Raw genomic sequence first — 144179 nt, 5'->3', positions numbered from 1 at the left:
CAGATGCGTTATTGACAAGAAAAAAAATGGAAATGTGATATATAATGCGCCCCACAAAAATAAAGGGAGGAGGGTTGGAGGTCGATGAGAGACTTCTTACATTTTAAATCTTTTTTTAAGAAAAAATCCCCCCCCCCCGGCAAACTGAATACTATTTGTTATAATATTAGTTTTTATAAACCAAAGGTGGTAAGAAATATGTTAACCAAGAAATCTGTTTTCATGGCTGATGTAACTATATTGAAAACAGCAAGCTTTTATAGTTGTCAATTTATTTGGCTTGTTAAATTTATATTCAGCTATCTCTCCACTCCGATAACTCAAGATGGCATGCATAACACTTCCTCCTCCAATTGCCTCCTGTGAGGTCAAGCCTGTGAGTTACTGTGATTAAAAGAGAGCGGCTGGCTCAAAATCATTCAGTGAATTTTCATGGCTTCCATGAGGATGAACTTAACCATGAATCTTCCTGGTGCAGTTTTTGTTTCCTCATGCTGTTACCGACACATCACATGTCTGCCATAGCATTCTTCTCTTCATGGCAGCCCAATTTCCTGAGCTATGTTCCTCATGTTTCTCTAGGAAATAATGAGCTGGTGAATGTTAACATTCCATCTAGATCAGGGGTGTCAAACTCGATCCCACCATGGGCCGTATCAGGATTTTGTTTGCCCTTGGGGGGCCAGGGTGGGTGTGGCCTGGTCATTGCAGCTGACTAGATGGGTGGAAGCAGAATAGGTCTGGAAAGGGGCACCATGGGCAGTCCCTCACCATCTCCGGGACGGCCCCGTGGAACAAATCTGGGCTTATTGTGGGCTGGATCCAGCCTATAGGCTGCATGTTTGACACCCCGATCTAGATGATGCCAATTTTATCCCAGGGGTGGGCAAATGTGGCCCTTTTACAACCTGTGGACTTCAACTCCCAGAATTCCTGAAACAGCTAAGCTATCTCAAGAATTCTGGGAGTTGAAGTCCACAGGTTGTAAAAGGGCCACATTTGCCCACCCCCGTTTTATCCTATTGTTGGACAGTCTTGAGTATTTGAAGACAAAGAATGAGATGTATGTCCATGTGTTTGTGAGTGTGTGAGTGTGTGTGTGTGTGTGTGTGTGAGAGAGAGAGAGAGAGAGAGAGAGAGGGAGGGAGAGAGAGAGAGGGATCAAGTAGCAGGAGTACAATTTTAAAAGAAGGTTTACTTTATTTATCCAACAAAATGAGATTTAATGTGGAGAAAAACAAGGTTTTACACCTGGGCAGGAAAAACCAAAGGCACAAGTACAGATTAGGTGAACCAGGGCTCAAAATCAATAACTGTGAGAGGGACCTTGGAGTTCTAGTGGGTGATCACTTAAACATGAGTCAGCAGTGTGTGGCAGCAGTCAAAAAAGCTAATACAATCCTTGTATAAACAGAGGCATAGAATCAAAATCACATTGAAGTATTAGTATGCTTTATAAAGCTTTAGTAAGGCCACACCTGAATTCTGTATCCAGTTTTGGTCACCACATTACAAAAAAGATATTAAGACTTTGGAAAAAGTGCAAAGAAGAGCAACTAAGATGATTAAAGGCCTGAAGACTAAAAGATATGAATAAAGATTGCACGATTTGGGTTTGGCTACTCTAGAAAAAAGGACTAGGAGGGACATGATAGCAGTATTTAGGAATTTGAGAGGCTGCCATAAAGAGGAGGTGGTCAATTTATTTTCCAAAACACCAGAGGACAGGACAAGAAATAAAGGATGGAAACTAATCAAGGATAGAAGCAACCTGGAATTAAGAAGAAACTTCCTAACAGTGAGGACAATTAACTAGTGGAACAACTTGCCTTCAGAAGTTGTGGGTGCTTCATCACTGAAGATTTTTAAGAAGAGACAGACAGTCACTTGTCTGCAATGGTTTAGGGTCTCCTGTTTGAGCAAGGGGCTGGACTAGAAAACCTCCAAGCTCCCTTCCAGCTCTATTCTGATTGATTGAAGAGGCAAAATAAGAGAATTTCATATGTTGATATAGAAATTATATCAGAACATAGGTAAATGATTACAATCTCCTCTGAACCATGAATGTGTTAAGATAAGGAGGATATGAAGACCACAACTTGCATTTGAGTGTAATCAAAATGTAGGTGAAACCAGGACAAAGTTTAATTTGATGTAATTATCCAGGGGTGAGCTTCAAAAATTTTAGCAAGGGGTTCTCTGCCCAGTTGCTGGGTGGGTGTGGCCATGGTTGGCCTCCTGCACCATGGCGGGGGGGGGGCGTTTTTGCCCTCCCTGGGCTCTGGAGGCTTTCTTTGAGCCTCAGGGAGGGTGAAAATGGCCTCCCCAGGCTCCAGAGGCTGGAGGTTGGAAACGGGGGCCGTTTCCGGCCTTCCCGAACTTCCGGTAGGCCTGTTTTTCGTCCTCCCTGAGCCTCCGCATGCACCCTACACTTACCTGCATCCAAACTGGGCCACGTGGAGACACCTGGGAGGGGCGGGGAGGAGTGGGAGAGACCAGCCAGGAATGGGATTTGGAGATTCTCCAAACTGCACAGAATCTTAGCTAGAGGTTCTCCTGAACCCCTGCGAACACCCAGCAGCCCATCCCTGAAATTATCTTTAAATTTATTTTAAACATAGTTAAATAATAATTAAATTAATTAACTCCCCATGTATTTAATAATGTTTCCTTCAATCACAATACAATTTACAATTTCGGAGTAAAGTTTGAAAGGATTCAGAGTGGATATCCTACCCGAGGTTGTTGAAGTCTATATAATCCTTGAGTCCTCAGGTTCTGAAGCCTCTTATGCAAACAGGTTGTGACAGTTGTGTGACTGTGCAAGACATCTCTGAAACAGCTCAATAGGTTTGACACAAATAAAATAGCACTGTAGTGTTTTCTTAGAATCACCACTTTAGTTTTGTAAATTCCAAATACATATCACCGACATGTTGCATTTCTTCAGGCAAATGTATCTATGCATTTTGTAGTAGTTGCTTAGTATGAAATATTCTACACAATAACCCTTCAGAAAGATTCAAACTTATGTTAGAAAGTAGGTGCCTCCACATTCCTGAACAAACATTCCTAACACTCTGAAATACATAACACACAATGTATCACATTTCCAATGTTTTACTTATATCATAACTGCAAATTTTATAAAATTAAAATCATATATTTCTCAGCTATTCTGATGGATCTTCTCATTCTTTTGACACTTATTACTGCAATTGAAAGAATTAGTTAATTTGTTGGGGAATTCAATTCGCTAAAAAAGTGTAATTCCATGCTGTCCCAAAGGTGCAACTTTTTCAAGAGGCAACTGTACTTTCTGGTTTTTCTTTGAAGATGTTTCGCTTCTCATCGAAGAAGCTTCTTTAGCTCTGTGTCTGTGCTCAACAGTGAAGGGACACAGGGCACAAAACATCTTGTAGAAAGCACAGCTCCAACTTCTCAGTGAAAGAATAAGACAGATTAATTTCACAATTGAGGTTTTGAAAGAGAGAGTGGAACACATACTCCAAGAGCTGAAATCACTTCAGAGCTGAAGAAGCGTCTTGGATGAGAAGTAAAACATCTTCAAAGGAAAACCAGAAAGTCGAATTGCCTCTTGAAAAAGCACCTTTGGATGACTGAGAATCTCCACAGACATGTAATTCCATGCTGCTTATTTCAGAAAGTCCTTCTGTCCTAAACATTAATAACATCCATATCAGCTGGTTTAGTTTTACTGTAGTTTTGCACATTGTTTTCATATTGTTTCTGGCATGTAAACAAATGTTTCTTACTTAGTATATTGTATGAATCCAGTCAATTGGGATTTATTCAACAACCAAGTTTAAATACACCACATTTTGATGTGATAGGTCAACCTGGTTAGTATGTCAAGCCCAGTAATAGATCTTCAGATATTTTCAAGTGGTATATCTCCTCCCCAGTAGTTTCTGTTCCAAAGATATGATTGTTTCTCTCTTCATTTTTACTTACCAAGGGTTTTGACAAAGCCACTTCCTCTTCTATGGGTTGCCACAGAAAATCATGAAAGCAAATACAGAAACCTTATTTTCAATCCTTAAAGTTAATACTTGCACATAATTATTCCAAGAAACTCCTGTGGGTCACTGTAGGGATAATTTAATTTCTCTGGATTATCTTCTGCTTATAGAATGATGTATATGGCACGTCAGATCTCTCTTCAGTTCAGTTGTAACTTATAGCTCACGTTTGCAATGATAGGAAAGTTTCAAACAGTTGATACAAACAAGGAAGTGATATTGGAGTTCCCCAAGCTGTTGGTATTGTGGAAATTCAACTTTCTTTCTCTGGGTAATGTCAAGAGTGACTCAGAAGTTCATGATTACCATGACAAAAACTTGACCTTGACTTTGACCCAAATTATGAAGAGCCTGGTGCACATAAGAGATCACAAACTACACCTGGTTTTGTTTCAGGGCAAACACAAAGTAGTCTAAAAGTGAAAGTATCCAATTCAAGTTCTTGTTGTGGGCAGATCAGTCTCTAATTGTTATGGAGGTTCAGAGTTCCCCTCTATGAAGTGGGGAAGACCTTGTTATATCAGTCTGCCCAAAGCACCTAATGGATCCGTTGATATTTTAGAGGATGTTTAGGCAGTTTCTCAAGGATCTAGTAGGCAGTTTGGTTAAGACTTTGATTGCCCAAAGGAATAAAGTATGGCACTTGACCAAGTTGCTCTAGAGTAGCTTCTTTCTGTTGGTAGATTTACGGTACCTTCTTGGCTTACTGAAAACCTCAAAACGATGAAGCCCTTTCTATCATAATTAGTTAAAGTCTTTTAAGGCAGCAGAAGATTGGATTTTAATAATACTCAACACTTCTTTCAGTGATGGGATGTTTTCATTTACTCATTTACAAGGCTCTAATATGTACCCATTTCAAGACACTTTCCCTTAATTTACCAATCTTGGATCATTTTAAATTGGTCTCCGACAGTGGAGACAGTGGTAACTTTGAAACTCAAGAAGATTCTAGATAAAGTAGATTAATTGGAAAGTGGGTTCAGGGCATGGTATGGAACAGAAACTACATTTATGACACTTGTGAATAACTTTTGGAGAAATTAGGATGGAGAAAGTACAAATTCCCAGTCATTCTTGATTTCTCAGCAGCTTTCAATACCATTGATCACTGGTACCCTTTCAAACTGCTTCTTCGTGGTTGGAGTGGAAGCACTGTTTATCAGTGGTTCTTTTCCTTCCTAAGAAATGATTTTTCCTGGGGAGAGGGAGTCAAGAAATCTGTCTGAAGGCCTATACTTTTTGGAATGCCTTAATTTAACTTCTGCATTAGATCACTATATTGGTCCTAGACCAGTGGTGGGTTGCCCCCAGTTCAGACCGGTTCACAAGAACCGGTAGAAAACCGGCCGGAGGCTCCACCCACTGACCCAGATGTCATCAGGAAGTTTCTGTGCATGTGCGGTCCCGTTGTGAACAGGTAGTAAAGGTAAGGAGAACCCACCCCTGTCCTAGACCAAACAGGTGATGCAGTAGAAGTATTAGCTCAACGTGTGGAAATTATTGAAATCTGTAAAGGGAGAAACAAATCAAAACCCACAAAGGTGGAAAGATGATTTGCGGACCGGACAATTCCAGGAAAATACCTTCAGTCTAAATGAGTTGTGGTTCCGTGGCAACTGTGACCATGAGGGATTTTCCACAGTTACATCCTGCATGCCAATTATGACCATTCCTGGATCAGGATGCCCTGTTCATGGTCATTTCTATCTTAAAACACCTCCTGCTTGGATGATTGTAACATGCCCTAGAAGGGGCTTTTCCTGAAAGGCATTTGGATGCTGCACCTGCTACAAATTGTGGGGACCCAAGTTGTGATGAGTATATCCTGGTATACTTGAATAATCTTACTGCTTCAAGTGTTGTGTTGGTTGCTTAACTGGCTTCTAGGTTCATTCAAGCTCTTCCAAGACCATGTCAGATGATGGTTGTCATCTTTAAGAGGACCCACATGGCTCCATATTGGCTTAACTGAGGGGCTATCCACAACTGTGTTCATTTGCTCATTCAATCAGGTCACCTCCAACCAGGTCCCATCTATGTGAAAGTGCCGTCTGGCATAGTCTTGGAAGCAAACCTTTTCAATCACTGCTCCCATCCTCTGGAATTCCCTCCCACAGAGAAGGCATGCTGCAGTTGGTAGAATAGTCAGGTCTTGCCTGCTTTCCAGAAAGCTAGAAGGGAAGCCAAGGACCAGATTTCTACAGAGAAGAAGTGCAATTCAGAGTGCTGGTTTACATTGACTTTCCCACAAGGTTTTGGGGACTTTTGTGAAGTGAACTGAAATGCTCCCAGTGCCAAAATATTATATTAGTTTTAATATTTACCATAGATTTTCGTAATTGACCATTTCTGTTCTTGCTGCAATTGTTTTTTTATAAACTGTGTAGAGTAGCCTTGACTAAAGTAGTTTATCAATTAATTAAAAATACAGGTAGTCCTCAACTTACAACAGTTCATTTAGTGACCACTCAAAGTTAGAACAGCACTGAAAAACTGACTTATAATCATTTTTCACAGTTGCAATCTTTTCAGCATCCCTATAATCATGTGATCAAAATTCAGATGCTTGCCAACTGGTTCCTATTTATGACCGCTGCCATGTCCCAGGGTCATGTGATCACCTTTTGCAGCTTTCTGACAAGTAAAGTCAATTGGGAAGCCCATTTACCTAACACCCAGGTTACTAACTTATCAACTGCAATGATTCACTTAACAACTGTGGCAAGAAAGGTTGTAAAATAGGGCAAAACTCATTTAACATATGTCTCACTCAGAGGTGGGATTCACTTACCTTCCCTACCTGTTCGCAAATGTGAGTGCGTGCACAGTAGTCACACATTACATCCGGGCGGGTGAGCAGAACCTCCCACAGTCTCCGCTACCAGTTCGCGCGATCCGGAGAGAATCAGCTGAATCCCACCACTGGTCTCACTTAACAACAGAAATTTTGGGCTCAATTGTGGTGATAAATCAAGGACTACCTGTAAAAATCCCATGTCAACTCTTAATATTGCTCTTAAATTCTATCAGCTCTATTTCACTAAATATAGTGAAAGCCCAGGTAGGAGTTGCCAATAAATAATTAAATAAATAAATATTTTTATTTCTATACCGCCCTTCTTCCGAAGGACTCAGGGCGGTGTACAGCCTATTAAAAACACAAAGACAAACATCAGTTAAAAATAATTAAAATTATTACATAATTTCGGCTCAGATTTAAAACCCAAAAAATTTAAAACACCCAATTTAAAAATCAATGATAAAGGAAGCGGTGCTTGGTATTATGTAGTAAATGTCTCTCTGCAATATAAGAGCTTTTCTTTCATTCATTTGTATTCGTGTGTGTGTGTGTGTGTGTGTGTGTGTGTGTGCGTGTGTGTTCGTTCACAGCCTTCTTCCTGCTGAACATCTAGTCTCTGTCTTTCATTTACACTTACTTCTGCATCACTGGAGCTCAGGGATGCTACATATAATCTGTGTAGTGCTGGTGACTGAAGATTGTGCCACCATCTGTGATGGGTATCAAATACTGTAATACTGTAAGCGTTACCACCTAACATCTTTCTAACATGCCATGAGGAATACAGATAAAAGAGCTTTGTTGTCCGCTATGGCATTGGCATTTGAGCAAACACTTTAAGAAATAATTTTATTTTGCCTCTGTAAAATTATTTGCTTTTTAAGACACTGCAACACTCAACAGTAGCAATTTTTTTTTCAATAGGAGAATTACCCACAAGTCAAAACTCTCCCCCTTCTATGGCCCTTGCAATGCTAATCCATTTGCAGAAAACAAACTGGATATTTAAAGCCGCTTATCTTGAAACAAATTACTTCCTTTTCCCACACTTTCTTTAAAAGGCCTTGGCTGCAGCTTGAGATCCCATTTAAGAACAGCACTGACTTATTTATAGCAATTCTTTGCATATTTAAAAGGGACTTTCCATATGGTATGAGTACAGGAACCAAACAGTGTAGCAATTAACTGACAATGAGAATGGTCTTTACAGTGCCTCCCAAACAGAGGAGAGATTACTTAACAATTTGAAATAGTGAGCCCTGGATTCAAACACTGGAGACACTGCTGTTTCCTAGCGTAGAATTTAATCAGCTGAACTTTCAGAACATTTGAGGAGTGCATTGTAGAGACTACATTATACTGAAACAGAATATTGCTGGCAACCTTGGGATAATCAGCTATCTTCTTTCAGATCCATTGTCTTAAAGGCCTTGCTAACTATAATCTATGGGCTACATTTCCATCTTAATCCAATGTTTGTTGCTACTTTGGTGCATGTTTATGCTTTCTTCCATGGAGCGGCCTCTTTGAAAACAAAGGAAGTCGCATTTTGCAAATGAAGATGAGCATTTTAATCTCGCATTAGCTAAACAAAAGGCAATATCTCCACGAGCAAAGAAAGATTGCCCAGTACATATGGTATTATGCAACACCCTGCATTTGTTTCTAAGACCATATTCATGCTGGATGCTCAGTATTCTGGATAATTGAAATTTCCTATCCAGAAAACCTTGATTCTTGTTTTTATTCGGTATTTGGATTTCTTAGAAGCCAACACTGTTCAGTGCAGTTACTCATGTATTTACAGCTATACTGGTGGCTTCCAAATTCAGTAAATGCTTTGGAAATTTATCTGGCATTCCTTCATATAGGGTTACTGTCCTGAAAATATCTTATCCAAAACTACTGAAAGTGGCCCAAAGAATTGTTGAATATGCTAAGTCTACATCAGTACTGGGTGATCTATGAGCCTAAAGGTGTTTAAAGGTTCAGAACCCCCTTTTTTTACTTCCATGGTACCAGTTCTGGCCATGATAGCGGAAAACCTTTATTTTATGATAGGAAGGATATTAAATTTATTGTGTCAGCCTTAACATGGCTATAATAGTTTTTAAACCCCTTCCCCAAACCATTGGAAAATCTCAATTCAAATCTCAATATGCATGAAGATAGAAGACTACAGAAACACTTATAATGGAAGAACGGATTATTAAAATGGCTGAATTTACAGAAATTGCTAAATTGACTATGATCAAGGAGAGAACTACAGTTATTTTTGTCATGAATAAATGCCTTGCCTCTGATCCAGATACAGAAGCAGGGGGGCTGGGCAAGCCAACCCCCAAGGTCCACCCTAACCCAATGACCCCTCCTTACCTTGGCCACGCCCCAGGGGTACTTAAGGATCAGCCATGCGGTCCTGCTTCAGTTCCAGACTTGTACCTGTAACGATAAGATGCTTAATTAATAAACAATATTTGATACATTAAGAATCTGTCTATGGAGTTATTGGGCACGATCCTCGGACATATCTAACAAAATGGTAGCAGAGGATGGTTCGATAGCCCAATCCTGATACTCCACGACATGCAAGGGACCACAACAGACAGGGTGAATACCAGAGCATTCACCAAGAAGATGGCAGGACGATCTGCCCAACCCGAAACCACGCAAGGAGAGGCACCCGAGACGAGCGGCCTACTCCAGCACCCATCCACCCCGGCCAGGAGCAACGAGGAGTGGACGAAACACGAAACCTCAAAGGAAGAGATGCACGACCTAAAAGGAAAACTCCTCGAACTGATAGATTCGTCGCAAAGCAACAGCGGCCTCATCGCGGAACTCCGAAGCCTGATCAAAGGCTCCGAAGCAGCGAGTGAGGAAGATGAAGACGAATCCGACTACAGCGAAGGAGACCCGGTAAGGGAAGATTTCCCCCACCAAAAACCTACCGCAAAGGCCGAAGGAGACTTCGCGCCCTTTTCACGGTGGCCATCTTGGGAGGCGGCGTCATCGAAAATGGCCGACCATCCACCAATAGACTCCCGGGATTTAAATCCTATGGCGGGAATCGGGGCCTACTCAAAAACTACCGACCAAAAATACTACAAAAAACACAAAGGCCCAAAAACAAAACTTACAAGCTCGCCAACCGAGCCCGAAGTCAACAAGGCCATCGAACTAATCGCTGCGGCCCTGGGGGACAAGGTAAAAATACCGGCCGTACATCCCGGCGCCAGGCCGAAAAATAAAAGGGACCCCAACGCGACGAGGGCCGACACCGGCACCCACCCTGGGAAGGACGCCACCATCGCGTGGACCCAGGACCACCCAGAGCCCCTAAGAGGTCCACCCACTAAAGCGGGACGCCAAGGGCGATGGGACTACTCACCAGACCGACGACCGGGACCAGACCCGTGGACCGCGAGGCCATCCACAGGCAGAGGACGTCCATCGGCGGGCAGGGGGATCGGCCCGACATCCACAGGCGACATCCGCGTGAGACCGGGCCAACCGGGACCATTCGCGGCCCCAACGGGACTCCCAACGTCCACCGGCGATCCTCACCGCTTTCCGAGGCTCCAGGCGACGATCCGCGACGATCCCGAGCAGGCAAGGCCAACCGGAGAGGAGCTGAAGGCCCATCCGGAAGATTGGGGCCTTCATCCGGGAGCAGCATGGACGAGCTCCTCACTCCACGACGACTGGGGAGAAATGAACCTCACGCATGCGCAGCACGCCCCTGTAAGAAAAACGGAACAGGACATAGAGCTACACCGACGCAGACACATAGATACAAGTCAGTTCAGACTCGCCACAGTCGTTCCTCTGCCATATTGCGAGTATCCTTATGTGAGGAACCATGGACAGCGACATAATGTGAGTAATTTAACTTACAATTCAGGGACTTTACCCAGTGATTTTCCAAAACTGAGGCTAGATGGGGAGAATTTCCTGGACTGGAACCAACAGCTCCAGGGCACCCTGCTTAAGGAAGACCTGCTATCCATGGTTACAGACCCCCCAGAAAAACCCTGGACTTTTGAATTGGATTGCATCCATCACAAAGCTTACTGTATTGTCATTGCCAGCATTACCCCCAGCATTTACCCCAGTATTGGCCACCACCTGACTGCATTAGAGATAATACAGAGAATGCACAAACTGTTTTATTGCCAAAGCGTTGCCAGCACCACCAGGCTGTCTAGGGAGTTTTATGCCACTAAACTCAAGGCAGGGACACCCATGAGCGAGCATTTACTATCACTAAATAATACTAGGGCCCAACTGACACAAAGGGGGGAAGTCATAAGCGAGAGGACCATGATAAGTATCATAGTAAATTCCCTAGATCCCAGTTGGGACACCTTTATTACACAGATAGACAATCTAGGGACAGGGAGGCTCTCACTTGAATTACTAACAAGTAAACTAATATCAGAGGATTGCATTAGAAAGGAACGCTCCCTAAGCCGCAGGGAGCAAAGACCCAGCAGAAAGATTGAACCACAGGGCAGGAGCCAGAGCAACACAGAGTGCTATATATGTGGGTCAAGAAACCATTACAAGAGGGACTGCCCTAAAAATACAGGGGACAGAATGCATAGGAGAGATAGACCAGAACAAAGGACAAGACACACTAGCGGACGCTCACCAGAGGCCAGGCACAGGCGTAGGGATTCACCTAGCCCTAGAGACAGGAGAGATCACAGGGACAGTTCCAGGGAGAGCCACACTGGATCACTGTACGGCATAGGGGATCAAACACAACACGTAGGCCAAGACAGGGAGGAAGGCACATGGCTGCTGGACTCAGGAGCCACAAACCACACCACACACGATCGCAACCTACTAACCTCTTTCACAGGAGAAAGTTTTGTAGTGAAAGTAGCTAACCAGAATAACGTACAAGTAACAGGCAAAGGTAATGCATACGTACCAGGAATAGGTATGGTACGGGGAGTACTCCTAGTACCAAATATACCATATAATATCCTTGCCACCCTAAAACTAAGCAAGGATAACAATGTCGAAGTGACTTTCAAAGAAGGAAAGGCACAGGTGACCAGAGGGGGTAAAGGGATAGGGAAAGTAGTAGTCAGTGGGGAACTACCATTCTTCCACCCAACCAAGAGCACACAGCCAGAAGTGAACAACCACCGAGGGGTCAACTCCAATGACACAGGCAACGCAAGCAAGGAAGTAGAGGGGGTTGAGCACACACACACCACCGATGGGCCCAATGAACAGGGGACACCTAGGAAGGGGAAACCAATGATAGGGAAACCAATGCATGACAACTGTGCCCACCTATTACACAGGAAACTAGGACACATTAGTTTCCCCGTAGTACAGAAAATGTTGGAATGCTCTGAAGGTGTAAAAATAAAGGATTGTGAGAACTATCTCGAGTGTTCTATTTGTAAGGGCTCCAAATTAAAAACCAAACCAAGGCCCAAGAAGTCAGTACGCACAACTAATTCGGTTTTCCAACTTGTACATATGGATCTAGTGGGGCCATTAAGGCCTTCCATCAAGTACAGGAAGAGGTACTTCCTGACCATAGTGGATGACTTCAGCCGCTATGGCTTCGTGTACACCCTAAAACACAAAAATGAAGTTTTTCAAAAATTTAAGGAATTCTATGCGAGGGTGGAGACACAACACAACACCAAAATCAGGCAAATAATGACAGACCGGGGGTCTGAATTCTTATCAAGCGACTTCTCGCGATGGTTAAAAGCACGCGGGATGGTCCACTACACGACTTCTCCTTTTTCCGCTTTTCAAAATGGCGTGGCGGAACGAAAAAACGGAACGCTACAGACCATGATGAGGTGCGCACTAGATGATGCCGGCCTAGGGCAGCATTTCTGGTCCGAAGCACTCATTTATTCGAATTATACTCTAAATAGACTGTGGTCCAGCGTACTAAATAAAACCCCATATGAATTAATGTACCAAAGGAGACCACAGGTGTCACACTTACACATATTCGGGGTCACTGCAGATGTGCACATACCCAAGCAACTCAGGCGTAAGGGGGACAGGGTATCCAGGAGGTTGAGGTTCATGGGCTATGAACCGGGAACAAAAGGATACAGGTTCATAGACAACAGCAACAATTTCGTGATATCACGAACAGCTGTTTTTCACGAAAACGCTAACTGGTCCAAAATACACCTCAACGAGGTGTCCCTTAACAAGGACGGACCAGGGGATGATCAAAAGGAAATGAAACACCAAGCAGGAAGGGACACTGAACACAGAAAGAACAAACCCAGAGGACAGGAAATACCAGTGAAGGGATGGAAGGAAAACCACCCGCTCATTAAAGTAGACGCACTCACCGAGAGAGAAGCTAGGCACATGCATGACACAGAGACACCCCCTGACAGACCAGTTAGGACAAACAGGGGCAAAAGGCCAGAAAGGTTAGGGGACTACATATTATCCCTACACAATAACCAACTAACCCCCAACACATATGAGGACGTACTGGGGTTACCAAATGAGGAGAGAGAGAAATGGGAGCAAGCCATGGAAAGGGAAATGGACAGCTTGAGGGAACTAAAAGTATACACTCCCTCTAAAGTTCCAACAGGAAAGACAACCATAGGCACTAGGTGGGTCTACAAGATTAAGACTCTAGAGGGAAACAAAGTGCTCTACAAAGCAAGGTTGGTGGCCCAGGGATTCGCCCAGAAATACCCTGATGACTACACGGAAACGTACTCCCCCACAGTCAGGGCTGAGAGCGTGAAATGTGCACTGGTGGTCGCATCACTGCTGGGGCTGGAGGTGCACCAATTCGACGTGCAAACCGCTTACCTACACGCTGAGCTCGACAAAGAGATATACGTAAGAGCGCCACCCAGCCAAAGCACCAAAAAGGGGGAAACCTGGATTTTAAACCGGAGCTTGTATGGACTCAAACAGTCAGGGAAACGTTGGTATGAGTGCCTATCCAAGACATTGAAATCCATGGGGTTCTCAGCCACCTCAGCCGACAACTGCTTCTTCACCAAGAAGTCAGGCAACTCCCCCGAGTATGTTTTGATATACGTAGACGATATATTGTATATCGGTGATCAAGCCAGCAAATGTAATAACTTCGCCAATGAGCTGGGGAAACATTTTACACTAAAAATATTGGGCAAGGTAGACAAATACTTGGGGGTACAGATCACGAAAACAGGCAAGGGTTTTCAGCTGTCACAGAAGGATAAAATTTTAGAACTAATACACAAATGCAGCATGACAAACGCCAAGGGGTGTGAAACGCCAATGCAGCCAGACTTCCTGAAGGACATGTATAATGAGGCTGAAGCGTTCAAGGACAACACTTTATACAGATCCACCATAGGCTCCCTACTGTACATTGCGAACTGGACCAGGCCAGACATCGCATTGCCAGTCAATTTGCTGTCGAGACACGTGGGTAAGCCCACCGTGTACCACTGGGAGGCCATCAAAAGGGTATTAAGGTATTTAAAGCAAACTTCCGAGGCCTGCCTGTCATTAGAACCCGAGAACACCAAAACACCCACACTCACGTGCTATGCTGACGCTGACTGGGCTGGAGACGTGAAGTGCAGGAAAAGCACTTCGGGTTACATATTTTTCCTAAACAACAGCCCAGTTCACTGGTACACAGGCAAGCAAGACTTGGTAGCCACATCCACCACGGAGGCTGAATATATCTGCTTGTCTAAAGCCGCCAACAACCTGGTCTGGTTTGATGACCTGCTCGCTGACATATGGGCCGAGCCGAGCTACCCCATCATCATGCACGAGGACAATAAAGCCGCCATGGAAATATCTAAGGCTGAAGCAGTGGGTCAAAGGTCGAGGCATATCGACATAAAGTACAAGCATGTCAGGCAGTTCGTGAATATAGGTTTTGTAAAGGTCATACATTGCGACACGGAAGAACAAACAGCAGACATCCTAACAAAGCCATTACAAAATAAACAGCACACATATCTCACATCAAAATTAGGAGTCCTCTTGAGAAAAACAACTCAAGTACATAACACAGAAAAATATCTCGGCCAGGCATTTAGAGGGGGTTTTGTCATGAATAAATGCCTTGCCTCTGATCCAGATACAGAAGCAGGGGGGCTGGGCAAGCCAACCCCCAAGGTCCACCCTAACCCAATGACCCCTCCTTACCTTGGCCACGCCCCAGGGGTACTTAAGGATCAGCCATGCGGTCCTGCTTCAGTTCCAGACTTGTACCTGTAACGATAAGATGCTTAATTAATAAACAATATTTGATACATTAAGAATCTGTCTATGGAGTTATTGGGCACGATCCTCGGACATATCTAACAATTTTATAAGCAGGAGATGTCTACGATAGAAGTGAAAACCATTTATAGAGCTTTTGATGAAAATGGATAAAAATGAACTGCTGGTTTTAGGATTTATTGATTAAAATGTTTGTTTATGGGAAGAAGGGAACTATGATATGTCATATGGGAGGATGGAGATGGTAATTACTATGTTTGTAATTGCTGCAAAGAAGATTGGAGGTCACCAGGGGGAGGGCCTTCTCTGTGGGGGCACCCACTCTCTGGAATGAGCTCCCCCCGGACGTACGGAGGATCCCAGATCTGCGCACTTTCCGCCGTGCTCTTAAGACCCTCCTATTCTAGCAAGCCGGCCTGGCCTAATTTTCTCCCCTTTTTTTTAAATTTTTAAATTGAAATTTTAATTTGTTTTAAATTATTGGGATTTTTAATTGTCTTGGGCTAAATTATTTAATTTGGTTTTAATTATGTTTCTAATTTTTGTATTTATGTATTTTATTTTGTGCCTGTTCACCGCCCTGAGTCCTTCAGGAATAGGGCAGTATATAAATTTAATAAAACAAACAAACAAACAAACTTCTTTAAATACCTTTCTTTTTCCTGCTTTTTGTTATACTTCACTTTTATCCTTTTCTAACCTTTTTCTATTTCTTCTGTTTCTGCAGTTTTTTTAAAAAAAAACTTTTTAAAATCTTCTTTTAATTAAAATCATTTTTTAAAAAGGAAAATCTCCAACACACGCCCACTGTAGTTCCTGAGCTTTTTCTTCAACCATCAAAAGTGTTCAGTTGTTTTAAAATTATCTTGAGACCATACTGGCTGGAGATGAAAAGAAAGCCCGATGATTAGATCCATCAAACATAGACAGTATTCTATGCTTCAGGATTTTCTCTAACATGCCCATATTCCTTGATTTGCCAGAAAGGAAATATCTGGCAAACAATATGATAAGGAAAGGATTTCTTGGGGTCAGAAATGTTCATTATTCAGTATTGTAAGCATTCAAAACTGCAAAACATTTGATAGTCAGTGTGATATAATAAGTAATTTATTTATTTGAATTTAGAATAAGATTAGGGAGCTCTAAATTCATTCTCAGCCATGGAAATCCATGGGTAATTTTGGGCTAATTATTTCTTTTCAACAACCTGTCTCATGAGTTGTGTGAATGAAACCTTGAACTGTTGGAGGAAAGATGAGTTATAACATTAAAAAATGGATTATAAATTTTTTTAAAAAGGATGTGGTGGCTCAGTGGCTAAGACACTGAGCTTGTCAATCATAAGGTCGGCAGTTCAGCGGTTTGAATCCTAGTGCCGCATAACGGAGTGAGCTCCCAGCTTGTCCCAGATTCTGCCAACCTAGCAGTTTGAAAGCACATAAAAGATGCAAGTAGAAAAATAGGGACCACTTTAGTGGGAAGGTAACAGCACTCCATGCGCCTTTGGCGTTTAGTCATGCTGGTCACATGACCACAGAGATGTCTTCAGATAGCGCTGGCTCTTTGGCTTAGAAATGGAGATGAGCACCACCCTTAGAGCCGGAAACGACTAGCACGCATTTGTGGGGAAACCTTTACCTTTACCTTACATTAAAAAATAGAATAAATAAAACTGTACCCAAAACCTATCTATATCTATCTTTTAATCATTTTTGTATTCAAATAGTTTTCAAACTTTTATGTTCCAATACTTGTTAGAATCCTTTTTCATATATTAGTGGAAGGCAAAGGATAAGAAAACAATGTCTTTAAAAAATAAAACAATCATGAAATCTCTATTTTAAGGATTCCTGATTCAGCTTGATCCTTGATAAAAGAATGTTAGGAGAATGTTAGAATGTTTTATTATATTAGAAAGTCTTCAAAATCTTGCTAAAATGTGCCAGAACAACATCTTGTGATTTTATAACCCCTTATTATATAATTGTATATGCAAAACAGTGGTGGGTTGCTACCAGTTCTCCCCGGTTCTTGCGAACCGGTAGTGGAAATTTTGAGTAGTTTGGAGAACCGGTAAATATCACCTCTGCCTGGCTCTGCCCCCAATCTATTCACTGCTTCCCGAGTCCCAGATGATTGGCTAGAAGGGAAAAAACTGTTTAAACTCTTGCCCTGGCGCTCCAAAGGGCTACCCTACAGCTGATCAGTGGTAAAAGGCAGTGTGGTGGTAGACCAGTGCCCTCCAAAAACAAATAGGTAGACTGGAACGCTCCAAAAACAAATGGGTAGACAGGTACGGCTCTGCAAGCAGTTAAAAGAGGTAGACCAGTACCTCTGCTAAATCCTAAAGAATTGTCACATGACCATCAAACTATGCCCACAAAATAAGCCACGCCCACAGAACTGGTAGTAAAAAAATTTTAGAACCCACCCCTGATGCAGAAGTAGATATTTTATTTGTTGTTCATACCAAAAATGGAATATTCTCAAACAAATATATAGCATGCCAGAGACTCTCCAGATTTATTCACTAGTGGCAGACTAATTACAACTCATAATTTTTATCCAGGACATATATTTTATTTTTTTTATTTGCAAGCTGCATAAACATTATGAGATGAGGCAGGTTTTTCATTCTTAAGTAAATTAAGGTATGGAATACTTTTTATTCTTTATACAGAGTTATATTTTTATTCATGGATATTAAAATAGAAATGGCAAAGTGAATTGGTATGTATTTTTTTCCAAGCTTATATAATAAGAGTAATTCTATATGTATCAAAAATGTTTCCTCCATGAATATCAGTATTATGTCTGTCTGCCAAAAGAACCCATGAAGTGTGATATAGAAATATGTATATGAATCTTTATATATTATCAAGGAACAAATGAAATTTAAATGTATAATTTATTCCATGTAGAAACAAATCACAATCATTCAAATTTTAGAGTGAGAGAAGACCCACATTAGAAACTATATAAGCATCAATCATAGTGACAGGCACTATTGTTAATAGTGAAATTACATTCAATTGCTTTTCTATTTCTCCTACCTTTTTTTACATACCTTCTCCATTCCTTTTCCAGACAAACACTAATGTTACCCTGATTTTATGTCCTTTTTAGGAGGCATGGTAGTGCAGTGGTTAAAATGCAATTTTGCAGGCTAACTCTGGCCACTGCCAGGAGTTCGATCCTCATTGGTTCAAAGTTGACTCAGCCTTCCATCTTTCTGAGGTTGGTAAAATAATAACCCAGATTGTTGGGGGCAATTATGCTGACTCTGTAAACCACTTAGAGAGTGCTGTAAAGCACTATACAGCAGTATATAAGTCTAAGTGTTATTGCTATTGTTATTATTTCAAGTGGCACACAAAAAGATCAGTTGCAGAACATTTCACAACAGAATTACAATTTCTATTTTTTAAAAAATAGGATGTCTCTTCGTGAAAGTGAAAGGGATAGATAGAAGAATGTAACACGACTCAGGAATAAAACCTCATTGCTTTTTGCTGCTTGTAGAACCCAACTCAAAAGCTTCATCAGTGAATTTTGGCTCATTCTAAATAATGATATTGCTTTTTCACGTACCTTGGCTTATGATGATTAATATATTGATTTTCAGGTGGTTGCCCAGCCTAAACAGTAACTCATCACTAGCAGGAAGAGATATACCCAATATCCAGACACAGTGATCATGGCCTACAGCAGATTCATATTTACTGTATTGCTCTCCCCTGTACTCCTGGCAACACTATTACAATTATTTAAAAATAAAATTCAGACTATATTACATTAGGAGTATTCATCACACTCCCAATAAGTTCCAACAGTGTGCAATATTATGCAATTGAGATCAGCCTTCAACTATATATCCTGAAGAGTAAAAGTCTTTACATGTACAACTCCATGCACTTGAGCCACATCCCTGACAATGAAGAAAGCAGACACATTTGCCCAATATTGGGTTTGTCAGGCATATTTAGGTGGTGGCAGTTTTCAATTATGATGCCTCAAAATAGCTAATGATATTTCCAACCCCAGGATATTCTGAAATCTTCTTCACATGGCCATCCTTGAAGAAAGCTAGTATTTGAAAGGAGACCACAGTATAAAACTATATTGAGTTGGTCAAATATGTCAGCTTTGGCTTGTATCAAGATAAATGTTCATTTCTTATTTACCTTTTTTAAGATTAAGTTACCTAAATATAGATACAATGACATTATGTGCCAGTTTAGAAAGTGCTTGGGGGATTTCACTTTCTAGGAAAGGACACTTCAGGGCAAGACTTCTATTCTGGGTTTCCACTTCAGAGACTTTGGTGGACCATATTCAGGTTATAAACAAAAACTAACACAGTTCCTTTCAAATATAAAACTACTGACCTAATTTTCAGGTATCTAGCTGAAATGCTTCTGGCATTCTGCATACACCAGATCTGTCACTATGGCAATGTTTTATTTTCAGAATATTTAATACAGATACTGCCATGCAGACTGGGTTGTTTTTCTGGGGAAAAAACATAAATGCACACTTGTAAATATTTTTGTCTGCATGGTAGTTCAGATTCAGTTGCAGAAAGATGTTTCAAAGTATGAGGAAGTGTAAACCTAGCACCTGCAACTCTTTAAAGCAGCTGCTTTGTTTCCTGCTGGGATTGTATAAATGTTCTATTAAAAAGGTACTGTTGCTTTAAAGAGTTGTACACAGATTCTACATGCGCTTTCTTATGAACTTTAAAACCTATTTTGGAAACTGAATGTGACGCACTCCACAACCCTAACCTATACACATTAGGAAAAAATGATATCTGTCCCTTTCCGTCAGTTTATTTCTTGTTTTAAAATGCCATGATGCATTTTCTTTTGATGATTAAAAAACTCTGACCAGAATATTTGAATACTTTTTTGTTAGAAAATAATATATATTTGCAATAACAAAACAATTACAAATTAAATACACAAGTATTGTTTTAAAAAGGAAGTTAGTACCTTTTCATCATCAAAACTTTGGAACTCAAGTTCCAAAGAAATCAATCAATAAATAAATAAGTAAATACAATTAAGGGGGAGACTAATTGAGAGAAAGATCCGATTGCATTAAAGGTACATCAGAACGCTTAGCCTGTTATGAAGACCAAATCTCAGTTTAATACGACTATTACAGTTTTGCCAATATAGGAAAGAAAGCATAGTCTGGATCAGCTAATGCCAGTACTCCTAATCATTTACTGTATCTCTCATTTATTGAGTTACAACTTCCATTATCTCCCCCGAAGCATAACCTCCAAGTCTACTGAGAATGATGGAGTTGTAATCTAACACATGATGAAACTATTGGGTTGGGAAGTTGGTATAGCTGAAAGCCAGCAATTAGTCCCTTATATTTCAACTGTTTGGGCCAGATCTCCTGGCACATGTCTTTTCCTTAGGTTAAGCTCTCTATCTTGATGCCAAGAATCAATATGCTGTTCAAAATTTTTAATCACTTAATACAAGTATGACTTTCCAGCATCATCTGGAAGCCTTCTTACATTTTAGTTATAGAGAATCATGTAAATAATTATTTTTAAAATTTATTTATTATATTTGTTTGCTGCCCATCTTGCTTCAAGGCGACTCTGATTACATAGTTGATTAGGGAGATGAACAGATCCTTGGAAAGTCTAAAAGTCAACTCCATTATTCATTATTGCTCAATAGATCATATCCTTGTGTTCACTTGCCTGCTTTCAGTTGTCTGCTATTTATCACTCTGTAATAATAAAAAATTCATCTTTAGTCTGGCTTCAAAGAGGGTTGTTTCCTGCAGTTGCTAGATGACAGCCAATGTTTTTTGACATTGATTCTTCAATGTCAACGAAGAAGAAACCCAACAATTGACTAGCTAATAGTAATAGCACTAAGGGCAGTACCTTACCCTTTTAATGCTACTCCTTTTTCTTTCTTTCTGAGCAGAGAGCTACATTTGAGTTTTAATGACCACAGTTGGTTTGGGCTCATTTCTCTCTGCAGGTGGTCCATTAATTGAAATAGAAATTTTGAAGATCTATTTTTAATTCATTCCTCAGGCAGACTTTGATGTGCTTCCAAGTATTCTGAGAAGACAATTATAACAGACTCACAGCCCAGCTATTTCTCTCCCTTCTGAAAGAAAAATAAAAAGGCTGGGCACACATACAAAACATGATCAGTTCAGCATTTTCACAACATAAGGCAATTGCTTGTAGGTCATTATTACTATATATAGCAACAGAGAAATTGGTATGGAGTATTTGCACCAAAGTAAGCAAAGCTGCTTTGGATCCTGGATCGTTGTCCACTTCAGATCCAAATCTGGTGTTCTAACCCAACTCCCAAACACAAGAAGCCCTTTGTAATTAACAAAACGTTCCCTTTATTAGGAGCGCCAGCAGCTGCTCTCTCACAGAAGGCTACAAAGTCTCTAAGTCCTGTGAAAAGTGACTCTCGCTCCCTTTTCCCCTGAACTGGCCTAACACATCAGGAGTCTCTCTCTCTCTTCCCACATTTGCAAAGGAAGTCCTGGAAGGTGCACTCACTTTTTTCCAGCAGCAGAGACACACACACACATGCTCAGAAAGTGCTGCAGATTCCAAGAATTCTGATAATTTCCAGACAGAATTCGGAAGTGCAGGGTATCAGTGGCGGACCGGCAGGAAGATGAATAGTTGTCTGCCACATCTATTCATTTCTGCCCCCTGCCTTTTATCCCCAGAGCTAAGGTGGGGCTTCACTAGCAGCAGTGGCTCTTCTGTCCCAAGGACCGTTCCATAGATTTCCACTGCTCTCCTCTTCTCTGCCTTCTGCGTATCCACATGTCAGCTGTTCCTCCTCTTCTTCATCAGCCACCTCCAGACCTGAGAGCTGTTGACTCTCCATCTGAGGGCTGATGGACGTCCCAGGCTCTGTCTCTGTCTCTATCTCTGACAGCTCCATTCCCTCTTCCCCCTCAGAGCTCTCTGATTGCCTTGATGCTGGCTCTGACTCCCACGCCACCTACTCATCTGATTTGGCTGCTAAAGGGGCTGGCGTCTGACAGGCCACAACATCTGGCCTGCCAAATTTTAAATAGTGTTTTCCCACTAGCAACTCATTCAACATGTTTTGAGTGTGTCTGTGTGTAGGAGTGGAGGGCAAGGAGCATCTAAGGAACAAATGAAAAAAACTGATGAGTAAAAAGAGTAAAAATTGCATTACTGATGATTTTCCCTCAGAGATTATTAAAAAGGACAAAGTAGATTCTAAGCTGTTTAGACCTGTAATTCACATTAAATTTTCTTAACAAAATTAACATTTCATAATTATAAAATGATTTACTCACATTTACTCAGGATTGAAACCAATTTCAATAACTGTTACATTTGAATGAGATGTTCAGGAGTATACCATTACCAAAATTCATGATGTGAGGTAGTTTTCATCTCATTTTATCTATTAAATTCTGTTTACAAGGTACTAAGGAAGTAAAAAAAATGCATGGAAAACACAGTAATGAAGACAATTAATCTGAACTCTCTTGTAAAAATGGCTTTTGTGGAAGACAGAACTTTCAACTGCCTCAATGAAATCCCATTCTCCCATCTTGGAAGTGCATGTTTAGTGCCTAAAAGCCCTATAATCCACCAAATACTGTGTTTTCTACAAGCTATGTTATACATGAACAATAAATATACTACTAAACATTAATAAGAAAAATTAAAAAGTCTGGATAATCAATATGACAGTACAAAAAGACAGCAGAATAAAAGAGAAAGTGTCAGACCTCGAAGCCACCTTTCTACCTTTGTGCCTTTCAGGCTTCAGGCCTGCCACAAATCCTACTGTGGGAAATTGGGAGGGGGGATTGCATAGAGGGAAGATATGTAGTCAAAATAAAATTATTTATAGGAAGTCAAGGCCATGGTGCCCTGCAGCTGTGTTGAGAAGAATGAGGAATTATCTTCTGTTCTGGACAGTAACTGATTGGATGTGTGGTGGACATGTGGGTGTGGGGCAAGGTCTTGAACTTTCTTTTGGAGTGCAATCCCCAAACAACTTGAGTACCCCTTATTGGCAAGAGCTTACATCCTGCAATGATACATACTACTGATACCTTTAACACCAACAAACAACATCTCAGATTCTTGGACAAAAATGCCAAATCCAGTCTAAACACCTGGTTGACTGTATGATAAACCATAATAATAAAAATAAAAATAAATAAAATGATGATAACATAAGCAAAGGTGGTACCAATGGTACCTTGGGTGCAATCTCAAAACACTTGGAGCACCATTGGCATTGACAAACTCACCATTAGTCAATACAGCTTACATTCTGTGATGAGACCTTTAACACATTCACATCTACCTATCCCAGGTCAATGGGAAGGATTCAATAGTTGGACAAAAATGCCAACTCTAGTCTGAATATATGGCTGATTATGCAATGAATCAAAATGATGATGATGACTATAACAATAACAATAATAATAAAAAACATGATTTGAATAAAACCAAATAGTTCATAATGAAATTGGAAACCAAGACCTATGAAAAAGGGATCAAACAACTAATATGTTTAGTCCAGGGGTGAAATCCAGCAGGTTCTAACAGGTTCTGGAAAACTGGTAGCGGAAATTTTGAGCAGTTCAGAGAACCAGCAAATACCACTTCTGGCTGGCCCCAGAGTGGGGTGGGAATGGAGATTTTGCAATATCCTTCCCCCAGGTGTGGGGAGGGAATGGAGATTTTGCAGTATCCTTTCCCTGCCATGCCCACTAAGCCACACCACGCCCACCAAGCCACACCCACAGAACCGGTAGTAAAAAAATTTGGATTTCATCACTGGTTTAATCTATAGAAGAGATAGCCTTCAGATATCTGAAGAGCTATCAAACAGAGGAGACAGTGTCGTTCTCTTTCACCCTAAAGGGACAAAACCAAAACCAGTGAATTGAAAGTAGGTTCAATTTAAATGTATAACTGAGAGAAGTTTCCTGACAGGAAGAGTTGTGAAGCAGTAAAATACGCTGCTTCATGAAGTGGTACATCCCCCTTCACTGGAAGTCTTCAAACCTAGTCTGGATACCCACCTGTTAGAAATACTTCAATAGATTCTGAACTAAGCAGAGGTGGACTAGATAACCTCTGACATCTACGATGTATCTTCTTGTATTATGATTCTCATCCTAAAAATGCTTGTTTCTGTGGTTCACTTGATCTTAAAAAAAAACCAAGGGGCTTCCAGAAATTGAGGACCACAGCCAAAGTTGATAATCTATTTATAGTTTAGAAGGTTAACATAAAATCTAGTTTGTGTTAAGACCTACCTCCCACTGGTAGAGCTATTCTAGGATCAGATTTTAATTCTAGCATCTATCTGTGTGGAAGTAATTTCCAAGATAGAGACACTCGGGATAAATCTTCTCAGTTCTAAGCATTGTTTTCAAGTAAAGCCTAGTTTTCAGTTGGGAGTGGTAAATTTAGCTATCCAGAAGCATTCCGCATTAAACAAGACAAAGAACTAACTGTAATTGGTTTGCCTAAATTGTCAGTCTTGTCTGACAGGATTTATTTTACACATATCTCACACAATGCAAGTTGTCATTGATTTGAGAAATGAATTGCCCTGGATGCAGCTATTCAGTTTCTGTCAAGTTGATTTTTTTTTTTAAAGCTGCAACAGAGCTATATTAAATCATGCAATTTGCCAGCAGCAATTCCATTCTGGAACACTGCTTGAATGAAGCAGATCCATTCTAACAACTTACATATCTTTGCCAAGGCCCATTAAATTTATTGACTTGTAGAGTTCAAAAAGTAGGCAAGATTTTCTCCATACCGTATTTTTATTGGCATATCTTGCAGCAGCGGCATGATAATTGTCCAAATAGTAGGAAAGGGCAGCTAGCCTTTCTAAAGGATTCAAAGCCTTTGTTGAAATAACAAACTCTTTATTCAGAAGAATCAATATTATTGCAGAAAAGAATAGATCAAAGAGCTTCAGAGATATTTTTAAAGAATAACAGTTTTGCAGTTTTTATACTGACATTAAGAATTGCAGCTATGATTATTATTATGGATGTTTTAAATTGATAACCACGATGCAATATTATAAACTACTGTAATAAACAAACATTTACACATATATCGGGAAAGTGTTTTAAAGAAAACATTTGCAGTATAACGGCAAGATCTTTTATTCCGTTCTAATTATTTTTAAACAGATCTATTAGTAGATTTACATTTTAAAGTAGCAACAAAAATGAAACTTGCTGCTTCTAGAAATTCATCACTGCATCCAGTAGAAATCAGAACGACAGAATGGAAAAGGCCCTGGTGTGTGTGTGCTGGAGTGGTGGTAATTCAATTCCTCTACGGAGTTGAGCCCATGACTAATAAAGCTACCAGTCTGCTTGGTCAGTCATAATGCAAATAGAACCAGCAGCTGAAGGAGACGATGACACTTGACTAGCAATGTGAATTTGATGGTTCATTCAGAAATGGACGCCAGAATGTAGTCTAGAATGAAGATGTCTGCACTTTATACAGCAAAAATATAGGCATTTCATTGAGTCAAAATATTGTTTACTTTCCCAGCTTATTTTATGACATGGATCTACCTACTGTCCTTATAAACCATGGTCATGCTTTAGCATCTTGTGCAACATATCCACCCGCTTTATTCAGCAACAAATCGTGGCTTAATATAGGTATGATCATTAGTCCATGAATATCTGCACTTTAGCCAGTACCATCAATTGACATAACTTAATTTCCCTAAACTTTTGAAACATTCAAACAGAGGGGGAGGGGGAAGGAGAAGGAGAATGAGGAGGAGAAGGAGAAGGAGGAGGAGAAGGAGGAGGAGGAGGAGGAGGAGGAGGAGGAGGAGGAGGCGGAGGAGGAGGAGAAGGAGAAGGAGGAGGAGGAGAAGGAGATGGAGGAGAAGGGGGAGGAGGAGAAGGAGAAGGAGAAGGAGAAGGAGAAGGAGGAGGAGAAGGAGGAGGAGGAGGAGGAGGAGGAGAAGGAGAAGAAGGAGGAGGAGAAGGAGGAGGAGAAGGAGAAGGAGAAGGAGAAGAAGGAGGAGGAGAAGGAGAAGGAGGAGGAGGAGAAGGAGAAGGAGAAGGAGGAGGAGAAGGAGAAGGAGGAGGAGAAGGAGGAGGAGGAGGAGGAGAAGGAGAAGGAGGAGGAGAAGGAGAAGGAGGAGGAGGAGGAGAAGGAGAAGGAGAAGGAGGAGGAGGAGGAGAAGGAGAAGAAGGAGGAGGAGAAGGAGGAGGAGAAGGAGAAGAAGGAGGAGGAGAAGGAGGAGGAGGAGAAGGAGGAGGAGAAGGAGAAGAAGGAGGAGGAGAAGGAGGAGGAGAAGGAGAAGGAGAAGGAGAAGGAGAAGAAGGAGGAGGAGAAGGAGAAGGAGGAGGAGGAGAAGGAGAAGGAGAAGGAGGAGGAGAAGGAGAAGGAGGAGGAGAAGGAGGAGGAGGAGGAGGAGAAGGAGAAGGAGAAGGAGGAGGAGAAGGAGAAGGAGGAGGAGGAGGAGGAGAAGGAGAAGGAGAAGGAGGAGGAGGAGGAGAAGGAGAAGAAGGAGGAGGAGAAGGAGGAGGAGGAGAAGGAGGAGGAGAAGGAGAAGGAGGAGGAGAAGGAGAAGGAGAAGGAGAAGGAGGAGAAGGAGAAGGAGGAGGAGAAGGAGAAGGAGAAGGAGAAGGAGGAGGAGGAGAAGGAGAAGGAGGAGGAGAAGGAGAAGGAGTAGAAGGAGAAGGAGAAGGAGAAGGAGGAGGAGGAGGAGGAGGAGAAGGAGAAGGAGGAGAAGGAGAAGGAGGAGGAGGAGGAAGAGGGGGAGAAGGAGAAGGAGGAGGAGGAGGAGGAGGAGGAGGAGGAGGAGGAGGAGAAGGAGAAGTAGTTAATGATTCTTTGATGTTAATAAAAGAAAGTCAGCAGCAACTGATCTGCTCTTGGCCCAATAACCGGCAATTAGTAGCAGCAAATAAGCAGGCCAGCATGGCTGGCCTGTTTTTTGCCATCATGCAAGACACATGAAATGCTGAGTATGTGGAGTGGTATCGCTATGCAAAATCCATAATGCAATGGTGCCACAAAGGAAGGCACGCAAAGGACAGAGCATCCTATAAAATGTCATATTTTGCTCTTGAGATCCTTAGGCTTAGTCTATTTTTCTGATAAGGAGGAAAATGGCACCGTGAGCTTTTTTGCTTTTTGTTGAAATAGTAAGTATTCATCATTGTTGAAATCAAAATCCAAAAGCTTTTACTTAATATATAGTGATACACAAGCCTCTGTTATCTTTTACTAAAATCTCTTTTTTTTTAGACCATTTGGCACATTTAGAATGTTAGAAATACATTTCTTTCTGTTCATTCCCTTTTAAAAACCAGAGAATCTTTGTTCTGTGCATCCTTTCCTTTATTGAAAAAAAGGGAATTATATGAGTTTGAAGCATATTTTTGCTTTATAAAGTGCAGCAAGTACATGCAGCAAGCCCAACCTCCTTAAACAGATGTTCCTCTTAAGAAGATTATTCTATGCTTCAGACAGCTTTGCTTCTTATATGCAGAGACATGATATGAAGGATTTCTGGTGCTGTATCCAAGGTTGCAACACCAGAAAAAATAACTTCATAAACACTGGGAAAGCTGCTTAGTTTAAAAGCCCTAGTCCTTCTTATATTTACAGTAACCAATGAGCAAACAATAAAAAGGAATATGAAAGCAGAATGAAATGCTTTAGCTACTACTTCAGAATTGAATGAGCTAATAGTATTAAAACTTCAAGCTGAGAATGGAAGGGATACTAGAATATTCATAAAAACACTGAACAGCTTTTGTACAAGTTGAGCATATGGTAGATTTCTGCACCTTCTACAAATAAAAACACACATTTTTTTTTTACCTTATAAGTAGCAAATGCTACAAAAATTTCAAAGAATTTCTCCAGTCTCTGTCTGGAAAATATTTGTAGCTCAGTGATGAAATGAGGGATCCTTGGTGCTCTCTAAGCTTGGTTGTTTTCTTGCAGACATTTCATTACCCAAAGTAGGTAACATCATCAGTGCTAGTAAGGAGTGGGGTTTGCTCTTTATATTCTAGTGGCTTGTCCTGTCAGTGTTCATGGGGAGTGGCCTTAGAGGTTCTTTGTTTGGTCTGTTTACTGTTAGCTTGCTTGGCAGTTCCTTGATTCGGGTATTATTTGCTTCTTGATTGTTGGTCTGATGTTAATCTTGGAGTTAATATATGGTTATCTGGATGCTGATTGCTGATGGGGAGGTATTCTGGTCTTTTTGTCCCCTTTTTGGCTTGTTGATTATTTCTTTCATATAGTATGTAGATATTTAATTTCATGACATACGGACAGACTTAACCATAATTTCAGCTGGGAAACTATGTGACCATCCTAGACCAAGTCAAGCCCAAAAATACTAGGGGATTTCTAGAAGCCTGGCATTCTAACAAATTAGCCATCAATAGACACATAGACAAAAACAATATCTACATACCATGCAAAAGAGACAATTAACAAGCCAAAAGAGAAACAAAAAACCAAAACTACTGCCACCAGCAATCAGTCCCAGATGAACATAGATTATCTCCAAGATTAACATCACACCAACAATCAAGAAGTAAACAATACCCCCATCAAGGAACTGCCAAACAATTTAACAGTAAACAGAGCAACCAAGGAACCTCTAAGATCACCCCCACCAACTCTGACTGGTCAAGCCAAGCGAATATAAACTAACAGCAAATTCCAGTCCTTACAACACAGATGATGTTACCTAGTTTGGGAGATGAACTATCTGCAAGAAAAAAACCAAGCTCAGAGAGCACCAAGAACCCCTCAGTTTCTGTCTATTTTGTGAAATCGTTTAGTGTTGTTTAGCTTAGTTTTGATGATTTATGGAACTCAAAATTTAGAACGGAAAAAAACCTTTCATTCTTGCTAAATCAAGAACAAAATCTGAGACTTTCCAGACACTGATGGACTTTTACAGTAATTCCACCGATGTACAATCTTGATCTGTTTCTGGTGACAATCTACAGCTCTTCCAAGATCATTCTGGTAATATTCCTATAATGACTCCATCCGTATATTCTATTCATTCTCTTCCTCTTATTCTACTTTCTTCAATCTTACAAGCATAACATTTTTCCTAGTCCATAGCAAAATTATATGACTTTGTCCTGGCTGATGATTGCCTCAAGAAGAGCAACTGCTAAGAACTTTATCTAGATCTATTACCACACATATATTGTCTTTTCCTCCAGCTACACATTTCTACTAGAAGAAACACATCCTGGGTTATTATTGAGCTTTGCTTATTCTTCATGATCTTTTCTAAGTTTATCATTGCCTTATAATCACACCTCTCTGCTTCTACACTGTCTGTAAAGGCTGAAGCTGGTAAAGTAGAAACCAATGATTGTCGGGCCAGAAAAAACAGCCATAGCTGCCTTCCATAGCTTTGCAGAAAGTCAGGAAATATTCTTTCACTCAGAAAGGTGTGAAGAAAAAAACTTAGCATTTAAACTCTGGAACCAGACATATACATCGCTTGATTACTACCATATAGGCAGTAGGCAAATTTTCTACATATATTACTTTTTTTTCATCTGTAATAAAGCAAATTACCTGCAAAAGTTGTATTGTTAGCTAGATACAACATGTAGCATTGAGTTTCTGCAGAACAGAGATTTATTGACTGCTGGAAATTTGACATTGTCCAACTTTACCTCTTCTTGAACCAAAACCATAAAGCTATTTACCAGCTTCACTTCTTTGCCATTAACTGTAGTTTATTAAGCATGTTGGCTGATATTAAGCATGATGATTAATATTTCACTTTCATAATCTGGTCTTAAGTTTTCCTTACATTCAGCTAACAAAGTGGTATCATCTGTATTTCTCAAAATATTAGCATAAACAAGATTTACTTTCCAATATTATGGAAAGATTTTGGCTATTACCTGCTTTTATTGGGGCTCAGCAGTTAAGACACTGGGCATGTTGGCTGGAAAGTTGGCCCGAGCACCATGTGATAGGGTAAGTTCCCAATAGACTGTTTCTATTAGTCTATTAGTCTCATGAATTCAAGATAAGAAATAGGAAACAGGAATATATATTCCACATAAAATTCTCAGTGTTTTTCTCTATTGACCATGATGTCTAGAACTGTTACGAATTTCTTATGGACCACAGATTCTCTACCTCTGGCCCAGTGATGAAATCCTAATATTTTTACTATCGGTTCTGTGGGTGTGGCTTGGTGGGTGTGGTCTGGCTTGGTGGGCATGGCTTGGTGGGTGTAGCAAGGAAAGGATATTGCAAAATCTCCATTCCCATCCCACTCCAGGGGAAGGATACTGCAAAATCTCCATTCCCATCCCACTCCAGGGGAAGGATACTGCAAAATCCCCATTCCCTCCCCACTTCTGTGGCAAGGATATTGCAAAATCTCCATTCCCACTCCACTCTGGGACCAGCCAGAGGTGGTATTTGCTGGTTCTCCAAACTGCTCAAAATTTCCGCTACCGGTTCTCCAGAACCTGTCAGAACCTGCTGGATTTCACCCCTTCTCTGGCCTAAAGAATAAAAATTGTCAGATTAAAAAAAGTCAGCATCCAAAATGCACTTCTCTAGTCATGTTGAACACAATAGAATTTTTTGAATAGATTCTCTGTAAGCACAGAGTGTCTCACACATGCATACAAAGCCATAATTAGTTGCACAGTAACACTCCCTCTACAATTAATTATTTCATTAAATGATGAGCCACATAATCATGACGATAATAAAAACCACTCACACATTTAATCTATGTACAATCATAAGAAGGATTTATTTTAGGGTACCTAAATCTTGCTAGTTTTGGGTTTTGAGACTATTTAAAATGCAGAACAGGAAATCCGAACCAGACTTTGCTGAAACAAAGAAAATTCAAGGTTTTAGTGAAAATGAAACAACTGAGCAGTCTTGCATAAACCAGTTACTTCTCTCCCTGCTTCCCCTACTTCCTGGTGATACTTCTTACTTTGCAGAATATAACTGGGGAAGGAAAATGCCCAACATTATTTTTAGCCATGCGTGTTGCAAATAAAGTACAAGCATTGTAATAACTGCAAATTAGTTTCAGTTCAGTTGGGGGATAATCATGGCTGCCTTTCAGTTTGTTGCCTAAGTGGCACTGAAATGTACAGAGTTGTGTTTATTCAAAGTAAGAGCTTCCATTGAATTGGGCAGAGTACTGTAACTTGGAATAGTCCAATAGCCTCCACACATTTAATATAACGTATGTTAAACACAGCTGCCTGCAATTTACTGCTGGTTCGAATCTCTCCAAGGCTCAAGGTTGACTCAGCCTTCCATCCTTTCTAAGGTAGGTGAAATGAGGACCCAGTTTGTGGGGGCAATAAGCCGACTTTGTATAAATATACAAAAGAATGAAGGCTATTGCTTAACGCATTGTAAGCCGCCCTGAGTCTCCGGAGAAGGGCGGCATATAAATCAAATTAAAAAAAAAAAAAACAGTGAAGAGTCATTTTACACAATATTGTAGATCTCGTAATCAAACACCCATGTGCCAAAGGAAAATGCTAAGTGAAAAGTGTTCCCATACACAATCATATGAATTCAAACTAGATTTTATCCTCTGTTGATGATAGCAAGATTATATGATGGTGCAGTATGTGGCAGAAAGACAGTGATCAATCAGATTTGATGTATTAGGTAACGTCTCAAAGAGAGAGAGAGTTTGATCTAATGGTTAAGGTGTTGAAGTAGAATTGGCAGCCTAAGTTCTAAAGCTGCCTTAGGCATAGAATCACCCATGACTCTCTTTCAACTCTAGGAAGAGCCACTGCTAAAAATGTTGCCAAAAAAGCTGGGGAGAGACCAGGGGAGTCAGACACTAAAAGTCAAGCCTGATTCAATGTCTCGCCAGCTCTCCAAAAATCCCAAGCACAGTATTTTAGCTCACAATTTTCAACTGTAAAACATGTGCAGCAGTAGTGAAATCCAAAATTTTTTACTGGCTTGGGCATGGCTTGGTGGGCGTGCTGTGGCTTGGTGGGCGTGGCAGGGGAAGGATATTGCAAAATCCCCATTCCCACCCCACTCTGGGGCCAGCCAGAGGTGATATTTGCCGGTTCTCCGAACTACTCAAAATTTCCGCTACCGGTTCTCTGAACTGCTCAAAATTTCCGCTACCGGTTCTCCAGAACCTGTCAGAACCGGCTGGATTTCACCCCTGATGTAGACTATTGAGATTAAAACTGATTTAATGTTGTTGATAGAACTAAACCTGATTCATGAGTGGAAAAAAGGCACTAAGATACGATGGGTTATATTTCTGTCTATTTGGCATTTTTCTAGAGGGTGTCATCAAGATTAGTCATGTTGCTTCATGGTCTTACCATTTGAACAGAAGTACCACCAAGATTCTTACTTTATTTTAATAGACTGCAGTTTATACATAATGTAACAGTTATAAAGCTTCTTACTGAAAGTTGTTACTTTTCTTTTCATTGTATGGCATAATATGATGTTTTCCACCTGGAATCACTAGTTGAGATGGGCTGCTATAGAATCAATCAATCAATCAATCACTCAATCAATCAATCAATCAATCACTCAATCAATCAATCAATCAATCAATCAAATAAATAAATAAATAAATAATACGGTGGCTATATTTACATGATACTGTAAGCCTGGTTTATCCTAAATCACTGATAAGAATCTTACATGCATGTTATACTAGATGATCCAACAATGTCAGCCGGTTACCATGTCTATTGGCCAATATTACATCAGCTTTTATGATGACTGACTAACACTTCTTAGTTTTGTCTGAAGGCTGGACAGTTAAAACATTCCTCTGCAATGACTGGATTGGGCTGGAGCCATTACATGAGTAGGGAAGGGCTGGAACTCCCTGGCTTACCCCATTAGATATATATGTCTTTTTACTTTTTCAATGCCTGCAGAATTTGTATGTTGCAGATTCTGAGATGCTGCAGCTGGAACAGCAGCCCCATTTTGTAAGCACACCTGTTTTCTATCCCTGAATGACAAAATGGGGAGTTAAACATAAAGTAATCCCTGTCTGGGTTTCTCTCTCACTGACCTGCAGATCAGAGAAGTCAACTAAAAGCAAGTTCTAAGTACAAATTTAAGGACCCTCATATTACAGATTGGGACATTTACTGAGCCCAACATGCCATGGCTTAGTATATCACACAAATTAATTCAATGTCTTAATTTATTCATCAGGCTAAGCTATGAACTACAATACCAGTAGTTGATAAACCACAATGAAGGTAGTCCTCGATTTACAAAAGTTTGTTTAGTGACAGTTTGAAGTTACATCATCACTGAAAAAAAGTGACTTATGTCCATATCCCCCCTTACCATTACAGCATCGCCATGGTCATGTGATCAAAATTCAGATGTATGGCAACTGATTCCTATTTATGACGTTTGCAGTGTCCCAGGGTCATGTATTCACTTTTTGTGACCTTCTGACAAGCAAAATCAATGGGGAATCCAAATTCACTTAACAACTGTGTTACTAATATAACAGCAGCAGTGATTCACTTAAGAGTGAATTTCACTGAAAGAAAGGTCATAAAATAGGGCAAACCTCACTTAACAAATGTCTCATTTAGCAACAGAAATTTTGGGCTCAATTGTGGTCATAAGTCAAGGACTACCTGTAGTTAGTTTGAGTTCACAAAATGAAGTGAATGAGTACTATGAACCAATTGCATTCCCATTAGCTTCAAGATGAGTCACCTGTGGCATGTTTGCTGAGTGACTTAATACTGTAACTTCTCTAAAGATATAATCAAGTCACTGAAGAAACCTGGGAGCATCTTTTCACAACTAGCACATTTTTTCCCCAAAAGGCAGTGTTTTTGTACACTTTGTGTACAATAATTAATGAACTCGAAATTGACATCATGATTCAAAACAAGCATAATGCCAAATCAACTTCCCATGACACCGTATAGCCAACCTCAAAGTGAATGTCTTAGAAGACTGGAACTCCACCATTGAGTAGGAGGTTGCTCAACTCACATCATCACATCTCAGAAGGTGTCAACAAACACAATGGGTTGTAATGTATTACACTTATTAATGGATAAGTGTTTGCTCTGTGCAGTACTCCATCCCTCAGATAAGTTGTATAGGTATCAACCTTTCTTTCCCTCTTTCACCACAGTTTAAATCTTAAAACAGCCAAGACGTTGTCCTGCATCTGATGAAGGGGGCTGCAGTTCACAAAAGCTTGTCTTTTAATAAAATGTGATATAATCTGAAAAGGTGGCACAAGATTCCTTCTGATTTTTCCGCCACCATCAGAGTAATACATCTCTCCTTCTGGGTGAAATCACCGATGGCTAAGAGATGCTGTGATGCCTGCAATGAATCATCAATGCGCATCAGACTTGATTAAAATCACCCGATCGGGATGATCGCATAAGCCCTTCTAGCTTTCGACGTATGAGACGGCCCACTGACCCACTTAAAGGCTGCACTGGCCACCATCTGCCCGCTTTAAAAATTGGCAGGGATCTTCCACCGGCCAGGCCAGGCAAGCTTGAGCAACCTGACGCCACGGATAGGGGGAGCGGGGGGGGGGGGGGGAAACCAGCCTCCCCTCGAAGAAAAACGCTGGCTGGCAATATTGCTCCGACGGAAAGTTCAAGGGAGGTCGGAGAGGCGCGGACGGAGAAGCGCGAGTGCCCAGCAGGGACGGCGAGACGGAGGAAGCGGCCGGCTTGGCCGTCGACCGAAGGACCAAGGCGGCCACGACCTCCGTCTCGCCCTGAATGAAGGCCGCCAGCTCGCCACTCTCGTCATTTGACCGACGCCGCCGCTGCCGCCAGCAGTGCCGGCGGTGGCGAGTCTTGCGAGCTGGCGCTCATGCGCATTGCCGGCGATGCTTTCGCGCTGTCCTCTCCTTGCTCCGCTGGCGCTCCTCCTTCTCGCGGTGGCGCAGCGGCTGCTATTACTAGAGTCGTGCGGCGTTTTTTTTTTTTTTCCCCCTTCTCCCGCCCTCCCGTATCAAAATTCCTGAGTCGGAGAAACTGCCTGCTGTGGGGGCTCTTCTCCCTCGCCTTCACCCCGCGCCTGACTGCGAAAGAGTGAGGCGGATGCCCTGGGCGCCGCGCTTGCTCGTTCCCTGGCGGCGTCTCCCTTGCTTGCCTCCCTCCCCGCCTTCTCCGTTTAATTTGCCAAACGAGATTGCGGAGGGCTCCAGGCTCCCCAGGCTGGCTCCCGTTGGACTCGGCGCTTCTCGCCGCAGGAGTCGTAGTAGCGCGGTAGTGCCGGCTGCCGCCTCTGGAGGCGCGGCGACTCACGCTGGAGAGCATCTTCGGCCACGGACTGTCCGGGGAGTCCGGCGGAGGTGCCGCGATTTCTGGTAAGTCGGGAAAGGTTGGCCTTTTAATACGGACCCCGACAAATGACGAGAGACGGAGCCCTTCTGCTTGGGGAGGCTTTCCTGCTGCAGGATCCCAGGATCCAATAGATCTTGGAGGGGTGGGGAGCGTGGCTTAGCTGGCTCTAAGTAGTGAGGGCAGTTGTACTCTGTAGATGCTCAGGAGCATTTCTGGGAAGCTACAAGAGCCCCAGATTCGGTAACTTGGACCCAGAAAAACTGAACCCCCTGTTCAGAAAGAGCCTTGGCAGTTGGAAGGAAGGGAGCGCAGGGGCCAGAGGATGCCGACCTTTGCTTCTGGATTCCTATATGGAGAAGGAACAAGTGGCCGCCAGCCGGTTAACCTATGGTCTCAGAAGATGTAGTCCAAGGGCTAATGCAATACACACAAAATTTGAAGAGTGAACAGTGAAAGGGCTTTCTTTCTGCATCTCAAAAATGAAATCCCATTGATCCAAGAGGGCAGCATTTTGCTAACAGTTGTGGGGCTTGCAGAAGACTGAGATTGAGAAGGAGTGGTGCAGTTTTGGGGTGCAGAAATGGCTACCACTTACTCCCACCACGTGCGAAGAGGGATTTTTAGCCTTCTCCCAGAAGAAAGTTCAGTGGAAATCAATAAATACTTCTTGAGCTTGTGCATTTCTTAGATCATAAGATTGTGGTATCAGTTAATTGATTGCAGCTTGACTTCGGAGTGGGGGAAATGCAGTGGAATGATGTTCCTGTTCAGTTTATGAAACTTGCTGGGTGGTCTAGGGAAAAATCCTAGAATAAATGTGTACAGACGAATGGGGAATGACAAATTTGTTTCTGAGAGGCACTTTAGAAGGCTTTGCGGAGAAGGGGGTTGAAGAACGCTCAAGAGGAAAGAAAAAGCTGAGAGAGTAGATGCAACTTGGCATAATGTCTAAATAAATTAGTGGAAGGTTGCCAATTATGAACTTCAATAACAATTTGTGTTTAGGTGCCTTTACATTCTGAAATTAAGGACTTGTGCAGTCATAGAATTTGAAAGGTAATGTGTTTCCTTGGGGTGGGGGGGAATCCCTAGTTGTCTATAAACTGTAACATAGGCTATAAGAGCTGGTTGTTTGATTGCAGCTGTTTGTGGTTGTAATTTCTCATAAACCCCCATGATGTCAGTGGAAGTATTTCTAAATTAAGGGTTTGTAAAAAGCAGTTCAAAGAACTAAGGTCTGGTGTGACATTATTTGGGAGAACATGATGGGATGAGGAGATTGCTGCAGTAGGAAAGAAACCTCCATTGTGATTCTAGCAGAGGATGGAGAAAAGGTAGCATGTGGCAAGTGTAATGTACATGCAGTATGAGTAATTTACTCTAGCACAGAAAGAGCTGCAGGATTATTCAGTTCCAGGTATTGGATCACAGGTTGTGCAGCATCTAGTGGATTGTTGCCAAGTCTTTGTAAACAGTGGCAAAGGGATTTTTTTCCCCTATTCTAGTCACAGCACATTTCAGTTAGATTTATTTCTAATTTAACATTCTCTCAGCTATCAGTTAACTGATTGCAGCTTGACTTTGTATGTAGTGGTACCTTTGCTTGTCCTCAGATTTATGTGAACATTTTTCTGAAATCTGTCAGCACCACTTTAGGGCCGTTGTGACTAATATAGATGCTGTATTTGTGCAGATTTATCTAATTTAATTTTGGAATGTGGGGATTCATGCATATCAATGGACTATGGAAGAATTCCAAGAAATAGCTTCTGGGAAGCAATGATGGACTGAAAACTGTTCACAAGAGCAAAGGTAATGACCACAGCAGAAACGGAAGCTGGTGAATGGATCAGCTCAGAATTCCCCTCTGGAATAATGAGAGGACCAGGATCACCCACAGGTACTCCATACAGTGGCGCCCCATGAGGGACTGTAAGAGCCTCTAGTGGTTTTTAGAAGTCTGGGAGCTGAAGGAAAGTCTTCTCACCTAAGCCACAGTTCCACTCCTTCAAAAAGATACTGGGTTTGCTTCTTCTTTTCTGATACTTCTTTTCTTAACCACTTTAGGAAATTTCTTGTTAGTGGTTTTATGGATGTCAAGAATCTTCAGAAGAGCAAGTTTCATTACTCTCTGTGAATTTCCTTCTATTCTTAATAAAAGACGTTTCATGCAAGTTTAAGGATTTAAACTTATTTAAACAGTAAAAGGGCTACTCAAATGTTGGTTTTGGAGAGTTTTGAAAATTTTATATACACATATACAAAGATTTTGAAACTACCTTGTTTCCCCCAAAATAAGACATCCCCCTGATAATAAGCCCAATCGGGCTTTTGAGCTCATGGGAATAAGGCCAAGCACTTATTTCAGGGTTCAAAAAAAATATAAGACAGGGTCTTATTTTCGGGGAAACATGGTAATTGTATAGTATATAATATAGTATACTAACTTATTATCTTGTTAAGTCATTTTTATATATCTTTTCTTTTTTCCGTGCCTCTTCTTTTTTCTTTTTATATTTTTATTAGTATTTTTCTTTTTTAACTTTGTATCTTTAAACCTTAAAAAAATATTATCAAAAAGAGAGAGCATTCCAAGAAACCTTTTCTTCATTGGCAAGAGCAAGATGATTTTTGACAATATTAAGTATATAATTATAATTTTGTGGAATAAATTGATACTACTCAGTGTATGATAGAAGAGGTGAACTCTATGTCTGCATTTCATTCTTGGTTTCACAGCACAGAAAATGAAGAGCAATTATAAGAAGGTGAGACATATCGGCTGCTGTTAGCATCCAGCAGACCTTACCTGAACAGGAACGTTAAAAGCAGGGTCAAGCCTTATTGGTATTTGGATGGGAGACTTCAAAAGAATAATGGAACATTAATCTGTGAAATCTAAAGGGAAAAAAAGCCTTGAAAAAGGCAGTGACTAATCACTTTTATATGGTAGCCAAGAAAACTAATTGCATACATGATTATGAAGCCAACAGGAATTCAGTTCAATTCTACTTTAGTATACAGTAGTATGTCTCAACCTCCGCAACTTTAAGATTTTGAGAGCCACACAAAATGACAAAGGTGCAAGGATCCTGCTATAAAGTATACTCTGGATAGCTGCTAGTAGTTATTGGCAATGTTTAATTAATAAACCACAACATCTGTTCTCTGGATCTTTTGAGGTCAAGCTAATATGGTACCTTATGCTGTTTGAAAGACTACCTTATTTTGATAATAGGATTGTTTCTTCTAAAGCAGGAGAAAGAATAAACTATGCAGATAGATATCAATCATGATATATAATGTTAATTTTTCTGAACTGTGGTTGCAACTGTATCTTAGGTTTACTCAGAAGCAATTTTCTAAATGTGTTTAATGATCCATCCAAGTTTTAAATCATTAACTGCAAACAGTATATGACATCATAACTTGAAATAGATAATAGAAATGCCATGAGTATCTTATATTTGCAACAGCCTGTGATGTAAGTTAGCCTGATGAACTTTGCTATTAAATGTAGAAATTAGGAGTCATAAGCTATAGAAAATGCTGCAATGAGTAAACTGTATACTATATACATGTATAATTCTTGAACATGATAAATTAGAATAAACTTTGGATCTTGGATCTTAAAGTAAATTTTCACACGCATACTGGAAATTTTAAGATTTGTAGTTCTTACAGAACTAGAAAGCATCATGTTAAAGTGTTAAACGATAATACACCATCCATCATTAAATGTTGCATATACTTTCTTTGGATTGATTAGAAAAAATTCAAGATAATTCTCTTGCACATAGGGTACAATGCCCCCACAAACTGCAGCTGCAGTGCAGTCTTTGAAATGCCACTCCCAGGCTGAAATCTTTATTTCCTTTGGCTCCCAAGCACTAAAAAACCTTTCCTTCTGCCATGCATAAGCTGGAGTTTTCTCTGCATAGATGCGGAGGTGTGTATTTATGGTGATCTCTCCATGGAACTTACTCCCACTGTTACTTGAAGAGAAAACTTCCAAGCTAGTCATGCAACAGAAAAGCTTTTCAGCTAAATACAACTAATGATCTACTTATCTATGTACACAGCCAGTGATTTCTAAGTATCTGAAGTGTAATGCTGGGAATATGAAAGGTCTTTAACCTTTTCTTTGGATCTGGCATTCAGAGATCTGGCAAGGAGCAAAGTAATTTATTATCATCATTTGTGCTGAATATTTGAGCTGATAAGAAAAAAGAAAAATGTTTCCATGTATAAATCATTTTGCAAAGTATTAAGAGTCTGCCAGTTAGGATTAGAATTAGGATTCAGAGCAATTAAAATATTGCATAATTCGTGTTCTGTCTTTAGGCCAGAATATACCATGGTTGATGTATTTACAAATTGCAGGAAGATAAATCAGATTTCAAGAATGAAAGAGGGTTATTTTTTAAAAATGCAGCATTTGAAATGTTCTTACTGATATCTAAATATTAAAATGTTAACAATCTTTAATTAACACCGTACAAATAGCACTGTATTGAAAAAATAAAATGGATTATGTAGTTTTACAATATAATAAAATATCACAATAAAATATTGAGTTATAATTCTTTCATAAGTCCTTTCTTGGCAAGCTTGATGCAGGGCATGCATTATGTAGCTCTTCAGCATGTGGAGTCAGAAAAGGTTATCATTGACTCTTCAACCTGCAAAAGGAACATTTTAGGATCCTTTTTTATGGATTCTATAATCTATATACACGTTGATTATGTTTGGATATTTCACCAAGCCTTAATATGATTTATTATATTTATTATATTTTATTTAATGTTATTTTCTCCTTTTGGTTTCTTATGATTTATCGATTGTTGCTTGTAACTTATGATTAATGATTGTAACTATGATTATGACCTATGACCTATTACTTGCTGTTCATATGTACACTATGAGCTTATGCACCGCGGACAAATTCCTTGAGTGTCCAGTCACACTTGGCCAATAAAGAATTCTGTTCTGTTCCGTTCCGTTCTGTTCCTGTTCCTATTCTTGATGTTTTTGATCCCACCTGGATGCAGTTACTTTTTTAAAAAAAATTTTAGTCCATTGGACTCTTCAACATTTTATTAATGACTCTGATGAAGAGACAGAGGGATTATCTATCAGATTTGTACATGATGCAAAATTGGATGGGATACCTAAGGCTGAAGAAGAGAGACAATAAGTTCAAAATTCTTTTGATAGATTAGAGAAGTGGGTGAAATAACAGAATGAAATTAACATTTAGAAGCATGCCAATTGCCAAGAAATCAGATGGACACATGAAGGACAAAGATTATCAAGGAATTTGGAGCAATACAGTAGGTGTTTACAAACTGAATTCTGTATAAGTCAATTGTAAGATGCAATTGTATGATTGTAAAAAGGCAAATGCAGCTTTACGCTGCATTGATAGAAATAAAATTCCAAAAATTGGATAGTAATAGATGTTTTCTTGTATATATTGGAGTTCTTATCCCCATCTTGAGCACATTTTTCAGAACCATTGGAACAGGTGCAAAGGATAATGGATCAAGGGACTGGCAGATAAGCCTTGGAAAGAGAGACTAAGGGAACTGGGAATGTTTAGCTTTTGAAAATGATGACTAAGAAAGGAACAACCTGAAAAGGTGTCATTCAGAATACAGTCAAAGATCTGTTCTTTATTGGCTAGAGTGCAGAAATAGAACAATAGTGGGTTTTTTATACAGGAAAACAGGATCCAATTAAATGTTATGAGAAGCTTCTAACAGATAGAACAATTGGTCAGTGGAATCTTGGATTATGGTTGGCAATGAGCAGCCTTCACTGAATGTTTTAAGCAGAGGCTGTACAATCCTCTGTTGATAGTGCATTCATGTGAATTCCTTCATAGAGGAAAAAGTTGCACACAGCCAAAATATGAACTTAGCTGTTGTTGATGTGAAAAACATGGCCTATGGCTTAAAATGTATATGAACTTAAGCAATTGGTTCAATTAACAAATCACAGATAACCAAACAACTGGTTTTTTTTAAATAAGAAAAGAGCATTTATACTATACAATTGTTTGACAACAAAATTTAGTCTTGCTATATATTAAATATAATTTGGATGAATAAATAATTTTGGTGATTATTTTCATGTTACAGTTACAAAATCATTCTTTTCTTTTACAGAGCCAAAATGCTTTAAATAAAGACATCATAATCTTAGTGCAAGATTACAAATCACTTTGTACAAATCAAATTAGAATCGGTTATATTCTTAAATATTTTTTCTGGTTCTTATGTGTATGCCCCATAGATGTTGCATGGAATGTGAGCCATAGTAATCCTCTATAAATAAAGGTTAAAAAAAACACACATACTTGGAAGAATCATTTAACAACTATTTAACAAAAAATTTAACAACTACATAAATTATTTTTTCTATTTTTTTTTTGTTAAAATCTATTTTAATGAAAAATTAATTTCCTGGATTATTCTTAATATAGCTGAAAGCCAGTGTTTGCTGAAGAAACTTTAATAACAGTGGATAAGAGAGGCAAGGCTCATTCATGCATCAATTTCCATTAAGTAACTTAAGTTTCATATTATCCAGTTATTAAAATAATTTTAATTTGGTGGATTGTACCATCAGCAACCTGCTTTTTAAGAAGAAAACATTTCATAAGCTAAAAAGAAATTGTTAAAAGAATCACAGAGTTATTTGTTGTGACATGAGTCTTTCATTCATTAATCTTTATAGACCTTGAGGTAGCATTCCATTATTTGCCCTAGTCACAAATGAAAATGTTTAGTTGACCCGAATTCTTCAACCATAGAAAAGAATAGGGAAGAAAATCCTTTTTTAAATCCATGTGGGTCATCCAATACTCTATTTAGGCTACATAGCAATTTAAAAAAACTCATATTGTATATAAATTTACTGAAAGCAAAATAATTCCTTTAAAAATTTAGGACTATGATTGAAGAGCAGTAGCGATAGCACTTAGACTTATATACCACTTTATAGTGCTTTACAGCCCTCTCTAAGCGGTTTATAGAGTCAGCACATTTCCCCCAACAATCTGGGTCTTCATTTTACTAACCTCGGAAGGATGGAAGGCTGAGTCAACCTTGAGCCTGGTGAGAGTTGAACTGCCAAATTGCAGTCAGCCGGCAGTCAGCAGAAGTAACCTGCAGTACTGCATTTTTAACACTACACCACCGCGGCTCAATAGCTGTATCAATAACTGGATAGCAAATACCTTTTTATAAATCCAGAGAGGTTTCCCTGAGAGTTCTTTTTTTTTTTTTAGCAATATATTGATTAGGGTTGTGCAAAGCCTTAAGAGAGCGGTCAGAAGCAATCACCCAAGATCCAGTTGCATTGGCCATTGAGAGACCTTCATATGTGCTCCCATGTGCTGTGCAGTATTTATGTCAAAGGCTTTGTATGGTGCAACTTACATGGTTTGGCTGTTTACTTGCAAAACAAAACACTATTGAGAATCAGCAAGGTTATTGAGTATTATTCCAGCAAATATTTATTGCTATTTGTACACAAAAGACATCTACAATATTTCAAATGTACAGAAAAAGCCCTGTCTACAATATGGAAGATTGATACCAACAACAATGGGCATGATTTAAGATAACTTAAAGAAAGGATCAGTTACAAAATCCATTTCTTTTCCCATCCCCATTCTTCTACTAGGACTAATGCTGGTTTATTGTTCTGCTAATAATACTGTTATCGGATTCTCTGCTTAACTTGTAACATGAACTTGATTTTAACTGCATAACTGAACATATTTATTTGTTCCAAATTTCACAGTATAAATTAAGCAGCTTCTCCTTTACATGTGTTGCCCATATTAATTTTTGCATAAATTGACAAGTTTGCTGCTGAGGCGGTAATACTGTTAGAAATCTGTGTTGTGACTGCTGTTGGAATTCTGGTCACTATAATATAATATAATATGATACAGTATGTGATTAATGTAGAGCTCAGAAAGGTGCAAGAAATAGAAGCCACTCATTACAGAACTAGAACAATCCCTACAACAGGAAGAAGCCTGTTTCTAAAGCCAGAGACCCTCCCAAAGGATCAGAGGTAGCTTTCTAGTACTGTAGACTTCCCCCCTTTTCTTGTGATGGGAGGTATTGCACAGAAGATGAAATGGGGGCATTTTAAAGGACTCAAATATCCCTGTTCCTACCTTTATTTTAAGTTTTTTTAAAGATGAATATTATTTTATTTTGAGTATTCTTCCAATTTACATGGAATGACATTGGCATGCTTTGATCTTAAGTTTTTAACATTCCATATGCATGTCAAACTTCCATCCTAGCAATTTGAACTGGGACCAGTTAATCTAGAAACCAAATCTTTCAAAGTTTTATTTGATAATATTTATTAAAATGAAGATGCAGAATTCCAATGAACATTCTACTTATTTAAATGAGAAACCCATATATGGGCAAATTAGGGCAGGGAGATTCTGGTTCATTTTTTTCACTTGTTCTGGGTATGAGGGGGGAAAAGCTTGTCTTTTCCATAAAAGAAGGAAAGGATGCACCTGCCAATTGCTTTGGGAATGGCTATTAGGCTTGTTATCAGCGAGAGAACCAGCTTCCACAATACGTAACATTTTGTGGTTTTACTATTGTTATTGCAGCATTATAGCCATAGGATTAAAGTAGGGTTCAATATGGTTGAATATATACCTGTATATAGGGCACAATATTTTATTTTTCCTTTCTGCCTGGAAAATGTTTTGAAATTCATAATATAATTTATGGACTTTTATGAGCAAAATGTACTCATAAAAGTTTATTTTACAAATCAGAGAGCTTTACCGGTGTTCTAGTACTATAGCAACTGTATTCCACATGTGGTGTTCAAATTTGGTCTTTTTAATCTTCTGATCCACTTGCCCATTAATCAGGGAAGCCTGTTATGAGAACATGGTGCAAATCTGTACAGCTCAATTAATTCCAGTAGTATGCACATTAACCAATGTGAAAATGGAAAAAGCAATTCAGTTCCTTTCATATGAACACTTTTAAATTATAAATAATCTTATTATTTTTATTCTTTATGAAGGATATTTGGATATTTTGGCACAAAAGATAAGAGCTTGGATTCTGATTTTTTTATGACACTTGTTAAAAACTACAAATTTTTAGTGCTGTGATTCCATTACTGATAGTTTGAAACTGTTTATAAAATGACAGATATCTATAGTTCCTTCAGCTTATCAGTTTTTTTATCTATGTAGATAAGCTTTCAGATCTCTGCAGTGCCAGGCAATAATAGTACAAAACATTTTAATTCCTAGAATAAAGATCTAAATATGATTTTAAAATACAGTTGTTATTTGTGACAAAAGAAATACAGATGGTTAGATATGTTTTGTTACGATGAGCTTAGTAGTTTAAGTGCTTGCTGCCATTCATTGCAAGTATAAAATGCTTATCATAAAGGTAATGGAAATATGTCACTCTGCAGTCTAGCTGAACTTAAAGCTGTGATTTATAGTTATGCTCTTGTGGATCACATTTAGCAATGGAAATGGCAAACATGGGGAGCGATTCATTCCAGTTAATTCCAGTTGGGACCAAATAATTAAAAACAAACACTGTTATACTAGGATACAAGGTCTAAATTAAGTACCCTGTGCTCGCTGTCGTGTAGAGTTTCTCACCAACTTTAAGATATGCAGACTCCAGCTCCCAGAATTCTTCAGCCAGCAGCTTAAACAGAATAACAAAATAACAGAGTTGGAAGGGACCTTGGAGGTCTTCTAAACCAACCCCCTGCTCAGGCAGGAAACCCTATAACATTTCAGACAAATGGTTTTCCAATCTCTTCTTAAAAATCTCTAGTGTTGGAGCACCCACAACTTCTGGAGGCAAGTTGTTTCACTGATTAATTGTTCTGTCAGAAAATTCTCCTTAGTTTTAGATTGGTTCTCTCCTTGATTAGTTTCTATCCATTGCTTCTTGTCCTGCCTTCAGGGTCTTTGGAGAACAGGTTGACCCCCACCCCTTTCTTTGTGACAGCCCCTTAGATATTGGAACACTGCCATAATGTCACTCCTAGTTCTGCTTTTCACTAAACTACTAGACATACCCAATTCCTGCAACCATTCTTTGTATGTTTTAGCCTCCAGTTCCCTAAACATCTTTGTTGTTCTTCTCCACTTTCTAGAGTCTCAACAATTTTTTTATATTATGGTGAACCAAAACTGGATGCAATATTCCAGGCATGATCTTCAAGTTGCTGAGGCTTGTAAATAGTGCTGCAGTGTAATATATATATATATATATTTGACCCTGACAGAACCTTTTTGAGAAATTATAGCTTTAGGGACCAAAGCTATCAGCTGAATTAGTTAGAACATCATGCTAAATTGGTAGCACAGAAGGGGGGAGGGGATTGGCAATTCATCCTAGAAGCCAAAAGCAGCAGGAAGACCTTGAGGCAGAAGTCTAAAATCTGTTTCCAGTTGAGAATGATTAACTGAGGTGAAATTTTGAGAGATTTTGATGAGGGAAGAGCTATTGAAATCTAATTAAGAGGCTTTTGCAGTTTAGAATTCTATCCATTATCTCTAAGAATTTTAGAAGCTATATTCTGACTCCAGTTGGAAACATCACTTTATTTGCTTATATAAATAATCTGCTTTTAAACATCTTTCAAGGTTTTTTTTCTCCTGGTGAATGAGTATATATTGTCTCCATTATAGAATACACATCCATATATAATTATAATAAACAATGTAAAAATTGCAGCCTCTGTAGTATGTTTCATTCACCTTTCATTTCACTTCCAATAGAAGTATTTCACAATGGCATATATTGCTAAATTATGTTATACATGGATAGAACTACATCTGTGTGGCTTTGAAATTGGCCCAATTTTTTTTCACAATCAATATGTAGCACAGAGTAATGATAAAGTACAAAAGAATGTTCCACAGTGTTCACCAATGGTACCACAGAAAGAAATAGCAATGTAATAATATAACAATATGCTCTACAGATAGAGAATATCTTCATCTAAAAAACCATTAGGTAAGCTTTTGGATGCTGCAGAAGTCGCTACTTGAGTAATCATTAATTATGCAATGGTTCATTTTAGTAAACTATAGTACCATGTGGAGAAAATGGATCAACAATAAACTGTTTCAGATATTGATGCATACATTTTGGGCCAAAAAGTGGCAAATGTTAGGCTACGAATTCTATGTAAAGTCCATAAATTCACCAGCACTGTTGAAGTGAGATAAGAGCCAAAGTTTTGTTTTTTTAAACATACTACAAATAAAATCTGACCAGGCTTCTAAAATGGATTTGTGTGAAGTGCTATGAATCTTGTGTAAACTTAGCATCTTTCTGCTGTTCATTAAAGCAGGCTGACTATTCCAAGTTCCCTGCTGCTTTAAAAGTTGCATTAACTTTATGAGTAAATCAGAAATGGAAGCCTGAAAAAGTCAGGTGCTCTAATGAGTAGCAGAGAGATGCTACTGCTGGGTGAGAACTGTAACGCTTCACTGAAAGCTTGTGAACAGCCCTAGTAGCTACTGCATTTGGCACAAAACTACTTCTAAAATCAAATGCAAGCCATCCAAAACCAGATCTAAGGAATTAACAAAATGTACACATAGATTTATTACAATCAGTAGAAATCAAGGGTGGGTTCTACTTACCTTTACTACCGGCTCGCAAAACGGGGCCACGCACATGCACAGAAGCGTTTTTATGACATCAGGGTCAGTGGGCGGAGCCTCCCACCAGTTTTACTACCGGTTCTATAGAACCAGTGCGAACCGGGGGTAACCCACCACTGGTAGAAATGTAAGTTAAATTATGTCAAAAGACAGTTACAAAGCAGAGCAGGAAAAATACATGAAATTAAAGGAAAAATGGAGGACTGGTTCCCAAATGAGATTCTAAGAAAGGCTGATTTCTAATAATGAAATAAGTTGGAGGAAACAATGTTGTTTTGTAAGAAGAATATCAGTACAAGGGAGCACTGTTAGTAAAAATTACAATTGCAACAGTGTAGACCTTTTAGGGGAAAAATGCACCTGACCAAGCATTTCACACATAGAATGAATCAGGAACATTCTTCAGTTAATGTAATATTAGGATTACTTTTATAGTTTTGGTGATGCTTGCTATTATTTGAAATGTCAGCATCAAAGCCAGACATTTTATTCATTTAGCTGGCTCCAGCCTGGTGTTAGAAAATGTTAGAAAATGTTTTCAAGAAAAAAAAGCTTTCAAAACTGATAATAATCAATAGGGCAACATTCTTCTCTTCCCACTTCATGTTATTTAGAAGCTGTTTGACAGTTGGAGAGCTTCTGCACATCAGCCTAACATTTTTCAGAGATTGCATCACCACTGACATCTGTGATTTAGTAAAATGAATATGTTCAGAGTTTTTAACCAGCTATATACAATATGTTATTTCTTTCTTTTGTCCCACATATATGACTAATCAGGAGGTGTTCCTGCCAAGATATCTGTCTAGCTCAAGGGAATAGTAATTTTTGTGCCACATTTTAAAACATAGAGATGGATAGAATAAATACAGATGATTCAGAGAAGTGGTGACTTAGTCTGATAGTAGTAATGCTATGCTTTGCAATCAGAAAAATCTGCAGTGGTCCACTCAAATGAAAAAGGGCTAATTGCATGAAAACACAAATGTCTCCTCTTCCGTAATTAAGTTATTGCTTTCTTTTAACTAATTCAGAATAACAGAATAGTCTTCTTGGAAGTCTTTAGTCCAACCCCCTGATCAGACAGAAAACCCTATACCATTTTAAGACAAATGGTTGTCCAATCTCTTCTTAAAAACTTCCAGGGTTGAAGCACCACAACTTCTGGAGGCTAGTCGTTCATCCATCAACACTTTCACTAAACCAAATATAGGATATAGATTTTATTTATTGCATGTTATCTGTAATTCATTGTTTCTCAACTTTGACAACTTTAAAATCGGTAGACCCCTCCCAAAATTATCCAGTCAGCATGGATCTCAAGCTTTCACACCTTTTAAAGTTGTCAAGATTTATTGACTAAGACAATGCAGATACAACTATTTTATAAATACATGACAGCAAAGTAGGATGTGTTGTTTGGGAAAAATTGTTACAGTATTGTTCAAAGAGATGTAAGGAAGTTTTTATAGCACAGGAGGGTGATATTTTAGTGATCATAGGCCCAGTTTTGACATTTGAGGAGAAGTGTGGGCCACAGTAGATGGACATAGGATGCAAAATAAGTAGATTTGCAGCACTTAAATATCCAGAACTCCACTCTATATGATGATAGAGTTGAATTTATCTACAAAGCTTTAATGAGCAACAGCAATTGGCCAACCTCAGTTGGACTCAGAAATTAAGCAAACTCATGCCTGGTGAATACTTGACAAGATGTTTTTGGAAATACAAGGGTTAAAACCTAAACCAGTAAATTGGGGGAAAAAATATCTTGGGAGAAGGCAGCAACAAACCTTTGTAATGCTATTCCCCTCTCCCAAAAAACATGAAGATATTTTATCCAAAATCAAAAGCTTCATAAATGAAGATTTTATTTTGTATATGTAAATGAATGTTGATGTTTTTAACTTGTTAGCAATACATTGTAATGATGACATTAAATAGTGTAATAAAAATCAAATGAAAAAACAAATAAGGTTGGGAGAAAATTTCTTTTTTCATTATGCTATCTCAAAGAAATTGCCCATGAGCAAAGCCTGCTGCAATATACACATCCAGTGATTGTTTTATGTTAATTGGGTGCTGAATATGATCCATTTATGTATGATAAATGGAACAGCAGTATCATCAGTACTATCGCTTGTGATCACAAGATAGGTTATCTGTTAAATCCAAATCTATTCTGATAGGAATGTTTTTACCTTGCAATATTTATTAATTTGCTTAAAGAGATATGTTTTGTCATCCCCACTTCCCAAGTTCTAGTGCAGAATGTTCAAAGTTTTATTTTTACAAAATTTATTTTTATTATTTTATTTATTTAAAATTTTATTATTACAAAATTGTTTGTAAAAGATTGGTAGAGCAGAAGAAAATTAAAAAGAACAAAAACCACCTGCTGGAGTAATATATTATATTATATTCACTGACTCTCTATTATATTCACTGACTCTCTGCTTGAATTGTTTGATGTGAAGGATGTAGAGACTGGAAAGGGACAATTGGCTGCTTCATCTTGGCCCCCAACCAACTCACCATGGACTTCCTTTCCCTGCCACTTTTCCCAGGTCACTCCTCCCACATTGCTTCGCTTTGGGACAAATTCTTTACAATGATGTTCGCCTAATGTAGTTTTGGCCACTTTCTGCAATCCTTCGTTTTATTGTTTGCCATTACTGTTTTTCTGTATTAGATCATCTAGATACCATCTCTGGACTGCTGGTGAAACTTCTGTTATTTTCTTCCATTATGAAAGTATGTAATTATGTTGTGTTAATTTTGTTCAGCATATTATTTGAAATAGTCTGAAAGTATTATGATAACTATATTATATCTCCAAAAATAGTATTATGTCCCCACCATCTTTGCATTGTATAAAGATGGGGGGAAATCTAAACATTTATTATTTACATGTTCGAACTTTATTTAAGCAACATTAGACAGAATGTTTTTTTGTAATTCCAAAAGGGATTCTACATTCTTTGTGGTCTGTTTTTCAACAGAAAACAAAATCATCATAGGGCAGAATAATGACATGCTTTTGCAAGTAAGAAGACTAGAATAATTATAGTTCACAGTCTTCTTGGAGTGATGGGTGACATTGCTGAAATAGTAGAATTCCGCATAGTCTATTAATTTACACACTTTTTTGTTCATTATATATTTATAACCAATGATTTTGCTTTCAAAATAAGCAGAAGAACAATGAGTGAGCTACATATTTAATGAAGATTGTTAATAGAATATGAAGATAACATTCAGGAAATAAGCAAAAAAGGAAAGATGACTTTCAAGGTACATATAAAGAAGTTAAAACTACAGATAAAAGTAATTTGTAGTTCCACTTTTAGTACTTTCTCTGCCTCATCAGATAAAATATGTGCCAGATCTGTTATTCCTTCATTAACATCATTTAGACTTGTTCTATCCATAGAAGTAGACATTGTTACTGACAATGTCAATATTGTAGTTATTAATTTCTGACCCCATTCTTCAAATATTTCTGATGTTATAATGTTCTGGGTAATTTTGTAAGTCCCAGCATTAACTGACATAATCAAAAGGCTTGTATTATTTTTTTTCTTCTGCTTAGAATATTTAATCCCCTCTAACGTGCAATTTCTAAAATCATCACTTATCCTTGTCATACCCTATAATAGCCAGGCTAGCCAAAATAAGTCTGTTTCCCTTGAGAAGCTTTTTATTTTGTATAATTAATTCCAAATAGCAAATGTCAATATTCCAAATTTAACTGGGTCCTTAATTCATTTATAACTTTCTTAGATCAACGTCTTACTTAGCTTCTTGCTGTTTATTTCAAATGTTTAATTTCTTGAGCTTATAATTTTTATAGAACTCTTGTTCAGAGCTGAACTTAAATTTACTCAATGAAGATTGTTCAAACTTGTCATTCCTATAATCTCTAATAGCTTTAAAATGATTAATAGGAAATTTCTGAAAGTGATTAGAAAGTGACGTTTATGGATTTAGCATCCTTTAAAATGGTTGCAGCAAGATGGCTGAACCTGTCATCTTCCAACTGTAGAAAATCAGTACCCTGCAGTCTTCTCACAAGCAGCAGCTGTCCAGAGCACATGTGGGTGATCTCCAGTGCTCTTCTTATACAGAAAGTTTTCAAAGCACTGGTCTGTTCACTGGTTACTTGGCCTTTCTTGCAGTTGTCAGCTCGTTTTGCAGACCCAATTTCAGTTCATAGTATCTGTGAATTCAGTTCGTAGTATCTATTATGTGAATTACATAAAAATATAAAAAACCAACTGGGAAAAGTTTCTGATTCCTGCTCTTGACACTTCGTTCATCAATGTAAGTGTAATAAGGGAGATTTCTATAGCACATTGGAGTTTCTTCATTTGAAAAGAAAAAAAAGTGGCCATATTTTAAATATTTTATTATCATTTTTAACAAAAAGCCATGAAAGACTAATTTATAATTGAGCTCTGTACAGTGGCATGTTTCTTTTTAAAACCTCAAGATGAAAACTACCAATGTATAAATTGTGCTAATATAAATTATGAAAACCTCCCCCCTTCAAAATATGCGGGGGAATGTTGAGCCCCACTTTCCCAGCAGGAAATTTATCATAAATCTTTTCCAGGAAAATGAACAGAATTTAAGAACACTTCATTTTGGACGTAGCATAATCTTTTGATTTTTGTTTTTAAAAGAGATAGAATAATATTGTACTACTATTTCTTTTTCACCTCTCACCTCCTCTATTACTCTCAATTCATATGCCAAGATTTGTGAGAACTTTCTTGCCTCTGACCAGGAGAGAAGAGCTTTTAATATGATAGATCACTTCAGAACAATTTATAGGGGCTGAGAGATCATTATTTGTATAACTGCAGTTTGCTTTCTCTAGAGGTCAGTTTGAGTTTATTCCAGGCTTATATGAAGACAGTTACGATTGATGGAGGCACCAGTTCTGAGCAATTAAACTCAATAACAACATTACATTTAACTTTTAGTAGAACATTTTAACTTATGGCTTAATTTTCCTTTGTGTGCTATATTAACCTATCCTCCCTTCCCTTCACAGCTGACCGCTGAAACCTAAAACTTATTACCAAGGATATTTATGATCTTCTAGAAAATGTATGTTATTACTTACATAACCTTTGCAAATGACTGTTTGCACACAAATATCTACAAACAGTATAAATTAATTCAGAAACCCTAACCAGTTTTAATCAAAAGCAGTGTGCAGTCTAGATATAGTATCTAGATCTAGATATCTAGTATCTAGATACTAGAAATAGTATCTTCCATTCCCTTCTCGTCTCAAGTCATTTATGATTAGAGCATTTGAAGAAAAAAAATCCCACAAAACAATTCTTATTTCTTATTATTGGAATTATGAGAATGCCCTGTTCTCATAAAACCTAAAGTGCCTTTTTGATAATCAAAAGTAAACATTGAAAACAACGAAATGTTCTTCTATAAATGCTACTTCCTGACTATCTATAAGATATGTAACTAGAAGTTTCAGTTCATCTGTTGGTGGTGCTCTGGGCTCCTTATTTTTGTTTTCTAGGCTTCCAAGTGGTTTTAATCTGTGAAGTCCTATATGGTTTGTTACAGACCTATAGGCCATCTACTCCGACTGGCTTTACGCAGTGGTGAAATCTAAAATTTATTCTGTGGGCATGGCTTGGTAGGGGGGAGTAATGTGACTGGGTGAGGGTGGCCAACTTCTTTTTTTCTTTTAAAACAATTTTTTCTACAACCTCTTCGGCCGAAGAGGTTGTAAAAAAAATGCTTTTAAAAGCCTCTGACGATCCCAGGTAAGTTGCCTAATCAGCAAGTCAGCCAAAGAGGTTGTAGAAAAAAAATGCTTTTAAAAGCCTCTGATGATCCCAGCTGAGCTGCGTGATCATCAGAGGCTTTTTTTTTTTACTTTTAAAAGCATTTTACTTTTAAAAGCATTTTTTCGGCTGAAGAGGTTGTAGGAAAAATGTTTTTAAAAAAGCATTAAATTTTTTTTTAAAAAGCCTCTGATGATCACGGGGATCAGCTAGTCATGGGGAGGGGTGCTACCGGTTGTCCAAACCACCCGCCATCATCGCTACCAGATCGCGCGATCCGGTCCAGACTGGAAGCATTTCACCCCTGGATTTACCTGTGCAATTCATATGTTCCAGCAGAGTGGGCGGCACATGAATTAACAACTGGTTTGCCTGTTAGCGAAAATGTGAGCGTGCTAAATAGGACTGCATAGTGCCAGGGCAGCCCACCCTCAGGTCGCAATTACATGTTCACCCAAACCGGCAGAAGCCCACCACTGGTTCCAGGAGGAACTATAAGTAGTCCCAATTTTTCAAGTTGAGGAGTTCAGAAGTATACCTGTGGAAAATTGATTAGCCCTTGATTTGGTAGCCTATTTCAGAACTATTTCAGAAAGCATTTGGTGATGGACGTGATGCCATACTTTTTTTTTTTTTGCTTCATGTATATGAGTTTATTTTCTTTTATATTTAACTATTGATTTAATTGTACCACGTACATTTTGCTGTATTGTTTCTTTCATGGCTGTACTGAAAACCACTGAGAGTTTTAAAAATTGTGATGTGTCCAAATCCAATACATAAATAGATTCCTAATTTGTGCAGATACATAAAGATAATGAAACAATGAGGTTTGCACACTACACAGAGAAATAATAAATTAATACAGAAATTTTGGCTAAACATTTTCTTTATCTTTTCCAGAGGTAGCTGTTACATGAAATAGACATTCCTTTTATCTCAGTTATCAGGTAGAAAGTAGATATTCTACCTTCTGTGGATCTGGTAAATTAATTTTGAAGCTTTTGAGGAGGCAGACAGACCTCAGTCATTTCCCCAGCCTCAGACCCAGGTTTTTTATTTTCCATTTGAAGAAAAGGGAAGAAAAGCCTTTTATACCCACTACAAGATAAAGGTCTGGAGGAATCTGCCATTGTTTATGTGCCAGACAAGTGGTGTTCCTCTTGGATGTTTCCTGAGGGTGTCCAAACATTTGTGAATGTCTGAACCTGTCCTGTAGGAAGTACATTCAAAATAGCACTGTGGCCTTTTTCAATTATCCTTAGCCCTTTGAAAGCAGTTTCTATAAGATCAAGAACTGGATGGATGTTAAGTAAGGGAATGGAAAATTAGTGAATTAATAGAAAAGTCAATTTGCTCAATATTCTGTAGTTTGGGGTCCAGGTCAACATTTTGTTTAATTGTTCATTGGTGCTTAATGAATTTTTGCTTCCTAGCCGAACACTAAATCCATTTGTGGTTTTTACTTTTAAAACTCAAACCACAAAGACATTTCTTAATCTTTAAGTAACCCATAGTTCTGCATTTCTTTTTCAGTGGAACTGATTAATGAGTCCCAGGTGGCAGCCCATGGTTCCTTCTGTTGCAATATATCTTGGCTTGTTGTTTCTTAATAGTCCGTGTGGAAATCAATGTGAATTGTCAGAATGGAGAAGTACTTATTTTCATTTATTATCAGTATTAATAAGAAGATTGTGTGTTCCCTCAAGCTCTAGTCTGTTAGTAAGATGATCTTTAGAAGCCAAAATCTGAAATTTGCCTACATATTTTGACTCTATTCTGTTCCTGTCATTAAAGATCTTTTCATCATTTAGTATAGCAATAAAGTGAGTAATAAATAAATTCATTCTTTAAAACTGTATATTTGTATTAATGAAACATTTATTCTCAGCATAAAACTATAGAAACATTACTTGAAAGATAACATTTAGGCCCCTTGATCCAAACTTGTTTTAGCTGTCTAATTCCTGTGAAAGTAATTTCTTCTACTGTCAAAAGGCTCTTTCTTTTAAGAATGGGTATGTGTGTGGGGTTTGTGGGGTTGTGTGTGTGTGTGATTCAACTAGAATCTGTCTTTCTGTAACTTTAAATCCCCTTTTCAATGCCTGCACCCTGGAAAGATAAAGAATAGGTCTTAGTATTTTGTAAGACATCCTTTTAAGTATATGAACAGAGGTTATCATATCTTGGTCATTCTTCATTTCTCACAATTGAAAGAATTATCTTTTCATAGGATTTAAAAGTCTGCTGGAACATTAGAATGGGATAGGAACAAAGCCAGATATATACACACACAGCTACCAAGTGAAGACAGTGCAGTTATTACAGTATAAATATAATACAAAATATATTTACTGTATAGGACTTTATGTGTATGAGTATTTATACATGTGTGTGTGTGCATAAGTGTCCAAGCATATTCTAGTACTTAATACTTAGAACTTAAATGCCATAAATTTTTACTACTATACTGGAATACACAGCTGCTTTATTGCTTCTTCCTTCTCCTCCCATGGTACCCTACCTACAGACTTAGGAATGCTAACAGCTTTTCTTCATAATACTGTTGTGTCCAGTCATTCAGGTAGAGTTCACTTTACAACCATCTAGAGTTCCTGGCTTTTAGCTGGCTCTTTTTTATAGGTTCTTCGTTCACTTCAGCTGCTGAGTACTTCCTGGTTCTTTTCTTGGACTATGGATTGTCTAGCATCTGTCCTTCATCCATTGTCTTCTCTGATCCATTCCTCATCCTCTTGCTGTCATTCCTGACACACCTATAAGACATCTCACAGCCCCCTCTTACAGTGCTTTCCTTTGAAACCAGTGGCAAGGGATTCTAAGGAGTTTTAAACATTTTGTTCTGTAAGTCCCTATGAGCCCAAGCTGGACAGCTGACAGTTGAACCACTGCAGAAAAAAGAAATTTATCTAGACAGGTCCAAATAACATTTTTCTGTTTTAGGGCAATTTGTCCTTCCACAAATTCCACAAAAAACATTCTGTTTTTTCTCTGAACCTGTTATTGTTTGTCTGATTCATTGTGGTGGTCAAAATTTGACACAATGTTTATGATGGTATCTTGCCAATATAGAATAAACTACTTATTGCAGAATAAACTTACATCTTGTAAAATAAACTACATGGCATCTTGCAGTTTGCAAATTATACTTTTCTACATGTAGCTGAACACGCACTTATTTTTTTCTCTTCTGCAGTAACATCACAATGCCTGCATTTACTTTGTTTGAAGTACCGGTAAATCATGATTTAGTATTTATCTGGACTCATTTCCCTAAGCCATCACTATCACATCTGTAAAGCTGATTTAATAATGAAAAAGCTTTCCAATCTTTTATACTATCTCTACTTCAGCTTTATATCAAATAGCAGAATATCAATTGCTGTTTTCTGCACATTTTTGAACAGGGAAATATGCATTCCATTGGGACTCAGCGAGCATTTGTTAAGTTTTGAATTTTGCATGTATTGTTTGGAAAACAAAACTTTCATCTACTTATTACATCAGATTGTATACATATTACATTCAAAAATACATTTTTAACAAAGAAGTATTTCTGATTTTGCAAGGGATCTGAGAAAATACACGTAGAAGGAACACATTGAGACCACATTGAGATAAAAAGGTTACAAGAATACAAAAACTGTCCATTAAGCAAAATTATTAGGAACCAGAAAAATAATATGTTTGGGGAAAAGACTATACCAAGTTATACTCTTAGATAGAATGGTGAGAATCTCCAGACAGGCAAAATGAGTTTTATCAGGTTCAAAAAATGTTAAATTATACCAGGAAGTCTTGCAATACTCTTTGGAGAATCTGAGTGGAATTCTGAGGAGAATCTAAGGGCATCTTGAGAGGGAGAAATATTTTACATGTTTGGGGATTTCCATTGATCCCAAATGCAAGTGTGTTGGCTCTTCGGAAAGTATTACAGTATAACATTTTCAAAACAAGCACATGTTTCCCAAGTTATTTCCAGGTCTAATTAATGCTGGACATAAGAAGAGCCTGGAAATATAAGGATGATGCTTGAGAATATTCTTTACCTGGAACCACTTTCATGCCACTTTCATGCCACTATTTACTTTCATTTCTCACATGATCCAAGTAACAAGTTGAAGTAGTCTGTATCTAGCTTAGTATTTTCCAACCTTGGCAATTTTAAGATATGTGGATTTCAACATCTGCAATTCCCCAACTAACCATTCCCCATGCTAACTGGGGAATTCTAGGAGTTGAAGTCTACATAATTTAAATTTGCCAAGATTGGAAAACACTGGTCTAGTTTGAGATTATTCATTGTTAATTTTTTGACTTGTTAAATAGTTGCTCTTAGTATTTCTCTGGTGTCCAGGTCCTTGTGGTTTCTCTGCCTTGGTTCTGAAGTAACAGATGTGTGTGCCACCTTCTCTTTGATATACCTAAAGGCTACTATTCTTTTTTCCTTTTTGAATAAATTGTAGTACACATTGTTTGTTTACAAAATGAAAAATGGTATCTTGCACATTTTATCTATTGGTATTCTGATCTTCTTTGTTGAAAAATCAGCTTGCTTGTGCTCATTAAAAATATAAGAACTTTACAAAATTCCCCGATAGATTTAGTTTTTCAGTGAAGCCTTTATAATGACAAAGAACCTACAACAAAGAGATGCAGTGAAGCAAATTCAAGAGTCAAAATAATTTACAATTATTATCAGTTTTTGCTAGGTAGCAGAAATCTGTCCATCATTTTATTCAGACTGCTATGCAAACAGCATACCAATTCACTTTGGAAATAATTATTTTTGCAGACAGAATATAGAATGCAGTAGCAGCAGGCTGTTAAAGCCTCTGTTTGAAAATGCCACCTTTTTCATGTTTTGTCATTAAAATTGGTCTATAAATTTTAGGCAGACCTCAGTTGAATGAAAGTCTATCACATGCCAGACATATATTGATTTTTCTCTCTCTTGAATCAATGCTTTCAGGGCTCCTTATTATTTATTCATGATAGAAAAGTTGTCTGAGAGGCATTTATAGAAGTGTAAATCTGTAATCCAGATAGCTGTGTAAAATGCTCTGCAGGACCTGAAGCAACTGGTGTTGGCAAGAAAAATATTGCTTGATTTTATTCCAAGCACATATTCATTTTTGTAATTTTTCCTTCGCTAACAGATGCACATAGGTATTATTGAAGGCTGATATCCCACATTTTAGTGCTTTCTTAATTTTATGCATGAACATTCAAGTAAAGAAAGTGAGAAGGTTTTCCATATTCCTTCCAGTTTTTGAAAAAAGACCCCTTTTAAACACTTTTAAATCAATATTGTGCCTGAAAGAAATGTTTTCAACAGATCAGATTTTAAAACCCCTCCATCATTGTTCAATCAGTCTAAAAAATAATCAGTATGCATGTTGTGAATTTCCCTTGACCATAAGGATATTTCATTTTACACTGCTCCCTCTGCATATATTCAAGTATTAACACAGTGTTTGCTGAATGCACTGCAGAGCTGAAAGAGTAAGGCAATATTCCAAAATGTATCAACAAGTTCAGAGTGTTTATGTCTATGGAGATTCTCAGTCATCCAGGTCATGGTTGTCCCAAAGGTGCTTTTTTTTCAAGAGGCAACTGGACTTTCTGGTTTTTCTTTGAAGATGCTTTGCTTCTCATCCAAGATGCTTCTTAGCTGAGTGGTACTTGTAATAATGCAAGACAATGTTATATACTCTGTCCAGTGGTGGGTTTCAAATTTTTTTACTACCGGTTCTGTGGGTATGGCTTGATGGGTATGACATGGGTTGTTGGGTGTGGCTTGTTGGGCATGGCAGGGGAAATCTCTATTCCCACCCCACTCCAGGGGACGGTTACTGCAAAATTCCCATTTCCTCCTGATCGTCTGGGACTTGGGAGGCAGAGAATAGATGGGGACGGGGCCAGTCAGAATTTTTACTACTGGTTCTCCGAACTACTCAAAATTTCCGCTACTAGTTCTCCAGAACTGGTCAGAACCTGCTGAAACCCACCTCTGACTCTGTCCTAGGATCAGTATCCCTTTGCTTCCATGAAGATTTTAAGCTTAAAAGCCCTGATTCAGATCGATGAAGATTTTAAGCTTAACACCCCTGATTCAGAGTGAGAAAATTAATCACACTGAGATATGTCACTACAGTCATATTTTTATAATCTTCATTGATATTGGACTAGAGACCAAAAACATGTTAGAGCCTCTGCTCATCAATCTGCCCAACATGCTTATAGCCCAGAAATCTGTTTTAATTTACTATGTGAACCGTTGCAGCAGCTGCAGCTTCATAGCAAAAAATAATTAGTCATAGCAAAATCTTTTAATTTACATTCAGTCCCACAATAAACTGCACTTATCTGCCGATAATTGTATTTTTTGAACTTCTTAATTATGTTTTTGATATCTTTGATACTCATTTATTCATTTAATCATTATACCATGGATACTACTAATTAGTTTAGGATTTTTGCACCTAATTTAAATCTCCTTCTTGCAGTCTATCTTCAATCTTCACCTTATACAAAGTACAAATATAGTTTCATTTCCCCTCTTCATATCCAATTAAACTTCTTTTCATTCTCTCTTGGAAAAATTGTTGGAACTTCAATTCAGACATTTGCCTACTCTAATATTCTGACTATAATCTCCCTTCCTGATACTATAATTTTTAATGCTTCCTATATAGTACTTAGAAATTTGAATGCTCCATTCTTCATTGTAGTGGTATGTTTCATCTCTAACCAGAATATATTCTTCCTTTGATAATACTTTCTGGTACCCCTATCAGTTGATACCTTTATAGCAGCAAAAAAAGTGAGGCTATGTGTTATATGAATAAATTATTTAGTAACTAATTACTCAGTGACTTAGCTCAATTATTTTTTTTTCAGCCTTCTGCAACACAACTTTCCTATTTTTGCGCAGCAGTAATTAATCAACTACTAAGTGTGAAACTAACTCTTAGTAGTTGAGAAAATAACACAAGGGATTTGATTTTCTTTGAAGTGACAGTTTGCAGTCAAGGGGATCTTGTGAATCTGGCAGGGCCATCAGAGACATCTGTGGCAAGGTCATTTATCATTTTTACTTTGGCTGATAATGCTGGCTTCTCCCTGTAAAAGAGAGAACTAATGTTGGTGACATATGTCTGATAACCTTATGACTGGTTTATTTTTCATAGAACACCCAGAAATAGAATGTGACAGCACAGATAGAGAAAGGAAGTATGATGAAATGTGCTGGTTACTGTTTGTTTTTTGAGGTCAAATCAGGGTATTCACTTTGGTAAGTGAAATAACCTAAGGCCCAATTACTTGTATGAGTGCCTGTCTACTCTCTCTCACTTTCAGGTCTTCAAGGGAGCACTTTCTGCAGGTCACATCACAAATATCTCCAGCACAAACTATCAATTTACCCATCAGTTTACTCACCCAGGAGGAGGCACAGGTTTCTGGCCTTTGCAGGTTGAGGGTTTTATTATGCGCTGATTTTAAGGTTTACATTGTAACCCACCAAGAACCACTTGAAAATGGGCAACATATACATTTGCAAATATATTTCCAGCTTGTAGGAGAGTTACAACTGCCTCAATAAAGGAGAATATTTGTAACTCAGGGTTGATATGAGTACTATCATATCATATCAGTACTCAGCACTGATGCACAGCATTGATGATGTTACCTAATTTGGGTAATGAAACGTCTGCAAAAAAACAACCAAGCTCAGAGAGCACCAAGGACCCTCATTACATCTGAAATGCTGTTTTCTGTCAGCCAAAATTGGCCTCCATGCACTGCTTCTCCAGACATGGGGAGGGTGGGGGAATATTCAGGGACTGCATGTTGTTTCTTACATTAGGACAATAGATTGTTTAGCCCCATATCTTCAATCAATGGGAAATCAGCATTGTTGGGTTAGTTAGTATCATGAATAGAATGATACCATGTTAAAAAAAATTGGTTAGCTCTGCTCATCACCCACCAGTTTACCAGCTTTTCTTACTGTCACGTCAAAAAATATTCCAAAGGTTTTTCCAAGAACTTTCCTCTGAATCAAACCATTGGCAGGTGCTATAGAAGAAGGCGTTGATAAAGAATCCTATTACTTTAATGTAGGGAGAGCCCTGTGGGGTCTGGTGGATCATACTGGTCCATTGTGTTGTGTTGTACAATAGCACTTAGACTTATATATTGCTTTACAGTGCTTTACAGCCCTCTCTAAGCGGTTTACTGAGTCAGCCTATTGTCCCCAACAATTTGGGTTCTCATTTTACCCACCTCAGAAGGATGGAAGGCTGAGTCAACCTTGAACCTGGTGAGATTTGAACTGCCAAATTGCAAGCAGCTGACAGTCAGCAGAAGTAGCCTGCAGTACTGCACTCTAACCACTGCACCACCGCAGCTCATGTGTCACAAAAGGGCCCATCACAGGTATGAAGGAACCAAAAGCACAGGCAGGAAAAGGGTAGGCCTATTCCACTGTTGTTCTTCAAGTATTGTTCCTCTTGGAATTCAGGAGACAGAAAATATGTTACTGACATTCCATTATTTTGTGAATTTGCCCAATGCATTTTAAATCAGTGGCCATCACACATCTGATGGCTGCAAATTTTGGTTCAATTATATGGTATTTCAAATGACCTAATGTCCTAAAATTTTGGGAGCCAACACTCTGTCCAGATTTTCCTTATCATCATGATTTTATATCATAACATTATATGCTTATGTTATGAACACATTTCAAGTGAAAATACAGATTTTGTTCTCCTGCATGCATACAGAATCTGTAGCCAAATCCAGTCTGCAAGGCTTTCATATTTGATTTTCTTAGTTCACTGATCCTTTTTCTCTCAATGGTCCACCTCACCCACTTATCTTTGACCCTACAATTCATCTTTCTTTGCAAGTGTCAGCTGCTGAGCGCTTTGCTCTCTTTTCCTGTATATAAACTCTCTAGTGGATCTATTAACCTTCTGTTTTGGTCTGTAGCATTTAAGGAGTTTTGTCAAGAATTGGTAGTTCAGTGGCACAATCTGATTCGTTCTTTCCTTTAGTTTTAACAACTGTAATACCTTTTGACCTAGCAATATTCCCTTTATCAGCAATAGCAAAGACCCTGAAAATTTCTTTAAAATTCACTTTATATTTCTTAGAGTTTCCAAGCATTTTTCATGAAATTAAGGTGGTTAAAAAATGCAGGAGAAATTCTGCACTGGAATACATTTATATGATTTCATCAGAATAGTCTTTTATGGATAATGAAGGTAGACAGAACATAAGTAATGGTACTCCAGTTCTTAAATGCGTTTCACTGCAACCGAGTCAGCCAATTTTAAAAATCTGATAAATAAATCAGTGCAGAAGTCATGGCTGCTTAAATACCTTTACAAAGAGCAGCAGGGTAGATGTTTCTCTCTCATTTTAACACTTTAATTCTATTTTGAGAATTATAGGGTTTAACCAAATGGTGAAATCCAATTTTTTTTACTACCTGTTCTGTGGGTGCGGCTTGGTGGGCGTGGTATGGCTTGGTGGGCGTGGCAGGGGAAGGATACTACAGAATCTCCATTCCCACCCCACTCCAGGGGAAGGATACTGCAAAATACCATTCCCTCCTGATCAGCTGGGACTCAGAAGGCAGAGCAGGGGTGAAATCCAAAATTTTTCCCTACCAGTTCTGTGGGCATGGCTTGGTGGGCATGGCAGGGGAAGGATACTGCAAAATCTCCATTCCCTCCCCTCCTGGGCGAATGATATTGCAATTCCCATTCCCACCCCACTCTGGGGCCAGCCAGAGGTGGTAAATGCTGGTTCTCCGAACTACTCAAAATTCCCGCTACCAGTTCTCCAGAACCTGTCAGAAGCTGCTGGATTTCATCCCTGGTTTAATCATTGCTGTTGAAATAAATTGAAGAATCAGCAGTTGTTATTTTTGGCAGCGGCAGCGGTATGATCTTAGGGAATTCAGTAATATGGGAAATGTAAATGAATGCAACAAAAATATGACTCTATTCTAGCTGATGCTCTTTAAAAAGAGTAAGCAAGATGGGTAACCATATCCCCTCAGATCTGTGGTGAACAGATTGGAGGGCAATGTGAAAATTCTAATGGAATAGAGATTATGCCTGATAAAAGGGAGAGGAAATCTTAATGGATTGATCTCTGCTTTCCACTGGAATATAACTCCATATTTTTCCTGGTTCAATGCTTTAGGAAGTCAGTATTATATAAAAGCTTTTTAACAATTGTTGGACAATCTGAAAAACATGCTTCCGTCATATTTGTATATATCAGTTACAATATTTTAGCTAATTTTCATTTGCAGACAAACCTCTTTTATGTACTTTGGGCAATCCAATAAATTTTGTGTGCATGTATTTGTATGTGAGAAAGAGAAACAAGAAATGCAAAACCAAAAGCATATTTTAGTATGAATGATAGCAGCTTTATCTATATTAGCGCTTGTTTCGAGCTTGATATATTGTAAACATATGCTTAAACGGATATCAATGTGTACTTTATGAAAATGACTTGCTGTGATAAAAATACCTTGGGATTTTGAAATTAAACACCAAAAGATGTTGTAATGCATTATTCTAAATATACTGCTTGTTTGAAAGACAGAGAGAAGCAGAATTTTGTGGATCTATTTTCTGTGTGGATAAAGACTTGTGTCAATACATTAGCATTTTAAGTCCACCTGTCCTGTCTGTGGTTTAGTTGCTGGGGTGTCAGTTTTTGCATAATGCTCTTCAGCTGTTTTCAGGAGAAAACTCCTATTTTTCAGATGAAAACATAGGTCTACACATCCCATTTAGTTTGATTTGGTTATATCAACTCCACCATGTGTTTTTCCTTAAAAAATTATTATTTGATTAACCATAGCTTAATATGATAGACTAGCCTACATTACCCTATCAATTAATCTATGGTGATCAGAGCATGTTTAAATAAACAGAGATTTTGTTTTCCTATTGGTAAATAGAAACAGGAAATTAGAAGACCCTGCATGCTATAATTACTTGTATTAGACTTGCAGAGATTACCTGGAAAATATGTAGGTGAGCATGTAACCTGTTTCAGGAACTCCTTAAAGCAGCCGCCCCTTTTCCTGGGTTGGCATGGCTGCCCTCTGCAGCTGACATGCAATATCTATCTATCTATCTATCTATCTATCTATCTATCTATCTATCTGTTTATCTATTTGTTTATCTATCTATCTAGATGCTAGAGAAATAGAGATAGATAGATACGATAGATGATAGATAGATAGATAGATAGATAGATAGATAGATAGATAGATACATACTGTGTTTTCTCGAAAATAAGACCCTGTCTTATATTTTTTTGAACCCCGAAATAAGCGCTTAACCTTATTTTCGGGGAGGTCTTATTATTTTGGGGCGCGTGGAGCAAGATGGGGCTCCTCTTGCCGTCTTACCTGATTTCCAGCTCAATGTTTAAATATTTTCAGGGAGGGCTTATTATCGGGGGGGGAGGCTTATTTTAGCGCATGCGCTCAATTGGGCTTATTATCAGGGGATGTCTTATTTTGGGGAAACAGGATACATACATACATACATACATACATACATACATACATACATGAATGGATGGATGGATAGATAGATAGATAGATAGATAGATACATACATACATACATACATACATACATACATGGATGGCTGGCTGGCTGGCTGGATGGATGGATAGATAGATACATACATACATACATACATACATACATACATACAGAGATAGATACATATAGAGATGGGTGGGTGGGTGGGTGGGTAGGTAAGTAGATAGATAGATAGATAGATAGATAGATAGATAGATAGATAGATAGATAGATGATAGAGATAGATAGATAGATAGATGATATCTGTGTTTCCCCGGAAATAAGACTGGGTCTTATTCTTTTGGGCCCTTATTTTAGGGGGGGGGGTGTCTTATTTTTTTCCATTACGGGAGGCCTACTTCTTCTGCTTGCCCACAGCGAGGCAAGCTGCATGATGTGCCAGTGCCTCCGCTGCAAGGCAGGAAGGGTGGAACTACCCCATGTGCCCCACATCAGCTTACCACAAGGCCCCTGCAACCAGGCCATCCATGCCCCAACACCTGCCTTGTCTCGTGGCCACGGCACCAACACATCACTCAGCTTCCTGCTCTGTTACAGCTGCAAGCAAGCAGAAGTGGGCCAGCAGCCACGTGGGTTACTTCTGCACATGGTAGCTGGTGCTGCCGGTGTGAGGCAGGTGTCGGGGTGTGGATGGCCTGGCTGCGGGAGCCCTGAGGTAAACTAATCTGGGGTATGTAGGGCAGCTCCACCACCCTGCCTTGTGGCCGTGGCATCACGAGCAATCAGACCGAATGGGAGGGCGGCCAGCTGTGCAAGCTCTTAAGTAGGGCTTATTTGGGGGATAGGCTTATATTAAATGCACACATAAAAACATGCTAGGGCTTATTTTTCAGATAGGTCTTATTTTGGGGAAAACAGTAGATGGAGAGAGAGAGAGATTCTAGTGTAATTAGGTTTGGTTGCCTTTTAAAATAACTTGGTTAGGCCCACCTGAAAGTAGTTTGCATATTTAAGTAATTAGCAGTCGTACTATAACAGCATATTGAACCAATACTGTTTGAGGGGTTTCATTGTACACATCTTTCAATGAACATTATGTAACCATAAAAACTGTTTATTCCTTGTTGAAAAATGAGCAACTGCTTTTTGTTTCCTCCTCTTTCATGTTCATGTATATTGAAGCAGCCCTACATTAATGTGAGAATTAATATTTGAGATAGCTAGAATGATTAAACCACTATTTCCCTCATATTCAAATGCTCTTTTAAATTACTTTCCACATTGCTAGCTAAAATGTAATCATCTCATTTCTTTCTTTCTAATGGAATGTTATTAAAGGCATTAAATCTGGTTTTCCAGAGAAAGCCTTTTGGAGAATGCTATTTTGTTGCTGTAAATAGGCATTATTTCTGTAAATGCTTGATTATGGGAATGAACACTTGATGTGAAAACCAATATCTGACTTAAACATAAATGACCATGCGTGAAAATCAAGTTGTTGATTTAAATGGTTATAACACTTCATAGAATTATTTTCTACTCCTGTTTATTAGAGGAATATAGTATATAGAAGTATAGCCTTTATTATCATTGTACATCATACTGTATATACAATGAAATTGGTTTAGGCTCTCTGGTGTAATCCATAACAGAAAATACAAAACAACACAAATAGTATAGAGAATAATCCCTATACAAATAATTTAGTCATACGTTTCCGTATGTGCATGGAGTGATTGTGTTTAAGAGTCTGACAGTCCATGGGTAGAAGCTGTTTTTAAACCTGTTTGTCCGGCTGGCTATGCTTCAAAGTCTTCTGCCCGATGGTAGAAGCAAAAAGAGACACTGGTCAGGATGTGAATCATCCCTAGGTATCTTCCTTACTCTGCTGAAACAGCGAGACCTGGCGATGTCATCTAGTGGTGTTAGAGGGCAACCAATGGTTTTTTGTGCCGAATAATGCCTTCCTGTCCGCAGCTGTTAGACCAGCATACCATACTGTTATACAGTATGTATAGGACACTTTCCATCCTCGACCAATATAAAGAAGTCACCAGTCGTTGTTCCACCTGATTTTTCCGCAGGACTCTAAAGAAATGAAGTCTCTGTTGAGCCTTACTAACCACCAGGGATGTATTGTTTTTCCTGGTGAGATCTTGACTAATGAGCACTTCCAAGAATTTAAAAGAGGAAACCCTCTCCACACAGCCCCCCTCGATATACAGCCTGAATGACTATAGACCCATTGCACTGACCTCTATAGTGATGAAGTGCTTTGAGAGACTGGTTATACAACACCTCAAGTTCTGTCTTCCACTAAATTTTGATCAACACCAGTTTGCTTATAGAAGCAACAGGTCGACAGAAGACGCCAAACTGCTTTACATACTGCATTGAGACACCTCAAGAAACTTGACAACTATGTCAGAATGCTTTTTATAGACTATAGATCGGCCTTTAATACCATCTTACCAGGCATTCTCATTGAAAAGCTGACTGACCTGAATTTCCCTCCCCTCATTTGTGACTGGGTCAAAGACTTCCTGATGGACCATCCACAAACAGTAAGGGTTGGGTTTCCGACATCTTCCACCCTGAAGCTCAGCACAGACTCCCCTGAGGGCTGCATGCTCAGCCCCTTCCTGTACTCGCTGTATACATATGACTGCATATCCTCGAATCCATCTAACACCATAATAAAGTTTGCAGACAACACAATGGTGTTGGGGCTTATAACTGGAGGGGACGGATCAGCATACAGGGAAGAAGTCCAGAAGATATCCATATGGTGTTCAAAAAACAACTTACATCTAAATATTAGCAAGACAAACGACATGGTGCTAGATTTCCGGAATATTTTGGAATAAAAATGAGAAACACATTCATAACACGATTACACATGTTTCTTTTTAGGATTAGATATGCAATGTAATGTGGATACTCAAATTTATTAAAATCAGTTTGTTTATTTTTTAAAAATATATGGCTGCCCACGTTATTGAAAAATAATGCAGGACAGCTAAGGACCAAATATACAAATAACCAAAAATGCAACAAAATTAAAAAGTCTTACAACCAGGTGCCATAATATTCCATATCAATAACACAAATCCTGGTGTAATGCCTGGGAGGAAAACACAGGTCTTAATGGCTTTTGGAAGGCAAAGAGCATAGAGATATGTTAGAACAGAGGAGGCTGTTACGTAGGATAGGTATCACTATGGAAAAGGCTTACTTGCTTGGTCCCATCGGATGACAGCATTTAAGGGAAGGCAGCTGGAGTGAGCTCATTCTGTCTAATCTGGTGGGATAGGTAGATGTCTTCAGGGAGAAATGGTCCCACAATAACCTAGCTCTGCACCATGCAGGATTTATAGAGAAATATAGCTCAGAACTCTTCAAACAAAAAAAGATGCTTCTCATTTTCTGTATTTTCAGAAATAATGATTTCTGATTTGTATATATGCTAATAATCTATTGTTATAGGTTTTGCCTGTATTTTGAACATTGCAGTTGTGGGATTTTAAAAAAATCATTATTGGGTCTCTTCCGTTGTCACTAGCAACAGGAATTCCATTCTAGTTATATGATAATCTCCCTGCCCCTAACTGTATCTTGACAGGAGTGCTAAAACAAGGTAAGATTATAAATTAACTCTGACTACTCTTGCTATTGTAATTGCTTTTAATTCAAAAGAATTGTGTTTCTCTGTTGCAATTCAGTTGCGTAACATTGCAATGATACTGATTCTGCATGAAAAAATATACTATATGAATAATCCCTATTACAAAATTCAAAGGAAACACCAGAAGACTGATGTGAGCATGAATTTATGAATGCTTGGTGAATTGTAAGTCTCAGATTAGTTCAGGAGAAGATAACATATTTATTTTTGTTGCTTTTTTATGTTTGAGCTAGTAAGCATGCTGCTACACAATTTTTCACTTACTGTTATGGTTTGTCACACAGCCAGGCACATGTTTAGATTGGATTTTGCATTTTTATTTATCCAGTCGATCCTAAGAACCTGCAATAGGCAGATGTTGTTTGATGGTGTTCAAGGTATCGTTGCACTGTGTAAGATGTTCCAGGTAAAGCTGTCTTATGCAATTGACTGTTGGTGATTTTGTCAATGCTGAGAGTGTTCAAGCGGTGCTTGTTGTTGTTGTTGTTATTATTTTAGCTGTCTGTCTTTTAATTTTTATTATGCTATTAGATGGTAGCATTAGGAGTGAAAATCAAGTCTGCAGTATTGGTTTTCAATACTATTGTACTAAATTCAACCATTTTAAACTTATGGATCCAGAAATCAAGGCTTCTTAATTTCTATTAGTCTGCAGCTTTCTGTTAGTCTGCAACCAATAACTGAATCAAAAGATAAACAGCCTTTTTTGAAAGACTGTTTTTAATCTTCTCCTGCAGTCTGCAGCAAAAACAGTGTTGCTCAATGGTCTATGAGAATCAGCTTAGCTTGTTTACCAACTCCACTTACCCTTAAGGAGGGTATCTTCTGATAGTGGAGAATATTTGTAAGAAATATGGAGCATCTTTTTTTTTTTTTTATTAGTTTGATTTATATGCCGCCCTTCTCCGGAGACTCAGGGCGGCTTACAATGCGTTCTTCTTATATCATTGGATGTTTAAACAGAAAACAAGTTTTCTGTGCTAATCGTTTCCACTCATTCTTTTAGATGGCATTTTTAGATAGCTGTATGTAAAAAGCTATAGATTACATATCTTGTTAATATGACAAATTCATCTTAGTTTTATAAATCCCCTTCCCTGCCACCAGAATAGCTCCTTCACCAGAAATACCATAATTTTTCTTGACTGCTTTTCATATTGCTCCTAAAAGGGGCTGTATTGCATGTAGCATTGAGAATGTTAAACATTGTTTTATAATAAATATGCAATAATAATTCTGAAATCAAAAGAAAGCATGGAGGAGGATGGACTTTCTGTTTGTTTATTTTTTATTTTATGTGAATTTATTATTATCAGCAACTTGTAGTAAAACGCCTTAAAATTACAAGATCCCTGAAGCAAAATATTAACATTTTCTTGTCTTAAATACTTGATAGCAATGAATATCTGAAAATCAATTTGTGGATTTGAAATTTTGGGATATTAAATAGTCTGCACTGCATACCTTGGGAACATCCATGTTGCTTTGGTCATAGACTAATATACTGTATGTTTTCTTAATTTTGTTTATTGCTGGGTAAACATTGGTATCTTTGCTTTGTTGCTGTCATAAATAAACCTTAATGGAAAGCCAGAGGATTTGGTCTGCAAATAATACACACGATACTGAGCAAGTGACATAGGTTTTTTTAAAAAAATAGTTTAATGATTCCTGGTGACAGAAATTACCAAGAAGAAGCAATTATACTAACCTGCTTTTATGTGGATTGCCACTGCAATTTACAATGAATGTTTAGCTTTAAAATTAGTTGTGTAGTGGATAAGGTGTCAGGCTAGAGATTGGGAGATGGGGAGCTCTAGTTCCAATTTAAGCCCAAAGCTATCTGGGTGACTTTGGGCCAGTCACTTTCTCTCAGCTCTGGAGGGCGGCAATGAGCAAACGACTTCCAAAAATGTTTTGCCAAGAGAATTGCAGGGACTTATCCAGGGTCTGAAAATCAGACATAATTGACCAGAAAGGAAAAAAATTAGTCCAAAATGTACATTTGAAGTATCCTTAAATTCTACTTAAAAGGGTGTTTTTCCTTCAAGACGTACTTGAAGGCATTGATACTTGACTTGATTCAAAGATCAGGAATATACAGTATAGTTTTACACTATTGGAAGCTGCATTAGCTTTTATGGAGCATATCAAAGTCAAGTGAATAAACCCAGAATTAACTTGGGCTTAGAGATGGTTACCGACAAAATGAATGCTTTAAGTTGGCTGCCCTGTGCCCCTTAATACCCTCCCAGTTTCCCAAAAGGAGCCTTGGTAGTAGAGTGGTCTAAAGCACCCTGTTATTAAGACCAGCTGCCTGCAATTACTGCAGGTTCGAATCTCGCCAGGCTCAAGGTTGACTCAGCCTTCCATCCTTTCTAAGGTAGGTAAATTGAGGACCCAGTTGTGGGGGCAATAAGATGACTTTGTATAAATATACAAAAGGATGAAGGCTATTGCTTAGCACATTGTAAGCCGTCCTGAGTCTCCGGAGAAGGGCGGCATATAAATAAAAAAAAAATTTTTAAATTTTTTTTTAAAAAATTCCTCAAAAGGAGAACAAAAATTTAATCTTACCAACTTTGGGGCTTCAAAAAGGATATTGGTAGGTATCATCTGATAATTCAGTTATACTATTTGCATTCTAGGTATATTTTTGTAGCATTATTTAATATAGCTGAGTTATATTTTTCCTTTCTTTCCTCCTATTTTAATACAATTTAAAATCCTTTGCATTCATGAAATAGATTCAGTTTCAAATTAAGTGATTCTGGTTCTGATTCTCATTTTCTGGAAGGAAGCAACTAATAGAGGTGTAAGAGAAGGTTGCATATTAGCTTCACTATTTTTTAATCTATCCAATGTCAGGTGCAGGAAATCAGGAGCCAGGATAGAGTTCAAAAGCGTTATGAGTTTATTCCATGCAACCTATACCTAATAATCTAATATACTAGCAGTGAAGGCAAATTGACACCAGATAAGAGACAGTGGGCTTCAGGGGGGGGGCTGAACTTAGATCTCATACAGGAACGTAGTAACTAAACTGATGATGTATTTGACCCCGTTCTTGTGGTCAGCTGGGATGCCTCCTACATATATTCACCTTTTTATCTAATTGTGTGATTACTATATGCCAACAGTGTAGTTATTATGTCTGTTTCCTAAATAGAAATGTGAAAGGCATCCCATTTATCACCCATTTTGATTCTGAAATTTTGAAACATTTTCTCTTTATCCAAGCTGGATGCATTGCCCTCAGCAGTCATTTCTGGACATTTTAAAGATTCTCCTATATATCTTTGGTTGTGTCCATGTAGTGATGGCTTAATAAAATTGTAAGCCATATGCTACCGTGCTGGTCCCTATGTAAGAAATCTAGATCTTGAAGAAAATTCCAGGCAGAGAGTATGATTTCTCCATAATGTGACTTCCTTCAGAGAAGGGCTCAAGAATATCTTCCGAAGTCATCCAGCTTTTTTCTATCATTTGTACAACACATGGCACATTAATTAAGTTTGGAACGATATACTATTCTTATTCAGTTTTATTTTAATATATATTCTCTTAATTGTTTTAGATCTTATTATCTTATCTTTTATACTTATTTTTCTGTTTCTCATATACATAAAAGAGTGTAACAGTTCTTCTATTTGACATTTTATTGTATCTGACCTTAGAGCTGTAATAAACTGATTTGATTTGGAGGGAATGAGGAGAATTTTGAGCAGCAAACTAATGCTGCAGCCAACAGTTTATGCTGGCCACTTTTCTACCATAAGTTGTTTCCCAAAGCAGCTTCTGTCTCAGTTGAATAAGTAAGCGAGAAAGGAAATAAATAAATAAGAACAGCAGAGAAGAAAAAGATTAAACTCTAATCTATTTGGATTAAATAGCCTATATTGCTTTTTAAAAGAAAAAAAATGGCATTGACGTTGTTTTGTTCATTCTGAATACAATAGTGATCTGTACGGATTTCCTGTCTTCAGTAAGGCTATCTAATTATTGTCCCAAAGGTGCTTTTTCAAGAAGCAACTGGACTTTCTTGTTTTTCTTTAAAGACATTTCACTTCTCATCTAAGAAGCTTCTTCAGCTCTGATTGGATGGTAGGGAACGGAAGGATTTATACTCCTTGCAGACAGCTGGTTATGAAATTAACTAAAAGGATTACAATCACCTTTACTGATAAAGTGTACAATACTAGTAACAGACAGATGTAAGCGTGCTATATGTAGGGTCCTCTAATGCAGGGGTCCCCAATCCCCGGGCCATGGCCCGGTAGGCTGCAGCCCATTCAGGACCAGACCATGCAAGTGGTGGATGACCAAGCTCCATTTGTGCAAGTGGCGCCCCCTCCCCCCACTGGGCCGCAAAGCTAGAAAGGTTGGCGAGCCCTGTTCTAATGCATCATGGGAAGGAAAGTTGATTAAATTATAAGGAATGGATTTATTTAAAACAATGTTGTAAAATTTACATACAGATCAGATTGCCTATTAAACTGAGGCCCAAAAAATAAGTGTATTATATGTATTTATGTTTTAGTGGGGCTGGCATTTATTGCTTTACTGCTATTCTTTAGATCTTTTTATGACTTTGCTAAATAAATCCAGCAATACTGATTTGCTTTTACACATATATTTTTTTAAAAAAAATAGATATGTTTTTCCATTTTTATGCCACTTCTCAAGAAGATCATGTCATATATATCAGTATTAGTAAGATAGTAAGTAGGTTTAAATCTATAAACTAAGTGAATGGTAATAATTTCTGATTTATAATTGCTTAATAGCAGCAGGAGTTCATATTGTTCTCCTCATTCTTAAATAATATTGGGAAAATATATATTCTGCCAAAGATATATGAAGTAGAAAAATCAGATTATTTTAAAACTGTGTTGAACCTTTTATCTTTCCATTTATAGCTGTCTTTATCAATGTTACATGAATTAATTTAAATATCCCTGCAATTAATTCATTGGCTGACCAAATGCTAAAGCAATGTGCACAGATGAGAGTGAACATCTATCAAATTCCTTTCTTTTTCTTATTATTCTGTCCATAAGCAAAACTGAAATATGAGAAAATATTTATATTTATAACCTATATAATATAGGCTATATTATTTGCACTAATATAACCATAGTTAAGTTAGAATCCAGTGTTTATAAACCAATTCTGGCCAAGATTTCAAAGAAATTTAGAACGTAAAAAAGTTGGATCCAAAGTTAATCATATTTATAGTTGAATCAAAGTTAATCAGAGTTAATTACCCATTAAAAGTCAATTTGATTCCAGTGATTGTACTCTAAGAATTGTTAGATCTGGATCTAATCCTATGCTTAACACAAATATAATGTGAACTGTACAAATTAGGAGAGAAGGAAATTGGTCCATCTTTATTGGGCTGGTGCCTGGAGAAGAGGATAAATTCCCTATGAAAGAGCAAGCAGTTGAGATACAAAGATGATCTTTATAATCCTCACAACCATTCTTTTTTTACTAAATGTCCTTATACTAAACACTATATCAAATTAAAAATTTTTTGCAGGCTTCCTGTTACTTGATTCTAAGAAGATTCAATTGAACGGTTTGGGTAATTCCACATCAGTAGAAGTTAGATCAATGAGGTTTTCATTTTATTCAAATTGGTTTTCAAATCAACAGCATCTGAACATAAATCCTTGAGTATCCCTTGTCAATTTCACAATAAGAATATGCTTGTTTATGAATTACATTGCATGCTGTGAAGCTTTTTTGTTATGGACATTTTGTGAATTAGACTGTGATACAATTGATTTGCTGAAGTCATTAGAGGCAAAAAAACATTAAGAACATTTATGGGTTTGCTGAGAAACTGTTTCCTGTTAATCTAGGCACTTTTATTCAAAACATGCTTACAAATAAAACGCTTTTGTTTCTTGCATAGAAAATCAAGCAATACTTAGTCATATTGATGCCTCTGAAAAATAATGCTTAATCCCATAAATTGACTCTGGCCTTTAAAATTCTGCTAAAACAAAATGAGAGAGAAAAATTAAATGCTCCATTCTCCATTTCCTGCAGGGTTTTAATGGATTACTAAATAAATGCTTTTTTTCTTCTTCTTTTGGTCAGAAATTAATGGAATTTTGGCCCTTTCCCATTTAAAGTGGGAATGTAGCTGTGGGATAGTGACATACAGCTTTTTATAGCTAAATAATGAAACTCCAATACATTTTCTTCCTTTATGAAGTTAGAATTTGTAACAGTTCCTTCAGGCCATAGTAATTTCAAACTTCTAATAGCATCCAAATAAGATCTCACGACTTTTTTTGTACAGCTAAAAATCCATCTCAAGTACCAAATGTATTACATGCAAAATCATTTTAAGAAGCAACAATTTGTTCAAAAGAACTCACCGTTCTTGAAAAAATATTAATGACATGCTCATTAAGCATAAGGTCCAATTAATGCATGGATAAAGCTGGCTTGTATAGTTCCTTTTTGGAAGGGAAAATCTTCCAAAGGCAAGGCAAGTTAAATTATTTTGACACCTGAAACACAAAATCCATTGACATCTCTTTTCCCCAACCACAGTAAAAATACAGCAATAATTAATTAACAAATTGTTCTTTCATGTCACTAAAAATCTCTTGCTTGAGGTAATCACTACAGCCTAATACTTGATATCCAATGCACGCATGTGTCTTTGTCAGGGCCTGAAATTTCATAAAAGCAACATTTTGTTTTAACTAGAGAAACATATGGCAGTGACAACTTGAGCTTGTTATATGCAGAGATTTTACCCTAAAGATAAGTCTTTAGGGTAAATTAACAAGACTGTGTTGAAAGAGCAAATTGCGATACATGTTCAAGATATTGTTGCTGAAATGGTTTTAAAGGACAGTTTCCGCCTAGGTAGTATTTTTAAGATACGTCTGTTGTTTTGAAAAAGAAAACAAAGAATGTAAAATCTCAGGCAGAATCTGCTTGTTAATTCATGAGATGTACAATCATTCTTTATATCAGTTGAATGCCTTTGGGTTTATGGAAAGAAAACTCATCCACTCTGATTATGACTTTAGCAATGTCGTATTGATTATGCTCTGCAAAAGCAATTTTGCCCTTTTCCTAACGGAGGGCAGAACTGTGGCTCAGCTGAATCAGTTTAAAAGCCATTTTGGAAAAAGGGATTTTTCTTAATGGAGTTTTCTTTTTACAGTATGCATATGGGATTTCCACTGTTTTTAACTCAATGATGCATTAAAAAGAGGAAATATCAGTTGATGGGACTAGGTCATGTTAAAACATCTGTTGCTAGGAGAGCTACAAGATGAAGGGGCCCAGCTGGAATAAATATATTAATAAGAGATTGAAGATAGCTGAAAGAAGGAAGTTGGGATAGGACACTAAAAATGGATGAGGTACTTACAAGTGAATTTGTGGAAAGCATTTATGAGGCCATAAATTACTCCTTGGGCTGTTACTGAGAGTGGTTTTTTTTGGGTGGTTATAATACAGGGAGGTTGTTTGGAAGCTCTTGTATTGATTTAATTTGGTCTCTTAAATTTGTTATTGTTTTGTCACTTTTTTCACTATTGATTTGAAATTGGGGCACTTTCAGAATAATGCAAAATAATTAGGGATATGCACTCCCTGCCCCACTTTTTCCTATATACCATAACGCCTTTATGTTTTTTTCTTCATGGCAGATAGTGCTGCCATTTGAAACAGAGGGTGGTGGAGTTTCCTGTAGTTGCCAGGCAACAGGAAGAGATATGGACCAAACACCCTTTTGTCTTAACCAGTAAAATGTCCCAGTCTGCCTGTCTGCAATTGCAAGACTAAGATGAAAACTCCAGAAGAATTTGCCTAGGAACTTTACAGAAAATCTGTATTATGTGTTTGATGAGCTACTTGAATGTAATGTTCTTACCAGATGTAAGGCTGCTTATTTCTGAAAATTGACATTCAGTGTTCAGTGTAGAGTTAAATGAAATCCTATTCAGATCTATGATGTCTAAGTTTTCCCCATAATTTGGAGCCTGATTTTATATTGAAAGACATTTTGTAGTGATTAAGGAAGAATTTGAAATTGGCTGTATTGTGTAGTCATTTCTTTAATTATTTCAAAACGAAGAAGCAGAATGATTATTGAAATGAAATGATTATTGCAAAGCCCAATAAATTCTTTTGAGGAGGTAAATTCTATTTCAAGAGTCAGAAATATTTTACATAATTAATCTTAATTCTCTTCATGCTCTCTTTCAGGCACATTTATTTTTAGTCAGTTAGTTCCCAGATAAAAGAAGTTCCTTTTTGGCTCAAATAAATAAAATAGCAGTTTGGCTGCCTGAGTTCCCACAATATGAGCAAATGATCTTATTTCAGGGATAGCTAAAGCTTTTTCATCATAGAATGATCGTTGATTTATCAGAAGCAGCAGCTGCAGACCTCATGGGAAAGTTCACAGCTGTCTGCAGCTGCTAGAGTAAATTGCTCTCCTAAGGATCCAATACAGCTTTTTGAAAAGAATAGAAAGAAGTAAGGAAATAATATTAACTATGAATATAGCATGGAAGAGTCTGGTGGATTACTGTTCTTTCTCATTGAAGGAGATCTCTGTGTAACCACAGTTCTGATTCGGTTCTTACATTTTACCTTTCCAACCTTGCTATACTCCAATTATTACTTATTCTTCTGATATAACAGCCTCCAGATCTACAACCTACATCAGGGGTGTCAAACTCATGGCTCGCGGGCCAGATGCATCACACATTGGCCACACCCACCCCATTTTAACGAAGGGGGGAAAGTCGCGATACATCACATGACAACAACATGAGGATGCAAGTTTGACATTCCTGATCTACATGGATCAAAGTAATTAATTTGATAACCTTGTGCATCAGACATGCTCTTTTCCCTTATCACTGACTGTTGCTCAGGGATAGGTTCTACTTACCTTTACTACCGGTTCTCAATGGGAGCACACGTGCGCTTCTGCACATGCACAGATTGTCAATGATGACATCCGGACGGGTGGGCGGAGCCTTGTGCCGCTTTTACTACCAGTTCGCAAGAACCAGACTGAACCGGGAGCAACCCACCACTGCTGTTGCTCATATGAATAAGAATGCAGGACTGGATACCGGTACTTAGCCTTGATTTCATTGGCTTTTCCAGAATTATTTCAATCTTCTCTTACTATCCAGCTGTGCTAGCTTCATCTTCCATTACATGATTCCTTAGATGAAATCTTCTATTTCAGACTAAATTCACACTCAACACATCATATCATTCTCTATACTTCATAGTCTTAAATCTAGATAATCTAGAAAAATCAATCTGCAACATTCATTCTTTCCAGACAGCATGACCAATGACAGCTTTATTCATTATTATTACTATTATCATGGTGAAGACATTATTATTATTCATTATTATGCTATTTTTAATTTAATAAGTGTCTGAGTTTGATTACCTCCTGTTTTACCTCTTCATTGGCCCAAGGAAGTCTTTATCTTGACTGTTCATACTTAATACAGGTAGTGCTTCACTTACAACAGTTCATTTAGTGACCATTCAAAATTACAATGGCACTGAAAAATGTGACTTATGACCAATTTTCACACTTATGACTGTTGCAGCATCCCCATAGTCATGTGATCAACATTCAGAGCCCATTGATCTTAATGAGTCAGGACTAGTATGTCCAAACAACAATTAGGATCAAAAAGAATGATCAGAGAAAGCAAACAACAACAGAAACAAAAGGCACTCGACTTTTATTAAAGAAAGAAGATTTGTTTTATACATGTCCTGCCAGAGGGAAGTTTGGGTAAAAGCTGTCCAGTCCTTTACTGGAAAGCTTTGCTGAAAGATTCAACATTGGACATTGGTCAACAATTCGCACATTACAATTGGAAATGTAGTAAGTGATATTCATGTTGTACTAAACTAAATGAAATTCTGCCCATACTGGCAATTTATCACATTTATTTTCAATTGAAGGAAAGTGTTAATTTTATTCCTGGAAATTGCTTTTCTTCATTTAAAGCTGGACAAATATTTTTTTTAATCTATTCCTGAATGTCTTATTCCATGACCTGGTTTTTGTTTTTCAATCCTTGCTATCTAAATAAAGTTTCTGCAATTCAAATGCATTTTAAATAGTTGCATTTCTGGAAGTGTATTTTACATGGTGAAGACATGTATGTTTAATAAAAATATAATTTGTTAGGGTAATAGTTAATAGCTGGAAAATCTTCAACAAATTTTTATGAAGCTCATACCTAGGTGGACAGTGGACATATAGAAAAAAGAAGGTAATATTTTCAAGGTATCTGTAACAAATATTTTATCACGGCCCATCCTAATGGGCTGCAATGTTTTTGCTATGCCTCCTGCACGCTGATTTCCTGAAACAGATGGGTTGCTCAGAAATATGTACTTTGGAAATGTAATGAGAATTATAGAATTAAAGAGATCCTCTTTATCTGTAGCCTTAATGTTTCATTAATCAGCTCAAAAATAGGACATTATGTCTCCAACTGTGATGTTCATTTCTTTCTTATCCCATCATATCTTCATTAACCTTGTAATTCAAGTGCAGTACTTTTATAGCAAGTAAAAAAAATCTTATGTGAAAATGATAAACTATTCCTGGCTAGAAAGTGGTATTTAAATGTTCAGTGGGCGACTGCTTTCAAAAAAGGAATTTTAGAGTTGGGAAATAACTTTACCATTGTAATGGAGCCATTGATATCATCTCTCCTGCCACTAAGAGTAGTAAGTAGCATAAGGAACAGTGGAACAAACATTTTAAAAATGAGCAGTATAATATTACTTAATTTAAAATGAAATAAGCTTTGACACTTTCAAAACAGCAAGTGACTCTAAGGGATGTAGGCAATTGTAGATTAAAGATGGAAGACTGTGAAGGGGAGTGGGCGAGAGAAGTCTACTACTCTGTCGATCCTAACAGATTCATCATCCTCTAACAGCTAAGTTCCTGGTCCCAATTTTACTTACATGTATCCTGTATACACCTTTCTTTCTCTCTAGATGACAAAATGTCAACACAAAAAAATAAGTAGAAGAAGAACGTGTCTATATAAATCAAACACATTTGGCTGTTACTTTATCTATATCTTAGTAACAGGTTCATTGTAGAGTGACCTCTTAGCAAATGGGGTTTTTTGTAGATGAACATAATTTCTGCTAGCCAACTTAGCAAAATCCATACTTTCACACATAACTATGAGTACTTCAAAACCACTTTTTCTAAATAATTTCTCATCAAAATCGTCGTTCATTCTAACATTATTGTGTCTGACGCTATAAGAGCAAATAAAAAAGAGCAACAAAGAAGTCAAAAAATTTATGTGTCTTGTATTGATATTCAAAATTTTAGGATTAAAATTTTGGAACTAATTGTAGGATTAATTATCTGGTAATGTACAATGCTTGGCATCTCCTTCTGGTGAATGAATACATTTCTGGTTCCATTAATATTTAATTTCAAAGTTTTCCATTATACTGACATCCAGTGATTTGGCATGCTACTTGACATTCTTTTTAATCATATATGGCATGTCAGAAAAGCATTGTTATTACCATTCCCCTGTGTCTTAAAGTCTTAGCAAATTTATTTACCCTAGAAAATATTCTGCATAATTTAAATTATGTCCAGGGAGTTTTTATTATTTAGTCATGTCATCATTGTAAATGGATTGGCTTTTATATTTTTGAAGTCATATTCATTTAAATGTGATTCAAAGTCACTAAACATAACAGAAGAAAGTACAAAAAGGAAAATACCCCCATGAAAAACTCTCCTAAATGCTTAATCTATGAGTAGTGCCACTCCTCTTCTTATATGTGACCCAAACAGTATGTTGAAATGGCAAACTACGCCAGTAGTCCCTGTCTAATATTTTTTTTTAAAATTTGATTTCTATGCCGCCCTTCTCCGGGGACTCAGGGCGGCTTACAATGCGTTAAGCAATAGCCTTCATACTTTTGTATATTTATACAAAGTCAGCTTATTGCCCCCACAAACTGGATCCTCAATTTACCTACCTTAGAAAGGATGGAAGGCTGAGTCAACCTTGAGCCTGGTGAGATTCGAAGTTACAGTAATTGCAGACAGCTGGTGTTAATCACAATGCTATCAGTCTGCTGAGCCACCAGGCCCTTATTGAATATTGAATAAATGTTGCCAGTCCACATGGTTAATTATTTCTAAAAGCTGTACATTTATTTTTATCACCTTTATTTATTTCAGTGTATATGAATCCATTGATCACTGCATAATCCAATGAATGGATTCAGAAAGTTCAAAAAGAATTGGCTCAAACCTCAACGTAGGGACTTTAAAAAGATCCTTCATACTCAATAATTAATTGGTTTGGAAAACTGTTTCCAATTCATGTAAGAAGAATCTCATTAGATTCACCAAACTATTTCTTATTTCTCCCAGCAAATGGCAAGCAAGTGTTCCAAGACTACAATATGAGGATATTGTAACTGAGTATGGAAAGAACTCCAGCAGAGTGCAGGAACACTGTTGTCCTTTTCCCCTTTGTGCAATATGCACACCAGGACATTTTAGGCAAGAAAAGGGTGGGGTTTTTTTTTAAAGGGAGGTGAGTTCTAAGGGATTTCCCTCCCCTAAACGTGTATATTTTTCATCTCCATTGTTGTCACATCATAAAGGAATATTCTTGCTCTGATTGTGTTTATTTCAGTTCTACTAGCCAATTATATATTTTCAGGATCCAATCTGGGTCAGACACCTGTCCTCTGGTCCCGGTGACCGATCCAGATTAGATCCTGCAACATTATCCCGGGACACGTATATTCGCTTTTATTCATGTATATTTTCAGTAGATTAAATCCTAAACTTGTTTTATGCAAATGGAAAGGCACTTCCATCCATGGAGATTTTTTTGATTTGATGCAATATTAACTAGATGGAAGAAGGGAGAGTGGCTTTTTCAATTCTCTTCTTGCAGTCTTCTCCCACTGTTTTGGAAAGCCCACGAACAGATTTTTAGAGCAGGTGAAGAGGAAAATCAACATTTGTTGGCAGGAATTTCCCTGAAATTTTCCTTATGAGACAGGAGAATCTTCTGAACACATCTGTGTCTTGAATCCCCTGTTGAATTAATTGATTTTCCCAATTCTAAACTCAGATTCTTTTCATTTTTCATCAAAAAAGAATTCTCATAAATAATATGAAAGAATATTGTATACAATAGCTCCAGAATAACTTATTAATTTATTCTGTGAGTTACATTTGAGTGCAAAATTCTACATTACTTAAATGTTATTTGATACTTGTACAAATTAATGAACAAACTAGCCTTGAGCAGTAAATGTTTTTCAAATATCTATAAGATGTATGTGCTATTTCCTTTTACTATCCACTTGGGAGAACAAGTGCTATAATAAGCAGAAGTAGAACTAAGTTGTATCTTGGAAGAATTAGAAATTCATTGAATGAATTCACTGCTCTTATAATCGTCATGGAGCTGGTATTTAAGAAATGTGTCAAACATAATTGCTGCATGGACCCTATTCATCAGAAGATTATCTCAACTCTGCAGGGTTAGTTGTCTCGGATGTTTAGAAAGTTGTTATAAATAAATGAACATGAAAAGTTGAAGATTGTTTCTTTCTGATTTATTACAAATGTAAGTGTGTAATGTAAATCTACATCATTGGCTAAGGTGAAAACTTGCAATTTTGGATGAGTTCCTGTGAGACTCCTCATTCCAGCCAAAGGGCCATCTGATCTAATGTTCTCTCTCCAGCAGTGACCTGTCAAATGCCCTGAGAAACTCTCAAATAAAGGAGGATGGCAAACAGGCACTCTCTGTTTGTCTGCACATTTGGCAGCTCTAAATTAGCCTCAGGCAAGAGGAGAATGAAACAGAAGGCCCAGGAGTCATTAGATCCAACTGTTTTCAGACTAGAAATGTAAAAGAATTTCATTATTATATTCATATTTTGATCATTTGTCAGCTTCATATTTTCTGGAGCAATATAAATCAAACGTAACTTGTATTTACCCCACTCAGAATTTTGTAATGCAATCTTCCTAACAACAAAAAGTGCATTAAAATGAAAGATTCAAATGCAAATATATTGAATATTGTCAATATTCTATGTGAAGTATGTATGTTCAAAATGCACATTATATCATAGAGAAATTCTTAATAAAATGTACATAGTGGAAGAAGCAAAAATAACAATAACAACATTGACTATATAACATATTTCAATTACAGTACTGTAGTTCAAACTAACTTCAACATCTTTTCAGTACTGTCATCCTTGAACAACTGTATTAAAACACAGATATCAAAGGAATACTTAAACCTTTAATCTTGTATTTTGAGCTAGGGCGATGTATGGAAGATGTTTATGCAATCTTTTGCATCTCCAGAAATGTTTACTGAAGAGAATTCTCATTGCTGCCATAGAACAAAGTAAATCTCCTGTCATTGCAAAGATTTATCTACATTCTTAACTAAAATCTCACTTGAAACGCTTGCTTTTTCATTTAAAACACAAATACTTTATCTCCAAATCCATTTCAAAACAGAGAACAGCAAACATACGGTATGTTTTCACATTCTGATGATTCCAATTGAATTTTCTTCATGTCTTGTCTTTTTGTACAAACTTAGACCTCATAATGATTATTCCAGATGTTTTCTTTTTACATTCAGTCACTTGGCATAAAAATATGAGGCTAGCAGATACTTTTCATCTGTACATCTGGGGTTGTGAGTTTTTTTTTTTAAAAAGAATGGTATCAACTTACTGCCCTTTTAGTAATAATTATTTCCTTTGAGGAATAGGGAGCATCATAGTACAGATATCCGTGATTTTTTCCCATCCGTTCTCACCCTACTTAGATTGCTTTGAAAGGAGGAGGAGAAAGAAGTTCAGATCTGTACATGAGAGGAGTGTCCTTGTGATACTATTCATTCTCTGTTCTGACAGAGAAGGCATTGTCTGTTCAGTGTAATAGGCTTGGCAGCCAAATTAGGTAGTGATCTGTTGCTGTGCATATAGACTCAGAAAGTATCAGAGCAGGCAAGAATCTGATAATTCCAAGAATTGGATCAACTAGAAATGACTTTTTAACATGTTGCTACATATGTAGGAGGCAGAGTTGGGGGGCGCATTGCTTCTGTGTTGGAGTCTGGGCTACACGAAGAAGAGTTTTAGACTGAAGGTAATCTTTTCTAGGTTTGCATGTTGCTTGCTTGAAGCCACTAAAGATTGAGCATTGTGAGACTAACTTGATTCTTTGGGATTCTGAGAATCATTTATGATTGGAATGCATGCCTCTCCACTGTGCCCATATTGACTGAATTAACAATTAAATGAGGAAAGTATGTGAAAAAGAAAAGACTAACCAGATTCCTATATCTGTAGCATTATCCCAAATAGGTTATGTTTATATGGGTTTGAAGATTTTGTTAATTGAAATGCATTCATGTAGAACCAGCCTGCAGGATTACAGGCTTTTCTTTCTTTTTGATGTCTTTTGTAGTAGATGCTATACTGAATGATGTAGTAAAATATTATTTCTATAACATAGAGTAAAACTGGGAGAAGAGGGAAGCGTTATTCAGTATTAGGTTGTGCTGGTTAATGACAGCAATAAAGTAATTTTCTGAATATTAGGAAACAATATTTCTTAAGAAATTGACTATTAATACTTCACAAACTTTTTACTTAAGATTTGTTTTCCATTTCTCTTACAATTATTCCTTGTTAATGTCTCTCTTTGTTTCCTTAAAAGATTTAGTTTTTTTTAAAAAAACAAAAACATCCCAGTTTGAGAGCCTGCATGTCTTTCAGCTATTTTTAATTTCAGCTGTGACCCACAATCATTCATGTATTATTGAGAAATGCCTAATATTTGTGGATGGCGGTTGAATATTTGTTTAATTACTTAACTTTTTCAAGTTTGAGGAGGAAGTGTAAGTGGCCAGGAATCTGACTTCCAATACTTGAAAGGTGAGCTGAGACTAGAAAACTATCTGCATGGCATCCGGTTGAATGCCTGCAGCCCTTCGTTCTGGAGAACCTTCACATGCTGTTTGTGGATCTGCTAACAGTTCTGCTCTCAAGGGGCTCAGAGTTTCTTTGGGCCTCTGTTGTATCTTAATCCACAGGGAACAACTGCTCTAAGTAGCAAAACACGCTAGGTTATATGTGAGGCACTGGAAACGTGCTGCTGCTTGACAACAGCAGTCCTTGCCTGTCTCTTTCGAAAATGACCTGACCAGCTGTATTTAGCTGTCAAGAGTAGGAAACCAATAATTACACTTTTACTTAAAAGAAGGAATCATTTCGTTACCAACTGCTTTGAGCTTACCATTTTTAACAGAAGACATTTAGGATCTCTTCCCTGTTATATTTTTAGGTGGATTGTTAGATAAAGATTTTTTTTTAAAAAAAAAAAAACTTCCTCTAGTCAACTCTAATTGCTGGTGAGAAGAATCAAGAAAGAATGTTCCATTTAGGATTTATGGCTGGGGGGGGGAGGAGGAGGAAGAAAAGGAATGAGAGTGAAAGAAAAACCTTTCTTGGCAGTGCTGGGCTGCTTTAATTGGCAGTGCAGGCTTCAAATGTGATGGAAAGTAGCTTACCCTCCACAGGGGGAGAAAAAGAGATAGAGAGAAAAAGCTTCTAAATACAGGAGTATGAAAATGGGAAATTTCTAGTTTAGGTGTTTCCATTTAAGGGGAAAAAAAATAAGGAAGGGAGAAAGTGACAGGAGGAAGGAACAAAGAAGATTTTGCCGGGTGGCAGGATTGGTTCATGGTTCAGAGACCTGCTTGCACAGATGTCCTCCTGTTGATTTATCAGGTTCCAGCAATCAGCAATGCAAATGGGGAAAAGGCTAGGGGGAAATCTTTGCACAGCCCCTTTGCAAAATTATGAATGTGGAAAACAGATGCTGAAAATACACTTAATACAAACTTTGCCTGGGTAGAGAGTTAAGAATAGCTGAAGCTTCCTACTAAGTCTGTAGGCAGTAGCAAATTCATTAATTAAATAATATATGGAATGGGCCATAGTTGGATTTGTAGGTAGATGAAACTGCTTTGTACCACATCAGATTTCTTTGTTCATCAAAGCAAAAGTTGACTAGATGTACACATCGTGTATATGTGTGTATGTGTGTGTGTGTATGTGTATACACCCACACACACAATGATCTCTGTCATAGAATTATTTCCTAATGATTTTGGCAATACTAAAAGTCTAAAGGAGTTTAACTTAAAGGATTTTTTGCCCTAGCCAATTAAATAGTTTTGTAATCTATGGCCGCATACATTTTAAGTAATATATTGTTGGATAGACTAATGGTCACTTTATGACATTCTGACATAATGTTAAACCAGAATGTTTAACTACTGCTGGTGGAATAAATTATAAAGTGGTTTGTTTCCCTCATTTTAACTAAATTACAATCTGTCTTCACTGTGTCAAAAGCTGGATGGGTAAAATAATTGGAAACAGTATGTGGATTTGTGCTTGAACTTCTGTTATGTGAAGAAATATCTGGAACAGAAGATTTGCTATCTTCTGTTCCAGATATTTCTTCACATAACAGAAGTTCAAATTTAATGCTAAGCTTTTCTGCAAACTCAAGCAATGATAGCAATAATTAAAATGTCTCTTATATATAAAGTAAGGGGAAAAAACTACTTCTGGAATTAGAAATATTTTTCAATGTTTTTTCTTTGCCCCATGAAATTAGCCCATGAAGTTTTGACTGAATTAAATTCAGTCCTTTGGTCATTAAAAAAATAGAAAGCCATCTGGCCCGTGTATAAAATAGAATACATATTGCTTCTAAGGTCTGTGTTTTGTCTAATCTTACTTTTGTGTTAAAGAAAGACTCACTGTTTTCTATAAAAGAAAACCACTGACATTTAATCGTTTTTTTCTTTCATATGTTTATAAGATTGGGAGGGAAGTGGTCAAAAGATCTATGTCTGTATAAACTGAGAACATTTGGACACACGCCCCAGTTATGTCTTTCATGAATAGTTACAGAACATATATCTGATTTCCAGATTACAAACCACTCCTCTCTTTCTGCTTTTAACAGTAGTCTTCCTGACCCAGACAGGGAAATTTTAATAATGGTTAAGCTACATTATTTTCAGAGAACATCTGTACGTAAAGATTTAATATTAAAAATAATCATGTAAATTTCTCCAATGTAATTTCTGGAACATTTCTGTAAATGTTCCAGAAATAGTCAAACTGTCTAATTAGTCATTCACATAGATTTATTTTTCTGATTATTAAAATACCCGGGCTGGAATTTAGCATGCAAATAGGACTAGAAAAGTTCATTGAAATTAATTAGCTCCTGCAGGGAGCTACATTATATGGGCCAAAGGAACAATATATTTTATAAAGTTTATAACAGTTTGACTAAGAATGTCCTCAAATATAGTATTATCTGATTAAACAGGTTTAAAATGTAGCTTGGAAAAATACATTTTGCCAACTGGCTCAGTGTTTCTGAAACTCAGCAAGTTTAAGATTTGTGGACTTATTCCCCAGGGGGGGAGGCTCCACAGATTGTAAAGTTGCTGAGATTGGAAAACCCTGAGCTAGATGACAGCTTGGCTGATTTCAAAATGCAAAGTAAAGTCAAAACTGGTTAGTATCTGTATGGAAGTCCACCAAGAAATTTCAGCCTGGCCCAGGAAGCCCAGAAAGGTATTGGCAAGCCATTTCATAAGATTGCCAAGAAAATGCCATGTCCATGAAGTTTCTCTTTATGCAAGAAATAGGAAGCTTCCATGCCCTTCTTGCAACTATCATTGAGGAAGAAAGGTAATTTTTATGAGATCTTTTTTAAGATTAAGAATAAAATAACTGAAGGAAGGTTAAAGCAGATATGGGCAAAACATTATCAATTCATTTTCAGTTGCCAGAGAATATTAAGAACGTGTATCTGAGTGGCAGAAAATGGAGGAAAATAGGTGTATTATGCTTTAAATATGTTCTATGTTCCATAACTCTCTCCAATGCCCCTGAAATGGAGACATGTGAGAAAGTCCAGCATCAGATCTTCCAGGGATGCCCTTATGCTTACATTCTGTCTTCTTGGTTATAGCTCTTGACTATGAAAAGATCAATGTAACAAAATAGGCCCCAGTCAAAAAGAAAGGATTCCTGGCTTAAAGAAAAGAGTTAGTTGGTCAGCCAAAGGCTAACACTACAGCTTCCCATTCACTAATTCTCCTTGGCAATGTCATCACTCCAAACACCATTTGCATTTAAGCAGCAAATGCTGTGTTGGGTTCAGAATCTATGTTCTTCCAGAAGAAAGTACCCTTTCAGTTCATAGAAGGCATCCAATCCAGCAGAGAGTTCTGATGCCGAATAGAGAAGTATTTCTAATCACCATCAGTTCTACTACAAAACATGATTTGTACGGTTGAGGTATTCTGGAGCAGAATCGAAAGGAGGAAGGAGGATGGACCAACATTTTCTCCTCCCATTTGCCTTCAGCAGGAACAGCTCTATTCAATATCTCTTCACTCTGGTGGAACTGAAATAGTGGGCCCAAGAGACTTTCTGTGAAATCTGTATTTGCCATGATAACATGTAGAGGTAACTTGAACTTCTATTGAAATAACCAGTTTTTTTCTTCACTATAGGCTACTTAATGACTCTAACATTATTTTAAGTTAGGAAGAATGGGAGGTTATTCATCTCAAGCCTGTGCTTTTTTTTTTCTTTTCTTTTCAGGGTACGCAGTGCTTACTCACTGAAGCTGTATGACAACTCTGTAAGGTAAGCAAGCATTTTGTGTTATTCAGTTCAGTCAAGGAGGTTCAAAACTGCTGCCATGTTTCCCAGTTTAGCACTGGGTTTTGCTTTCTATTTTGCCACAGCTCTTGCCTTTTCCCAGGAATGTCTGAATGCAACTTTATACTGGGTCATCTATATCAATAATAGTCACCTACATTATTTCAGTGGACATCTATATATAGCTCAAACAGTAGCTTCCATACACAGTTTCTTGCAGATCCTGTTGTAACTAAGTGATAAATTCTAATGGAAAAGTCATTCCCTTGGATTCACTGAACTGTGTGAAGCCAGTAAGATTACAGAATGCTCAAGCAATTAGAGTCAAATGAAATACAATGCATTTACACACGTCTCTGTCCATTTTGTAATTATCTACACGTTTTTAAAATATTTTTTATTAAATTGAATAAGAATGGGTCGAGAAAAGCACTGAAGTTTTCTGTTGAACATTACATATAACAGAATTCTATAAACCTGTAATCTGCCTCTCATAAAAAATAGATGACAGGAGAAAACCTCCTATGTATCTATAATCATATTTTTAGAAAACGGTATAATTTAAAAGTTGAATTATTTTTCCTTTCAGAAAAATGCAGTGCCAATGTTACATTTAATAATATCACAAGGTAAATATGCTTTGGTTTTATATAGTGCTGGGAAGAATAAGACATCCTGTGCTACTCCAGGTGTGTGCAATACGATCCCTTGACACTTCAGAATCACATAGCATCTCCTTATAGTCCTTAACATCAGAAACCACCAACTGCAGGATCAGTTAATTGCCTGATGAAAAGCAGTCTGTTCCTCAAAAGGAGTAGAATAAATCACAACCTCAAATCAGTCAGCATTGGAAAAAAAAATTTTTTTGAAGGTTGTGGTATGTTGCTGAGACAACATTTTTTCATAAGTCAATGTCAACCAGCTTCTTTTCCATTGATCTGTCCAAGGTGCTGAATTTCCCTGTTGTCTTATGCCCTGCACCACCATGGCATTGCATGGATCCACAATCAAACCAATTCTATACAATGTACTTCTTTTTAAGTGTCAGATCACTTTCCAATTTTCTTTTATTTTATGAAAGGCTTACCTGACTTTTTATATGGTAAACAGAAAAAGTATTAATACAATTTCAATGAAAATATTCATTCATTCATTCATTCATTCATTCATTTATTTAAAAGGCGCATATGGTTGGCCATGTTGTAGATTCTAGATGGCTCACAGCAATAATAATCCAAACACATTAAAACTGCATGTTTGAATCTGCATTCCACCAAGCCATACATTCCTTGGGCTCCAAATTCACCCTATCTCAATGCCTGGGGGGAAAGCCAGCCCTTTATTGATTTGGATGACTAAATGGGTGGGAGCCTGGAGGATCCTGGAGGAAGATTTCCAAAGAAATTTTGCCATAATAGTAAAGTGTGGATGTAGCCTTTGTTTGTAATTGGGTATCTTCCATTACACTTTTGTCCACATAAATATGTGATCAAGCATACATTACTATTTCGCACTAGCCCTTGATTCTATACCGGGGAGAAAATTTGTGCAATAAAATTATTTTTAAAAGTTTAGAAAGTGAGGTAGATGATGGATGGATGGATGGATGGATGGATGGATGGATGGACGGACAGATGGACGGACAGACAGACAGACAGACAGACAGACAATCATGCACATATACTCTTCCGTTATTAATTGAGTTGCTGTCCAGAATGCTATCATGTAGTTTATGGTCTTCCATAATCTCTGAGATTAAATAAATTCTTAAGTGCAGGAGAAATGTAGGAAAAAAAAGACAAAACAGCAATGAAAAAAAAATAGATGGTTACAAAAGGAAAGTTGTGACATTTTGCTGCTCAGTAAAACAGCATGAATTAAGCAGATGAAACCCCTCATCTTAAAGTACTATCCTTCATAAGATTATTAAATAAAATCAAGCATCTATTAGCATTCCTAATGCAAACAAAAGAAAAAGACATAATTAGTACAACTAAATAATTAATTCCTCTAGTAATTTTTTTAATCAAAGTAAAAGTAGACAGTAAAAGTCCCATATCATTAATGGAAAATGTAATATCTAGACGTAAATAGAAACTGCACCTACATTTCTCTCGTTCTTTTGTAATCACTAATAAAATGATTCATGGTTCTAAAAGTTTAGATTTTCAATTTGTGACTTTAATGTTATGTATGATTTAAAATACCAGCAACTTTTCTATTTCTTGACTTTAGTGTATCCAAAAAATATGAAGGACTTACTACAAAGGAGCTTGTAATGTGACATATGCTATATAACATTATAAAGAATGGCTTCACATCTGTTTGTGATTATTTTGCTGCTGCTTTCCCCGCCTCCACATTTCCTGCTTTCTTATATCTTTTTATGACATACTAGGTCTTGTAAATATTTTCATTCAATTTCTTGTGTCTCACACTCATATCTCCAATACAGATCTTATTTATTTATTTATTTATTGGTTCGATTTATATGCCGCCCTTTTCCAGAGATTCAGGGCGGCTTACAATGCGTTAAGCAATAGCCTTCATACTTTTGTATATACCTGCTTAGTAGGGCTTTCGGCCCCCCGTAAGCGGTGTTCTTTTTTATACAAAGTCAGCTTATTGCCCCCACAATATGGGTCCTCTTTTTACCTACCTCGAAAGGATGGAAGGCTGAGTCAACCTTGAGCCTGGTGAGATTCGAACTTGCAGTAATTACAGGCAGCTGGTACTACTTAACAGCACTTTAGTCTGCTGCGCCACCAAGGCTCTTTAACTGATTAAACAGAAAAAAAGACAAAATACTGTTGTGAAAGCTAGGGCTGCACAAATTGTTTCACAGAGATAGTTGGGAAAGCATTGGATCTCTTTGTTTATCATTACTGTAATGATATATTTTTCTTGGGTGCTGTTCCTTGTGATCTCCACATGGATGTGAATGCAGAGCTACTTCACTGCAAAAGATATATCCAGCCTTAATGAAAATTAATAGTTGAGTGTCTGATTCCATAGCAGCATATTTTTTTCTATCTCATTTCTGTGCATTCTTTTAGAAGACAATGTTTGTTTATTTATTCATTTATTGAATTTATATTGCCGCCTGTTCGCCTATTCAATATGTTAAATATCATAATCCTTTTTTCAGACTAGATTACTCTGATATGGTGTTCCAGATTTGCCAGATTTGTGATATGATTAATCTAGAACTGTAATCAAAGATAAATCTCACCACCAGGGCAAATGTTTCTTCCATAGTTGGAGCTCCAGAGAAACACACAGGAAAACAAATTAAAAGTTTAGAAAAGAGCCAGTACCATGTTTCACATAGTGTTAAAGAGCCTTCTCTTGCCATATCTTTTGCACCCCCTTCCTGACCACCATCCATCCTCTGTCTTTCTGCTTAAGTGTTTATTGGAGATTAAACTTGCCATCAAGAATGCGTACCTTCCTATTGTATCCCCTGTTAGGACATGACCTTCAGTGGGTTTTATCTCTTTATCCATATTGGGTGGGCAGTATGATACTCAAATTCCAAGTCATTAAGAGTTCAGTATGTAATAAACACCACCTTGAAATGTACTTTGAAGCAAACTGGTAACTAGGGTAGCTCCCATAACAAAGATGTTATATGGCAATGCCATGATTGTCCAATAAGTACATAGGTATCTGCTTTTAGGACAGCTACAATGGTCTTCTAGGCTATCGCAATGTAGGATGAATTGCATATTCCTGGTGCAATTGAACAAATGAAAGAAGGACTATCTTCAGCATGTCCTGTTCTAGATAATGCCATAACTGAATCTAGGAAAGACTCTCCTGGCCTTGATCTCCACCTATTTCTCCAACAGAAGTAGTATAAGCATGCATTTTATTCTGGGGAATAAAATACCAGAGGGAGTAAATATTTAGCCTTCCTTGTGTAATGATCTCTACAGTTTAGAATCCATGTATTTATCTTATAACAGGAGGCTTCAAATATTTATTTATTTATTTATTTGTGGGTTTATCCTGCATTTATTATTTTTAAAAAATAATTCAAGTCAGCAATCGTATCTAATACACCTTCCTCCTATTGTGCCCACAACAACAGAATAACAGAGTTGGAGGGTTCCTTGGGCATTTTCTAGTCCAACCCCTTGCTCAAGCAGGAGATCTTATATCATTTCATATAAATGATCATTCAGTCTCTTCTTAAAAATCTCCAGCAATGGAGCATCCACAATTTGATTAATTGTACTAACTATCAGGAAATTTATCTAGGTTGGTTCTCTTGTTGAGTAGATTCCATTCATTGCTGCTTGTCCTGCCTTCAGGTGCTTTGAAAAATAAGTTTATCCCCTCTTCTTTGTGGCAGCCCTTTAGATATTGGAACACTGCTATCATGTTATCCCTAATCTTTATTTTTATTAAACTAGATATACTCAATTCCTGGAACCATTCTTCATGTTTTAGCTTCCAGTTCCCTAGTCATCTTTGTTGCTCTTCTCTTTGTTGCTCTTCTCTGCATTCTTTCTAGAGTCTTAAGAATTTTTTTTTACTAAAACTGGATGCAGTGTGGATTTACCAAGGCCTTATTATAAAGTGGTACCAACACTTCATGTGATCTTGATTCTGTTCCTCTGTTAATGCAGCGTAGGACTTTGTTTTCTTTTTTTGGCAGCTGCAGCACACTGCTGGCTCATATTTAAGTGATTGTCCACTAGGTCTCCAAGATCTCTCTCACAGTTACTACTCTTGAGCCAGGTACCACTTATTCCATATCTGTGCATTTGTTTTTTCTTCTCTAAATGTAGAACCTTACTTTTTTCACCATTGAATTTCATTTTGTTAGATAGGGCCCAGTGTTCAAGTCTGTTGAGATCCTTCTGTATCTTAAGCCTATCTTCTGGAATGTTGGCTATTCCTGCCATATTGGTGTCATCTGCAAATTTGATGCGTTCCTCTTTTATCCCCTTCATAAATCAATTATGAAGATATTAAAGAGTACTGGCCTAAGACAGAGCCTTGAGGTACCTCGGTGTTTATTTCCCTCTGTGTAGATACAATTCCATTAAGGACTACATATTGTGTGCCTTTGGTCAACCAATTATAACCCTATACAACAACAATCCTGTGAGGTAGTTTGGGCTGAGAGAGAGTGACTGGCCCTAAGTAACTTGGGTGGCTTTCATGGGACTTGAACTTAATCTGCTTTCTAGCCTGGTGACTTAACAACTAGACGAAACTGGCTTTGCTATTATGTAAGCAAAGTGACATAACATAAACTGGATTTTCAGATGTTACCTGGGCGTCAGAATGTGATTTCATTCTGGAAAAACTGTAGAAGTATTTTTCTTAGGTTACAGATGTTTGTAAAAGGAATTCTCAGAATGTATATCCCTTGTTGCACAATTTTCTAAACTGCAATGTGCAAAAATGCCATCAGACTAAGATGGACTATGAAGCAGTGTAAAAGAGAAAAGAGCACAGAAAACAAAACATTTTACAATAGGCAAAGGAAACAGTTTCTCTTAGTGCAGATAGGAAGGGATTTTCATATGCTTACCTACTAAGCATAAAATGACATCCCAGTTACAGTAATGATTATGTAATTTCTGTGTGATGCTCAAATTTGCAAGCTGTCTTAAGAAAGAGCTTATCTTTCAAAGTTTGCCTTCCTAAAATGACTTATGTGGCATAGACCATTTCATTTTAATCCTGGAATTGAAAATGGTAATTCTCCCCTAGAATTATCATATCTGGCTGTTTTTAATCATCAGTTCTATGCATGTGTATTTAGTCACAGTGGGTAAATTTGCAAGCAAAGCAGGACACACAGGCTCTGAGATCCGCTCTGCTTGTTCAGCAGATGGTTGACATAATATCTTGCAGTATAGACCTGCTGAGTCCTAAAGGCAAATGTGCCATAAGTAACCTTGCCATAAGCCAGTTAATGCAAAGACAATTTTCTGTGTTGAGTTTGAAAAGCTCCTCATTTGTCTGCTGTCTGTGTACAGAGGCTGCCTAGCAGATTGTTTGTTTTAATCATACACTTTTTCTTGAAAGTGTTTTAACAGACTGAATATGTGTGAACTTTCAGCCTTTTATCATAGAACAGAACAACACATTATGCTGTCAATTACAACCAGTGAGTAGTGCTATGCATCTTCAAAAGACATTTCATGTTACTGGGCTGTTTTACAAATCTACTATCATCACCACATTTGCCACCCAAGATTACGAGGAAACTGGGTGTGCTGTATGGGTTTCCATGTAACGCTACAGTAAATAGGAAGCTAATCACTTAGACGAGGAGGATAGGAGTCAAGGATAATCAAAATTTCATTTGAAAAGCGACAGTGCTCTTGATTCAGTTCAGAGCCATCCAAGCTTCTTATGTTTGCAATAGGGATAAACTGAATTTTTCCTAAACTGCATCTTACAGCTTTGTGGATGTGGATGGGGGAGAATTTTTCATTGACAGCTGTGGACCAGAAATGTGAAACCAGAAATGGGGTAAAAAGAAAAAGAGGTGTGTAATGGTCCCAAGAAGCTTAATAATATAGGAAACACTCCTAGTAGTATCTAAAAAAATGCCAGAATTTTTATACCTGCTTTGCCCAATTTGGTCTAAAGCACTTGGCTGATCTTGAAAAACAATCATAGAAGGACTTAATTGGTTACTGCTTGAGTGGAAGAAAAGCAGCAGAAAAGCTAGATTGAGAAAGCATAAACTGGAATAAGATAATGACTAACAACTTCAGTATCAGAGTCGCTAATTTCTGAAGTTCCTGCTTTGATGTCTCTTGATTTTTCACCACGACTAATATTGGCATTAAGGTAATATATTTATACATCCAGTACACAGAAAAGCTCAAATATTTCAAGAACAGTCATATAAAGATATTTTCTCCAGATACTGAAGACACTGCTGTTCTCTCCCTTCGCTACAGCTTTAATGTCTCATCCTGTGTAGCAGGTTGAGTTCAAATAATAAATTTAAGAGTCAGATTATTCTTCAGCCATAAAACTTGATGAGTATTCATGGATCAATGTTTCTCACTTAAACCACCATACAAGCTTGTTAAAGGAAGTACAAGGTCCTTAAAGAACCTTAAAGTTGAAAGTAAAATGTAATCTATGAAATTTAGAACCTAGTCCACAGTGGCTTGCAAAATCTAAAAGGATTACAAGAGGCAAACCAGGCAACTGTGAGTTCTAGTCCCTGCCTTAGACATGAAAACTGGCTGAGTGACACTGGGCCAATCACTTTCTCTCACCCCAAGCCATCTCTAGGGTTGTGGGGAAAATAAGAGGAGGATAGAGTATTTGGTATGTTTGCCACCTTGAGTGATTTATAAACAATAATAAAGGCAGGATAAAATCAAATAAATAAATAGATAAAATGTTTTATCCAATCAAAGGCGCCTATTGCTGAGACTTACAGCTGAATAGAATATTAAGCTCCGTTCTATGTAAGGGTCTTCTTATTTTCAGGGAAAGGTGGTTGGAGGTCTTGTGTGTGTACTTATGAACTTTCCCTTTGGGATCATCAGAAAATTGCAAAATTAGTTGACATATAAAACTGTCTGAGAACTCCATCTCTCTCCCCCCTCTCTTACCCAATTAAATGTGCAAAGTCTGTTATTCATTAGTTGTGGAGATTTTTAAGACTGTATAAGCAGCAGATAATTAGATTTGATGATCATATTTGCTCTGTGGTATTTAAGGAAGAAAATCCACTGCTTGCAAATTGTTCTCTCAGGTTTATAATCTTACATTTTCCTTTTGCAGAAAAAAAGGCAGGGAAGTAACACAGCACCAGAAAGTTGAAATAGTTGGTTACAGATTTCTTTATACATCATTTCATCCAGTGGTGGGTTCCGCCCGGTTCCGCCGAGCCAGTAGCAATGACGATAGCGCTGATGATATGACACCACCGAACCGGTTCTGCCCCCCCCCCGCGTTATTCTTACCTTTTATTTGGTCCCACCCCCAATCTATTGCTGCCTCAGAGTCCCAGCTGATGGCTAGAGGGAAAAAAACTGTTTAAACTCTTGCTGCCGGGCTTCAAAGGCCACCCTACAGCTGATCAATGTTAAAAAAGAGCCTTGGTAGTACAGTGGTCTAAAGCACCCTGTTATTAAGACCAGCTGCCTGCAATTACTGCAGGTTCGAATCTCGCCAGGCTCAAGGTTGACTCAGCCTTCCATCCTTTCTAAGGTAGGTAAATTGAGGACCCAGTTGTGGGGGCAATAAGCTGACTTTGTATAAATATACAAAAGTATGAAGGCTATTGCTTAGCGTATTGTAAGCCGCCCTGAGTCTCCGGAGAAGGGCGGCATATAAATCAAATTTTAAAAAAAAGAAAAAGAAAACAAATGAGTAGATCAGTGCCTGCAAAAATATATGAGTAGATCAATGCCTGCAAAAATATATGAGTAGATCAGTGCCTGCAAAAATAGATGGGTAGATCGGTACAACTCTGCAAGCAGTTAAAAGCCTGGTAGACCAGTATCTCTGCTAAATCCTAAATAATTGTCACATGACCATCAAGTCATACCCACAAAATAAGCCACACCCACAGAACCGGTAGTAAACAAATTTAGAACACACCCCTGATTTCATCTAAAAATATTAAGGATAATTAATGTTTTAGAAAAGCAGTGTTGAGTGGTTGTTACACGTATAGCAATAAAATTGGAATCCTGAAGATACTTCAGTTAACTACTTCATGTTAAATGTATTTAATTTCAGGTATCAATGATCAAATGCACAATATTCTTGTCTGCATATGAAGTGGTTTTTTGACTATTGATTATTTTTAAATGTATCATTCTGAAAGTTCAAGTAATAGTTCTCAAAACTTTGCAGAGTTCTTTAAACCATGTCATTTATCTCCACAGCTCCGCTCTTTGAAAGAGATTGTTGTAGTTTAAGAAAAAGTTATATAGGCTTGTTTAATTTGCTTCCTACTTCTCATGAAATTAGAGGGAGCATGTTTTACAAAAATTAAGAAAATTAGAGAGTTGGGGAAGCTTTAGAGATATGTACATACCTGCATCCTTTTTTAGAAATGACTAATACAGAAGGTTTTCAGCAGAAGTCTCCAAAGTCAGCTTTCAGCAAACAAGATAAATTTGGAGAATGTAGAGTTTGCTTGCTTTAGCATACATTTGAAATATTCAAAGTATACAGATAATTGTGTCAAATGTTTAAGTTTACACATCTTAAATGGATACAAAAGAGCTATTTTAAACCATATTGAATTTTTGGAACACTTCATTTTCTTCTTTCTTGCAAGTTTATTTAAAATTTGAAAATATAGTTTGGGTCGTTTTAATTTATATTTGGTAATGATAAAAGAAAATATTTGTAGTTCAGGGTTGAACTGTGGGGTCCTTGGTGCTCTCTGAGATTAGTGGTTATCTTGCAGACATTTCATTACCAAACTAGGTAATACCATCAATGTTAGAGGGCATTTTTACCTAGTTTGGTAATGAAACATTTACAAGAAACCACCAAGCTCAGAGAGCACCAAGGACCACATATTTGGTAATATTTGTTAATTAGGGGAAGGGGCTTCAAGAATTACTGTGTGGTGCAGTTTCAGTCACCCTAATTGCATAGAGATGATTTCCACACGGACATTATATAACTTAAGTAATACTCAGTTGTCTCCAGGAAACATAAAATTGCTATGCACGCAATCAGGAAACATCAGACTGCTATAATCACAGTCATAGAGTATCCCAGAGAGAATATTTATCATGAAAATGGTTCCAATCTTGAGAAAGGTCTGGAGCTATAATATATAAAGTTGAAAATTATGCCATGAGCTTAAAAGGGTCATTTTTATTACTTTAATCAATAAAGTAAAAAAAAAAAAAAGGAGGGAGGACCACTAATAGTATCAAATGGAATTGCAAGCTGCCTAAACATATAGCATCAGCACTGACATATACATTTGCTGTAATTTTTAGAGTTTCTTTTTACCTACGCAGCAAGCTAAAAAACAATCAGAACATTTTTTTCTCTTACTCTAAAATCTATTTTTTCAGAGTGGGATCTCTGCTTCATGGCAAGTCCATACATTCATTCTGAAGGTACAACTTAATGGTCTCTTATGTTTAGGTGCCAAGGATCCCAATGTCCTTGGCAATAACAACACCCACAAAAGGAGAGACTGAACATTTTTCACCCTTTTCTCATAGGTGAAGTGGGAGTCTCAAGTTATTTAAAGGCAAAATACTTGCACTAAATCTAGCAGAGACTGAAAATACCTACTGTCACTCTTTATATAAAGAAAAACAAAAATTGTATTGTTGAAAATTGTCGTTTTGAAAACATAATCCAGTTCTAGGGCTGCAAAAAATGAAGAGAGATCAATCACAATCCACGGGTTGTGAAATTCCCATTTCTGGCACATAAGGATTCAATTGTTCATTACAGTTTAAAACTATAAACCTTGGTGGGAAGAACTGTCTTGAAAAACAGCCTGTGCATAATCCCTGTAATTATTTCTCTGATTCCAGAGAGAGTCAGAGTGAGAGCAAATGATATGCCATAATTAGGCAATAATGTATGCTTGTGGACAATTATTAAGTAGCGCCGACATCACTAAATACTACATTATAGACATTAATTAAGAAGTTAGAGAAGTCTGTAGGAAGCAATACTTCACCTTCATTGTTATTTATGAATACATCAGAGCTGTATCTGCCATCCATTTTTATTTCCATCAGCATATAAAGTAGTTCCGATGAGATCCAAACTACTAGTCTCTATGCACTGCATTTTAAATGGTGTTTATTTACCATGGAATGAAATAACTTAGCTTTTAGATGTTGACTATCAAGGGATGATCAGCTAAAAAATTTAGGATGAAAAAAATTAGAGATTTCATGTTCCCTTTAAACCAAGGGTCTCCATCCTTAGCAACTTTAAGCCTGGCGAACTTCAACTCCCAGAATTCTCCAGCTGGGAAATTCTGGGAGTTGAAGTCCACCAGCTTAAAGTTGGAGGCCCCTACTTTAAACCAACGTTTAACATTTATATAGTGATATTTATCACTGACTTTCAAAAAAAAAACCCTGTCTAGTTAGTGGTATTGGTACTTAATTTGTATATTTGTTTGCCTATATTCTAGGAAGAATTCTTAATGGAACTATGACCAAGATAAATTTTCAACGTAATCTGATTGTAGAAAAGTCATGCTATGGTTGATTATTAGAAAGAGATAATGATTCACCCTCTTCAAGTATGAGGACTTTCTTCTTTTCAGTGTCTAGATCACAGTTTAAACTGCCAGAATGAAACTACCCTTTTGGCTTTGTCATTGGCCCAAAATAAGTCATTATAGGACATATTTCTGGTAGTAGCCAACATACCAGCAGATAGGCCTGTCTCTGTGTCTCTCCACATTCACATAGTGTGTTGTTATCTGCTGAGAGTCTCCACATGAGCATATTGGATTTACATTTAGGCACTCCAACTCTCAACCTATTCAGGGTCCTCGAAGTAGCATAAGGCAGGTCAATCTTTCAGTCATATTTTCCTTTAATGTTATTTCTTGCTCAATGGTCTCCTTCCTCCTTCTTTTAATTTGATTTCGTTCTTGTGTACCCTTAAGAATGTTTGTTCTTGCCGTAAAGCTGTTCCTAGATCTGAGTCAGCTTTATGAGGACTTTATCACACTCTCTAAAAAATTATCTTCAAACACATTTCATGACAAGACATAAAGAACGGGCTAAAATCATATTTTCCTTTGTGCAATGTATAAAATAACTGTAGGGACCGTTGTCAGAGATAATACTGAAAATAAATTTTGTTGTGCGAGTTGTATACCAGTATGAATTGCTAATCTAAGAAAATGTAAATGAGAAAACGTTTGGTAATTAGTAATTTAACTTTGATGGATTAAATTGAATAATCACATTCCTGTGAAATTTTATCATAGCTGCAAATTATAATATGGCTTAAAATAAGAATGGATTGGTAATACACGAAAATGTAATGACTTTCAAGTATTAGGAGAAATCTATAGTCCACTTCTGCCATCTTGTGCTCAAGGTTGGAACAAGTCTTGCCTTCCATCAAAGTTGAACAATTTAAAACATTCACACTGGGCATAAAAATAAAACTATAAAATAACAATTGGAATCTATCAAGCAGTACAACCCATTGAACTTGCCAAATGAGATAATCTCTGGCAAATCTGATCAGTTTAGTTGGCGACATACTACACAATTTGCTATGCTAACTAGTCACAGTGACAAGGTGGGAGCAGTAGGAAAAGAGAAATGAATATAGGTCAGGAAAAAGGAGACTATCAAATTTCATTATAAGTTCTGCATCTTTTTCTAAATAATTTTAGCATTTATTACCCTAAAATTAACAGGGGTTTTACAGCACAGAAATGTGTTAAATTGGATTTGTTTAGGTTTCGGTACTGGAACAAGAGCTAAACTAATAAAGCTTGCTTCTCAGTTTCTGAAAATTGCCAATCTCTTCATACCAGTTAATCACCGTTGTTATATGGTTTCAGAATAGTGACCATTTTGTTTCCTGGATCCTCGGACAAATGTTGGAAGTGTAATTCGGCAGGGGTACTTTTTTTCACCAGTGGTGGACCTGCCCTCAGATCAGGAAATTTTGGGAAAAGATTCAAAAATGGTTGAACGAGATAACAGGTGCAAGTTTCCCCCTAACTCCAGATTCTTACTTACTTGGAATCAAACTAAAAGAAGTGGGCAAATAAGACTGGCACCTATTCATCCATATTACAACAGCAGCGAGAATGGCACTTGCCCAGCATTGGAAAAATACAAATACACCATCAGATCAACTTACAATAAATAAGATATTGAATTGTGCCGAATTGGACAAATTAACGTATATCCTAAGAGACAAAAAAGAATCCATATACTACAGTAACTGGGAACGCTGATATATATGGCTAAAGAAGAGGACAAACATAGAATAAATAACATAGTATTAAATATATAATGAGATAGCGTTAATTATAATGAGATAGCGTTTGGTATTTAAAATAGTCAATGCTATTTGAACAAAAGGATTTACCGGAATGTAACTATGAATAAGTATCTGGGGGTTCGATATGACCTCCAGTTAGTCCTTCTCTGTGGTTGTCTTTATGTGTTGTGTTGTGTATCTATATATAACTTATATCTGTTTGAAAATTACATTATATATATTTTTTATTTGTAAATAATTAATAAAGATCTATTTAAAAAAAAAGAAGAGTGTCCATTTTGATTAGATTAAGTCTTGGTTTAATATTAAGCTTTAATATGTGATAACTGATGTTTTAAAACATATTGTTAAAGCACAATTTAAAGTTTGATTTTCACTGTTATGGCTTCCTCTGTATGGTTTATTTGAATTGCTTGCTTTTTTTTTTACCCACTACAGAGCTCTCTCAGATAAAATGGCCAAGTATTATTGCGAGTAATCACATCAACCGTTCCTATCTTCACATCCTTTTTACGTCATGGGACCTGATGGCAGTTTCCTAAGTACTGGAGTGCTTCATATCATTGTATGGGGTAGCTTGGGAGCCATGGCAATGCTTCTGGTATTTAGTTTTCTCCTCTTTCTCTGCTCTGGTTGTGACAGGTAAGGATTTAGTAAAAAAAAAAGAAAAAGAAAAGAATAGACATGTAATTACTTTGGAAAGCTAATAGTCAATAAGTGAAGGGCAAGAAACAATCTATTCTGAGTTCCATTCAGGGATATTGCAGTCTCTTTGAATATTTGTATTGAATCACTGAATAAAATATATCCAAGGGAAATATTATATTTCCCTTGGAAATATAATAGGAGCATAGAAGCCTGCTTATTAGGAAAAAACCAACCAACCAACCAACCAGGAGCCTGGTAGCAGTTTTTCCAACAAACAAATTTTAATTCAGCCTCCCAGAACATTGCATAACAAACCTCAGAGTGGTTTAGGAAAACAGGACTATAAAAGCAACAATAAATTGATGAATATCAAATTTTATATCAAAAGTTTTCAGGAACTTTCAGAAGGTTTCAGCAAATTTAACTAATGGGTTTGTAATGTATAGCGATGGTTAATAGTTACTATACGCATAATTTGTTTCACACTTCACATCTGTATAACCAATCTAGTTTCCCCTCCCTTCACTTTTTTCCCTCCCTCCCTCCCTTTCTCCCTCCACACACACGCACTTTAAATCCTATATCATTTTAGCTGCTCTGTGCACCTGATGAAAGAGGCTGCAGCTCACAAAAATTTGTGCCTTGTAATAAAAATTTATTGGTCAGACATCGTGCTGCCAGGCCTTTGGTTTTAGAGTAATATGGGGGTTCTACTATGACAATAAAATATTTAAGTACATAGAAAATAGCAAGCGCTATGGATAATTTAAAACAAGTGTTTAGCATTTTTATTTGGCAATTATCCATTCATAAAACCTTATCAAGAATTTCAAAAGACTTTGGCAAAGATTGTGTAATCCATTTCCATCCAAAGGAAAACAAAGTAACACCAAGGATTTCTTAGCAACACGGAGATTAATGGGTTCACTTTGACATGTGCTTTCTTAGCAGCTAATAAAAGAATTGTCCTACTTATAAAATTATATGAGTGCTATTAATGTTTTCAGATTGTAGAACTTATTATTGGTTGTAGTCAAAAAGCTCAAGTTCAAAACATCAGCTGTTCTCTGAATTACGTATATCATCTATCTCTTCAGAATGAGAAAGTTCTCCATTATACTATCTCATAGAAGAAAGAAATTAATAACATTTCCTATGAGATTTAGGAAACGAAGACTTTTTTGCAGGTATCAAGGTAACCCAAAAAATTGGAATTGGCAACAAAAAAGACAGGTGTTTTTTTTTTATCACCGTTCAACACCAGCCAAAAAAGAATAGAAAAGAGCATCAACTTAAAGTATAATATTTTCATGTGGCATATTTGAAAGAATAGCAATGCAAAATGCAAATTTGAAATATAGTAATAAGCATATCAATACTATTCAGAAGTCAGAATTAGTCAGAATTTACATTATATAAATCTTATTTGTTGAAACTGATCGTAGATATTCTAACAATATATCTAAATCTGATTTGCATTACAGGGAGAACAGGCCTGAGCAGCAAAATGGGGACCATGAAAATCTGATGAATGTGGTAATAAAAATAGCTATTTAAAATGTTTTTTCTATAGTTTGTCTGTAATGAACGAGAAAGACTGAACTGTGGAGCTGGAGTATTATTTAAGGGTTGGGTATGAATAAATGCTAAGAATGCATTTATGTAATCCTTATACAAAATGATAAATGATATTTGCCTCATTTTATAGATGAAAAAAACTACACAGACTACCTAATCAAGCTGAGTACAGTTATTTTTACCCTGTGGTATACCCACTTAGCCAGTGGTGGGTTGCTCCCGGTTTGCACCAGTTCGCAAGAACCGGTAGTAAAATTTTTTAGTAGTTCGGAGAACCGGTAATAACATTGGCTGGCCACGCCCCCTCCAGTCCCCGGACTGGTTGCTGCTCGCTTACCCCACCCATCATCAGAGGCTTTTTTTTTTTTTACTTTTAAAAGCATTTTTTTCTACAACCTCTTCGGCTGAAAAAATGTTTTTAAAAGTTAAAAAAAAAGCCTCTGATGATCGCGCGGCTCAGCTGGGATCTCAGAGGCTTCTAAAAGCATTTTTTCCTGCAACCTCTTAAGGTTGTAGAAAAAATCCTTTTAAAAATAATTTTTTTAAAAAGTTGGCCACGCCCACCCAGTCACATTACCCCCCACAAGCCATGCCCACAAAATAAGCCACGCCCACAGCTGGTAGTAAAAAAATTTAGAACCCACCCCTGCACTTAGCACACCAGTACATGATTTTCTGATCAAAATAGGCATATATAATAAACAATATAAAATAAGAATTCTCATGCACACTCCTGACAGAAGGAACTTTCACCATTTGAAAAGTTATCTTCAGAATTTCAACAGTATGTTTAGTATTTTCAATGACATCATGATCATTCCTTTGCTATAACCATTCCGGGCCTGAGGGATATTCGGGTTAGTTAAGAGGGCTGACATTTATATGAATTTTTTATAGACCATGAAAATACATATTTTTAAAACAAATGATTCTTATTTTGATTTTAATACCTGATCAGCAGTATAATCTGTTACTGGTATGGGATGGGCAGCTATATAAATTAATCAGGAATTAATCAGGAACAGACATATACAAAGCTATAATTTTAAAAACTTTTATTGTTATATGTACACATAAACTTACAGAAACTGTAAAATCTTAAGACATACAGTTTTATAAGCCTCTTTTTTAAAAAATGTCGTAAAGAATATTGTTATATATCTGGCAAAGAAAAGTCTTTATTATAGGAACCTTTTCTGAGTTCATTAACATGTTAGCAATAGAATTACCCATACACACTTTTCTTTACCCTTGTATGTTGAAGAGCTTCTGTGCTTTATAGTCTTCTTCTTCTTCTTCTTCTTCTTCTTCTTCTTCTTCTTCTTCTTCTTCTTCTTCTTCTTCTTCTTCTTCTTCTTCTTCTTCTTCTCTTTCTCCTCCTCCTCCTCCTCCTCCTCCTCCTCCTCCTCCTCCTCCTCCTCCTCCTCCTCCATTAAATATTTTTACCATCACTCCTCTCTTTCAGGTAATTTTAACATACAAATCTCCCCTAAAAATCCAAGAACAATAAAACAAAATACAAATGTATGATAAAAACAATACAATGAAGCTTTAGTAAAGCTTGACTTATTGTAACAATGTAACTAGAACCTTCTTCACGCCTCTCCTGGACTCTGTCTGGATTTCCTCAAGGGAGATACACCTCACAGTTTGGGAAACTCTGTCTTAAACACAGATTAGCAATGTGAGTTATTTAGTTTAGAAGGCCCTTACTCTTAACAGTGTTTACATTTATTTATTTATTTATTTTGCCTTAAGTACTGTCTATAGTAGGGGTGTCAAACAGGTGACCCATGGGCCGAATGCGTCACACCCAGGCCACACCCACCACAGCTCCGCAAATGGGAGAAACATCATGTGGTGGCAATTTGATGCCGTGAGTTTGACATCCATGGTCTATAGGAGAGAAGAGGAGAGAAGAGAAACAATCCTGAGATTCAGACCATCTACAGATCTGTAGCTATTTGATGTTTTTGCAATCCTCACTACTAGAACTCTAACATTAACATGTCATCCAGCAATCTAGCTACCTAGCTACCATCAATCATAAAATGGATGTTCATATCCTGACTAGTTCATTTAAATCCACATTTTGTTTTGCAGCCTTCAGATAAAGAGGCATTTAGTCACTCTGTCACAAGTCTGGCTACAGATCCAATTGCAAGCAGTGAACAAAATGGTGGAATCAGTAATGGAGATGGTAAGATTATCATTATGTGATTTCTCAGCACTTGATGACTCACCATAAATATATACATTGCCACTGTATTGTTTTTAAAATGATGTAAGCTGGCAATCCTGATTCCGTTTACAGTAACTATTGTTACAGAATGGCAGTCGTTCAGATAAGAGGATAAATGTCAATGTAAGACAGCTGGCTGGTACAAATCAAGAACAGAGTTGGCTCAGGACCTTGGACAGTACTATATGATTCATGACTTGAATTCAGTACCGTGGCTAGCAGTCCTGCAGTTAGTACCGTAGGAGAACCCTAACTAGTGCAAAAACTCAGTTGTTAATAGTTAACAATAGTTTTGATAAAAATGACTAGTTTAGTCATTCCTTTGGAAATAGTTAATAAAACTAAGGATGTTCTTATTGCCTACTGGCAGTTGAATGGGGATATAACCACAAATAGAATTCTACTACAGAAGAGACTTTGACTAGCCTTATAACAATATATTTTTAAAAAATCAGATGAGAGTAGAGGAAAGCTACAGAAATTGGATCATAACCAACATAGGGAGCCTGGATAGCTCAACAGACAGAGCTCTGTAATTTAACACCAGCTATCTGCAATTAAAGTAAGATCGAATCTCGCCAGGCTCAAGATTGACTCAGCCTTCCATCCTTTCTAAGGTAGGTAAATTGAGGACCCAGTTTGTGGGGGCAATAAGCTGACTTTGTATAAATATACAAAAGTATAAAGGCTATTGCTTAACGCATTGTAAGCCGCCCTGAGTCTCTGGAGAAGGGCGGCATATAAATCAAATTTAAAAAAAAAAAAAAAAACTTAAAACCCACTGATTTCACTGGGATTCTTCAAGATGATTACTGTTTTCCCCAAAATAAGACATCCCCTGATAATAAGCCTAATTGGGCTTTTGAGCGCATGTCAGTAAGGCCAAGCGCTTATTTCAGTGTTCAAAAAAATATAAGACAGGGTCTTTTTTTTTTATTTGATTTATATGCCGCCCTTCTCCGGAGACTCAGGGCGGCTTACAATGCATTAAGCAATAGCCTTCATACTTTTGTATATTTTATACAAAGTCAGCTTATTGCCGCCGCAATCTGGGTCCTCATTTTACCTACCTTAGAAAGGATGGAAGGCTGAGACAACCTTGAGCCTGGTGAGCTTTGAACTTGCAGTAATTGCAGGCAGCTGATGTTAATAACAGTGGTTTAGTCTGCTGCGCCACCAGGGCTCTTTTGGGAAAACACGGTAGTCTGGAACCCACTCTGAGGAAGAAAAAAACAGTGTATTTATATTTTGATTCCGCATGGAAAAATATGTATGTTTGCATAGTTTATGAATGCACTTCCAGACTTGAATATTTACTGTATATGTTATGATAAGATTTTCTCTGTTATGTAAACAGTGTAACAATTCAATTCCTGAGTCAATTACAGGTAGTCCTCAACTGACAACTTCCATTCGGCTTAAATTCATTTAGTGACTGTTTGAAGTTTCTACAGCAGTGGTCCCCAACCTTTGCAGCTTGTCGGCCCAACGGGGGGGGGGAGGGAAACCAAGCCGCACAAGCGGTGGGCCGGCACACAGCTCAACTTGTACAAGTTGAGTTGCATGTGTGCGCATGCGCCCCAGCCCACCACTCATGCAGCCCAGTTGCGAATAGGCCATGGCCTGGTAGTGGGCTGGGGGTTGGGGACTCCTGTTCTACAGCACTGGGAAAAAATGACTTATAACCATTTTTTACACTTATAACTGTTGCCGCATCCCCATGGTCACAAATTTAGATGCTTGGCAATTGGCATCTATTTATTACAGCTGCTACACCTTCTGACAAGCAAAGTCAATGGGGAAGGCAGATTCACTTAACAACCATTTTGTTAACATAACAATTACAGTGATTCACTTAACAACTGTGGCAAGAAAAGCTAGTTGTAAAGTTGTAAAAGCCATTAAGCAAAACTTACTTAACTTGCTTAGCAATAAGTCTTGCTTAGCAATGGAAATCTTGGGCTCAGTTGTGGTCGTAAGTCAAGGACCACCTGTAATAAACTATAATATACAGTACTGTACTCATTACTAATGAGCAAATGTGTATAGAAGAAAATATATGTGAGGAAATGGGAACCAGTTAGGTTTACTTACTTTATAACTGGGAAGTCAACTGGAGAGTCTTCCTGGTTGACTGCGCATTTGAAATTATCTTAATTTTAAAAAGTGTTGAGAACCTTTCTTTCTAGAAGCTTAAAATAAATATAGTGATATGATGGGATGAATTCCTTAAAGTAAATATCATACACTTGGATATTTTTTGACAGAACACAGGACATTGGTAACCCTTTACCTCAGTGTTTCTCAACCTTGGTAGCTTGAAGATGGGTGGACTTCAACTCCCAGAATCCCCCAGCCAGGAGCGCTGGCTGGGGGATTCTGGGAGTTGAAGTCCACCCATCTTCAAGTTTCCAAGGTTGAGAAACACTGCTTTACCTGCAGTTTGTCTGCTCCAAAAAATTAATTTATTGGTTTATATTTACTGTAAAAATTGTGTTCTGGGCTTCCAATGAGTATGATAGCAGATCCAAAGGGGGGCAAAATTAAGGGATAAACACAAACAGGGTCTCAAACATTAGTCTCCAATACAATGCTATGGGGAAACTAGGCATAGATATAGGTCTGATAGGCAGGATCAAAGTTCAGGTAGCTTAAAATGGTATGAAACCTATGAAATGGAGTTTGTATCAAGATTTCCCAACTTGCTTCTCTTGATAGCTTCCTAAACTCTTCATCCATAGTTTTAGCAGAACTTCTTAGTTCTTATTGGTGCTCTAGAGATTTCAGAGCCATAGTTCTGCACCTTATGACACCTTCAGCTCAGAGACATTCTGTCCTTATTAATGGACTTCTGTTTCTCTACACCAGGGGTGTCAAACTTGATTTCATTGAGGGCTGCGTTGTGTTTGACCTCGAAGAGCCGTGAGTGTGAGTGGGCATGGCCATGGTGGGCGTGGGTGGGGTGGGGTGGCCATGGTGGCATTTGACACAGGCTCAAGATACATTTTTCCCTTCTCTTCCTTCTTTCCACAGTTCTTTACTATAATCATTTTCCTATCTCTTCTACCAGATATTACTGGCAAACATTTATTACTTATTCTTCACACTCCACTAAACTTTTTATTTCTAAATTTATACCCTATTGTTTAATAGTAAATTGCTTTTCCAGGCAGAAAAGCTATTTATACTATTGTATTTTTATTATTCAACTAATAATAAAAATATAGTACCATAAATAACATAATACAAGATCTAACAGCAGAGGTAAATTTCCAGGATAGTAAATAGAAATGCTGTCGATTATAGATTGTTGATTGGCATTAAACTGTAGTATTAACATAGAATGTTGCTTGTTTTCTATCCAGATCAAGCATTTACCTGAAGCCACATAATTGTAATCCAGTCTAATCCAGTCCTCCTGCAGTACTCTGCCGGCCGAAAACGGGCCGCATGGAGGCCCCACATGGAAGCAAATTTTCTTTTTCCTTTCTAGTAGAGATTGAGTGATCTTAAACAGAGTTACTGACCACAATACAATAAAAGTCATCTTCATCTTTCCAACCACAGTTAACAACTTTCACACTTATCCATTCATTCTAAAATCTTTTAGCCTGTTTCACCATCTTTCATCTACCAATGTTATCAGTTCCATCCATTTATTCTCTTTTTGGCCAAACAATCCAGCCTCAACCTTCCAGAGCAATTGGAAATATGCTGCAGCAATCTCAAAGAAAAACAGATCCAATACCAAACAAACTTCATGTGACCCCAAAACAAAAAGAATCCAAATGGATTGAAAAATAATAAAGTTAACAAATGAAGAAAAAACCAAATATAAACCAAAGTAAACTTACATTAGTATTTTCAGTCTGGCAACAAACATGTTCCTTATGCGCCAATATCTTTTTTTTTAAAAATGATACAGATACATTGTGAAATATAGATTAATGGCCTTATGAGCTTATACTTAAGTACTTATGCAATTTTCTTCTAGTTCTTTCAGAAGATAGTACAGCTGCTTCTCTCCAACCTTACGAAGAAGTGCAAACCTCTGTTACAGATCTTTTGGATCAACAGGACACATTGGGAAGATCTTTAAAATGTCATCAAAGTAGAGAGCTACCTAGGATCCCTCCAAATAATGCCATAGAAACTATTCTCACCACAAGAAATGCAGAAAATGACCAGAGTCTGGGAATGGAGGGGCCCTATGAAGTGCTGAAAGATAGTTCCTCCCAAGAGAACATAGTAGAAGACTGCTTGTATGAAACAGTGAAGGAAATTAAGGACCTAGGAGCAGCAGCCAACTCAGAGAAATGCAAACCAAAGACTACTGTGATGGTTAATGGAATTTTAGATCATGTTCTTGAGAAGAAGACAGAATCAGCAGAATATGCATCCGTTGACAGAAATAAAAAAAGTTGCCACAGTGTTAATTCAGAGAGTCCTCTTAGCAGTACTACTCCAGATGTGGAAGAAGAAGCTCCACCTCCTGTACCAATAAAACTTCTTGATGAAAATGAGAATGTACAGGATAAAGGAGCCAAAGAAGAGGAGGAAGTAATGGAAAGGCTTAATGAACCCGACAAGGTATATGTTATTTTGTGTTATCAGTATAAGAAAGTGAAGTTGTAACTTGAAAGACTTGCAGTATGTATATGAACTATGGCAAACGCTGTTGTTCATTAGTAAATATAAATGTATAGTTAATTTTTTTTCTTGATATCTTCTGCTGATGCAAAATCTTAAGATCAAAACTAGCAGTATTGTGTGATCTGTGTAAAATGTGTGAATGTTTACATGTGCATTCATAAATGAAAGATAATATTCAAGTGGCTAGAGGAAGGCATGGAATCCTATGCAGTTGGTGATAGTTTTAAGAGTATAAATCTTACTGTTTCCTAAAATTTTAGAGACATTTGCATGAATGTTTTATTCACCATCTACCCAGGAGACACATGCTTGCCAACTGATCATTAATTAGTCTAATTAGTCTGTCCCTTGTTTTGAAATATTCCAGATAATCTACATTGGGAGCAGAAGGTATTCAAAGTGTTACTGTTGGCCAACATCTAGCCAGCCAATAAAACATAAAATGTAGGAGAGAAGAGAATCCTGGGGTGGAATCTAAAACTGAATTTTGCTAATGTGATATAGTTTTTTTGTTCTCCTCTCCCCTGCAATCTCTCAAAAACCTTCAACATTTGTTCCAGAAAGACAGAATGACTCACGCCCTACTGTTTTCATTATTGCTCATGAAAACTTGCAATTGGATTTCTCCCCTGGCCTTCAGATTTCTGATCTAATTTTAGATTTAAGTGTATCCACAATTTTAATTTGTAATAAAAACAAAGAACTTTCTCTAGTTCATGCTGCAAAGGTCCAACTGCTTATGACAGCATGAATTTCTGTTAAGTAGATTATAGATCAAAATATGTCAAGTATTTCAGTTTTCAGAAATGCAATCTGTCACATTTTAAATAATATTAAAAACTAATTTGAATAACTCTTTAAAGAGAAGCAACAAATGAGGGAGGTTATTATCCCTACAACTCTATCCAGGATAGTGGTTTACCAATGATAAACAAATTAGTGGTGTTTTCCTGACCCAGATCTTCAAATTGTACAATTATAATGCTGAGGAGAAGGATGAAGATGATGATGATAATGATGATGATGATGATGGGGTGCTTGTTGGAACAAAACTTATTTGTTGATAAACAACTCAAAGAATTCATTAGTACTATCCAAGGGATTGGAAAATGCTCATGTCTTATTCCTTTGTTTTCTTCCATACCTCACACAATCCTAACAAAATTACCATAGAAGTAAAACTAAGTAAAACTGTTAGCCTTTTTTCCCCCAGATCAGTTGGCCAAAGTTCATGGCTGGATGGGGGGTAGGGAGAGAGGAATTAAGCACCCAAACACAGAGACACTATATTTAAAGTATTCTGAATTTCTTAACCACAAAAATTTAAAAGGTAAAAAAATAGAACTAGTATAAATTTCTTTGCTCCAGTTCCATGAATGCTTATCAATTGTTGCTCATCCAAACTGGAAAAATAATTATTATTCCAAATATTTAATTTTTTTTATCAATATAAAATACAAAAATAGAAAAGCAAAATAACAGGAAAATAAGAGAGGGGAAAAAAGACGGGAAAAGTTTAGAGCAAAGGGGGGAAAAGAAAGAAAAAGCATTGACTTCCGACTCCTTTTGGTGCAGAAGAATAAGATAACAGCATCAGACCTCAACTTTTTACTTTTATATAATAATACAAATTAGTTATACATATCTAACAGTCCTATCTAATTGGCAAAATCCAAATCAAAGTTTCATTTTTTTTCATCTCAAGCCCAAAGCCCAAAAGCAGTTTCCAAGTAGAAACAAAGTTAATTTTGTTTTTTGTTTTTCTTTAATCAGAGCAGTCAATTTGGCCATCTCGGCATCTCTCCATCAACTTTTGCAGCCATTTATTCATTGTAGGAATCAAAGTGTCCTTCCATTTTTGTGCATAAAGTAATCTTACTGCCTTCAACATATATAACATCAAAGTTCTATTTTTTTTTTCCAAATCTTCTTCCATGGAATTTTTAACTGATTTAACTGTTACCTTTCCTTAGCTATTCCAGATACCGTGCTTGACTTGATTAGTTATTTATACTATTGACTGTTTGTTGTTGGGGAACAGAAAAAAAAAACTATTCTTAATTTCATTGAAGATCTCCACATTTATAGTTGCCTATTTATTCCTCCACTCCATTCTTTATTCAATTGAATCTCTTCTTTTATCCTGTATCTGCTTGATTTGCTGAAGAATTTCTGATGAAGGCATTGCTTGAAAGCCTTTTGAAAATCTAGATGATTATCTATCGATCTGAAAAAAATAGCAAGAGACTTCTCTTTCAGAATTTTTTTCTTTTCAGCAAATCTTGATAATTTTATCTTTAATAGTTTGTTAATAAATTTTAAGGGATTAAGTTAACTTGCCCTGATGCATTTTAAAAATCACTGTGACATTGAATACTTTCTAGTTCTCTGGGAAAGAAGCCAATCTTAGAGAGATCTTTATTACCTATTATTTTTAGATCAGAGAAGTTTTTCAGTAAGATGTAGACCTTAATTTCTCAGGCTCTCACTTGAAAAACCTTAACCCAAAACTCCTTACAGTATATTCTTTGCAGGTAAGATTTTTTTTAAAAAAAATCAGCGTCTTTGCTAACAATTTGGTATCCTTCACACCCAAAACTAAGTCACAAAATAGCCTGATAAAATTACAAAAGCATTTACTGATCTTAATATTGATATAATGTCTTCCTTCTTCCACTCCTTCCTAGTATCTTTCTCTCGTCCCTGAATAGAAGGATTTCTATGGTTTGGAAAGAGCAATCCATTTTCCAGTCTTGCATCTTCTTCCTTAGGAAGGAGCTGAAGCTCAATGGTCGATATAACATATTCTTTGCATCTTCCTAGAATGGGGAAGGTTGGAACAAATTCAGGACAACTTGTAGAATTGCTGCAAGTCACTGAAAAGAAAATTATGACCAAGATATATGATATTATGTTTCAGTAGTCTGAAACATAAAATGATTGAGTGAGAGGATGGTTCTGCATATTTTGAAGAAGGCATGGTTCGCCTCTTCTTTAGGAAGCCACTACTGGACCCAACAGAAATTTTTGTCCCATCTCCAACTGTCTCTCTCTAGGAAAGATGGTTGAGAAGATGGTCAGATTGTAGCTTCAGACGGTCCTGGAAGAAGTGGATTATCTGGACCTTTTCAGTTAGTATTCAGGTTGGGGATATAATAGAGATAGTATTGATTGCACATCTCAATGCTTCTGACAGAGCTAGTATATTGTAGCTATAGTGCAACTGCTCTGGTTCTTTTTGCTTTCCTGCCATCTTCTTTCATTATATACTTCTGCACTGACCGCAGGGAGTAGGTGTGGGATACATGGTGATTGGTGATTGTCTACGGTACTCCATGGGTAGTTTCAGTGAGTGGTGACAGGGTGGTGGCAAGATTAAATCTGAACCCTGTGATTTGTATGATGCCACAGGTCTCCACATCTTCCCTTCCTGCTTAAGATCTACATGGACATGCTGAGGGATGTCATCTTTCAAGATGTGATCAAGTGTCATCAATATGCTGATGATACTCAATTTTATATCTTGATCCTGGCATGACCAAGGGATGCTGTGGATGTCTTGTCCCAGTCCCTGAAAGCTGTTTGGTCTTGGATGGAAAGGAAGAGACTTAAACCTAACCCTAATAAGACCAAGTATTCTGTGTCCCTTGGATTTTCTATCCTTGGTTCTGAATGGGGTACAATAATGCACAGTGGTGCACAATTTGAATTGAAGCTCTTACTTGTACATTAGGTGGCAGCTGTGGCCAGGGATACTTTTGCCCCAATTTATTTGGTATGCTGGTTTTGTTCTTTCCTTGTGTGATAATTCCTTTTCACAATCAGTCCCACCCTAGTCACCTCATGTGTAGACTATTGTATTTCATGCTACATGAGGATGTCACTGAAGATTAATCAGAAGCAGCTAGTCCAGATTCTGGCAATGAAGACAGTTATGGGAACTCCTTGGTGTGCCCAGGTATAAATTCTGCTGCATGAGCAGCATTGCTTCCAGGTGCAGTTCAAGCTGCTAGTTATGACATACAATATAAAGCTCTTGGCAAAGGACCTTGCTATTTGAAGGACTGTCTTTCTTCTATTACTTCTGCTTGTCTATAAGGTCTGAATGAGTGGCCATGCTCCAAGTCCTTCTTTAAAATGATGGCATCTAATGAGATCCAATTACCTTAATTCCTTGGTCACAGCACTTGCTCTGTGGAATAGTATCCCCGAAGAGCTTCATGTTGGCCCAATCCTGCTCTTCTTTAAACAAGCCTGGAGGACCAGGCTTATTTCCCCTGATTGATGAAGTGCTTTCTCTGAGAATATTAATGTACTAGAAGTATGAATCTTCAGGTTATTGTTTTCCTTTTGCTTTTATTGTGCTGGATCCAGGGGTGAGTTCTACTTACCTTTACTACCAGTTCACAATGGGGCCACATGCGCAGAAGCTTCCTGATGACATCAGGGTCAGTGGGCGGAGCCTCCCGCTGGTTTTACTACCGGTTCTTGCAAACCGGTCCAAACCGGAGGCAACTCACCACTGGCTGGATCTATTTTTAACTTGAATGACACCCCAGAGTCCTTATGAGTTGAATAACCTTATAAATCTAATTTATACATAAGCGGATGATTCCGTTAAGACAGAGAAGCATTTGAAAACTGAAGCAAAAAAAAAACATTTGGGAAAGGTCAAAGGTTTATCAATTTTGTCATTCTGTAAGCATTCATTGTTACGATTTTGCCCCTTCCCCCCAAAAAAGCTAACAAACTGGAAGTATGCCTGCCTTTTGTTTCTTTGCAGCTCCAACCAGATTTGGCCCATTTAAAACTTGATATTTTTTTTGAAAGCTTCTCCTCCCACTCCAAATTAACCATTCAATTCTGTTTCATTTTCAGAGGTTATCCTGCTGAGAGACAGCCAGTCGAATGGGTGTCCTGAACCCATTCCAAATAGTTAAATTCCAATGTGTTGGTTGAATCTGATATTTTTGTATTAACAACAACAAAAATCCACCATGAATTAAATGAAAACGGTTTATTTGTATTTTTATTGTATTGTTTGGGATTTCTTTATCTGTCTGTCTGTCTGTCTGTCTGTCCTTCCTTCCTTCCTTCCTCTCTTTCTCTGTAGGAAACAGCTGCTTTCTTTTGAGTACTTAATTCTAATTTACCCAGTGGTGGGATTCAATGTTTGTAACAACAGGTTCTGTGGGCGTGGCTTAGTTGGAGGTGTGGCTTGGCAATCATGTGACTAGGTGGGCATGGCTAGCTGGTCATGTGACTGTAGGTGTGGCTAGCTGGTCATGTGACTGTGTAGGCGTGGCTAGCTGGTCATGTGACCGGGTGGGCGTGGCTATGTGCATAGGGACTACTCAGAGGGCTGAAAAAAGTCATTTCTGACTGGGCCTCACACTTTTGACCGGTCCTCACACTTATGACCATCCTCACATTTATGCCCGTGTAGCTTTCTTAACAACCATGTCACTCATTTCACAACTGCTTCTCTTCACCATGGTGACAAGATAGAGCAAAAACGTAAAATGTGAGGACAGTCATAAGTTTGAGGACTGGTCAAAAGTCCGAGGACCAGTCAAAAATAACTTTTTCAGCCCTCTGAGTAGTCCATATGCACAAAAGGATACAGCAATAGAGAGGGATGAAGGAAGGGAAGGAAAATTAGAGTAGGAGTGAGGGTAAGAGAGGGAGGAAGAGAGGAGGAGAAGGAGAAAGGAAGAGGAAGTAGGGAGGAGAAGAAGAGGGGGAGGAAGAGAAAGTAAGAAGGAAAGAAAAGAGAGAGGTGGTAGGTTTGAGGAGAAAGATTGCTGTACAATAAAAAAGATGAAAGGGAAGAAAGCCAACCCCAAACAAATATAAAGATATTAAGATAAAGAATGAATTGTTAAACTTTAAAGAATAAAAGAGAACAAATATGAATAAATAACAATAATTAGAAACACACGTACCAACATACAATGTATTTTCTTTGAACAGAGTATTTGGCTGGTTCACAAATTTAAACAGTGTTTAGTCATTTCAATTAAATTTACAATTTCTATATTTCCTTTTTGCCATATTTATTCCTCATCTATTTTTGTAAAAAAACCAATATTACCCTTCATCCTCATCTCTAATCTTAATCAAATTCAATTTTTCCCTTCTATTCTATATTATACCCCTTCCCATTGTCATATATTTTTATATCCATCCTCACATTGGTTAATTATGTAATATTAGTTGTTTAATAGAAATTCAACATTTTAATATAAATCAATTAGTTATATAACTACCTTTTTTGTATATTAATCAATATGAACATGAATATTCCAATTATTGGCAATAAATAGTGGTGCGGAGGTGCGGGGCAAGCCAGCAATTTAACAAACAGTTCAGCTCCTAGAACCAGCAGAATCCCACCACTGGCTATAGGGCGGCCCTTTGAAGCCCCGCTGCAAGAATTTGAACAGTTTTTTTTCCTCTAGCCATCAGCTGGGACTCAGGAGGCAGCAATAGATTGGGAGTGGGCGGGGTAAGCTAACGGCCGGCGATCCAACAGAGCAGAGAGTGAGGGTGAGTGAAGGCGGGGGGCGAGAGAGGGCTTTGGCGACCCCTGTGAAATGGCCGTTTGACCCCCAAAGGGGTCGCGACCCCCAGGTTGAGAACCGCTGGTTTAATGCTCTGGAAGTTTTTCTCTCCCAGGCAAGAAGCAGCAGGGGACAGAAGCAGCAGCCACTGACTTGCAGACCACATGGAGCCGTTCACGTGTTCTCCAGCAAGCTGCTTTCTCCATCCTGCTCTCTTGCGTCCGGAGCCGGTGGGGAACCACGTGGCAGCCCACGTGAATCCCAGGCAGTGGAACTCAGGCTAGGGAAGGGGTGGGCAATTGTGGCTCTTTTACAACCTGTGGCCTTCAACTCCCAGAATTCCTGAGACAGCCAAGCTGTCTCAGGAATTCTGGAAGTTGAAGTCCACAGGTTGTAAAAGAGCCACAATTGCCTACCTCTGGCTAGGGTAGGCTGGCGCCGCGTGGGTGGGAGGTGGGGCAGGGCGAGGGGCGGGCGAGCCAGCAATTTAACAAATGGTTCGGTGTGCTGCGGGGCCAATAAATTACAAAAAAACACCGAACCGTTTGTTAAATTGCTGGCTCGCTCGCCCCATTTATTGGCAATAAATAGTAGTGCGGAGGGGCGGGGCAAGGGACGGGGTGAGCCAGCAATTTAACAAAGGGTTCGGCTGAACCCCCTAGAACCGGCAGAATCCCACCACTGAATTTACCTCAGAATATAAAGTTCAAATTGTCTCAGGTTGAGATCATCTTATTTTCTGGACTTCTAATGCACCTTATGTTATCCAAATATTATATTTGCTTGCTAGGTTTCATTTAAGTTCTGTTTATCTCTAATTGTTTTTTGTATTGTTTTACAGTTTTATATTGTCATTTGGGTTCCGTGAAAAAAAGGATAGAAATAAAATTACCAAAAATCACAGCAAAACAAACTGTTGTGAACAATTAATTATTATTATGTTCCGAGTTGGGCTGTCAAGTGAGTAATAGAATGAAATTTGGACATTTTTGTCAGAGCTAAGAAAGCACCACTAAAATAATATTGATCATAGAATTCAATAAAAATGCAAAGGAAGTTCCTACATCAGTCAGAAATTTTGTTTCAAATGCTTAAATAAAGACCTATGCTGTCTTAATCACATTTCAGTCAAAGTTCAAACATTTAATAGAATTCAGTAGAAGAGATATTAGTGCCCTTATTTTTGCCACATGTAAAAATTCTGTTTCAGTCTGCTTACCTTCAAAAGTGAGCTATTAATTTTAGCTAGTGAAAAATGGACAGTTGTATCATGAAAAGGGGAAATATATATTCATATATTCTTTTATTTTTGCATTGAGGAAGGTGTTAGCTTTTAAATAAGATACCTTCTATCTTTTTCAGAGGCTTAGTTCATTGATTTATAAATCTCGAGAAGATGACCCATCTCTTACAGAAGATGAGGTGAGTCTGTCTTGTATGAAATGTATTTAGAAAATGTTACCTGAATAAAGCAGTATTAAGTGTTCTTTGATTAAGAAGATCTGGAAATGAAGGTTCAAATGCAAACTGGATTAGGTGATTATTTTTGCCAAATGCTCTTACATCACTTTCAGCCTTTCATAGTGGAACTATTTTGGGTCACTGACTATTATTTGGGATTCCCTTCTTGGCTATTTAAGAAGTGCCAACATTGATATGGATGTAAGCCCATATAAATATCTGAAGACTGCACGCATTAAATTGTAGTTGATCTTGCCTCCTGACTCTGTCCCTTCCTATCGCATGACAAAAACTGTCAGGACTGGGAAGAACTTTTAAAATGGAGCATAACGTGATAAAGGATTTGTATCAGAACCAGAAAACATCCTTATTGCAGGAAATGAAAATTCTTTAATTTTGTAACATATAGACAATTTATCCATAGTTTCAATTGGGAAAGAGTGACCATCCTGGACCAAGCCAAATCCAAAAATGCCAGGGATTTCTAGAAGTCTGGCACTCTGATAAATCAGCTATCAATAGACACATAGACATTAACAACATCTATAGACGATGCAAAAGCGATTATAACCCTGCCAAAAAAGCGGGGGGGGGGAGACTCAGGCACCTCTCCATCAACAATCAGCACGCAGATCAGCATAGATTAACCCCAAGGTTAACATCAGACCAACAATCAAGTAAACAATACCCCAATCAAGAAACTGCCAATGAATATCTTAACACTACCCCCACCAACACTGACAGACAAGCCACTAGAACAGGGATGGCGGCCAGCAGGCCGGATGCATCACATGCAGGCCACACCCATCCCAGCTCTGCAAAGGCAAAAAAGTTATGATACGTCACATGACATCCCATGACACGATCGAGTTTGACATCCGTGCACTAGAATATGAACTGACAACAAACTGCACTCCTTACTAGCACTAATGATGTTACCTAATTTGGATAATGAAACATCTGCAAGAAAACAAGCAAGCTCAAAGAGCACCAAGGACCTCTCATTTCAACCCTGTGCTACAAATATTCTCCTTTATTGATTTCTTAGGACTATTTAAGTCTAATGTAGAATGGAGCAGATATGATTCAGTCAATTAAGTTCTTCAAAATAATACATAAGTTTCCAAACTGTCAACCAGAACATTGTACAGTGAACTCCATTCCGTGAACATTTTATGAAGCCCCATTTTTTAATGCAAGCAACATTGAATGGTTACCACACTTTTGCTTTTCAACCATGTGGTAAATTTATCATGCCTTGCAGTTTTTAATGGCAAACATTACAAACATTTTACTAGGTGGCTTTTTTCACTATGGAGAACAGTTGTATTTCTCTATGTCCTGTTCATACATTCTGATGTCAGCCTAACAGAGATATATCAAGAACAAGGCTTCTGAGCACAACCCCTTCCCTTCATATACTATAATGGAAAACTTTTGTAATTACAAATGAGCTGTAAAAACATGATCTTTCCACAGATATCATGCTCATTTTCATTTTAATAGGGCATGTTTTGTTAGATCAAATATCTTATATTGAAATAGACTACTTGTGCTACTATATTATTCACTGAATATGAAAATATCATTACAAAAATATTTGTAATGTTTTAGTGCAATTACTTTATTTCTTTCCTTCATAGATTTCAGCAATGTATTCTTCTATAAATAAAACAGGACAACCCTCTAGAGACTTGGAATCTACATATACCTGTATTCCTGAACTTGTACCTCAGAAGTCTCCATCTATTTGCAGCGGCCTCTATGCCAGTGTAAAGGACTTGGAAACAAATCCAAACCTTACTGATTTGCCTCAATCAACAATACTTCTAAATGGGGACTTGGAACCAGACTATGAAGCCATTCAGACTCTAAGTCGAGAGGAGGAAAGAAATGTTTTGATGTCTAGCACCATTCAAACCATCCTCCCACAAGAGAATGACTATGAGAGTATTGGTGATTTGCAGCAAAATAAAGATGTCACCAGGCTTTAACTGATTCAAAGACAAGACTTTGGAACATGCTGTTCAGCATGTCTTTCAAGATAGGTTTACTCCATGACTTATCACTTGCAAACTCAACACACAGTTGGAAATGTAAAATGTCCAAAAAGTATTTTGCTTGAAATGATATCAGGTAATGTGAAAACTTAGCCTGGGATGTTTGATCAATGATTCCTACTTCATATCCATCAAACTATCATATAGAAATGAACTTACCCTAACAAGCAGGCAAATGCTCCGTTTGAAGAACCAAGATCACATGGATGAAAAAACACACACAAAGAACAGAAATGCTGCTGTTTCATCAATGTGCCCAGTGATTTTTCTACTCCTGTAGGTGATGTTATCACAACATATAGATAGAATCAAAAATGAGGATTCTGGAAAGGCTTCTATAGAAGAGACATGATGAAGCAAGAATGACATGTTTGAAGCACATGTTCAGGCACGTACTCATATCCTAATATATAAAAAGTGGTACTGTTAAACAAGGGCCATTTTAAAAGATCTTTACTTTCAGTTACCATTTTATTGAAATGTATTCCCAAATTATACATTCATTTAGGTTGTTTTCAAACATAGGCACAGCTTGCCATAAAGAGCAGATAAATTTAGCGGGCTGATTTGCCTTAATTCATTGTTTCTCAATCATGGCAACTATAAGCTGTGTGGATTTCAACTCCCAGAATTTCCCAGTCAGCAATAGGGAATTCTGGGAATTGAAGTCCACACAGCTTAAAGTTGTTAAGATTGAGAAACACTTCCCTAATATATTTAATGCAGCCATGAGATGTTGTGAGTGAATCTGCTTGCCTATTCCAGGTTCATGCTTCAGCTTTGATCTTGCTCTAGAGCAGAGGTCTTCAAACTTGGCAGCTTTAAGACTTGTGGACTTCAACTCCCAGAATTCGCCAGCATGCTGGCTGGAGAATTCTGGGAGTTGAAGTCCACAAGTCTTAAAGCTGCCAAGTTTGAAGACCTCTGCTCTAAAGCAACACAAGAGCAGTGACTGAAACATTGGCATTTGTGGAAATTAGGAAAGACAGGGCCTTTGTGAGGAACTATACAGATGTGGCTAAAGAAAGCATGTACATCTTGTTTGTTTCATGGGTGGTTTACAGACTGGCTATATAATTTCTGACTATTTTTACAGTTTTTCAATTTTGTAATACCCATTTTCTTTCAATATTGTGCTAGGATTGATTTACATTTACTGGTGGTAGAGTCAGGCTATTTAAAAATATATTTAATACATATACAATTTCTGCTTTTCAAACACTAGCTATCACTTTTATTTTTATCCTTAATGTATTATACAACCTGCCCAAACAAGCTGCAACATTTTGCAGAGGTTATAATTCTCTCAGAAACAAAAATGCATCTTTAAGAAGTATCTTTTTATATAAAATTGTAAATAAAATGTAAGACACGTTATACACTCTGGAGTTATTTAATGAAGTGTTCAGGATACTTGAGTCCAAAAAAGATTGTAAAGAAAATTGTTTAAAGTAAAAATTAATACAAATAAAGGGAAATGATGGTATTCTTAGTAACCTACAATTTTAGATATTCTCAGAATCACTCATGACAATATTCATGTTCACTTGTTCAATTTTGATTTGCAGCCAACTCAAGATAGCTACTGCCACTGAATTGTTTCTTTTATAGCTAGGCAAGATTTCAGAAAGTTTTGAACCAGCAACCATAGAAACACAAAACAACAGACCTTCCTTGCAGAGATTGTAAATTCCACAGTATTATCAAAAAAAGTGATACTGTGTTTGGTTTTTATAAAGATTAGTGCCAATACTTAGCATGTGAATTTCCTCTAATCCATTTTACCAAAATAGCATGTGTGAAATTCTACCTTGCCTTCCAGTTATCTTTATATCTCTACTCCCTTTCTTCTCCTCAGGTTTATTCAGTTTATTTGCATAAAAATATCACACAGCATTGAAAGATAAGTACATTTATTACAGTTTAAGATTTTGAATCAGATTGTCACTTTATTCAACCTTCGTTAGGCACCACAAGATGTTTAATCTGTTGCTTAAAAGCAATAAATATGGCTGACCTCTGGAAACTGATCCACACAATTTCCAAAGGATGTGACATTTAAAAATTTCCTGCATAGATACTGTAGAACTAAATACCACTTTATGTAAAAGAGAACTGCATGTCTCCAATATTCACAGATATATCCTGTAAGGAACTTTATTGGGAATAATGCAGCTTTTTGAAAGAAAAAAATGCATATTAATTTACTGAATCTGTTGTATCAGATGTGTCTCTTTTTGTTAAATACCACTATTTAACATAAAAATGGATATATAAGCCTACAATATTAAAGTAGTTGTATGAATATTAATTCCCATTAAAAAGTTGGATTATCATTATCAGAATAATCTGCCCTAGAAATTGAGGGCCTACTGACCGCGGAAGCTTGGTCTTTAATTTATTAGATTAGTTTTAAACTGAATTAAGACTTGATCTTAACAGCTGTCACACAGACATAATTTCATGGTCTTTTCTGGTGGTTGCTCCATATTTGTTGGAACTGGACAGTTTGCCTCAAGGACTGAATGGCAAATGCATGTATATATATATATATAGGGATACCACATTTTTGATGGTGTAATACGAAGTGAAAATTACTGCACTGGTGAAAATAATGCTCATAAATTGGTTGAGAGAGGCAGTTGGGGGAGGGATGAGGGAGAGGACTGTTCATATATTTAGCATTTAGGAAATTTACTTCCCAAAGCTTTTCATAGAAGTTCTGCATATAATGTATGTCCTAGGATATTGGCTTACATTTCAATATGCTGTTTCACATGAACATTTCATCGCTGCTGGGTTTAAAAAAATGCTCGGATGGGCGGGCTACATTTGAAATAACCACCTCCTACTAAGCTTCAGGATACATGTATACTAATACAAATGCAGAATTCTGTGGAGAAGCTCTGGATCCCATCAATCTTCCTCCTGTGAGGAATTATTTTCACCAAAGCCATCTGTATGAGGAACATCTTATTTTAAAATATATAGCAGAAAGTATTTGTGAACTCATCTTCCAGAATAAATACAGTCTCCTATGGTGCAATATGGCGATAGGCATCTTATTCCTTTCAGCATAAAAGACTGTGCCTTTACAAATTTACCTTCCGTGAAAAGTCTGGACAAACGCTTCTGACAATAGAACACTTGGTGCATTCTCTTAAAACTGTATGGTGCTGTACAAAATTCTTACAAATATTTCATTGTATGTGTTTCTGATAGCTTGTTTGTACTGGGTTTTTTGTTTTTGTTTTTTAAAAGGGAGAGTTTTTTTCTACTAAATTATCTATGTTGCTTAGTTTGGGATGTTTTATTTCAAGCAATGCTTTAGTGCACTACAAAGAGCACCACAGGCATGCTTAGGAAGTGTTAAAAATGGGTGAGTTTTTCTAAAGCACAGAGAATTACCCATGAAAAGAGGAGAGAGGGGTATTCCTGGTAGGATCGAAGAAGGTAGTTGTAAGCATCTAATGGCAGTAGTAAGAAGCAAAGAAAGTTAATAGTATTGCAGATACACATTTGCTGGCCTTGTGTTATATATGTGATGTGTGTTCTACCTGTATCTTTTGTTTTTTATATATACACATTTTTCTTAACAAAAGAAAAAATATTTGATTTGATGTTTTGTACTTCTGCCTTGTACCTGGTTTCTGTCAATCTATTTCTGCAAAAGGATATTAAAGCCGAAAGGTAATGGATGTCAGTATATTGTATGGAGGTTCTTGACCAAGTAACTTTTCTTTTAATCTCAGCAGTTTTCTCACAGGACTGGTATGATACCACTACACCACTGCAAACAGGAAGCTCTTTTGTGAGAATGCTCACAATATTGTCAAAGCTCACCAGCCTCAAAACATTAGGAACCTTGCCTTGGTGCTTCTGAAGTCTAATTTGTTTTTGAAATCTAGCAGTGCTTTCATTTGAGAAAAGAGTGGAGTGACCATCAAAGAGTAAGAAAAAGGGTTTTGCATTTGTTTGCCCAGTTGTAGTTTCCCATCATTGTGTAGACAAAAATGAATGCAACTACAAGAGTGTCTCTGCGGTTTTCTAATAACTGAAAGATTTGATTGCCTCCTGTTTGTACCCTTACAGAAGACAGTAATTATACAGCACTTTCATGCTTAGAAAAAATATATCTCTGAATATCAGGTGCAAGGACAAGGCTTGCTCTTTAAATGCCCTTTATGTAATTAGCCACTACTAGCAGCAGATAGTCCTTGGTCAATCCACAAAGATTGCCAATAAATTCAAAGAGAGGGACAGCTTACTGTACTTGAATTGTTTGTCTTAGAGGCAAAACTTAAAATTTAATAGAAGATACTAAAAGATGCATTCTGGGAAATTAAGAAAATTATTGTTTTTCAGTGGTTACTTTTTAAGCACCAGAGGCATGACAAATCAAGAGAAAAGATAATGGAGTGCTTTGTGTAAATTATGCTTTGGAATCAGAATTCTTGACAAGATACTACCCTGCATCATGAAACCATTTATGTCAGTTGTCACAGTTTTGAACGGTATAAAATTTTCTTTTTGCCGTACACTTTTATCCTCTAGATGTCCAAATGCTCATAATAATTCATGTAATATTCAATATACTGACAGTAAAAATCAGTAGAAAAATGTGAAAGGTGGTCAGATTTTAAAAATGTCAAAGTACTCCTGTTTCTAAACTCTGATAATAAGTAGTATGCTTCCTTGGAATTGATTGTATTGACAAATGTGTTTGGCTTTTAATTTGATGATGCCAGTTTTTCCTCCAAATGTCATGCTAATATTCTCCTCTATTACCTTCCACTTGCTTCTTTAAAACAGAACTGCTAGAGTTGCCAGAATTGGAAAACACCAATCTGATGAATGATCTTCTGCCATTATAACATAATATTTTCAAAATTTGTAAAATTTAATCTGCCAATGACCTTGTTTTTTAAAAATGTCTGGAACAAGCCAGCATCAAGACACACAAAACACATTCATCCATTTGCAAGCAAGCAGATTTCCATATACAGTCACATAATATTACTATATAATATCCCACATATACCCACCAGCTGTCTCATACTTTTAATTAAAGAGGTTGGGACTTGAATGATATGCATTTAACAGGCAGACTAATATTGCTCACTGTGTATACTGAATGACTAAAGTGTTCCACAAAATAGTTTTTTTTAGGAATAGATCAATTATTTTATAATTGATTTCACAACACATAACATTTGTCTAAAGTAAGAACTCATATGATGCCTTTAAAAAATTATCAAGCCAAGAATTTGCTATATCCATAAGACTTCTGTGATTGAAATGTAAGTATAAATAGAAAAAGCCCAGTAAATACAGCTTCTCCCACTTCTGTTTTGCAATGACAACATAGTTGTCTCTGTGAATCTCTTCATTTATTCTTAAAAGATTCAGAAGCCACATTCCATTCTATATTAACTAAGCCAACCATTTTAATATGAGCATTTGGCTTCAAGAATGTTTATATGCAACACAAACATCATATTTAATGAAGGGCATGGCAGCATCTTTTCTGCAAGAGAGATGAAAAGGTACTTTTAGCACAATTTGGAGATTATCTTAAAAAAAAACACCTTCACTCCTAGGAATAACTTAAGAAGCAAAAGCTAAGATTCCAACAAGTCTAGATCAAATCCTAAGGATTTGATTTATTGGTGGTCTCTCCCCATCCTCCTTCACTCGCACCACCTGCTCCTAAGTACTAACTAGATCTATTCCTTTCCAGCTTTTTCTAGATCACTCAGCCAAGGTCAGTGAAGCGTTGCCAGGTATATTTCAGCATGCTTACTAACCTTGAAAAAAATGAGTTTCTATTCAAAGCAAAATGATTACAGTCACTAGGTGACAAAAAGAAATCTGAAAAAGAAGCTGAGAATTACTGATGAAGAATTAGAAGAGAAACAGGGCTGTTTTATTTTATTTATTTTATTTTATTTTGAATTTGTATACCGCCCTTCTCCCTGAGGACTCAGGGCGGTGAACAGCCAAGTAAAAACATTAAGTACAAATATTAAAATACAGTTAAAATATACATATATAAATTTGGCCCCATTAATTAAAAACAATAAACAAAACACTTAAAAACACTTTAAAAATTAGGCCAGCCCGGCTTGCTGGAAAAGGAAGGTTTTAAGGGCACGGCGGAAGGCACCGAGGTCTTGGATTCTCCTTATCTCTGGAGGCAATTGATTCCAGAGGGTAGGTGCCCCCACAGAGAAGGCCCTCCCCCTGGGGGTCACCAGCCTGCACTGTTTGGCTGATGGCACCCCGAGGAGGCCCTCTCTGTGGGAGCGCACGGGTCGATGGGAGATCGTCGGTGGCAGCAGGCGGTCTCGAAGATAGCTAGGCCCTATGCCATGGAGCGCTTTAAAGGTGATAACCAACACTTTGAAGCGCACCCGGAAGACCACTGGGAGCCAGTGCAGCTCGCGCAGGAGCGGTGTTACATGGGAGCGCCAGGCTGCTCCCATCACTACCCGCGCTGCTGCATTCTGGACCAGTTGGAGCCTCCGGGTGCTCCTCAAGGGGAGCCCCATGTAGAGAGCGTTGCAGTAGTCAAGGCGAGAGGTGACGAGGGCATGAGTGACTGTGCACAGGGAATCCCGATCAAGAAAGGGCCGCAACTGGCGGATCAGGCGAACCTGACAAAAGGTCCCCCTGGTTACAGCCATCAGATGTTCCTCCAAGGACAGCTGCCTATCCAGGAGGACTCCCAGATTGCGAGCCCTCTCTGTGGGGGCCAACGACTCGCCCCCAATAGTCAGTGATGGAGTCAACTGACTATATCGGGATGCCGGGAGCCACAGCCACTCAGTCTTGGAAGGGTTGAGCCTGAGCCTGTTCCTCCCCATCCAGATCCGCACAGCCTCCAGGCACTGGGACATCACTTCAAGGGCATCTTTGGGGTGGCCTGGGGTGGAGATGTACAGCTGGGTGTCATCAGCGTACTGGTGGTATCTCACCCCAAAGCCACGGATGATCTCGCTTTAATCGTTTTAATCTCGATTGGCAGTGCTTGCCCTCTCAAACAACTTGACTTTGGGGACATACAAGAAATAGTTATTATTAAAAGTTATTATTAAAAAGGATTGAAGAGGAATCCCATTCCTTATTTGCTAGGAAGCCCAAATTTTGCTTCATATAGAATGAATTAATACTGTGGAATTAATATTATGGCAGAGAAGCCATTATTTCTTATAAAGGTGATTTATTTTGTTTTTAAAGCTTAACACTAAACACTAAAAACTCTGTGGGTGAACTTTTCAGCTTTTTAAGGGGAGATTTAGAGCTAATTTACATTACTCGTCAACAAGTCTGTTCTCCTTTTGGGGGAGGGGGTATTTTTGCCTTCAAGTCAGTGTTGACTCCTGGCAACTGCCCAGATAAATCCCTGCCATTTTTTAAACAAGATTTTTGAAGTAGTTTGCCATTGCCTACTTTCTAGAGCTGAGAGGGTGTAGCTGGCCCAAGGTCACCCAGCTGACTTTGTGCCTAAGTGATTAAAGTACCAGACTAGAAACTGAGAGATGGAGAGTTTCTAGTCTGATACATTAATCACTACACCAAACTGGATGTCTGTACTCTTTTTAGGGTTTCTTATTAATATTTTAGGAAGAGATGGTGTGGCCATAGCTCTATTTTTAATTTTTTAAAAAAGGGTTATGCTTAATAAATAGAGTTCAACCTAAGAGATTGTTTATGCCTGTGGATTTTAAAGGCAGATGCTTATCACAACTGAACAATTAGTTTTATTAATATATTAATATGATGAAGCTGTCAAAGAAATAGATTTTCTTTGTTTTGCTGATGTTCAGAAGATGTTCCTTGAAGACACAGACAATCATTCATTAGGACAGATGGAGCATAAATGCATGCCCAAATACACAGCCAGTTTTCTTTACAGAAGTGAAGAGCAATTCTGGCATGGAGTCTTTCCATATACGCAACTGAGCTTCTGAGATTGTAAACAAACACTCAGTTGTACCACTGGCTTCATTTAGGGAGGCCTAAATGCATTTATCTTGTGTTAAATTGCACTGCTCTCAATGGAAATCAGAAGCCACTTTTACTGCTATGGGAACTTCATATGAAATAAGAAAAGTTTTACAATGGCAGTAAGTTAGTGTCAGTTTCAGAAATCCCATGCAAATAACTGTACTTTTGCTACAGTTCTCTCTATTGAGTAACTAAGAATTGTTGGTTGATGGTTATCATTGGTGATAAATGCAACGAAAGTCCTTTCAATATTTCTTGAAAATATGTGTCTGTTGTGATGCAGTTTAGCAAACCTGTTTTCCCAACGTTGTTCATTAAATATTTGTAGCCAATTTAACATTTGGCTGCTGAAAGCACAATAGGGTCTTGCATTTATTGACTGTAAATAAATCCAACCTTTATGTAAATACATTGGAACATAGAGGTCTTGTTCAAGAACTAAATTTTAATGATAGAAAATAAAAGATGCATTTTCATTGAAAGTTTCTACTCCTACCTTAACAGCAGACTTATTTGTATTATTTATTAAAGATCTTTGAATATTATTTTAGAAATAAACACATTTTAAAAGCCTAATGGTATGGCCTCAATATAATATAAAGCTTATCAAAATGTATTGTTAGTTTCTTAATTTTACAATTTTTCAAACATCTGTCAATATGAACTGGAAAAAAAACTTTGATAGGACCTTCCTTTATAGTAAAATTATTTATCTGATTTTTATTCTGCCTTTATTATTTTTTTTATAAATTACTCAAAGCAGCAAACATATCTAATTATCCTTCCTCTTCTTATTTTGCCCACACAACAACCATGTGAGGTGGATTGGACCGAGAGAGAGTGATTAACTCAAAGCCATTGAGTGAATTTTTCATGCCTAAAGCCAGACTAGAACTCACAATCTCCTGGTTTCTAGCCCAGGAGTAAGAGTAACTACTTGACCCAGCTGATTCTCTTCTTTATATTTAAATGCTAATAAAAGGAAGCAATTTAAATATTAATAGAAGTTTAATGGAATTAATACACACTACATTACTTGGTTAACATTGCTACTGGTGACCTGATTCTGGAATTTCCCATCAGCCCAGTTCTGGACACAGAGTCATTCAATATTCTTCTCTCGTATTGACATCATGTAATCTTTTGACCAACATAAGACAACACATCACTTATAGCAAGAGAAAATGCATGTGAAACAAGGTTTTGGATCTGGCATGCAGCTATACTGTCATTGCAATTCTGCCTTACACCTCTTTTCACGAGACAGTGATGTCAGTTACAAAGATACGTAAGTTACTTAATATCAGGGGTGAAATCCAGCAGGTTCTGACAAGTTCTGGAGAATCTGCGTAATCTGCGTAAATTTTGAGTAGTTTGGAGAACTGGCAAATACCATCTCTGGCTGGCCCCTGGGGGGATGGAATGGAGATTTTGCAATATCCTTCCCCCCAGTGGTGGGTGGAAATGGACATTTTGCAATATCTTTTCCCTGCCATGCCCACCAAGCCACACCACGCCCACCAAGCCATGCCCACAGAACCAGTAGTAAAAAAAATTGGATTTCCCCACTGCTTAATATGTTGTCTTATATTTGCCTACTTTCAAATGTTCCAAGAAGTTCAGAGAGAAGGATAAATTGTCTGCTCTCTGAAGAGTATAATTGAACATGAAAAAATGCAATGTACAGATAAAAACGTATAGTGCCTAATATATGAGTCCCCCTGGGGAGAAGGGCGGTATATAAATTGAAATAAATGAAATGAAATCAGTCTAGTATATATATTTAGCAAAATCAAAATTTGCAGGCTAAAAGCAGCTTGGTTTTCTATGGGCTTAAATCCAAGAATTTTGGCTAAACTGAAGCATGCTTTATTTCAAACATATTAATGAATCCTAAAGTGTGTTCAGAGTGATTTCACATATTGTTCATTGTTTATAAAATTTCAAAGATAATTCCAAGGTCCATTATGCTGATATAAACTAACAAAGTACATGTTAAGTGATTTCCAATACTAATCAACACTATTTTCACTTAAAAGTAGATGTACATAATGAGTGTTGCAATGTTGATTTGCCTTAAACATAATGCTAATATCAACCGTTATAAGCCTATTTGCCCTTTACGTGCATACATAAAATAAAACTATGGCTAAAACCAGTAATTACACTGTAATTACAGGAACTGTTATGCAATCAGACTGCGTTTTCGGATAACTGAAAAAGTCATTTTTAAAAATGACTTTTTTAAAAACAACTTTCCATACTTGTGTGTATCCATGTGTCTGAAAAAGAAAAAAATACACATTTAATTTGAGTGTGACTATAAAATATATATCAAAACTATGTCTAGCTTTAGCTAATGTGCAAAATAGACAATAGTTTTAGATTAACCAGTTAGACAAAGTTGGATCACCCATTGGGCAAGGTAGCCTAACCATACTCAATTTATGGTAGAGTAAAAAAGGTAATAGGGACGCAGTGGCTCAGTGGCTAAGACACTGAGCTTGTTGATCGAAAGGTCGGCAGTTCAGCAGTTCAAATCCCTAGTGCCACGTAACGGGGTGAGCTCCCGTTACTTGTCCCAGCTTCTGCCAACCTAGCAGTTCAAAAGCACGTAAAAAATGCAAGTAGAAAAATAGGGACCACCTTTGGGAATGTAACAGCTTTCTGTGCGCCTTTGGCATTTAGTCATGCTGGCCACATGACCACAGAGACGTCTTCAGACAGCGCTGGCTCTTCGGCTTAGAAACGGAGATGAGCACTGCCCCCTAGAGTCGGGAACGACTAGCTCATATGTGCGAGGGGAACCTTACCTTTACCTTTAAAAAAGTAATAATGTCTCCAGGTCCACCCTACTCCACAGCTCTGAAGCCACCTGCAGCCACCATCATCAGCTGAATTTCTGTAGTGCTTTCTACTGTCTTCTTGTTGCCTTCTCTGACAATCCTGAAGGTAAGAACATTGATTTAAAATTGATTTAAAATACACCTTCAATGAAGTATAATTTCTAGTCCACAAAATGAAAAACTATTGAACATTATTTTCTCAACCCCCTGAGAAACTCCAACTAATAAGAGTTTACAGTAAATAACTTCTAGTCTGGTCAGTGAAGTGCCTCACATGTCTCAGTATGGAAAAAGTGTGAGCCAAAAATGCATGAAAGTTCATTATATGTCAACTATTGATTATGAAGAGACAGAGGCATAATTGTCTGTAGAAGCTACCATGACCCACAGTGGACCCACAGACACGTCATATGTTAATGAAGGAGGGGTCAGAATGCACAGAATTTAAATTGAATAATAAACATTGGCTCAGAGGATTGTCTCTCATTGGTAATTTACGTATATACACCATATTTCCATCTTTGATTATAAATGCTAATCAGGCAGCCAGAAATGTGAGAAGCTTAAACAAATGGAAAGAAAATAAGCTAAAATGGTGCCATCCTCAGTGGTGGGATTTAATTTTTTTTACTACCAGTTCTGTGGGCGTGGCTTGGTGGGTGCGGCAGGGGAAGGATACTGTAAAATCTCCATTTCCTCCCCACTCCAGGGGAAGGTTACTGCAAAATCCCCATTTCCTCCTGATCAGCTGGGACTTGGGAGGCAGAGAATAGATGGGGACGGGGCCAGTCAGAGGTGGTAGCCTGCTTCCCCCAAAATAAGACATCCCCTGACAATAAGCCCAATCAGGCTTTTGAGTGCATGGCAATAAGGCCAAGTGCTTATTTCAGGGTTCAAAAAAAAATAAGACAGGGTCTTATTTTCGGGGAAACACGGTATTTACCGGTTCTCCGAACTACTCAAACTTTCCGCTACCGGTTCTCCAGAACTGGTCAGAACCTGATGAATACCATCTCTATCATCCTTCAATTTCTCAAAGCAGCCCCAATATTTTGTGGAGAAAGGGAACGGCCCTCTCCGCTATGTTAGATTTATACTGAATTTGTGAATAGTGTCTGTGAACTGATACAGTAGGATCAGTTCTTCCTAGTAGGTTATCCTAAGGTTTGTGGAACTTAGCTATTATCTCTGCTGTATGAAAAAATATATAAGAGGCAAAACAAAGTTATATTGCAATCTTCCCATTTAAAAATAAAACAAGGGCTTGGATAAAGATTTATGAGAATGCTGATACTGACATAAGTTAGATAGACAACACTTTGAAATAACAAGTTTTTAAAAAAAGCTTTCCAAGCCACATCTATAAATATCTTCTACCCTGAGACTTATTCTATGTTCATCTCTTTTCTACTTTCATCTATGTCTTTTACACACTGATAGGTGATTGTATAAACAGGCAGCTCAAGAGTTTGCACTATGTTCATTTTGACTGTAGCAAAGCACCATCTGTTTCACTCTTCTAAATAAAAGTTTTATTGTATGGGAAAAGCTCTGAACTCTTAGTCCCTTTTTACAAATTAACTTGGCACTTAATGGGAAAAAAAAAAGAAGAAAAGCAGCATTTTTTTTTTTGGAGTTTGCACAATAAAAGGAACTGGGCAAGAAACCAATTTTTTTTCTGTTGCACTAAGTAAAATTGGAGCAGGGGGAAGGGCTGGTAAAAAGATTATACAGATTCCCTCCTTTTCACATATACATTGCTTCCTTTATAATTTTGACCTTCATATAAGAAGGACACCAGTCAGGAGTAAAATCCAGCAGGTTCTGACAGGTTCTGGAGAACCGGTAACGGAAATTTTGAGTAGTTCAGAGAATCGGCAAATGCCACTTCTGGCTGGCCCCAGAATGGGATGGGAATGGGGATTTTGCAGTATCCTTCCCCTGGCGTGGGTGGGAATGGAGATTTTGCAGTATCCTTCCCCTGCCACGCCCACCAAGCCACACCCATAGAACCGGTAGTAAAAAAAATGGATTTCATCGCTGACACTAGTAATCTGTCAGACTCTTTTGGCCTGAATAAAAAAATTAAGAAGGATTAAATGAGACTGGCCAGTTTGGCAGAGGACAAAACTTAATTGGAAACAAAAGTCACCAAGGAGTAGATTCGAACTATTTTTTTCAACAAAGTGATGGCCAATGTAACTAAAAATACCATGTGGCATATATGTTATACAAAAATGGAGATATTTCTCTCCCCTTTCCAAGAGTGTGCCTCAATTAGGCTAATTTACAGAATGGACCCAAAATCTAGGACCTGTGACTGACACAAGATTGAAATTTAACATAGATGTGGCCTCTTCAGTGCTGCTGGAGTCAGATGTAGTTATGTGATCATCATTTACAACATGGCCTGACAGCTTCCTACAAAGAAATTCAAGGAGGAAAGCCATCAGGAAGTTGGAAGTCGCTCCTGTTCCCACTGCTTTTTTGTTCACCTATGGTAATTTCCTTATTTAGGTAAGGAAATAACAGTGAGATGATGATCCAGTTGGTCATGGATTGTCTAGTAGTTTCTAACATCATGTTTCTCGAACATCAGTCAATCAAATTTTCAGCATGTTCATCTACCGCCTGCACTTGCTATTTTTCCACATGGTTTGCAGAGCCCACTGAGCTCATTCCTCAGTTCTGCCTCTTCACATATACCAGCCTTGTAACTAGAGACCAGTCACTTTCTGCACCACCACCTCCTTTCCTCATGAAAAGGAGATCCAGGCAGGGGTGAAATGCTCCCAGTTCAGACCGGCTCACCCGATCCGGTAGCGATGGAGGCGGATGGTTTGGAGAACCGGTAGCAAAAATCCCTGCCCCCCCCACCATGCCCAGCTGAGTCGCACAATCATCAGAGGCTTTTTTTTTTTACTTTTAAAAGCATTTTTTCTACAACCTCGGCCGAAAAAATGCTTTTAAAAGTAAAAAAAAAGCCTCTGATGATCACACGGCTTGTCAAAGGCATTTAAAAGAAAAAAAAACTTGTTTTTTTTTAAATGCTCTGAGGATCTAAGCTGATCAGGGAACTCAGCTTGGATCATCAGAGCAGAACAAGGGTTTTTTTCTTTTAAATGCTATGACAATCCCAGCTGAGTTCCCTGATCGGCAGAGGCTTTTTAAAACATTTTTTTACAACCTCTTAGCTGAAGAGGTTTTAGAAAAAATGGTTTTAAAAGTAAAAAAAAAAAAAAATGGCCACGCCCACCCAGTCACATTACACCCCCACCCCCACCAAGCCATGCGCACAGAACCAGTAGTAACAAATTTTAGATTTCACCCCTGGATCCAGGTCTTATAATTATGCACTGAAAGGGCCAAGGGATAATATAAATAAAAACAGAATGTGATCGTCAAAATTTAGAAAATTAGCAAGAGAGAACAATTCTTCAGTAGAATCACAATGAGTCTATATGGACAATGCTAAGGGAATATTGCTTGCTCAAGTAAACAAAAAAATATACATATTTGAGCCACATTGATGAATACTTAAGAATGGGATTACTTTGGGATGGAGATGCATTTATACAGCTTCTTAGTACTTGCTGATTTTTTTTTTTGCATTTTTATAAAGCATTAAAATAATAAGCAAACTATGAATAAATCAGTGAGGATTTAAAATGTAATGAAGTTATAATTCTTCAGTATAACAATTATTCAATACCGTAATCCATTATATTGCATCAACAGACTAAAAATCACCATTTAAAGTAAGAATGAATATTGAGAGCCATGGTATAAATCACCAAGCAAAATTGTATTTATGATAAATCAAATACATATTATTAAAATATTTTAAGTATTTTGTAAAATTAACATATTTACTCTATTCAGAGACAAACCCAAATGTTGGCTATAGTATAAATCTGTGTATTAAGGTTTAAATTGAATTCTGCATCTGACTTATTTTTAAGATTTATTTAAGACACCAAACTATACTCCTACAAGTCAGCATTCTTCCAAGCAACCTTTCTACTAAAAACATACAGTGTAATATCCTAGCTACAATTACTATGTTCAATATAAAGGCAGTTTAGTACATTCTGAAGGGATATATGGTTTATAATGGGATATAATATATGGGATATAATGTTTAATAAGAAAATTGTAGGTTGAAATTTCAAAAATTCATCTGATATAGATCATTTCCAGAATTGTTGTACAGTATAGCATTGCCACCTGATATGAAAAAAGTGATCTGACCTGATCATTATAGTTCCAGAAATTTTTGAAAATGAATTGCTTATTTTAGTTAATCAGTCCTGGCAAAACATCTTAAACCAATGCTCTTTAAGTATGATATTTTGAGTAAAATTAATGTTCTTCTTCAATGAAGTTATCATTAGTACTTACAAATTTCTACTGAAGAACATTCTTGACTCTCCCAAGAGATATTTGTAGGTATTTCTACAGCTTTTTCCGCGGTAGCACAGTGGTAGTGCAGTATTGCAGGTACTTCTGCTGATCACCGGCTGCCAGCAGTTTGGCAGATTGAATTTCACCTGGCTCAATGTTGACTCAGCCTTCCATCCTTCCAAGATGGGTAAAATGAGGACCCAGATTGTTGGGGGCAATATGCTGACTCTCTAAACCGCTTAGAGAGGGCTGTAAAGCACTGTGGCGCAGTATATAAATCTAAGTGTTATTGCTATTTTTCACTGCTTCTATCTTATCAGACACAAAGCAATGATTATAGGACAGGACATATAATTTAATTATTTATTTGATTCATATCATTTTAGGGACTCAGGTTGGAAATGTGTTTATTATTTATTTATTTATTTATTTATTTTGATTACTCTGGACAACTAACATCAATCAAAAACAAAATGAAATGAAATGCCTATTCGACAGCCAAGATTTTTAAAAAAATAGTAGACACAATTAGAATAAGCAATTTCAGGTCCTTACAAAATGCTGGCAGATGCAGGCCCCACAAAGGCTTCCTTCCTGTGACCCACAAGATGGCATTCTGTAACAAGGCACCTCGGTGCCTTCCGCCGTGCCCTTAAAACCTTCTTTTTTCAGCAAGCCGGGCTGGCTTAACTTTTTTAAATGTTTTAAATTGGTTTGTTATTGTTTTTAAATTATGGGGCCAAATTTATATATATTCTTTTAATACTATTTTAATGTTTGTAATTTATGTTTTTATTCGGCTGTACTCCGCCCTGAGTCCTCAGGGAGAAGGGCGGTATATAAATTGGATATAAAATAAAATAAAATAAAAAAATAAATAATTGATGGGATTCATAGCCTGCCTCTCCTGTGAGATTTGATGCGATGGGTAGGAATGATTAGGAATCATAGCGCTCCTTCTTTCTTTTCCCCCCCATAATCACTACTCTATGATGTAGGTTGGTTTGAAAGAATGTGACTGGCCCAACACTTACCCCATGCTACTTCTCTTATAGATTATATTGGATTTATTTGTTCTGACTCTTCTCACATTTGTTTTGAAGCTAAACATTCAAGAAAAAAGAAAAAAACTTTTCACATTTTTCATTAAGTATGTGTGTGTGTGTGTGAGAGAGAGAGAGACAGTGTGTGTTTACATGTGTATGCATGTGCGTGCACATGTATATAGATAGACAGGTTGCACATGTATATAGATAGACACACTGTTTAGTGTGTTCAATGTGATTGGCAGATGAGCAAACATCTGCCTATCTACCTACAAGATGATATTCCACTTTGGAAGATCATCTTCTCTTAGCCATAGCTCCTTCCTTTACTCATAGGCTCCTTCAAATTACAGCATTTCCAGGCTTGGATATCTTCTCAGTTTAAAACATAGCCATTTATTTCCACTGTTTCCTGTTCTTTAATCAGTTATCGTGAGAATTTCCAGCTTCTTATTTTGTGGCTGTGGAATTTCCTTGGGAGACTTTGCTGACTTTGTCAACATCAGTTAAATGGTCCTGTATGTATACTTGTGGATAACGATGAAAAAATTTAGAAAGTTAAGCAAAACAAAACATAACTTTGGCAAAAGCCATGCTGCTTTTTCAGCAAGGTCATTCTTTTCTCTGTTTTCTTTAATAAGTATGTTTATACAATCTTTAATTGTGTTTGTGTCTGCCTTTCAGCAGTGTTGACTCCTGGCAACTGCCTGGATTAGTCCCTGCAGTTTTCTTGGCAAAGTATTTTTGGAATGGATTGGCCATTACCTGGAAGGGGCATTAAGGTAATCTAGCTATATATTCCTATATATCTTCATTAATATATTCATAACAATTTTTCTTAAAAGAAACCTATGCTGGCCATTTTCCAAACCCTTGGAAATAGATACCAAATTTTAAAAGAAGTTGCGTTTGTAAGTCAGAATATAAACTTTGGATTTAAAAACTAAATTCTGAAGCCAGTGCTGATACACTATATCAGTGAGTTTGGAGTTTTGAAGTCTTGTAAGTTAGAGACCAAGAATAAAAGTTGTGAATATATGTACCCATATTTCACTATTAAATCCTTGAGAATAACTGTGTGTTAAGTGGATTTCCTGACTTTCCCTAGAGTATTAGAAGACATCTGTTATTATAATTTCAGCAGTTAACAATTGAGCTAAACTGAATTTGTATTACATAAAATTAATGGCACATTATTAAATATAATTGTGTCTTTTCTCCAGAGGTAACAAGTATTTATATGGTAAATCCTCATCTTTTAAGCAGCACTTTTAAATATATTTAGAGAATATTTCCCATTAAAGCTATCTTGGAACTTTATCACAGATTCTGTTCTTACAAAATATAATACATTGTAGTAAAAATTACTTGCCAAGAAAACCAACAAAGTGGAAAAGATCCAAACAATTTTTTTAAACAAGTTTTATTAAATTTTTCTTTTTCATACATATTTTATGAACAGAGTATTGATCGGGTCACATCTTATACAATTTATAACATAATTATATATTAATTTTTATAGTCTATTCTAATCTTTTTTGTTTTTTCCAAATACAATTTACACATTTCAATTTCTGCCATGATTTTTTCCCTACTTTTTTATCCTATCTTAATCTCTTCTTAATACATAATATATAAACAATATCACCATCTGCCCTTCAAATCCTAATTTCTTAGTATTACTTCAATTAATTATCTTATTTCTCCATTTATAAAGTATATTTCTCAAAATCCCCATCACATTTTTAGTTATAAACAATATACTTCATCTCAACTGGCTCCTTGGTTTTCTGAGGAGCTGAGAGAGATGAAGCGTCGGAAAAGACGCCTAGAGAGCATTTGGAGGACTAGTCAATCCAATTCCGACCGGACACAGGTGAGGTCTTATATCAAGACCTACCTAGTGGCGATAAAAGCGGCAAAGTCTAACCACTTTTCCGCTCTTATCGCATCTGCAGAGAACCGCCCAGCCGCCTTGTTTAGGGTGACCCACTCCCTTCTCCGGGGGGGAGTGCGGGAAGATCCCTTGCAGGGTCGTGCTGAGGATTTTGTACAGTTCCTGCATGATAAAGTCGCTCGGATTCGGGATGGCTTGGACTCCGACTGGATGAGTCCGCGGGAGGAGACGAGGGCAGGTCTTGAGAATGTTATCTGGGAGGAGTTTGATCCTGTGACTCCCGAGGATGTGGACAGGGTTCTGGGTAAGATTAGTGCCGCCACGTGTTTATTGGACCCGTGTCCCTCCTGGTTGGTGCTGGCCTCCCGGGAGGTTACACGAAGCTGGCTCCAGGGGATTATAAGTGCTTCTTTGAGTGAGGGTGCCTTTCCTGCCACCTTGAAAGAGGCGGTAGTGAGGCCCCTCCTCAAGAAGCCTTCCCTGGACCCGGCTGAATTAGCTAACTATTGTCCAGTCTCCAACCTTCGTTTTGTGGCGAAGGTTGTTGAGAGCGTGGTGGCACGACAACTTCCCCGGCACCTGGATGAAGCTATCTATCTGGACCCGTACCAGTCGGGCTTCAGGCAGGGGTACAGCACAGAAACGGCATTGGTCGCGTTGGTGGATGATCTCTGGAGGGCTTGGGACAGGGGTTGCTCCTCTGTCCTAGTCCTATTAGACCTCTCAGTGGCTTTTGATACCATCGACCATGGTATCATGCTGCAGCGGTTGAGGGGGTTAGGAATAGGGGGCACCGTTCTGCGGTGGTTCTCCTCCTTCCTCTCCGACCGCTCGCAGTTTGTGTTGGCAGGGGGACAGAGGTCGACCTCGAGGCATCTCGCATGGGGAGTGCCGCAAGGGTCAGTCCTCTCGCCTCTCCTGTTCAACATTTATGTGAAGCCGCTGGGTGAGATCATCCGTGGTTTTGGGGTGAAGTGTCATCTGTACGCTGACGATACTCAGCTGTACATCTCCACCCCAGACCACCCCAACGATGCCCTTGATGTGATGTCCCGCTGCCTGGAGGCCGTGTGGGCCTGGATGGGGAGGAACAGGCTCAGACTCAACCCCTCCAAGACCGAGTGGCTGTGGCTTCCGGTGCCCCGATACAGTCAGCAGGTGCCATCGCTGACTATTGGGGGTGAATCCTTGCCCCCCACAGAGAGGGCTCGCAATCTGGGTGTCCTCCTGGACGCACGGCTGTCTTTAGAAGAGCACATGACGGCTGTGGCCAGGGGGGCCTTTTATCAGGTTCGCCTGATTCACCAGTTGCAGCCCTTTCTGGATCGGGACGCCTTGCGCACGGTCACTCACGCCCTTGTCACCTCCCGGTTGGACTATTGTAATGCTCTCTACATGGGGCTCCCCTTGAAGAGCACTCGGAGGCTCCAACTGGTCCAGAATGCGGCCGCGTGGGTGGTTATGGGTGCAACTAATTGCGCCCACGTGACACCCCTCCTGCGCGAGCTGCACTGGCTCCCAGTGGTCTTCCGGGTGCGATTCAAGGTGTTGGTTACCACCTTTAAAGCGCTCCATGGCATAGGACCCGGGTACCTTCGAGACCGACTTCTGCCACCAATAGCCTCCCACCGACCAGTCCGCTCCCACAGAGAGGGTCTCCTCAGGGTGCCATCGGCCAAGTTATGTCGGCTGGCGACACCCAGGGGGAGGGCCTTCTCTGTGAGAGCCCCAGCCCTGTGGAATGAACTGCCCCCGGAAATACGTAAGATCTCCGACCTCCGGGTGTTTCGCTGCGCTCTGAAGACCCTGTTGTTCCGCCAGGCCGGGCTATTAACATAACGTTTTAAATTGGGGTATTTTAAATTTCTGGGATTTTAATTGGAGCCTAATTATTTAATGATTTTAAATTTTAACTGTTGTTTTGTTTCTGTGTTTTTAAATAGGCTGTACACCGCCCTGAGTCCTTTGGGAGAAGGGCGGTATAGAAATAAAATTATTATTATTATTATTATTATTATTATTATTATTATTATTATTATTATTATTCAATTTGTACATTGAAATCCTTTAACTTAATTGACCTTCCACATTACCTTAATCTCTTCTAAGTATATAATAAGAAATATCACTATCCTCCCTTAATTCCTGATTTATTATAGCATTAATTAATTATTTTATTTCATCATTTACAACATATTATTTCAAAGTTCCCATCACACTTTTTTACATTTCAATTTTATCTCTTGGTTTCAGTTATTTTCATAATTGAACCAAATTATCACTTCATATTTCATCTGCTAACATTTTACAATACACAATATACATCATCATATTTACTTTTTCCATTCACAATTACTAATGTTAATACAGTTCCCTTAGATCTACTAATATATACCTTATTTCCCTTCCTCCTTTCCACTATTCTTCCCCTTTTAACCATTTTCTCTTGGTCTCTCCAGAATTCCACTTCTTAAAAATTTTCTCCCTTTTTCCCATTCTTGTCTTCTTTTTTTCATTTTTATATTTATTATATCTTTTCTCCTGACTTATCTCTAACTTTTGATTCTATTACTCAACATAATTCACCCCAAGCTTTTACCTAATCTTTTCCCATTTCCTTCTCTTCCTTTTGATTGATTCTTTTTTGGAAAATATTCCCCCCATCATTCTTTTTTTGCCACTGTAAATCCCAGTGTAGTCATCTAACTTTTTGCCTTCAATTTCTTTACCTTCAATATTATTTTCTTGCTTCTCATTTATATTTTCTTTTTCCTGTTTAGTGTGTTCTAAGTTTCTAACTTTTTATTGCCCTTTATTGATTCATGCATGTTTTTAAGCATCTCAATTAAATCCTCACACATCCAAGACTTCTTATTGTCAATTTTAAAAATTATTGATATTTTAACTTATGTTTAATTAAGATTTAAGTCCATATAGTCTCTTTTTTATTTCCAGATAATATCAAGTACAAATGTTTGTCCAATCCACTCCAATTTAAAGCGTTATTGTTTTCCACCTCCTTTACAAGTTGAGACCAAACAGTTTAAGTAGAAACAAATACTCCTTAAAATTTTTCACAGTTCTTGTAGTGATCAAGGTCACTGTTGTTATTTCTTTCCATTTTCAAGCCAGTTGTTGTGGTGCTTTCTTTCCACCAGCAGATGTCTCTCTCCAATCCACAATTCTCAGAACAACAAAGTATCCAGCTTGCAAAAGTATTTTAAATCCATATAGAAATTAATTTCTCTCAAATTTCTTTTCCTTTTATTGTTTTTAATTTATCCAAATTCAGTTTTAAATGCAGTTGTAAAATTTCCTTTCTTGGGCTTTAATATTTTAACCTCCTCTTTGTTCTTCCTTCAAATTTCAAAACTGTCAAAATTATTTCAAATCCTCATTAAAAAGTACTTTCCCTTGGGTTTCTTTTTCTTGTATTAGTTTTAATTTCTCCAAATCCAATTTTAAATCCAAATATAAAGTTTTATTTTTACCCGGTACTAGTACTCTGTTCAAACACCGCTCCTGCACAAAATCTTATTCTGGTTGCCCCAGCTTCAAAGTGGTCATTTTTAATGGCCACCCCCCCCACCAGTTTGAAGAGCTGCCTCCGACCTTTTGAGGAACTTGCCTGTTCCTCTTGGTCGTCCAAGGTGCCTCTCCTTGTTCACCGTCCCTACAGGATGATTTTTGTGAGGCTTGTCAGAGCCTGCTATTTTCCAGTCAGTCTTGACGCGATGCTTCCAGTTTTTCCCCAAACAATATTTTTATTGGTCCAAAGTCTTTAAACTTTTTTTCTTCATATTTTATTATTTCTTATAGCAAAATTTCAAAAAATAGACAGAATACAAAAAAACCCTAAACATTAAAGGAAACATAAAATGCAAAAGAAAACAAACACCACGCACAAAAGAACTCTAAACATACGTTGCCAATACAAACCCCCAAAATATTAAGCATATAGAAGTCACTCCTTTAAAATACTTTATAAAGAAATACTTTATATATTATCAAATATAAAATATATTATCAAATATAACAATTAAAAATACCTAAGCATTCCATTCTATTATTATACACTATCATAACAAAGATGAACATACTGTGTCGTTTTCTGATTAGTTGAATCTATTGCATTTTCAAAAGGAATAAATTGCACATTTCCAAAATAAAATCCTTAATACCTACAATAATACCATCTTTCCAGTTTCTTAGAATAATTCTTTTTACTCCCTCATGCCTAATGCAATTTATAATTCCACAAAGACTGTCAGATTCCAAAGTTTGGGGATATAATTTAGCATCACATTAACATATTTAACATTTAGAAATTGCCATATAAATATAATTCTATACAGTGAAATGCTATCCAAAACAGAAGCCAACAGTTCATAATACCAGATCATATGGATCAGAGATTATTCAGATTTTTATATATTTAATAAAGAAATTACGACAGTGCCTGTCCAATGTAACTCACTGATGCCAAGGATGTCTATGTTTGCTCTAATAATTTCTCTTTTTTCAATTTTGAGTTTCCCAAAGAATATGCCTCTAACATTCATGTTTCAATTTTATATAGCTTTATATATATAACTGATGTATACAGCAGGAGTCCCCAACCTTTTGGACCTAAGGGACCACCAAATTCATAATTTTAAATCCCGCGGACCACTAATACAAATCCAGTGCACCACTTACTGAAGCACCTGGACTCCCAGTGAAGGGATGGGGTTCTTTAGGCACTCTCCCTCCTCTCTCTCTCTCTCTCTCTCTCCCACTCTCTCTCTTTCTTTTTCTCTCTCCCCCCCTCTTTCTCTCTCTGCCACTCATTCTCTCTGATTCCCTGTCTCTTTCTCTCTCTTTCTCTCTTTTATTCTGTCTCTTTCTCTCTCTCTTTCATTCTCTCTCTCTTTCATTCTGTCTCTCTCTGATTCTCTGTCTGATTCTCTGTCTGATTCTTTCATTCTGTCTCTTTCTCTCTTTCTCTCATTCTCTCTCCTTCATTCTCTCTCTGATTCTCTCTTTCTCATTCTCTTTCTCTCTCTCATCTCATGGGCCAGTCAGTGTCTTGGGGCTGATAGGAAGTCAAGCATCTCCCCGAGAGACCAAGGTGCGCGGAGCACCAACAAGGGCCAGAAGAAATGGCAGCGAGATCCAGCTTTGCTCCCGTTCTGGAATATGGAGCAAATCTCCATCCCCGGCCTTTCCCTTGCCAGGCGAGGAGTGACTGGGAAGGGAAGGCAAGGGATGAGGACAGCCACTGGTGGGTACCTTATTCCGGCCAGCGAGGGCTGCGCTGCAAAGTTGCAAGTTACATGAACCTCCCTCTACGGCGGAGATTTACAGCCCCACCATGCCTGGCCAGTCCCATATTCCAGAGCTCTAGTCATAGGACTAGCCATTGCTCATCCTGGAGCAGCTCCTCCACCCAGGTGCGCCATGGACCACCAACATTTTCTCGCAGACCACCAGTGGTCAGCAGACCACCGGTTGGTGACCACTGGTATACAGCATAGGCAACCTTTTTCATCATGGGTACCATCAGTTGTTGAACTTCTGAAAACTTTCCTCTAACATCATAAAAACCCTGA

At 37.7% G+C, this 144179-nt stretch overlaps 1 protein-coding gene across 3 annotated transcripts; it reads left to right on the top strand.

The window, feature by feature from the left end:
* The first annotated feature begins 34753 nt into the window (after positions 1-34753).
* PAG1 (phosphoprotein membrane anchor with glycosphingolipid microdomains 1) lies at positions 34754-124088 on the top strand. Of its 3 annotated transcripts, none has more exons than XM_034430028.3 (8): positions 34754-35537; positions 88140-88184; positions 101619-101822; positions 103313-103364; positions 105510-105606; positions 109643-110238; positions 118227-118286; positions 119969-124088. In XM_034430028.3, the coding sequence occupies exons 3-8, from the start codon at positions 101698-101700 to the stop codon at positions 120317-120319; spliced, it is 1281 nt and encodes a 426-aa protein (XP_034285919.1). In that variant the 5' UTR covers positions 34754-35537; positions 88140-88184; positions 101619-101697; the 3' UTR covers positions 120320-124088. The 3 variants fall into 3 exon arrangements, with proteins under 3 accessions (XP_034285919.1, XP_034285920.1, XP_087746858.1); XM_034430029.2 differs by lacking the exon at positions 34754-35537 and adding an exon at positions 83067-83580; XM_087890732.1 differs by lacking the exon at positions 34754-35537 and adding an exon at positions 83360-83580 and having other exon boundaries at positions 101619-101781.
* The last annotated feature ends 20091 nt before the right edge of the window (positions 124089-144179 follow it).

Source organism: Pantherophis guttatus, chromosome 3 (assembly GCF_059756535.1).
Source record: "Pantherophis guttatus breed Tessera chromosome 3, ASM5975653v1, whole genome shotgun sequence".
Lineage (NCBI taxonomy): Eukaryota > Metazoa > Chordata > Lepidosauria > Squamata > Colubridae > Pantherophis > Pantherophis guttatus.
Note: the sequence above shows the minus strand (reverse complement) of the source record. Positions and strands in the feature narration are given on the sequence as shown.

What these genes read in the sequence shown, in the direction of transcription:
- PAG1 (XM_034430028.3), top strand. Translation starts at nt 101,698, where the DNA reads ATGGGACCTGATGGCAGTTTCCTAAGTACTGGAGTGCTTCATATCATT. An exon ending in CTCTGCTCTGGTTGTGACAG is followed by an intron (nt 101,823 to 103,312) that starts GTAAGGATTTAG and finishes TTTGCATTACAG; the next exon opens with GGAGAACAGGCCTGAGCAGC. An exon ending in ATGAAAATCTGATGAATGTG is followed by an intron (nt 103,365 to 105,509) that starts GTAATAAAAATA and finishes TTTGTTTTGCAG; the next exon opens with CCTTCAGATAAAGAGGCATT.